Source organism: Podarcis filfolensis (genome assembly GCF_964270895.1).
Source record: "Podarcis filfolensis genome assembly, chromosome: 9".
Taxonomy (NCBI): Eukaryota; Metazoa; Chordata; class Lepidosauria; order Squamata; family Lacertidae; genus Podarcis; species Podarcis filfolensis.
Genome location: NC_139610.1, coordinates 55,596,195 through 55,740,373, shown reverse-complemented (window position 1 = coordinate 55,740,373; position 144,179 = coordinate 55,596,195).

The window sequence follows — 144,179 nt, the reverse complement described above, 5'->3', positions numbered from 1 at the left end:
CCGTCTGGTTTTACAGCCTTTCTATTAAAGGAAATTGAGTTTAGAATGTTGAAGTGGATGCAGACGTTCATTCTGCTGAAAGTTCATTGACTGGGATGGAATGACAGGGAATTATTCTGCATAAAATGTTTCCCTTCTGAGAAGCATCAGCTGTAATTGCTGGAAGGAAAGTGTTTTTTAGAGCAACACTGGCTCTGCATGGAGGAACCTGGTAGACTGTCACCCAGGGCAACGGGCTTTGAGACGATGTGGTAGTGAGAGAAGTATGGGGAATCTGGACTTGCTAGGCAGAGGAACTGGGCTACTTCTATCAACCTGAGAATGCATTGTTATTGGACAGCATATATGTGTTTAAAATAAAATAATGAAAAATAATTTAGATATAAATGAAAAGCTTGCAAACTGCCATTATTGGCTAAGGTGGCTACTTATCCATTGCCAAAAAGGAGGAAATGCACATCACCAAGAAAGGGCAAAAGAAAGCATGGAATAAGTACTTAAATTCTAAAACAAAGGAATCCAAAATAACTTGCCACCCAAAGGACGGCTGTAACCTGTGTGATTGCTCAGTCAGCTGTTCAGGAGCTACTTGTTGGTGGGCAACTTCAAGACCTCTTCTGCTCTCTCTCTTTTTAAAGCTTTTTTTGTGTGTGTGTTAAAAATGATTTAAACTGAACTTAAACCAGAAAGCCCTTCAAACAGAGGACTCCTTCAAATACAGGTAAAGATAAATAACCCCTGGGTGGTTAAGTCCAGTCAAAGGCAACTATGGGGTGCGATGCTCATCTCGCTTCAGGCGGGGGAAGCTGGCATTTGTCCACAGACAGCTTTCTGGGCCATGTGTCCAGCATGACTAAACCACTACCAGAACAACAGGACACCGTGACAGAAGCCTGAGCACACAGAAACACCGTTTACCTTCCCACCAGAGCAGTACCTATTTATCTACTTGCACTGGCGAGCTTTAGAATTGCTAGATTGGCAGGAGCTGGGACAGAGCAACGGGAGCTCACTCCGTCGTGGGAATTTGAATTGCCGACCTTCTGATCGGCAAGCCCAAGAGGCTTAGTGGTTTAGACCCGCGTCCCTTACCTTCAAATAAAGACTGGCCTCTGTGAAGTAGAGCACATAGCCAACACAACCTGAAGTAGAAGCTGGTAGCTGAAGAAAGATCCATATGTCCATGCGGTCAGTAAGATATCAGGCAGTCAATAGGAAGAGTGTATGTTGATCTTTTCTGTGAACCGCCCTGAGACCTCTGGGTATAGGGCAGTATATAAATTCTAATAATAATAATAATAATAATAATAATAATGGCTTGTCCACACTTACCTTTTACCCACTCTTTTCTGTGTCCAAGTACCCCCCTTTTTATCTCCAGAGCTTTCCCTGCAAAAAACCCACTCTTTAAAGTTCAGTTGGAGAGAACAGCAATCCACGGAAACCCCAAATTTCTGGTTGAGTGCTAAAGAGTGGGTTTTCACAGTGAAAACTCCAGGGCAAAGAAAAGAAACCATGGTTGGACACCGAGCTTTTAAGCATGAACCTGTGCCTGGAAAGATTGGGGCCAATGGTTATTACTGATACCAATGATGGGTCAGTAATATGTTGCCCCTATGGCTGAGATCAGATAAAGGCCTAACTGCTTTATTGTATTCTTTCTGCCATCTTGTGAAAACATGGTTTTTAGAGAGGGAGTTTTTTGAGACTCGTGATGTAAGTTAGTTGGCTTTGGCACGTCTGGCTTTATTACTTGTGAAACACTTTCAATATTTAGAACAGAAACATCTACAGAAATTGGAGTTTGGGACAAAGAGCATAGTCTTCAGCTGAGGGACTTTGACACAGTGGAGGCTCCTCCATTAGGGTGAATGCTGCACCCATTTCTGCCTGCCCTTAGTCACTGTCTACCTGCATGTTTTCTTATAATTAGTCCAGGGAGCAGCACTGCCTATCATCTTCCTTCTTAGTTTCAGTGTTGCCCTTTCAGAACTCAGCAGGGAGGAGAAGGAGGGCAAAACTAGAATTCATTGGCTCTGTCATTGCCTCTGGTTCCATCTACTGTTGGTCTCCATGCCTTCTGCCCTCTGGTTCCCAATGGGCACCAGCCACCATTGCTTGTACACCAAGTTCTGAGGAACAGAAACGAACAAGGAGCTCATTGCAGGAAATGTGAGGTTTACCTGTGCCTTGGGCAGGCCAGATTGTGGGAAATGAAAGCGGCAGAACAAAGTTCCCTGGAATGGTATAGTTTTCATTTCATGTTTGGAAACTCTGGATATAAATAACAATGGGTCGGGGAGGGGACAGAGGGAGAGAGAAGACTTTAAAATATCCTTACTATGCCATTTTAATAGGCCCTGGTTAAAAAGGTTAATGGCAATGCTAATAAAACAGGTTAAAAGAAAAGCAGTCAGAATGTAATATAATCTAGTTTATTCCTCATGGAAATGAACCAATAAATGCCTGCCGTGTGAAGCCTCAGCCTGATTTCACAGCAGGTCACTGTGTTTAATTGAAAGTTCTAACCAGACCCATTTATCACAGGGATCACTCGGAGGAAAACTTTTTAAACTATATAGATTAATCATGATCATTAAACCTGGGGCAAAGCACACCACACATTTCCTTAGAAGTGATTTAGTAAGAATGTTCCAGCCAAACAAATTAAAGCTTGGACATTTAAAAAATATATATGAAAGGGAATGCCTGTAAAAGACAGAGTGATTGGGAAGCGCCACTGTAGCTTTGTCGTAGCAGCTCCAGCATCTTTGAGCCAAGCTACAGAAACCAGGAGTTCCTCAGGATCACCTATTCATTGAAGATTCATTCTGACTTGCTTGCACAAAGCTTATGTGGAAGTTAAGACTATATCCAGTCTTTACTGAACATTCATTGTGATTTCTTTGTTTGCTTATAAGACAGTGAGCATTTATCTGGCATTCATCCTGATTTGCTTATGGATCAACAAGGGGATGTAGCAGCAGCAAAAAAGTGCTAATGCTATCCTAGGCTGCAACTACAGAAGTATAGTTTCCAGATCAAGGGAAGTAATAGTACCACTCTATTCTGCTTGGTCAGACCACAACCAAAATACTGTCTCCAGTTCTGGACATCACAATTTAAGAAGGGTGTTGACAAGCTGCAACATGTGTAGTGGAGGGCAACCAAGATGATCAAGGGATCTGGAGACCAAGCCTTATGAGGAACAGCTGAAGGAGCTGGGTATGTTTAGCCTGGAAAACAGGAGACTGAGGAGATAATTCTATTCCTGTTAATACCACACTTTTCAATGAATTTCCCCACCACTGACAAAAAGTCAGTTTCTTTTTTAACGTGGATTAGTTGCTCTAGCGCAACAGAGCACTTTAATTCACTTTAAGTGAACAAATTTAGATTCCCTGCATCAATATTATTTTGGGGATCACATTCAGTTAAGTTCAGTGGTGACTGATCAACCCTGCCATGTGGGAATCCCTTGCAGTCGACCACAGTGGAGACAATCAGTCAGGTTGTCCACCCACAGCAGTGACCAGAGGATGAATGACCACTGCGAGGAGCGGAGAGAGAAGGAATGCCATGGTGCATCTGCAGCAGCTCAACTGGACGCCTTCATCTGCCTCACCTGCAACTAAACATGTCTGTCCTGTGTTGGTCTCTACAGCCACAGCAGACACTGCAACCTTCCAGCAGTTTGACTCCACCTACAAAGGCACACTCTTCCATGGTCTCCCGAGACAGATGCCAACATTAGGTCTCATCCAGTGGTGGCTGATGGCCATTGGCTGAAGCAGGGTGACCTACTGTTGGTGGAGCCAATGACAGGCAGAGCCAACTGGTTCTAATTTTATTTCCATCCACCTCCCTGCTAGTTCCACCTGGGTGATACTGAAATTAAGGAGAAGCTGGCAGCCTCTGAACTAGTTGTATATAAGAAAGCAGGAAACTTTGGGGCAGGGCAGTTGAAGTTGCTGAGGCAGTCCATTCATTCTCATGGACCAACCTCCACTGGTCAAGTCTTTCAGATGTTTCAGAAGAGGAAAGGGAACCAGATGCTTGCTTACCCTGATATGGAGTAGGTACTGCTGCCGGTTATTTACCAAATCACCAGGCTTGGAAGGGGCCTGTTCATCTCACACATCTGAGGCCAGGATGTAGAATCTGCTTTCGTCTCCCAAGAGCTGTATAGAGAGACTGAGAATTTCAGCCCCCTTGACCACAGCTGAGCATTTCAAAATGTGTGAAATGGTTGCAACCTGCCCTTTCAAGGTTACTTATTTATTTTCCTTTGTGTGTGTGACTCGCTGAGCTATTCAGGTTATACTTAGCAGTGGAGGGAAACACAGCAGATTGTATTACCAATTAACCGAACATCCTGTGAAATAAACATTGTATTTTGTATGGGAAGAGAATGTGAAGTGAGTCACAAGTTCTAGCTAATTGTAACAGTTTTGGGGTGGGGAAGCAAGATGCAAGAAACAATAACAGCAAGGACTGAATGGTTCAGATAACCACATGCACAATGAAAGAAAGGACACCTGTTACATTTTGGCCCATGTGGGAATGATGTTCATACCTTAGAAAAGGGAAGAAATTCTGCAATAATTAAAAACATAACTACCTTTGAGAACACCCATTTGGATTTTGAAAGGTGGTGTATGTTTGTTGATTTAATATTTTATTTTATTTGAAGCATCTTTATCCTTCTGCAGCTGAAAAAGTCCCCCAGAGCAGCTTTAGAAATGTCAGTGATAAGATAGTGCTTGCCGTTGGGCTCACAATAACGAAGACATGGCAAAAAAGGAAAGCAGATTAGGAGGAAAGAGGAAATTCAGGTATTAGTTCTCAGCTACAGATTTTTTGGAACAACCAGCTGGAATGGAAAGATTTCAGGGAGACAAAGAGCCAAAAGTTGCTGGTCTTTTAAGCAAAGCCAACTGAGAGCTCCTGCAGCCCCATATCCAATCCAATCCAATCTAGAGTTTAAAAGGTTAAAGGACCCCTGACAGTTAAGTCCAGTCGCAGATGACTCTGGGGTTGCGGCGCTCATCTCGCTTTACAGGCCGAGGGAGCCGGCATTTGTCCGCAGACAGTTTTTCCAGGTCAGGTGGCCAGCATGATTAAGCCGCTTCTGGCACAACAGAACCCCGAAACCAGAGCAGTGCATGGAAATGCCCTTTACCTTCCCACTGGAGTGGTACCTATTTATCTACTTGCACTTTTTGTGTGCTTTTGAACTGTTAGGTTGGCAGGAGCTGGGACCGAGCTCACCCCGTCGTGGAGATTCAAACCACCAACCTTCTGATTGTCAAGCCCAAGAGGCTCAGTGGTTTAGACCACAGCGCCACAGTGCATTACATCTTTTTCATCCATGTCCGTGAACCACTGAATGTAGGGAAGCAAACAATAGACAGAGGGAAAGAACAGCAAGGCTAGTAAGGGAAGCATATGAGCAAATGCACTTACATGTACATTGCCTTTTTGTATCCGTTGTGGATGAGAACTTGGAAGTTAAGGCAGAGGCTTTATAGAAAATGCTGGTTTTGAGCTGGGTAGCTGAAAAGAGAAATTTTGTATTGATTGATACCAGGCAGAGGTTGCAGGCCAGGCACACTCCTGCCCATTTCTCAAATGAAATGGAACCATTCTGAAGCTGTCACAAATCCCTCTTCTAATTTCCTGGCAATAGCTTTGAACTGGTCGCCTAGAAATGGATGGTGCTATTGCCCATTACTAATTTTGCAACTCTCCAAGATAGGCGGAGGGCAGCCTTCAGATGTCATTTTTTGGTGCATTCTTGATTGTTTGTGTTTATAATGGCATGAGGGCAGTTATGTGCAATCCCAATTCAGAGGTGGATGCTGGGCTTTAAAATTTCAGCAGCAACCTGTGTGACACCAAAATCTTGTGCTTCCTCTGCCTCTCACATTCTGTTGTTTGCCATTGTTGCAGCATCCTCTGCAACATCCTCTTGGCTCAGTGCCCAGGATTGGTGACCTCCCCTAAATCTGCCTCTGCTACTACTTGCACCTGCAAAAGTTTCAGGGCAGATCTGCTGTTTCGCTTCCAGTCAGTACATGTGCCATAGCTTCCTGCCAAAGTCCTGTATCTTTCCAAACCTGAAATGTTCCAGGTCTTTTTTTGTCCCACTTTTACTACACGGCTCTGCAAGAGTGTCCCTCTGAACGGCAATAACATGGTACCATTGAGGAAGCATCACAGAACTAATAAAATGGAATGATGTGCAGACAATCCAGTCTAAATTCCCCACTAATATTGCATGAGCAATATGTTGCAGAACACCTACAGATAACCTCCATTCTGAAATACAGAATTTCATCAGAATTGGGAGTGGAAATTCCTACAATCTGCATGTTGTCTGAGGTCAGAAAAGGAAATCATACAAGCAAGTACCAGCTGTATTCATTATTGTTGGGGGGGGGGTTAGCACACAAACATAACGTAAATAATTATGTTATACAATTCAATTGAAATTTTCCACTGAAGTTAATTTCATTGCCTATGTTTCAGCCATAACAGATAGAGAGATGAACAATGTAGGTTTTAGTGGAAACCAAACTGTAGAAGCAGAGAAACAGCGCTGACTGCGGTGAACCCAGGACCAGACAGCAATCTCTAGTCTAAAATTGACATCCTTACCTGGAGTCTTAGTTACATCCCTAGTCTGGAGGGACCTAGAGAAAGAGTTACACCCCATAAGTATTTATTTTAGTTTGAAAATTGCTAGGGCTGTCAATTTCTCATTCACCACCAGATGGCCTAACTATCCCATTTGTTCACTATGAATGAAGCCTGCTTGGGGGAGCAGTGATAACTTTTAAGCTTCTGCATGTATTTGGCACTCTCAAATCATATAGCTATTACTCAGCTAGTTAATAAATGAGGAAGAAGGATTAGTTCTTAAACTGACCTTCTGCTTGTAAAATAAAAGATGCTTGCAGAACGCAGATGGAGATGCAGAATCCAGATGCATGATAATCCAGAGTCCAAAAACTAGTTAGCCTGTTAGTCTCTAGGTACACATATGTACACATATCAAGAAGTCCCACTAACCTCCAGCATACATGGAAGGATTAAGCTGCTCTCTGAGCCTCCTGTTTGCTCGTAGCACTAGATTTCTTGACTGTCCATCGGGAATTCTTCGTTGGCTAGTTAACGTAGGTTTTGCTGAGCTGAGAGTCTTCCAAGCAAAGCAAAGGAGATTTAGTAGGCCAGAGAGTCTGACCCATGCAGAGTCTGAGAGATGTGGCTTGTGATTTATAAGGCTTTAAATGGTTTGGGACCTAACTTCTAGACCGGTCATTCATCTCAACACACGATGTGGCTGCATTGGTGATCAGTGGCTATGCCTGAGTGAAACAGCTCCCCAGTTGAAAGGGGAGAGACATTGTTGTCAGATCTTCGTCTGTAGGGAGCTCAGAGTCACTGTGGCGTTTGATTCTTTTTATGGCCAATTCATGACATTTAGAACCCTTGCCTCTGGAAACACACAGGTCGTCTCTCTCTCTGCTCCTGGAGACACCCAGATATCACCTTTTGTACAAGGAAGGCCATCTCTCTCTCACACACAAATACACCCCCTCTCAAAAAAAGAGCTTAAAATGTAGACATTAAAATAATCATCTGGAAAAGCTCTTGGAAAGTAATGGGTTTTTAGTTTTCAGACTACAAAGAGGAGATTGAAAATATAAACTGCATATGCTATGACTGCTCCTATTTGTTGGGGGCAGTTTTTGTTTCCTGGTGTTTTTATTTCTCCCTGGTGAATCACATTGCCTATTGGTTTGTTTTGGGCTTTGTGGGGGCGGATGCCTTATTGCAGTGTTGAGTTGATAGAATTGTCATCCATCAGGACTCAGCTCCCTCCCCAGGGTCTCTATTCTAGGAGTTAAATAATATCAGTGTGGAGAGAAAACATTTCATCATAATTTAATACAGCACATAGAAAAGAGGAGCGATGTCGGTGAGGCAGGACACTGAACCTTGGTATGACAACTGGAATTCTGCAAGCATATATTTTTTTCTTTCCTTGCTGTGGTAGGGTAAGTAACTATATACAGTGGTACCTCGGGTTACAGACGTTTCAGGTTACAGACTCCGCTAGCCCAGAAATAGTACCTTGGGTTAAGAACTTTGCTTCAGGATGAGAACAGAAATCGTGCGGTGGCGCAGCGACAATGGGAGACCCCATTAGCTAAAGTGGTACCTCAGGTTAAGAACAGCTTCAGATTAATAACGAATTAAGTTCTTAACCTGAGGTACCACTGTACAAGGCTTAATTGGAAATGTCATTCCCAGCCCAGAAACCAGTTTCCTCCCTCCCTTCCTCCCTCCCTCCCTCCCTCCCTTTGCTTTTTTACTGTCAGACCCAGAAGAATGTGTGAAATTGCTGGGGAAAATGTCTCTGCAACATTCTGAGAAACAGAGAGAGGAATGTAAACTTTAGAAATTTATCTTTTTAGTTTGATTAGGTACGTTTTGCATCAGTGCAGCCAATAAAGCTGAGCTCTCTCCAAGCCAACCTTGTGATCCTTTTTAAAATTCTGGTGGCCATAAAGTATTGAGGCTGGCAGAGGGTTCATTGATATTTTGAAGTTTTTGTCTACTTTCATCCTCTAGAACAGGGTGGTCCAACTTTTCACACCAGGTGGACCACAAGAGTACTTTGACATGGAACCTATGGGCCGCACCCTGTCTTGTCTCATGGGGGAAGGCAAAATTTGATGCCCCTCCACATCCCTTGTCCTGCCTTCCTAAAGCTGGCTAAGCAAGGTGCTGGATTTTGGGAAGGAGACAAAGAGCACTGGCAGGGTCCTAGAGCCTGCCTATCTCCTGCCCAATGCTGGGGACACACAAACTAGGCTTTGGGAAGGAGGTGGGAGGACTCTAGGACCTCATCAGAGCTCTCACTCCTCCTTCCCAAAGCCCAGCACCTTGATTACCCAGCTTTAAGGCAAGGGCTGAGGGGAGGATCAAATGTTGACAAGGGCTACCATAAAAAAAAAGAAAGAAAGAAAGAAAGAAAGAAAGAAAGAAAGAAAGAAAGAAAGAAAGAAAGAAAGAAAGAGAAAAGAAAAGAAAAGAAAAGAAAAGAAAAAAGGCAGCCTTGAGGGCTTCATGTCGCCCTTATTGGACCACCCTGCTCTAGAAAGTGGACTAAAAGTGTCTTGTGATCTTTACTTTCCTGTTAATTAGCACTGAATGACTATCCTTTTCATCTCTGTCTTGTTCCCACTCACCCTCTTTCTCTCTGTTTATTTTTCAGGCACCTTTCTCTTCCTCCTACCTGCACAGTGGGCTGCCATGGGATGATCACTCTTGTGAGAGGCCTGAAATGGTCACTTGTAGTATTGGGCCTTTAAAATTGGGTCAAGGACTGCATGCAGCTATGGGCTACAAGCTTCCCATCCCAATCTAAAGGGCAGAAGCTTGGGAAAATCATGAAGCTGCCTTGAGTGGTGCTTCCAGGAGTTCAAAGGCAATGTTTCCCTGTGAAATAATATGGCATGTGGCTTGGCTTGCTTGCACAAGTTACCTGGGGTAGAATGCATGTTTTGTTCACTTTGCTGCTTGTAGCCTCTTGCTTTGGGGAGTGGACCCCTCAAATTTTGAAACTAGCCTTGCAGCAGAGTAGGGCATCAGTATAAAGGCTGATCTAGTTTAGGGTTGACATTTCCCCCCCAAAAGAGGCCTTGTGCCTTTATAACAGGAAGAAATTCAACAGGCTGACTTTCTGTCCATAGTTATGAGTCATGGGGAAAGCTACATCTGTTGAATTACAGTTTCAATATACACTTTTTCAGATAATGAAACACAGGTGTTTTTTAAATTAAAAAAAATGCAAGATCCTAAATTGTGGAAGTTAAACTATGGTGAAACTGTAAAAAAACCCCAAAGGTGCTGAGAGTGCTGCTGTGCTGTTTTTTAAATGATACATATATTTTTACCATATTATCACACCATAAAAGCTAGTTAGGAGGACTTGCTTTCAGGTTTTATTTTTTACAAAAGCACATTAACTAAAAGCTTATTAAGAAATAAACAGTCAAGAGGATAAATGGGACTAAGCTGGCTTATGCATTAATGAAGCAAAATCAGATGTCAGATCATTAATTAAATTCTACAAATCATTGTGTCACCATCGCCGACAAAGGCTATGAGCTCAATATCAAGGTGAAAATTAAACTGCATGGCTGCATTTTCATATTAAAACTCCAGCTCATCCAGTCTCTCAAGCTAACAAGGTTAAAAGTAGCATCATCAAGATTTTAGCCAACAGATGGAATGTATCCATTAAAAAGTTTTTTCGGAGGGAGCCTGTGTTTTCCAAAATGTTTTCTCAAATATTAATTTTAAACATATTTGTTTCAATGTTTCCAACAAATTCCTATTTGTATAAAAAAAAACAACAACCCACCCCTGCTTAAAAAGAGCCAATGATTGATTGATTAGCGTCTGTCTGTCTCAGGAGACAATGGAAGAGTTCGCCTTTGGGAGTGAAGTCAAACTGTTGGAAGGTCACAGTGCCTGCTGTGGCTGTAGAGACCAATATGGGAAAGACATGTTTGTTGCAGCTGGGACAGATGAAGTGTATATAGGGGTCCTGGGTTGCCCAGACAACAAGAGGTTGCCCTCTCTTGTCCTCACTGATGTAGCCCAAAGGAAAGCAGAGCAATATGTTAGGCACCAGGTTGGCTACAGGAGTTGCTGGAAGAAGACATACAAGGCTTCTCTTTATGCGAAGATGGCATTTGCATCCCACTATGTCAGTTTGCCATAAAGAAGGCTGATCGCTGAAGAATTGATGCTTTTGAATTATGGTGCTGGAGGAGACTCTTGAGAGTCCCATGGACTGCAAGATCAAACCTCTCCATTCTTAAGGAAATCAGCCCTGAGTGCTCACTGGAAGGGCAGATCATGAAGCTGAGGCTCCAAAACTTTGGCCACCTCATGAGAAGAGAAGACTCCCTGGAAAAGACCCTGATGTTGGGAAAGATGGAGGGCACAAGGAGAAGGGGACGACAGAGGACGAGATGGTTGGATAGTGTTCTCGAAGCTACCAGCATGAGTTTGACCAAACTGCGGGAGGCAGTGGAAGACAGAAGTGCCTGGCGTGCTCTGGTCCATGGGGTCACAAAGAGTCGGACACGACTAAACGACTAAGCAACAACAATGTCAGTTTGGGTGAGGGAGTAGCTCTGAGGTGGTCTGGCCGTTAGCATCAGTCTCAGGATTTTCTACCTACCTGTGCAGATTATTCCTGCCCATACTTGTGATTGGTGCCACTACTTTTTGTTATATTTTAATAAATAGAACCCGCTTTTTTTTAACCAATTCCTGTTAATGAGTCTTTGTTTAGGGTGTGAGACAAAGATTCAACAAAGCTAAAAGCTCCCAATAAGCTGGACTAAAAATAAAATTCAAAGAACACTTGAAGGGGAAAAGAATCTCTGGCCACAAGCAAGCTAATAAATTCACAGTTGGTGTTTTGCTTTCATTTGCTGAAGCTGACGCTCAATTTTTGGGTGGGTCAGGGTTAAAGCAGCATGTGGGAGATAGGACTTTTAAGTTACAAATTACATTTTGTTGATGGTGATGATGCCCACAGAGTAAAATACAATGAAGACATTTTAGGAATTCAGGAATATATAACCAGTGTGCAAGTAACATCTTCCCCAGGATATCCAGCTGAATTCTGATCAGTTCCCATTTTGTTTTGTTTTCCTTTCCTATTTATGAAACTCCATTAACTGCAGCACTTAACACCCCCTCCAAATTTTTGTGGTCCTACAAGTAATTCTGAGCTCCAGGTGGACTCTGCCACATAATGAAGGACCGTTGTGAGAAACCTTTCCGTTTCAAAACAAGCCCATCCATTGGGCACAGGCTCTGGCAGCTTGGGGAGAAGGAAGAGAAACTGCCAAGCTTTTTATCAGTGCACATCAGAAGCCCATTGAAACACTTAAATGAGGAGGAAGAGGACAGCAGGGGCAGCATCAAAACTGGCGAATATTCCTGGTCCATGTACTCCCCCTTCTTTGTTCCACCTTCTCTTGATACATATATTTTTACAAAACACCAATGAGGACAAATCCAGAATGGGATGATGTTACCCCAATTCTCTCCTATCCATGATGGAGAGCTGACTTTGACACCAAGAGTGGTCCTTAGTTCCTCTTGCCTACCTCTGAGACTATTGGCTAACCGTGCAGGAGAATAATATTCACATAGGTCTTACACATGCAAAAGCAAAGCCATGCTCAGTGGAGAATTATTTCTATAGCCTGAGGGTCACATTCTGGGCAACTTTCTGAGGGCCACATGTCAGTACTTGGCAGGGCCAGAAGCAAATGTGGGTGGAGCAACTAATCTAGACTTCACCTTTGTACATGATTGTGAGAGGACTGGGAATGAAGATTGAAAAAGCATCGTTTAGCAGATAGAGACATAGCTGGACAGCAGCACAGCCAGATGTTATCCCGGGGTGCCTACTCTGGACATTTGGAATAATTGTTACATACATAATTGGCAGACAGAGTATTGGAAGCCCATCTTATTTCTTTTTCTTTAGTTACTTTTCTATCTTAAAGATAAAGGTAAAGGGACCCCTGACCGTTAGGTCCAGTCGTGACCAACTCTGGGGTTGTGGCGCTCATCTCGCTTTACTGGCCCGCGTCCCTCTTTTCTATCTTACTTCTCTATTATTTTCCTTTTTCATCAGCTCTGTTTATATTTACATTTTATTTTGTAATTTGAAGTTCTCTATCTTGAGTTAAGTGACGCGGGTGGCACTGTGGGTTAAATCACAGAGCCTAGGACTCGCCGATAAGAAGGTCGGCGGTTCGAATCCCCACGACGGGGTGAGCTCCCATTGCTCGGTCCCTGCTCCTGCCAACCTAGCAGTTCGAAAGCACATCAAAGTGCAAGTAGATACCCCCGCTCTGGCGGGGAGGTAAACGGCATTTCCGTGCGCTGCTCTGGTTTGCCAGAAGCGGCTTAATCATGCTGGCCACATGCCCCAGAAGCTGTATGCCAGCTCCCTTGGCCAATAAAGCGAGATGAGTGCCGCAACCCCAGAGTCGGCCACGACTGGACCTAATGGTCAGGGGTCCCTTTACCTTTTATCTTGGGTTAAAGAAGATACACACAGGAAAGTGATGGATTAAAGATGAAGGGCCTAGTTTGAAGGACAGGGCAGAGAGGTTTTAAAAGATTTTACCTGTGTACAGTTGGCTACTCACTATGTAATACATAGCCCTCTGTATCCTCCATCCAGACAAAAAAGAAATATTTTCAGAGTTTCCAGCATGAGTTTCTAGCAGAGTTTTGACTTACGGTGTGAAGAAGGATCAGGTGGTATAGCCTAGGAAGAGTTCCAAGGGCCAGACAGAGAAGTGCCACATTTAACTCCCCTACTCTGTTTTAATGTGACATGTCAAACTGGCTTCTCAATATGGCAGGAAAGTAAGCTATAGAAGTCAGCAGAAGTGGCTTGATCATGGCTTACTCTGACATAGCCTATGATGTGTTCTATTGTGAAATAGTTTCTTCTTGGTTCCCTGCTTGCTGTATCAGAGTTATTTCACTTAATTTGTCCAGTGATCAATTTGGTTGCTGCTATTGATAAAAACAGTATCATTTTTTGAAGAGTCCATAATGCACTCTTAAAATGAAACTTGATTTGCAATGCTGTTTTGACAAATTGTAAGCTTTTTCTATAAGGTGGCATTGATTCCAACTTATCATAGCATCTAAGAATTGGAAGCAGTTTTGTGTGTGTGCGTGTGCATGTGTATGTGTGTATATATATATATATATATACACACACACATGCAAACACGCTATAGAACTATATATATACTAGCATCGTTATATATAAATTTATACACTTACTAACAGAAAACTCAACTCTCCAAGTGCTAATCTATATATAACCAAATCCCCTATCCAGTGTCCTAGAGGGAGGTATCATTAGTCTGGGTGGAACTCAAAGGTTTCAAAGTACAAAAACTGCACTCCTTTAAAAAAAATAAAATAATGTTCAATGGGCTTGAAGTCCATACCAACTGCTGGAGGAAAACAAATGGAAAATCACGAAGGGGGGATGTAATAGAGTACATGGAAAAGGGCAAGGTTGACTGGCTGGAACCCCAAACAGGAGCACTTTGCACTGTAACATTTTGTTGAAGGTCTCATTTGTAAAAATGATAATATGCAGCGCATGGAGGGGTCTGATGGATTTATTATATTTTATGTGTATACCAATTTTTTAATCAGCCAGCCAGCCAGCCATAGAGTCTTACATGGAACAAAGAAGATATCTGTAGTACTAACATTTCATTTGTGTTTATGAAATAAGCCTGGCAAATGCCTATCTTAGCAGGTCAACTAATTGGCTGGGGGGTTACAAAAATAATGCTATTGCCCCGTTTAATTTTGACATCAGCACAAATAACCCAACTTTTCATTCTCTCCTAATACAATTGTTCTGAGGGACCTGGATAAAATGTATCTTTGGGGGGCAAATTATAGTTTGAGTCATGTCTGGAAGGTGGCGTCTACACCAAGGTTACTGCAATAAAGTGTTATTATGTTACCAACTTCAAAAGATTTTCATGATGGAGCAATGTAACACAAATGGAGTACAACGGAGTGTGCTTCTACTTTTTCAAACTCCGAATCAAGACAGAAATAGGTGGTGCAAATTTGAAAAAGAGATATAAGAAAATGAGGGGGAAATACTTTACTCCTGTTCTCCATATATATCAGAGGTTAGGAGCCTTAGCCTGGGGTCCAAATGTGGCCCTCAAGGATTCTAGGTCTGGTCTGAGGGATCAGGCCACACACATCATCAAACTTGCTCTGCACCCCCCTCATGCAATTTTTCCTGGTTGGAATGTGTCCATGAACAATGATAAGGCCTCTTGCCTGCCTTTATGGAGTGTATCACCAATTTTAGAAATATATATATAAAAAAATAAAAATTGTCCAGTGGCACCTTAGAGACCAACTAAGTTTGTTCTTGTAGTTGTTAACAGTCGTCAACAGGTTTACCACACCTATCAGCCAATCATCCATTCCCACCACCCTTCTGAATAATACCCCTCCCCACCCTCTCACTGTATTCAGTGGTACCTTGGGTTAAGTACTTAATTCATTCCGGAGGTCCGTACTTAACCTGAAACTGTTCTTAACCTGAAACACCACTTTAGCTAATGGGGCCTCCTGCTGCTGCCGTGCCGACGGAGCACGATTTCTGTTCTCATCCTGAAGCAAAGTTCTTAACCTGAAGCACTATTTCTGGGTTAGCGGAGTGTGTAACCTGAAGCGTATGTAACCCGAGGTACTACTGTATAAGGGTCTGGTGACATCTGTTTCAGTGTATCTGAAGAAGTGTGCATGCACACGAAAGCTCAAACCAAGAACAAACTTGGTTGGTCTCTAAGGTGCTACTGAACAATTATTTATTATATATACCATATATTTCTACTGTGTCAGACCAACACGGCTACCTACCTGAATCAAGACCCATTTTAGAGTGGGAGTGAATATGCCACACACACACAACACTTCTTAGGAGAACCCTTGTGTGGTTATCCCAAGGAAGAGGCTGTGTTGAGGCATGTGGGCTTCTGTGCGCAAAGGGAATGGGCAGGAGCAAGACTTTCTAAGCTAGATCTGCCCCAACTTCATAGTGTGGGCTTTGTCACCTTTAATGGGGCTAAGTAAGATTTCTTTTGGGGGGGGACCCATGATGGACCTTTAGGACTCCTAGTAGGATATAATTCTACTACATTATACTAGTAGTATAATTCCTTTGCTACTTTTTGCTTTTACGTTCCACATTTGAAAATATTTTGCAACAAAGCAAACCTTTAAAAGTGGCTAGCACAGAAATCCCCGACTCTACTTGTCTGAAATTCAGCAGGATTAATATTGCTTGTGAGGCAGGGGCTACTATATCTGCAGGTTTCATGTACCTAGGTGGGACCCCACCCCCAAAGTGTTAGTTTTCAACAACAAAAAGTCAATGGGAGGACTAAAGCTTTGGTATTCCAAATACTTGGGGTCTGAGGTGACCCCACCCCAAAAGTGATGCAGTCTAAATATGGGCCTCATCCAAAGCACTGAAGTGGGCCCTGAAGTGAAGCTGTGTGTGTGTGTGTGTGTGTGTGTGTGTGTGTGTGTGTGTGTGTGACACAGCCTTCACACAGCACTTCTAACAGTTTTCTACTGTATGAGAGACCAGGATTTGCTTTTTCATTTATGATGAAGCTTTAAATTCAGACCCATTTCCCAATTCTCTGTCACATTGAGACAGTTAGTAAAACATTAGTTTTTCTCTTTCATTCCCAGCCCATATGTTTTCAAGATGCACTGGGGACACATCCTTTAAAGGGCAGACTCTGGAGATGCCTTCAAATATTATCAGTAATGATAATCAACAGCGCCTTTGCAGAAGCTTGTGGGATTTTCAGCAATCAGCAGCAATTTTTCTATTTTTGCGATTACTTAGTACACAACTCATGCACAAAATGCAGTTTCCAAGCCTTTTCCTTTCCTTCTTATCCTTTGCAACTCAATCTTGCAAAACCTGCTTTGTGTCTGCAAAAAGACAAAGATATTTGGCAGCATGAGCAACGTGGAACAAGGGGTGCATGACAGCGAGACCCAATATCCCTGGAACAAATAATTCCTTTACAACGATGTTGGTGAGTTAAAAATTTAAGGTAGTGCTGGTGAATGATTAAAGGAGAAAGATGGACAGCGAAAATACTAGGGGTATGCACTGACCACAAGGTTTGGTTAACAACTTGAGATAGCATGTCAAGAAACAATCCACCTTGGTTGAAGCACTTCAGCTGGGATCTTAGACCATGTCTATTTGAGTGGGGAGACTCTCCCACCTCCAACTGCATTCGCCAATAGAAATTCAAAAAGCATCTTTAACTTTCCCTCTTTCGACAAAAGTGGATGAAATTTGCAGACATAGCAGCCCATTGAGAGAGGATAATGCCTGCCAAATTGTATTCAGATAGATCTGTTTGTGTTGATACCTTTAACATGTGTTCCTCCCCTCCAAAAAGGAACCATTTATAACTTGTATTATTTTATGGAGTAACTGAATGCAATTTGCCCCTTCGGGAGAAAGGAATCCTGCCAAATTTCAGAAGGAGGGTCTCATGGGGAACATGCACCAAAAATGTATATAAAATCCCTCCTGAGAGTGAAAGCACATCATTGCCTCAATGGAAGAGGGAGCTCGCTACATTGATTTCAGGGCATTTGGTGGCAAGAACTACCTAAGCTAGCCACCCATAGCCACCTGAAATTCCATTTTTAACAAAGCAGTTAGCTTCCCTCGTTGCAGACGTGATTATACTGATGGGCTGGAGTTGACAACAGGCTCTAGTTGCAGTGTTACAGCTGACTTTAAATAAAATGGATCATATTAAACCCAAACATTCCTATCTTAATACGTAGACCAACATAATCTTCATGGTTTTATCAATTCTGTGCTAAAGTTCCTTCTGCCTTCCATGGCACTCTCAGAGAACCCACCCTATCTTCCTTCCAATCCTTCTTCGATGCTTTCTTCTGCCTCTTCCCTGAAGCACATCAGTGGAAATGCTGTTGTTACAGTCGGGTGAATACCACACAAAAATCTCTCTGAGAACTGCCTTGAATTTTAAAATGAGTTTCCTTCGGCTGAACTCCCATCAACCTCTTAGTTTCACTTTCTCCAAACTTCAAAGTGATGGAATGTTAGTTGCATGAATGCTTCCAGAAAGCAAAAGTTAAGCTTGGTGGGAGGTGGGGGGAAGGGACTGGCATATTTTACCTTTCCATACTTTTCGACATTCTGTGTTTTGATTTTATTGCAAATTGTTTTAAAGAAATACATCAGGGGGCTTAGTTGCTATAGAAATAGACACACACTACTTTATTCACTCTCATATCAATCTATCATTCAATCATTGCCATTACTGGATTTTATTGATCCCACTTGTTACAAGAACTTGAAATTCTTCTCCAGGACTGTTGGAAACCTGATTCTTATTGACTGGCAGAAATAGAATCAGGACAGACAAAAGGAAGTTGCATATCCATATAGTAAATAATTAACTAATGGAAGCCATGGGTTTATTGTTTATTTCTCTCTTTTTTAATCTAAAGAATTTATACCACCTACCATTCAAAAATACTGTGGTGGTACACAAAAAAAGGGATGCAAAATACAGAATACTAGTTAAAATGATAAAAATGCACCACATCCATCTGTAAAACTGCACTGGGGATGTGATAGTTACCAGCTTAGACAGCTTGAAAGCAAATTAGACAAAGTAATGGAAGATAGGTCTACTACCAACTCGTTCTCTTAAAACTGAAATGTAAGCACATGGGTAGGCAAACTAAGGCCCAGGGGCTGGATCCAGCCCAATTGCCTTCTAAATCTGGCTTGCAGACAGTCTGGGAATCAGCGTGTTTTTACATGAGTAGAATGTGTCCTTTTATTTAAAATGCACCTCTGGGTTATTTCTGGGGCATGGGAATTCATTTATTTTTTTTCTTTTCAAAATATAGTCCTGCCCCCCACAATGTCTGAGGGACAGTGGACCGGCCCCCTGCTGAAAAAGTTTGCTGCCCCCTGTGTAAGCACCATGTTCAGAGGCAGTGTATTGGATATATTTGGATACTAGATGTTAGTGAAAAACATTGCTTCCCTTTCTGGACTCTGAGATCTTAGATCTAGGCCTTCCCTCTGGGCTGGCAGAGAACAGATTATTGGCCCTCTTCTATGCAGTTCCACTTGGAATCATATGAAGAGCACCAGCAATCCTTCCTAGGATATATCCTGGGAAGAAATGAGTGTGAATACACCCAGAGGGACTCTGTCTCTAATCCAGAATTCTTTATGTGCTTCACTATGTTTCAGGGCAACAAAGCATGAACCACTGGCCTGACTATTCCTCCTCCTTTCCTCATCGTAGGGTTTTGCAACATCTTTCAGATCTTCATCCCTTTGAAATATAGACCTTCCAATGTTTATGGTCTCAGGGGAACTCTTTGATAGAAACACCCCTTTGTGTAATCATTTTACTGCAAATATTTCACCCACCGCATATTACCTGTCATTGGGGGTAGATCTGATTTACACCCTGTCAGAAGTGCAAAATAATAAGGTGTCTAGGAATGCCCTCTTGCCCCTCCCCCCAAAACCCCCCAGCACATGTTGCTACTTAACAAGCTGAAAACATGAAGTACAGTCAGGTGAGTTCATATCCCAACCTGAACTGGCTTTTCCCCAAGCTGTGAGCTTAAAACACCCCTAAGACCATTAATTTTACTGAGTAGTTATTGAGTCTAAGGGAAAAATAGTAAAGTTTGTGTGATGTAGCAAATGACCACAGCAAAGACTTCTAGAGATGAACACATTTGTTGTGGCATGTGCTTTTATGGGCTAGAATCCAGATTTTCAAATGCATATATGACATGACAAATTTTATAATATACATGGGAATGAAGGGGGTGGGGTGGGGGGAGAGAGTCAACAGTGATGCAAAAAGTCCATGAACTGAAAGTGTAGCAGTAATTCAGAGACATTTATTCACCAAGCCCAATTTATACAAGACTGACCTGGATGCAACACCAGTTGTTGATGATAATACAATAACTTATTTGCCAATTTAGCTGGTGAAGATTACAGGTCTGGCACCTGCGGCAGATGTTGATGGGCAACTGCCAAGGCCCACACACCAACAAGGGGTGCATTGTGAGTCCCTGTACCTCTTCTATATGTCTGCTACCTGTTTTACCTGTTCTCTCCAATGGTATGAAGAGTGACAAGCTGGAGGAGCACTTGCCCCTCTCTCCTTCTGAGTGATGTGGTACAGATCAAGTCCAGGGGGAGGGGTGCAATTGAATGGGTTGTAGTGCTAGCAGCAAGGTGCTTGGCTCAGTGTGGGAGGGGGAGGATCACAAAACCTGAAGCCAGCATGGGACAATTATTTTCTGTAGAAGAAAAGACAACGCCAGTCTTGAGTGAGTTGAAGCTCAATAGAATCACATTTGCTTACAAATTCTAGTTCAGTGGTACTCAAACCAGAAAGCATTTATGATTCATGAAACTGCTGAAGGTTAGAAGCTTTATTCTTAAAGGAAAGAATAGACACACAGGCATCCCCTTGGCCCTTGTGGTACTTTCTTATTGAACTCAGCATGAAAGGGAAAAATGTGCTAAGAGGAAGGCATGCTTAGCAAACCCTCACCATGATCAACTCCTGCCTCTAAACCTATGTCCCCACTGTGGAAGGACGTGTGGATCCAGAATTGGCCTCCACAGTCACTTGCGGACTCACTGTTAAAACCATATTTGTGGAAGACAATCTTACTCAACTATGAGTGATCGCCAAAAAAGAAGACAACTTTCTAATATTGTGAGCATTTTGGAAAGATTAGGTCCCCTTGATTCTCCCTTTCAACTTCCTTTTGACCAATCCTCAGATTTGACAGTATTGTGATCACTGATCCCAATCAGCTCAAAAACACTTACATCTTGCACCATATCCTGGGCACCATTTAATATTAAGTCCAGAACCAGCACCCCTCTGGTGGGTTCCATGGCCACCTGTTCTAGGGCACAGTCATTTAGAGTATCTAGAAATGTTACCTCTTTGTCATGACTGGAACACCAAGTCACCCAGTCTCTGTGCAGAATGCTGAACTCACCATTTTTCTTGCAGGTTATTTGTTTAGAGGACTGCGTCACAAACTTAAGAGTAGAGCAAATCCAAAGGATTGCTGCTGTTTAGTTTGTGTATTGTTTCGGAAAGTGAAAATTAGGTTGGTTCATATTGAAATGCGAACTGAAACGAACTTCTCTCTTATGCCTGGAGCCTGAACGTGCTTAGAAGTTCCATGAAGAACTTTTCTGCACAATGTTGGATGGCCAGAGGTAGAACGGGGTGTGTGGACACATGTAGGGATGTTGGGGGTGGTACATGAACTTCCACAAGCTTCTTGTATTGACACTAATTGCACTAATATTGTGGCTTCCAAGTATTTCAACAAAACTGAGGCATCACCTATATGTTATGTGTTTGCAAACTAAATAAAACATGGCCTGCCTCTTGGAACTCTGGTTTTCCTGGTGACTGCAGAAATTGCCATTGCAATGCATGGGGACAGCCTTGAAGACAAATACTGTGGAAGGGGGATTCCCCCTCCCCACAATTTCTCTACTATCTGCGATGTCTCAGAAAGATTACTGGGATTACCTTAGGGCAACACCAATCACCTCAACAAGCCCCATATTTGCTTCATAATCACCTGACCCTTAAAAGAGCTGACAAATGCAGATGTATCTAGCTTGACCTTTCTGCAGTGCTTCAAGGAAAGTTTTGTGAAGCTCGAGTGGCTACAGGGTATTTAAATGTGCAGCTCTTTCTGCAAGGGGCCAGGCTACAAATGCACTTCACCTGGTCAGCAAATGTTCTTCTCTTTTCTTCCTCAGTAATGTTCCACACTATAGCAGGCACTAATTGACTGCATGGTGTGCACACACAGGGAGGGGTGAGTGTTTTCAAAAAGGAGACGATGACAATCGCCGTAACACAGAGATTCCACTATTGTTGTTTATGTCTGGACCCTCCGCTCTCCATCCTATCTGCTTGATCCACGACCAACAACGCTGTTACCATGGCGATGAGACGGAAATAAATCATTTCCAGAAATTAAGATGGAGTGCATTGTGTGGTGGCTTCTGCTAATCTTGAGGCTCTCTTCAAGGAAGAGTCTGAGCTTTATCCTCAGCCTTTGTATACAGTCTGTGTGTGTGTGAGAGAGAGAGAGAGAGAGAAAGAGAGAGAGAGAGAGAGAGAGAGAGAGAGAGAGAGAGAGAGAGAGAGAACAACTTGAGTACAGAGGCATGCTGAGCTTCAAGCATAGGACTACATTACGCAGCACACTCAAATGTGCTTAAAAAGGTAGAGGGGATCCTTTTAAGACTAATACTGAGTCTCAAATCCCACAGGGTAGGTATTCAAAAAGATGTCCAGTACTTGGGATCTCATAATAGATACTATACTGCCGATAGGATGGAAAGCAACTTCAGAAGTAACCCTGTTGTGGAGGAACAGGAAGTCTAAGAGTTGTGTGCTTCCTGTTCCCATTTCATTTGAAATTGATTTCCCACAGTTCCTCCCATTCCAAGACTGCAAGTTGTTCCTGTGTTAGGAACTTGCATATCAGGGTATAGCTCAGTGGCAAAGCACATGTTTTGTGTACAAAATGTCCCATGTTAAAGCCCTGGCATCTCCAGGTAGGACTGAGAGACTCTGGCATGAAATTTGGAGTGCAGACAATATTAAGCTAGATTGGCTAAAGGTAGGTCTTAGCATTAGGCAGCTTCCTAGAGTCCATTCAATCTAACGGAGAGGAAGATGTTCGTTTTGATGACGGAAAACCTGAAGTGAGGTGCTTGCACCTCTTCCTCCTGCATTCCAAACCAGCAATGCAATGCTGGAACACCTGCCAGCAGTACATATTTCATTGATATAAACACTTCCTAGGTAACAAAATTTCACAGCTTCAGTGGTGCACAGTGAGTTTTCAAAGTCTGAAAAGTTTATTATTTGTGAGGAGAAGAAGCAAAATGGTGCTAAATGTACAAGCACATACCTGGGAGCTTTGGATAAGCATGCTTTTAACTTCACATGTTAAGCATTTTTCAGCAAATCCTATGAAATGCTTCATTTGTTTAACCAAAGGTAGTTCTGGAGTCATGCATACATTCCAATCCGGTGCACCTAAAAGCTTGCACTTTATTTCTCTGCTCATGGACTTTATTGTAAACTGAGGTATGGTTGCTAACATCTGTGTGTTGTGACTCTGTTATCAATTAGTTGTGGATATTGTCATTTGTTATAGATTCATTGTTAGCCATCCTTTTATTTTTTTTTTAATAAAATTTTTATTAAGGTTTTACAAAAAGAAAAAAGTTACATAATAAAAAAGAAAAAAAGAAAAAAAGAAGGAAAAAATACAAAGTACAGAAAAAATAAATAGAAAATAGTTAAAAACAAATCAATCTTTTCATATCTTAAATTTCGTTTACTTATTTCCCCGACCTCCTCACACCTCCCTTTTTTGTATTCCCGTTCACATGATTAATTCAGCAAATCCTTACCCTCTTTCTTTTTATCTTAATTCTATATCTCAATGTTTTATAACTTTATATTTTCATCCAATATCAATCTATTTTTTACATATTCTTGTTAACCTTGTTGCTAAAGCCGCTTAATTTCAATCCAACATCATTTTAACATTCATTAATTTTACAATGTTTCTGCAAATAGTCTTTAAATTTCTTCCAATCTTCTTCCACCGACTCTTCTCCCTGGTCTCGGATTCTGCCAGTCATTTCCGCCAGTTCCATATAGTCTATCACTTTCATCTGCCACTCTTCCAGGGTGGGTAAATCTTGTGTCTTCCAATACTTTGCGATGAGTATTCTTGCTGCTGTTGTAACGTACATAAATAAAGTTCTGTCCTTCTTTGGCACCAATTGGCCGACAATGCCCAGGAGAAAGGCCTCTGGTTTCTTCAGGAAGGTATATTTAAATACCTTTTTCATTTCATTATATATCATCTCCCAGAAAGCCTTAATCCTTGGGCACGTCCACCAAAGGTGAAAGAATGTACCTTCATTTTCTTTACATTTCCAACATTTATTATCGGGCAAATGATAAATTTTTGCCAGCTTGACTGGTGTCATGTACCACCTGTATATCATTTTCATAATATTCTCTCTTAAGGCATTACATGCCGTAAATTTCATACCTGTGGTCCACAACTGTTCCCAGTCAGCAAACATAATGTTATGTCCAAAGTCTTGTGCCCATTTAATCATAGCAGATTTAACCGTTTCATCCTGAGTATTCCATTTCAACAGCAAGTTATACATTCTTGAAAGTATCTTAGTTTTGGGATCTAACAGTTCTGTTTCCAATTTTGATTTTTCCACCTGGAAGCCAATTTTTTTGTCCGAATTGTAAGCCTCCCTTATTTGATAATAATGAAGCCAGTCTCGCACTTTATCTTTTAATTTCTCAAAACTCTGCAATTTCAATTTGTCTCCTTCTTGTTCCAGAATTTCCCAATATTTCGGCCATTTGGCCTCCATATTGAGCTTTTTCTGAGCCTTCGCTTCCATCGGTGACAACCACCTTGGGGTTTTATTTTCAAGTAGGTCCTTATATCTTATCCAGACATTAAACAATGCTTTCCTGACAATATGATTTTTAAATGCTTTATGTGCTTTAACCTTGTCGTACCACAAATATGCATGCCACCCAAAAACATTATTAAAACCTTCTAAGTCCAAAATGTCTGTGTTCTCAAGAAGCAGCCAATCTTTCAACCAGCAGAATGCTGCTGATTCATAATAGAGTTTAAGGTCTGGCAGGACAAATCCACCTCTTTCCTTTACATCAGTTAATATTTTAAATTTTATTCTGGGCTTCTTGCCCTGCCAGACAAATCTAGAAATATCTCTCTGCCACTTCTTGAAACAGTCCATTTTGTCCAAAATTTGCAATGATTGAAACAAAAATAACATTCTTGGCAATACATTCATCTTTATAACAGCAATTCAACCTAACAAGGAAAGCTTCAAATTTGACCATATTTCTAATCCTTTTTCACTTCTGACCAACATTTCTCATAGTTGTCTTTAAATAAGTTTAAGTTCTTAGCAGTCATATTAACCCCCAGGTATTTTACTTTCTTAACCAATGTTAAACCTGTCTCCTTCTGAAACCTCTCTTTCTCAGTCGGTGTTAAATTTTTCTCAAGAACTTTAGTTTTTAACTTGTTCAACTTAAATCCTGCCACATGACCAAATTCTTGAATCAGTTCTAATACTCTTTTCGTACTAGATTCTGGGTCCTGTAACGTCAGTACTAAGTCATCTGCAAAAGCTTTCAGTTTGTACTGTTTGGCTCCGACCTGTATACCTTTAATCAAACGGTCCCTTCTGATCATATTTAGCAAAACCTCCAGGACCGAAATAAAAAGCAATGGGGAAATTGGGCAGCCTTGTCGTGTCCCTTTCTCTATCTTAAATTCCTCTGTCACCACATTATTAACTATTAGTTTAGCCTTTTGTTCTGAATAAATTGCACTTATACCATTTTCAAACCCTTGACCAACCCCCATCCCCTGAAGGCTTTTCTTCATGAAACTCCAAGAAATATTATCAAAGGCTTTCTCCGCATCTACAAAAATTAAGACTGCTTTAGTGTTAATGTTCACTTGCAACTTCTCCAAGATGTTAATTATATTCCTCGTGTTGTCAGACAAGTGTCTACCCGGGAGAAAGCCAGCTTGGTCTTTATGTATCTCCTCCACTAATACTTTTTTTAATCTTTTAGCCAAAATATCTGCAAAAATTTTGTAATCCACATTAAGCAGGGATATGGGGCGGTAGTTCTTAAGTTGTGTCTTTTCAGACTCAGTTTTCGGTATAAGTGTAATATAAGCTTCCTTCCACGACTCTGGCGCTTTTTTCCCTTCCAAAATTTCATTGCAGACCTCCTTTAGTGGTTGAATTATCCAATCTTTCAAAGATCTATAATATTTTGAGGTTAGGCCATCCGGCCCTGGAGATTTGCCCAACTGCATATTCTGGATGGCACCTTCCACCTCCTGTTCTGTTATTTTATAGTTCAACATTAACTTATTTTCTTGAGAGATTTTTTGTAGTCCATTTGTTTTTAGAAATTGATTTATGTCAGTTTCTTTCTGTGGCCCTTGTGTATATAACTGTTTAAAATACCTCTGGAAACATTTTCTAATTTCCACTGGATTCTGTATATTCTTTCCTTCCACTTCCAAGTTGGTAATAGTGTTAAGTTTTTGTCTTTTTTTCATTTGCCAAGCTAGCAGTTTCCCACATTTGTTAGCCGATTCAAATGTCCTTTGTCTCATCTGCTTGATTTTCCATTCTATTTCCTGGTTCATCATTTTCATATATTGAACTTGATATAACTTTATTTCTCTCAGAATCTCTTGTGACTTTGGTTTCGCTCTCAATTTCCTCTCTCCCTCTTTTATTTTCTCCAAAATTTTATCTTTTTTCTCATTTTGAGTTCTCTTCTTTATTGCATTCTGTTGAATTAGAAACCCCCTCATAACCGCTTTGCTTGCGTCCCAGATTACTCTTTTTTCCATAGTAGTATTCATATTTATCTCAAAATAATCTCTCAAGGTTTTTTGGGCCTTCTTGGTAACCTCTGCATCTCTAAACAAGGTGTCATTCATCCTCCATCTAAAGGAACCAGTTGGTGTTAGTTTCATATCCATTCTCACAGCATTATGGTCGGAGCAAGTTTTAGGGCAAATTTCCGCTTTTCGAATCTTGGGAGCCAGTCCTCTAGTTATCCAGATTTGGTCAATTCTTGTCCATGTCATTTTGGCTTCAGAGAAGAAAGTTCCCTCTCTACCCAAGGGATTCTTTGTTCTCCAAATGTCAATCAAGTCCATATTGTCAGTCATCTTGAAAAAAGTTTTTGGTAGTCTGCCATCTTTAGTAACTACCTGACTTATCCATGTTTGTAGATACCACTCCATTCATGTCTCCCATCATAATAATGTTGTAGTCCATATAGTCCAACAATGTCTCATGCAACTTCTTAAAAAATTCAGATTTCCCCTCGTTTAGTGCATATACTCCTACTATCAAAAATTTCTCTCCTTGTGTTTGGATTTCGATTTCCACAAATCTTCCTTGGTCATCTTTAAAGATAAATTTCGGTGATAGGCTCTCTTTTGCATAAATTACTACTCCTCTCTTTTTGACCTTGTCCAATGAAATAAACTCTTGACCCAATCTTTTATTGATCAATACTTTCCTATGTAGCCTTATCACATGTGTTTCCTGTAAACAAATCAAGTCCAATTGTTCCTTTTTCAATAAATGAAAGACTTTTTTCCTTTTCTCCGGGGAGTTAAAGCCATGAATATTCCAACTTAGTAGTTGCAGAGACATGGTGTATTTATTTTACTTTTCCTCCAACTGCCCCCAGTAATTGTTCTTGTTCTGTCGGTGGTATCACTTTCTCTGGCTTGTCCAATCCCAAAGGTAGTGGTACTATGTCTTGTAATCCTGGTTTTAGTGCTCTTGGCTCTTCTTCAGCTTCTTTTTGCAGGTCTTCTCCGTGCTCTCTCAAAAAAATTTTCTTTATCTTCCACTGATCTTATTTTAAACTTTCTCCCTTTGAAAGTAAAGGATAGGCCTTGGGGGAATTCCCACCTAAAAATGGTTCTGTTTCCTCTCAACAGGGCCGCCAGATCTCCGTAATTAACCCTAAGATCCAAAAGGTATTTCGGGATGTCCTTAAATATCTCCACTCTTGATTCATGTATTGCCAAAGTCTTCTGGAAGTGCAGACTCAATATTTTGTCTCTTTCCTCTTTTGTTCGGAGGGTAATCAAACAGTCTCTCACCCTGTTCTTTCTCCCCCCTCTTCCAAGTCTAAAAGCGCTTACTATCTTGAAATCTTGCTTATCTGAATCTAAGTTCCAAAAGTCTGCAAATTCCTGCGTAAGAAAGTTAGCCATCCTTTTAAGATAGGTAGGAATCTACAGTTGCACATTTTTGTGGCCAGCACATCTGACACTACCAAAGTACACGAGGCGGAAACATAAGGACTACCCACTTTGGATCAGAACAAAGTGTCAGCTAGCACAGCATTCAGCTTCCCAAGGGGCTGGGTGGGGGCTTCTGGGAAGCTCAAAAGCAGTGAATGAAGTAACAGGCTTCCATAGCATCTGATACCCAAAGGTATCTTTTGAAAGCAGGAGTTCCACTGAGTTACCATTGCAAATGTTCATTGATAAACCAACCCCACTGTGCAAATGCCTGTGTTGACTCCTTGTTGTTCAAGTGGTACATCAGTGCAGCTGGCACAGTCCAAAAGATAAATTGTAGCATAGAGCTCCCACACTAGTTGATCGTCTTTAGTTAATGTAGGTTTCTTCCTTATTGTCTGGTTAACATTGTAGCGTTACATCACTCTAATTGCCAGTACCAGTAATATAGAGATGGTACCACAAAAATTCAGGGGAAGAGTGATGCCCCTATATCCACCCATAGAACATGGTGGGCAAAGGTGGTAGTATGCAGTTTGGTACTGGATTTTTTTGTGCAGATGTGGGGAATCTTTGGCCCTCCAGATGTTGCTGAACTACAACTGCTATCATCCCTGGCAACTGCTCATACCTGCTGATGGGAATTGTAGTTTAGCACATCTGGGGGCAAAGGTTCCCCACACCTGCCCTACAACATTCAATGAAGGTTTTTGACCTTTGGATTGGGTGTCCATGGGATCTTTCATGCCAAATAGCAACTGAGATGAGGAGTGATTGCATCTGGATCCCAGCCCAGGAGAAAGAGGTTAACCCCATCCCTGTACAACAGAGATGAAGAATCTGGACCCTCCAGATGTCGTTGGGCAACAATTCCCATCATCCCTGACCCTTGGAGCATGCTGGCTGACACTGATGAGTACAACAGCATCTCGAGGACCACAGGTTCCCCATCCCTTCTGTACACAATGATCCTGCCCCTGATTTTGTCCCCCAGAGGTTGACATTTACACATTCAAAATGATTCAGGCAACTTCATGTGGCACATATAATGTCCCATGTAGTCTGGCTGCTAGAAACAACCAGATGAACCAGAAAGTTGACCCTCATCTCATTCCTTTCGTATTGATGAAGCCAGCCAGTGACATAAACTAAATGCTTGTGACAAAGCCAAGTATTGTTTATTTAGGAGGAGGGAAAGCAGAATTCGCCATCCATGTACGGTTTTGTGAGCTCTCACAGCTGACTGCACATTCACAGCAATTCCAGGGCCTATGTTGAAGAATAATAATAAATCAATATCAAAAGACTCCCCTTGTACCACAGGGATCTCACAGTTCATTGATGTACATGAAGATTCTCTGTACCTCTGCTCCAAATCAGCCTGTCCTTTGCCCAAGATGAAGATTTCTCTGGAGGGAACAGGTTCCCACCCCCAACAAGAGGTAAATTCTCCTGCGGATTTCTGTGTGGCAGCAGCAAATTCTTTTATTGCTCTTTAAGCTCAATTTTCCATGGTCAGTTTTCCTAGGAGACTACTTTCACATGAGTTTCCTGGCTGCCTGCAAAAGAGCAAGATAAATACTAAACCAGAAAGTTAAAATGAGTCGTTTCAGCCAAATGGGAGACAATTCCATTTCCAACATAAACTGGGGGTTCACAACTTGTCAGTAGTCATAGAAAAAGAGTGAGATAGAAGACTGTAGGAGGAAAAATATTACTAAAATGTATTCCCTTACATGGCTGGCAATATTTTAAGTCCAAAACAAATAATAGAGTGGTACCTCAGGTTAAGTACTTAATTCGTTCCGGAGGTCCGTTCTTAACCTGAAACTGTTCTTACCCTGAGGTACCACTTTAGCTAATGGGGCCGCCCTGCCACTGCCGCCGCCGCGTGATTTCTGTTCCCATCCTGAAGCAAAGTTCTTAACCTGAGGTACTATTTCTGGGTTAGCGGAGTCTGTAACCTGAAGTGTATGGAACCTGAAGCATATGTAACCTGAGTTACCACTGTATATGGTTTTCTCATTTTCTCACAATTGTTCATTACACTGGACATGCACATGTGCCTGCTGATAAGAACAATCATATAGGTGAGCATGGGAGACAGGACTTACTTGGAATTCCCTTCCAATATCACCATCACCATCATCGTTGCTTTCTTAACCACCCTTCTCCATGAGCCTCTAGGTTAAGTTAAAACAACTTAAAACACATCAAAATCAGTTAGACTTATAATCAGTCCTTACAGTGCAGCCTTTTAAGCAAGACTTGAAAAGTTGCCTGTTCAACTACTGTAGCAGTAGTGGGGTTCTTTTGGCCAAAATTGTTGAGCTTTTTTATTAGTTTTGCCCAAAGTTGTGGAGCTTTCTTTGCAAGATCTCTTTTCTGAGCCATGCTGAAGGAAATTCACCAAAATCTACACTTCCGACATGGGTTGCCGTACGTTCGGATTTTCCCAGACATTTAAGCGATTCCCACATGGACACCGTTTCTGGTGGCCGGATCTCGGTGATGTCCGGGAAATTCCAGACGTATGGCAACCCTAACCAGTGGAACCAATCTGTTGCTCCTGATGGTGCATTTGCACCAGGCTGCCATTGCTGCCACCTCGCTCCTCTTCCTCTCCACCCCTGTATGTCACAGCGACTCAGCTAGAGGAGGTTCGGCTGAGTGGTGCATTCACTGCTAGGAGTGTAAATGGCTTCTGTGATTCGGAACAGCACTCTTAAAGTAATTACACACTTTTCTCAGGTGCCTAATGCATTATTCCTTTGAGTTTGGATTTGATATCCCACTTTATCACTACCCTAAGGAGTCTCAAAGTGGCTAACATTCTCCTTTCCCTTCCTCCCCCACAACAAACACTCTGTGAGGTGAGTGGGGCTGAGAGACTTCAGAGAAGTGTGACTAGCCCAAGGTCACCCAGCAGCTGCATGTGGAGGAGTGGAGACACGAACCCGGTTCACCAGATTATGAGTCCACCGCTCTTAACCACTACACCACACTGGCTCTTGGGGCATGACCCATAAAAAGCAGTTTGTAAATATGTTGAATAAACAAATAAATTACCACAGGATGAAGAAAAGTTTCCCAGTTTGGGATCACTTAAGTACGAAGGGGGCCTCAGATGACGAAGTGCCTCAGCCGCAGTGACAAAACATCAAGCCCAGGTAACAAGTGAGTTTTGTAGCTGAGTGACTAGAAGGCAAGAACCACCCATTTAATTAGTCGAACAACCAGCCAACCAATGAATCATATTATTGGAAGAAAACTAAATCCAAGGAGCTAAATGCTTTAAAAAACTTAGAGCTCAGGCACTGAATCCTATGAGGGATGAGGTTGTAGATACTTAAACTGCATTCACATGACAGTTTCCTTGATATTTCCCTAACTATTCCCGCCTTATATTTGAACTTTCACACAATGTAAAAGCCACTTTCAGAAATCTAATTGAACTTTAGTGCTTGTTTCTGTGTTCATTACTTCCAGAAGAAATCAGTTTGCAATGCCATTAACCCAGAAAATCACGGAAGTGATGAAATTTGGGGCATTATATCGGCATGCAATTATTTCCTGCTGTTTTCATGGGTGAATCATGGGTTAACAGAAGCACACATGTGTGGTAAGCGTCAGGGAGCAGTGTGGTCCAATGATGTTTGTTGTTGTGGCCGCCACACCCACTGTGAATGAAATTGTATGCGGCATGCTGGCATATTGGTAAAAAAGAAGAGAGAGCCACAGTTCAATAATGTAATAGATAGTGCAGTGTAAAAGGAACATTAAGAAATGGGGCAGAAGCACTCACATTATAATCAGGAAACCTGACACAATATTCAAACCACTCCTGAATCTACCCTTAATTTTCACCTGTAGCCTAGCAGTTTTGAGGGGACCTCAGTAAATCAAAACCAGAAACCTAGATTTAATCTCATTTTTTGAGAGCATGTTAAAACACACACAAATCCTATCTTAATATATAGTTCCACACAGAAGTCTTAGATCTACCATCAAGCAGAGAAAACAAATATGTTTTTAAAACATATTCAAGAAATCCGCTCATTGATTCCACCAGAGGGCACCTTCCCTGTGGGATTCTCATATAGCAGCGTCAAACTAGCTGTCATACTAAAAAGGATTATGTTGTTTTCCTAAGCTGCTCTTCAGCCTAACCCAGTAGAAATGGTAACAGAACAGAGTGGCCACTTATGCATCACTCCCCACCCCAGAAGGAAAGGAAATGCATTACCAAAAGGGGGGGTTGCATAAGCAAATTTAGAAATAATTACTATAATTATGATAATTCAAATAGAAATACAATGCACCTCATCATAGCAGGGAAGACAGTGAGCTGCCAGGGATGGGGGTGGGGGCGGGGAATGATTTAGGCATCATTTGAAGCCAACTCTATCAAACTTGCGATTTCTGTAACAGCTACCCTTTGAAATACACCCTTCTTCGAATTTTGCTATGCAGTTCGCCAACCAGTGCTCACAAAAATGCATATATCAGGGGAAAGCATCCACGAAAATGAATATATTGGGCTAAATAACAAACAAAATGCATTCTGTTCGGGGGAAATTGCAAACCAATGTACAAAACTGCATCTACAGATGGGTTAGTTAAGAGAAATTCATACCGAAATGTCGATGAAACTTCGTGAATATTTTTTTGTTTTAATTGCTGCAAGACAGGGAGAACTGAACCTAAGATTGGAAAAAACGGGAAACTGAGAGGACCAAAATGGACAGATCCTTCCATCTCTTTGAGCAGGTGGCCTGTGTGCAGGTGGTTCAGTCTGCTGTCTGGGTCATAAGTGCTGGTGGGCAGCTTCAGAGCCCCTGCTCTGCCTTTTGATCACAATTTAAGTCAGACTTCCTCTTGAACTCTCACAGCCATTAACTTCTGATGAAGCTCTGTGTGCTATATTCCCCTCACACAGCTACAATTCCCAGAGTGCCCTGGGAAGAGGGATCGATCATTAAACCGCTCTGAGCATTGCAACTCTGGGAAGAGAATAATGCATCTCCTAAGAACTCTCAGCATCCTTAACAAACTACAGCTCCCATCATTCCAAGGGGGAAAGTGGTACCATAGTGCTTTAGATGTATGCTGTGAACATGGTCAGGGTCACTGATTCTATACACTCAGAATGCCAGTGGTACAAATCCCATTGCTCAGAGGGATATCCCGCATTGCTGACATTACAAAATATGAAAGAGAACATAATAACTATTTAACATGCACTCTCTTTTATTGGTAAGTTAACTTTGAATGCATTATTTCTTGCTCCTCTAGCCCCCTCTTTGCCCTCCCTCTTGAAATCTGAAATTGCACCTCTGCTATAAGACAATAAATTAAGCTCCCTGTCTCCCATCAGAGGCAGCACACCTTACAGACTAGGCTACCTTTCCCGTTAAGAAGAGCACACACCTTATCAGTGTTTTATTACCCTGTGCTTCCAGCAATATTTCCATTAACCTTTTAAAAAAAGAAAATAACAATCCCCTTCCAAATGGCACAGACTCTCAACCTACGGGGAACGTTTGTTCCATCTCAAAATCAAATGCCCGGAACTGGTGCTGATCAGGCAAGCTGCTTGAAATGGAGGCTACTGAAGGTAACTGTAGTAGGATGGCCATGGCAGGCTGATCCCTGACTTTTTGCTGCCTGATGCAATGGACAAGGTGCAATCTGCCCAAATTGCATGAACAGGAGCTGATTGATCCGGCAGCTGAATTTTGTTGCTGGAGTAGGGAGTCAGAGGGCTCCTCCAGATTAAGGATGGGCAAGTGCTAGGTCAATTTTGCTTTCTCTCAGCTTCTCAATTTTTTTTCTCAATCTGACATTCAGTTCTCCAAGTTTCCTTGTCAGTTTGCAATTATTAGTTTTTTTTAAAAAAAAAATTCACAAAAATTCAGCAGCATATCATTATCATCATTACACCATCTTCCTCCCCAAGAAGTATTAGTATGCATCAAGTACACAATTATCCTAATATACACAGTTTTGTATCCGGTTTCCCATAATAAAATGCATTTTTTGTATGCTGTTTACAGTAATATATGCATTCATAAACACACATCTTTGTACACATTACTTGTCTGGAAGACTGCATTGCAAAATTCAAAGAAGGGCTCATTTGAAAAGATGGCTGTATTTCAGTTTGTGTATTGTTTCAGGCAGGGTAAATTAAGTAAGTAAGTAAGTAAGTAAACTCACATTTAAATTAACACTTAGTTAGATGTGAAATTTCCCCCCATCTGTACTCCGTATGACCTGGTTATGTGGAAGTTAAACTATGCTTAATGTTACTGAGCATCCATTCTTATTCATTTGTGGGGAGGTCCTATGACAATGAACTTTCATCTAGATTTGTTTGTACAGGGGCTATATACCTTCCTATCAAAAAATCATTTCTCCCACACTTTTTAGTGCATTTCCCCATCGCTTTCCTAGATGTAAATTGTCTTGTGTGCATTTGTGTGTTTTAAAACGTGGCTTTCTTGCACAAGGACATTTTGTGTTCTCCCTCTCTAGAGTTTTCTCTACTTTCGCTTTTGAGGAGAGAGGATGTGTTTTCACGATGCTGTTCGCTGTGATAGACACATTTTAATTCATTCTAATTGCACAAACTGAAATTCCTGGTATCCTTCCTGTAAAAGGCTGGTAGTCTGGAGGTGTCTAGGGATATTCTCAGAGTTCCAGTAGGATGTTGTTGTTGTTTAGTCATGTCCGACTCTTCGTGACCCCATGGACCAGAGCACGCCAGGCGCTCCTGTCTTTCACTGCCTCCTGCAGTTTAGTCAAACTCATGCTGGTAGCTTCAAGAACACTGTCCAACCATCTCGTCCTCTGTCTTCCCTTCTCCTTGTGCCCTCCATCTTTCCCAACATCAGGGTCTTTTCCAGGGAGTCTTCTCTTCTCATGAGGTGGCCAAAGTATTGGAGCCTCAGCTTCACAATCTGTCCTTCCAGTGAGCACTCAGGGCTGAATTCCTTCGGAATGGATAGGTTTGATCTTCTTGCAGTCCATGGGCCTCTCAAGAGTCTCCTCCAGCACCATAATTCAAAAGCATCAATTCTTCGGTGATCAGCCTTCTTTATGGTCCAGCTCTCACTTCCATACATCACTACTGGGAAAACCATAGCTTTAACTATACGGACCTTTGTTGGCAAGGTGATGTCTCTGCCTTTTAAGATGCTGTCTAGGTTTACTGCTTCTTAAAGCTGAGCATCTGAATACAAAAAAATGCCTTAAAATAAAAAAAAGCAGGCGGAACTTTTGCAAGGGGGAAATATGGAGCTGCCTGTATGTTTGCATTTGGATTGTGTGCAAAATTTTCTTGTTCCAGCAACTGGGTCTCATGGCGTCCCCACAACCTCCATGCTGGGGGAAACTGTGGAGCACCTGTTTGTCTTGTCGCTGGTTGAGGTGGAGGAGCATCACAAGTGGAGAAAAATTGACAACCCTTTCTGCTCCTGGCTGCACAGTTTCAAAAGGAGAAGGGGAAGGAAGCAAGGTACAATGTGGCAAAATGTACATGCAAAAAAACCAGCCTACCCCTCAGTTGCATTGTAACAATGTGTTTTATCACTCCCTGAGCACTGTGGAGAGGGAGGGAGGGAGGGGTTGCTAACCTTGTGAAATGTGTGTTGCTTTAAAATTTAGACAGCTACCCAGGGGGTTGGGTTTTTTATTTTATTTTTCTCCTTTATGGGTCCTTTTAGTCCCCTCTCCCCCTTACAATTAACCAATTAAATGCAGCTGTGCATGCAGGGTGGTGGTGGTCGGTATAGAAAAACAGCTGGGCTGGGAGGCGAGATCTACATTAGAAAAGGAATAAACACAGCAGAGGAAGGAGGGAGGGAATGGCTCAGCTAAAGGAGCCTACTGAGCACAAGAACTAATGGCTATGAATAGGCCATAAATAAATGGAGGATGAAGATCAGAAGAAGGTTGCTGGCAATTAGAAATGAAGGATCTGATTCTGGGGTGGCGGGGTGAATATCAATAGAAGAATTGCAGAAGCAAAGGAGTTCCTGGGTTGCAAAAGCTGGCTCCAATTAGGGATGGGGAGAAAATGGATTCAGCTCTCATTTAAGGCCGGATCTAACAAATTTGCGCATTGCAAGACAACATTCGAACCAAAATACGGCTATCCTTCATGTTAATCCAACTTCTACTACTTAGTTTGCCCACAAACAATGTTTACAGAAATGCATATGTTAGGTGGAAGTGCACATAAAAAAACCAATTGTATTGGTGAAAATAACACACAAGGATTAGGGGGAATTGCTTGCAAAAATATGTGCATTAGTCAAAACTGCATATCAAAATATGTTTATCAGGAGAAATTCTCTCTGAAATGCTGCTGATCTCCACAATTGGTATGTTTGTGATGGGAGAAATCACCAAGTTCCCTTGCAACCAATTACAAGGTATTCCCGTGTTCTCCTCTTTTGGTCAGCCTGCCCACCCACCCTCCTTTGAATTGTAAGGGATTAACCAATCACCCAAGTGTGGGGCTGAGTAGGGATTCTTAAAATCCACTGAGGTCCAGCTCTGAGGGCCTTCTGACGGTTCCTTCACTGCAAGAAGTGAGGTTACAGGAACCAGGCAGAGGGCCTTCTCGGTAGTGGTGCCCGCCCTGTGGAATGCCCTCCCATCAGATGTCAAGGAAATAAACAACTATCTGAGTTTCAGAAGACATCTGAAGGCAGCCCTGTTTAGGGAAGTTTTTAATGTTTGAAGTTTTATTTTGTTTTTAGTGTTCTGCTGGAAGCCACCCAGAGTGGCTGGGGAAACCCAGCCAGATGGGTGGGGTACAACTAAATTATTACTATTACTACTACTACTACTACTACTACTACTACTACTATTATTATTATTATTATTATTATTATTATTATTATTATTATGCCAATTGTTATACCTTTTTTGTAGTGCAGACTAGGTGGGATATAACAGCATCTGCTAGCCTGCTTCAGACATTGCTGTCCAGCCTGAGGGGTGGGCATTGGTAGAGTACTTTGTGGGCTCTACAGAGACAAAGTGATCTTGCTTAGGTTACCACTCGACTCATCTTCATGATGAGTGGGCAATGAAAGGTTCTCACCTGTCATTCGAGGCTGCTGAACCTCAAACCAGAATGATGTCATTCAGAGGAGGAAGGGGAGGAGATCTCACTCCCACCTCTTCATCCTGCTTAGACCCACACTTAGGAAAGTGTAGGTTCCATATTCCTGCAGGTCCTCTGAGAAGTCTGGTTAATAACGCTGCTGTCATTCTTTACATCATAACCCTTTCTTCCATCTGCATTTCTGGGTGAAGGGCTACAAGCAACTCTAGCATTCAAGTACCACCAGTTTTCTTTTTTTTAAAATAATTTTTATTAACTGGCCAATCACATCAAATTAAATCACATCACATAATTCCAAATTACAAAGCCAAATTTTTAAATTTTGTTGGGGGAACCCATACTTCAAGATCCAAAGGGGGATTCAAATCATCTTCTTATTACTGCGTTAATGTCCAAATCAGTCCCAATCAGTCCAGACAAAGTTCATAATTCTATCCAGTCTTATCTTGGTGTTTCCACATCATATCTTGTTCATATAATTTCTATTTTTCCTTTACGATCTCTTCTGTTAGTCTCCTTAAGCCGATAAGCAAAATAATAATCCTGTGTGGGTTTTCCGTTCCTCCACTAAGTCCAGATGGTTTCCATATATCTCCTTCGTAGATAGCATCGCTCTTTCCATCATAAATTTGGCATTTGTCGCTCTTAAGTCCCACCGAGGAGTTGACCCACGATATGTAAACAACTCTATTTCTCTCTTTCTCCTCCCAGACCCAAGAGCTCCAACAATGCCTCCCAAAATGGTGACGGCATTTTTAACTGCGTCATTCCAAAACTCTTAGCTTTCCAGCTTCATCTTGAAACATTGCTTTGGTTCGAAAGTTTATCTCCACACAGCCTTAAATCCACAGCTTAAGTCCTTAGTTTCTGACTCATTAGGGGAGGGGATTCTTGTTAAATCACATAAGAAAAAGGAAGGCAGGTTTTTTCCCCCTCCCCCCTCAGTCATTTGTCGTACTGTATCTTGGCGTATCTTCTCATATTTTATTCTTGACTTGTTATCAGAGATCTCTTCTGTCAGCAGTCTTTACTCCCCTTTTTCCTTGAAGCATGTGCAATTTATCTCGTCCAAATTGTTTCTTTTGAAGATGCTTGCAACTAGCGGCGCGAATCAGGGACGGCGTCCAGAAGTGCCGGAATCCCACAGGAGGGCTTTGTGCCTAGTGCCCCCACCCCCACAAATTCGGGGGTGGTATAGGGCACAGCAGGCAAGGGCCGTCCCCCCCACAATCCGGGGGGGGTTAAGGAGGCTAATTACCCCCATCATAGCCTCCAAATTACCTCGTGTGGGTCGGAGAGATGTTATTGTCAGCCATCTTCCGATGCGCCACCTAGTGGCCCCAAGTACCACCAGTTTTCTAGCACTCTGCCTGCTTTTGTTTATGCTATATATCAGGCCGTCACAACTTTTGGCCCTCTGAGCCAAATGCAGCCCATAATGGTAGCTTGACAGGTGTTTGTCAACCCCTTTGTTTCTCTGGTCCCATTCAGGCAGCAAAGCGACAACAGCAGAAAGAAAGGAACAAAAAGTGGAGACCTGGTTTATTGTCTTATATAGCTGGGGGATGAGTTATGGGTAGCATGTTGTGTAGGCTTGTGATATATGCACACACTTACACATGCATGCAAACACACATCCAACTTTGGAATGTAGAATTTCAGATTTAATCCTGCACACTCTTTCCTTGAGAATTCAATGCCCAGCCCTGGTCTCAGTGTCTCTGATAGATCTGCATTCTCTAACACTAGGATAACCCAAAACACAGTGACATCTCCCCCCCCCCCCCGTGTGTGTGTGTGTGTGTGTTTGTGTAAGTTGCTTTTTATGTCAGTTACTTCAAGGTCAACTTTAACCAGCAGAGTTCCTACACACCCAAAACCGTGGTGAATATTTGATTCGCAACTTTGGCATCTGCCAGAGTCTTGATCTCACAAGACAGTTAGGCCGACACGAAAGCAATCTTCGCAGGCTGCATCCCCCCCCCCTTTTTTTTCTTTTTCCCCAGCACCTACAACGAGATGCCATATAAATAGGGAAATTAGTTGAAAACTGTGAGTCATTAAGGGATGTTTCCTAATTGCTTCTCCCATTCAGAATAGTGGACCTAAAGGCGGTGGCAGAAATCCTTTGAATCCTGCAAGGAGGGGGCATTGTTTGTGAAAGTCCCGCATTCAGCCCTCCCTATCCTAATGAGGGTAAAAACATAGCTTAATAGACAAAGAAAGCTGCGCCAGCTGCTTCTGTCGCACAAATCTGGCACAAGTGCAGCTGAGTTTATTAGACATTTTATAGTCCTGGGAACCAAAGCTAATGGCTCCTTTTCCCATATGTTGCCTCAACAAGAGCTGGGACTGAGTCAAGCCGTTGATGGATATATGATGCAGCTATGAATAAGGCTTAGGCCCGATTACTAAAATGAATCATCAGTCCCTTGCTGTTAAAGTGACGCAAGGAAATGCATTTGTTTTTTTAATTTTCATTTTAATATCTAACAGTAGGCAACTCCTTCCCCAGAATTTATCTTTAGTGCCACATGTATGTCGATGAACTTTGTGGGGAGACTCACAAAATGAAAATTTTGAGAATCTCAGCAATCTTTTTTCCTTTAAAAAAAGTAAGATTGTGGTCCTTAAGAATGTGGAACAAAATCTGATAATATGATTAAGGTGTGCTATAAAGGCCAGGAGTAAACAATATACAGCAAGCTGCATCCAGACCACTAAGGCTTTCCACCTTCAATCTACACAGCACAGTCTACATGGTTTTTCCATCATCCCTATAGAATAACTGTGTGTTTGGCTGGAAGTGCAGGGAGGCAACAGTTGAGCCTGTTTAAATATACTGGATGCAATCCATAAATCATTTGTTGCCTAAAATGCAGGTCATCCAAGGAAAAAGGAAAAACTCAAGCTCCACAGGACCTTGATCAGTTCTGTTCTCAGAAAATACCAACATTGTTTCAACATTGGCCAGAATCTACTTGAGCTTCTAAATCAGCATTCCCCCGCCCCCACTTGATGACCTGGATCCCCCAATTATCCCTAATAATAATAATAATAATAATAATAATAATAATAATAATAATTTATCATTTGTACCCCGCCCATCTGGCTGGGTTTCCCCAGCCACTCTGGGCGGCTTCCAACAAAGACCAAAAATGCACTAAAATGTCACACATTAAAAACTTCCCTGAACAGGGCTGCCTTCAAGATGTCTTATGAATGTCAGGTAGTTGTTTATCTCTTTGACATCTGATGGGAGGGCGTTCCACAGGGCGGGTGCCACTACCAAGAAGGCCCTCTGCCTGGTTTCCTGTAGCTTTGCTTCTCGCAATGAGGGAACCACCAGAAGGCCCTCGGCGCTGGACCTCAGCGTCCTGGCAGAACGATGGGGCTGGAGATGCTCCTTCAGATATACTGGGCTGAGGCCATTTAGGGCTTTAAAGGTCAACACCAACACTTTGAATTGTGCTCGGAAACATACTGATGAGTGGCCATACTGTCTAGGACTGATGGGAGTGGGACTGCCAAAACATCTGAAAGGGACCAAGTCGGGGAAGGCTGTTCTAAACCATACAACAATTGATTGATCCACTTCTCAGCTCAAAGTTAGCAAGAATTTAAAGGAAAATGGTCTGTTTTGAACTTCTTGATCTTCAGTTCTTGGCCTTCTAAATGGAGAGTCAGGGTCTTCTTGGTGTTCTCTGCTGAGAGTAAGAGTGAGAGACCTTGAGCAGAAACTGCTTTCATGCTCTGTCTACAGGGGTCAAAATCAGATATCAGTCATGTCCTGTTCCTCACGATGGCTCATAAATGGTTGTTCCAAGGATCAGACAGCAAAAGGTACAGGGTTCATGATGAATACTTCTGCCTCCCCACAGCTGTACAGGTTTTCACTGTCATTGTGTGAGATATCTAAGGATTAGAATGTAATATGAGTGTGTACAACTGCAATTTTGGTTCTGAGCCTGATCAGTGCTTCCAAAAATTGTACACATTGGCGTTCCTAAAATCTGATCATATGTGATCTGAATTTGGAGGGGGGTGGTAGAATGACCCTTCCCCAAAGAGATTGGTGAAAAATTGCACTGAAATGCTGCTGAATTTTCATGAGGGTTTTTTATTTTTATTTTTAATTGGAGATTGATGTGGAAATGTGGAGAACTAAACTTAGGAGTTGAAAAATTAGAAACTGAGTGGAAGTGAAATTGACGTATTCATCCGTACCTAATGACAGCTGCCCTGTTGAGAGGCTTTCTCATGATAAACAAAGTCAACCTCTGATATCTGACAGCATGTACTTTTAAAAGAGTGTAGCAACCCCTTTAGCCACACAGAATGATTAAATTTATTAATAAAGTTTAATACAACTGAAATTGATGAAAACTTTACTCTCATGACTGTGGAATCAAATGTGAAAATGCACTAATAGAACACACACTTTGAACTTTGAGCTAGATCAGTCTTCCTCAGCTTGGTGTCCTGCAAACGTTTTGCACTACAACTCCCATAATTCCTCATCACTGGTATTTCAGGCTGGGGCTGATGGGAACTGATGGGCTTTCCATTGAGGCCCTAACAACTAAACGGATTCATACGGCGCTAGGTAATACGCAAATTAAACCCAAATCGACATTAAATGCTTCAGCTGCTTCAACAGGATTTATCAATGGAGATAGGCCATGCACTTTCATGCTTAAGCTTTCAAAAGCTGTGTTGTTGGGGTGGGCAAAAGGAGAAAGCCAAACATAATATTCCTTAAAAGAACATTTCCTCCTGCTATATGTGGAGCTCGGTGACCTTCGGAGACTGTGCGAGAATTCATTCATTTGGTTTCACATTTAATTAACAGCTTTTGTTTTGTGTTTTAATTTCCTGTAATTGAAGCACATTGCTGCCATGGCAATCAGCTCTATAGAAATTAGATAGAAATAAATAAATAAAGGTTCACAACTGTTTTGACCAAGCCCACGCTAATTAGTGCGTAAGACAAATAGACAAATGTGGGAAATGGTGTGTTTTCCCCCCACCCCCCTCTCTCCCTCCACCCTCCTTCTGGGATTTCTGTCAACTCTCTCCAAATTCCTTTGCTGTCTCTCAGATATTGGCAAAATTGTGTTCTAAGGCATTAAAAAGGAAGCAGATGGTGCTCGAAATACCTACTGGATATATTTGTGTGTGTATGTGTGTGTATATCTTCATGCACAGGCGGAGATTAGTAACAGATCATCTGACTAGCCAAGAATTATGAGCCAATGACTATTTAATGTGAGGTTAGTAGCAAAAGAACTGCAGAAATGGCTTTATTTCCCAGCTTCCATCCACATTAACATTGTGGGCATTCACCTCTCCAATTGGATGCTTATCTGTTTTCATCAAACATTCAAGACTGGCCACCAAAGAACGTTGAAACTGGAGCTTGGTGATTTGCTTCATTCCATGAGAGAGAAGGTGTTAGGTGGCAGTGATTGATTATAAACACTATAATTCTTGAGATAGAATCTCAAGTGAATCTTCACACAGTGCATCATTAAACTATGGAATTTACTTCCATGAGCTGGTCAACACCTTGGATGTCTTTAAAAGAAGACTAAACTAATTCATGGTGGAGAGGACTACCAATGTCTACTAGCTGGGATAGTTATTCCTATTTCCAGTTTCAGAGGAGGTGAAAGCCTCTGAATTCCTAGGCACTTACTAGGAATCACAGGAGGCAAAGAGCGGTGCTGCTCTCAGGGCTCCCATAGACTTCTAGCTGGGCACTGTGGAACAGGATCCTAAATGGAACACTGGCATGATCCAACAGGCTGCTCTTATGTTCTTAGTCTGCAGGCCATAGTTTGTGTGTTATGTTCATATGAGCATTCAGGTGGCGGCAGCAGTTTGATGGTGCATTCAACTAGCTTAAATGCCTTCAGAAAACCTTCAGAGATGAATGCATCTCCAACTATGGGGGGCATGTTAATATCCTCCCCCCACAATCTCTATGTGAGATTGAAGATATGTAGGCTGCATCTCTATGTTGGTGATATGCTGTGTGGTCACAAAGGGGGCAGAGCTAAGCATGCCTTTATAAGGTCCAATGACTTCAAGCCAACTTACTCATTTTGCTCACCTACCTAATGTTTTTAGTGGTAATCTTTTCTAAAATATCCCCCCTTTTAGTTCACTAGATCTGGACATAATATTCCAACTGCTGTTGCACACCGCATTATGATATTGTTGGTTTTATTTTCAGTCCCTTTCCTAATGATCCCTAGCAATGAATTTACCTCTTTTTTTCTTTTTCTTTTTACAGCAGCTGCACACTGGCTCAACATTTCCATTGAGCTATTCACTGTGACCCCATATTCTTGAAATGAAATGAAATGAAATGAATTTATTAATACGGTCATAGACCAGCTTCAACACACACAATATCACAGATCATAAAAAATATCAGGAATACAAGGGACAATATGCAATAACAAGAATTTAAATATAAAAATTAAAATTAATTGTTAGCGTGCCCCCTGTAATTAACATTTAGGGGATTGGACATTATGGGATACCACTTGCTTCCTGCGATTGATTGCAGACACACAGAATTTAGCTACATTTAATGTAGTCTTGGGCTTCTTGTCCTCTAGCAGTAGTTTTAGACTATGGTATTCCGATTCTTTCCTAGACTTTTGCAAAACAGGTGTAATAAAAGTCAAACGTATATCCTCATAAAGACAACAACGTAATAGTACATGTGAAGCAGTTTCAACTTCCAACGAACCACAAGGACAGACCCGTGCTGTGTATGGTTTACCCTCAAATCTGCCCTGAAGTAAGGCAGAAGGGAGAACGTTAAATCTGGCGAGGGTAAAAGACCATCTGTATTTGGGTACCTGAAGACCTGACAGATAGTTAGCTGGAGAGAAACCTCTCCCATGGTCCCTTATTGCTGGATGTTTGATCATTTCGCTCATGTGGCATTGTAGTTCTACGTCCCAGATACGCTGGCGAATTGTAGTCCTAGCTTTCTCGAAGCCTGTCGCTATCAGGGTCTGCTGTGGGATCCCCAAGCCTTTGAGCTTTTCCAGCAGTGTAGCTTTCCATCTGGATCCCCATATTCTTTTTTCTTGTTTCACGCACCGCCAAATCAGACTTTATTAGCATATATGCACGGGGAGTGGGGTCGGGGAGTTGTATGTGAGCTTGTGTGTCTAAGTTTTGCCCCAAAGTTTTGCCCACTTCATACTTACTTACACTGAACTACTGTATACCATTTACATTTCACCCAATTTGGAGATATTCTCTCGGAGCATCTCACAATCACCATTTGTTTTTACCTGCCTGCACAATTTGTTAGCAGTGAACTTAGTCACCTCACTGGTCACCCCTAATTCCAGGTCATTTATGAACAAGTTATCAGTCACTTTCCTAATGAGCACTAAAATGGAACTCACTTTTTCCTAGCTTACACACAGCTTCCAATCAAGATCCTTGGGAGGAATACATTGTATTAAAAAATCCTATTTTCATATATCCTAACTTGGAGTCCAGTAACGTAGGGAGGGCCACAGGTTCCCCATCCATTGTCTTAAACAAATAAGTGAATTTCAGTTTCACTCACTTTCTCATTTTCCAATCATAACTTCAGCTGAAATACATTTCTGCATCAGTGTTTTTATTATTATTATTATTATTATTATTATTATTATTATTATTATCACTACAGTCTGCATGAAATTTCATTCACATAATCTTACCCAATATACATATTATTGCATGCAATGTTTCCTACCTTAATGCATTGGGTATCTTATAGGCACTAATATGCACTAATTTCTGGGCATTTTCCCCCTAACATCCCCTTTTCTGTACATTTTTGTTTGTTGGGGTACTTCACCACAAAATTTGGAGTATAATAGATTCCCCAAAATTGTTGCATTTCTGTTTTGCTTTGTTTTTAGTTATGAAAGTCTGGATTACAGTTTCACATAAAAATGTGAAATGAATGGATTTTTAATTTTCTTAAATTTACTTGACACAAGCATGCACTCCATAGAAAAACATCTATCTGTAATACATTTATAGTGGAAAGAATATTATTATCTTACCATGTATATGAGTTTCTACCCAGTTTGGTCAAAACTGTGTGTGTGTTTGTAATAACCACTGGGCTCCATATTTCATTAACAACTTCAAATGCATTTGAAGATTTGTGATATGCTGTCAATTTCACTTATAAAAGAACATCCAGCCATTTTCTTAAGAACTGAATATGCAAGCAATCGTTTTGATTTTCCATAGTTGTTTCGGCAGGTGCAAAATTGGCATGCAAAATTCTAATGATGTCTGAAAGGATGTAAGACTTCTAGTAACATCTTCCTATAAATATTTGGTTGTTATTCTGACTGGCTGTTTGTATGTAAATTGCTTTAATTGCTTTTGAATAGCTTTCACTTGGTTTCATATTTTAGTTTTATAAGTGATGTTAGCACCCAAAAGATTTAGCATATTTGGCTGATTCAGTCAGATCTACTTTTTAGTATATATGAATAAGGTTTCAAGGCTTGAGGATTCCTGGAGTAAGGTTGGAAGAGTTCAACTGAGTTCCCATTTAAAGGTGAGCTAACCCAATGCACACTTTCTGAAGCAATTCACAAACCAAAACACAACCACCCTTCAAAAATTGAAATTCTCTTGATCTTGCAATGCAGTTCTTCCACCAAGTACCTGTAATATGTACAAAAATGCATGCACCAGTGTATAAGATGCATGAAACTTCATATATTATAATTTCTCTGTGTTATTTTATCTAATTAGTTAACATGCATCATATAAAGTGTGCATATTACACAAATTTACATACAAAGTTATATATACATTTGCACTGAAATGTTGATGAATTTTCACGAACAAATATTTTTTCATCATCATCATCATCATCCACTAACTAGTGTAGAAATATGGAGAACTGCATTTAGTTTGGAAAAATGAGAAACTGAAATTGACATATTCATCTATCCCTGTCCAATGTTGAGTACCCTTACTGCCAATGTGCTGGTGGTAGGTTACAAATTAAAATAATAAAACACAATTTTTAAAAGATAAAACAATAAGGCAACACAAGCCTCTTGGGTCATTGATGGTCTCTCCATGCGCTGAAGGCACGAGCTTCTTGAACTTGACTTCTCTTCTTTCTCTCTCTTACAGCATTTAGATCTTAAGTTGCTCCTAAAAGGTTGGTGATGAATCTGTCTCAATTGAATTCTTTCAGGCATCTTTGCTGCTCCTTCCCTATTGCTTCTTCCCTATTTCTTCCATGAGTGAGCAACAGAATTGCCTTCTTAAATTTCTGAAACCCTGCTTGCATTTCGGTTCGTTTTCCCTATGCCAGTGAGAATTCATTTAACAAAGATCTGTGTTCTGAAAACATACAGTGCTCTCTAACTGTCACAAGGCAATGGAAGAGTCCTTTGAGTAGACATCTCTCTCTTTTTTTCAAAACAATGGGCAAAATAATCTCATTGATTATTTCAAAGAACCTGCACTTAGAGACTGCTCCATCTCTCGCTTGTCTGACCTTCTGCAAGATTTAAAGAAACAACACACCTCTTCCCTCAAACAAGTCATTATTCATGCGTACTGGCATCAGATTTATAAGTTTGGCCCTGATGGATTGTTGTATCCTGAGGAACACAGATCACAAATATGTTGCATTTACACACACACACACACACACAGAGAGAGAGAGAGAGAGAGAGAGAGAGAGAGAGAGAGAGTCTGGTTGAAAATCAAACCATTCAACTTGAGTCAACGTGAAAATAAATCAAAGAGGCATGCATGTAAAGGGAACCTGTTTCTCAGACTTTTGTGCTTTGCCAGAGAATTCAATTCCAGAGTGTCTGTGGTTCTATTCAGTCATTCACTATCTGGTGTAAATGAACATACAAAAGGGAGAGGAGTGCAAGCATAAAAGTCCTGGCTCTACCCCATGTTCCCATCACCCTCTATGAGTTCAAGGCTGTCTCTCAATAACACAAAAGTCTCCTTTACTAACAGAGACTTCCTGAGTGATGTAGAAATTTGATTCTCCCGTTTTCTACATTTGTGCAAAAAGGCATGAGGGCTCTAAATGGAGGAGGCAGGGGTACACATACCAGCCCCACCTCAACATCCCCAGGTGTGAGAACTCAGACCTTAGCAGTCTTTTCAGCATTCCTGGCTGTGGTGATGTTTCTAAACATGTTCACACAAACTTACACGTCAAAATCCTCCGCAGATCATTGCACTAAGTGCTTAAAAGTCTGGTTACACCCAGGAATGTTGAGGGTGTGGGTTGCTTACACACATCTCTCTCCTCAACTTCTCTTATCACTCTTTAACAACTTGTGGCCCACAAGGCAGAGCCCATCCTGTCAGCTTTCTGTGGTGGTGCCCCAGGGACTGGGTAATCATCCTGTTTTGTGGCCTTTTTTGGACTTCAGAAATGGTGTTGGAGCTTATCGTGAACTTGGCAGGCCACAATACAATGGTCAGCATATTATGGCTTGGTGGGTACATGGTGTGAAGAATATAGAAATATAGGAAGTTCTACTTGTCCGATTATTATTATTATTATTTGAATTTATATACCGCCCTATACCCAAGGGTCTCAGGGCAGTTCACAGAATAAAATCAAGACACAAAAACCACAAAATACGTAATAAAAATAAAAACAACAACCCAATAGCCCCCCCCAAGAAAACACATTTTAAAAGGGCATAGGATGTAAATCAGATCAACCAAAGGCCTGGTTAAAAAAGAACGTTTTTGCCTGGTGCCTAAAGGTGCATAACGAAGGCGCCAGGTGAACTTCCCTGAAGAGCATTCCACAGGTAGGGAGCCACTGCAGAGAAGGCCCATTCTTGTGTTGCCACTCTCCACACCTCTTGAGAAGGAGGCACACGAAGAAGGGCCTCAGAAGCTGATCTCAGGGTCCGGGCAGGTTCATATGGAAAGAGGCAGTCCTTGAGGTATTGTGGTCCTGAGACATTTAAGTCTTTATAGGTCAAAACCAGCACTTTGAATTGGACCTGGAAACTAATTGGCAGGCAGTGCAGTCAGACCAGGATCAGTGTAATATGCTCAAACCGTCTTGCTCTGGTGAGCAACCTGGCCTCTGAATTCTGCACCAGCTGAAGTTTCTGAACCGTCTTCAGAGGCAGCCTTACATACATTTGTACACCTAGCCCAGTACTTTTCACTCTGGCAGGCAGCAGCTCTCCAGGGTCTTCCCATCACCTGCTTTCTTTTAAATACAGTGGTACCTCGGGTTAAGTACCATATTTTTCGCTCTATAAGACGCACCAGACCACAAGACGCACCTAGTTTTTGGAGGAGGAAAGCAAGAAAAAAAATATTCTGAATCTCAGAAGCCAGAATAGCAAGAGGGATCGCTGCACAGTGAAAGCAGCAATCCCTCTTGCTGTTCTGGCTTCTGGGATAGCCGCGCAGCCTGCATTTGCTCCATAAGAGGCACACACATATCCCCCTTACTTTTTAGGAGGGGAAAAGTGAGTCTTATGGAGCAAAAAATACGGTACTTAATTCGGTCCGGAGGTCCGTTCTTAACCTGGAACTGTTCTTAACCTGAAGCAACACTTTAGCTAATGGGGCCTCCTGCTGCCGCCACACCGCCAGAGCACGATTTCTGTTCTCATCCTGAAGCAAAATTCTTAACCCGAGGTAATATTTCTGGGTTAGCGGAGTCTGTAACCTGAAGCATATGTAACCCGAGGTACCACTGTAGAGATGCCAGAGATGGAACATAGAACCTTCTGCATGCAAAGGATGTGAATTTTCAGTTAACTATGACCTTTTCTCTGCTTTGTTAAATTGTTAACTCTGCTTGAAATAGAATTAGTGTGTATATTTGGGGTTTTCTATGGATTATGAATACTCTTCCTAGTTTGCCCTAGAATCCCTTTGCATAACCACAGACGTCCATTCTCATGGTATGTGTGGCAGTAGCAGTTTCCCAGCTTTGGCTGATATGGCCTTCCTGCCTCAGCGGGCTTTATTTTGTCAATGGGAAATGTTCTGTTTTCTACAGCATTAGAATCCCACTGTGTCTTTCCTCCTCCTCCTCTCCCCAGTTCTTTCAATGGCAAAGGGCCACAGAGCAGCTGTCAAGAAGAAGACAAAAAGTGACAACAGTCACCTATGGAAAGGAACGGCAGCTTGGTGACAACCAGGTGCTGACAGAAGACAATGGGCTGAGATCTGGCCTGGTTACTCACATCATTTAGTGTGCAAACAATGTTGCTTGCAGCAAAGCCATTCTCAAAGGCAGCCATTCAAGATATTCAGCTGAGGACCAAAATGCATTTTGCTATGCTACAAACGCTGCGTGAGCAGACACCATACATTGAAGGATATGCATGAAAAATGCTGGCGCATTAGGAGACCACATGTAGGAGTCAAATGGTAGAAAATGGGGGTTAAATTAAATACGTCTATGCTGCTGAGCTGGTGCTGAAATGATTCTTAGGAGAGTTTTGTGCTTCTTATCCATGGATTCCAATATTAATTTTCTCCCTCTGCTGCATGCCATCCATTAGACTGTTACAGAAGGTGGTAATTTACAAGATCTCCGCCAACTATGTTCAGGATATACCCCCCCCAAGAAAACCCCCAATTTCTTTCTTTTTCTCACCTCCTCACACCCTGCAAAAGGCTATGGTGTAGAATTTTCTCTAAAGTGTCTCCACTATTTTTTTTGTGGCTGTCACCATCTGAACCCCCAATGTTCTGGAACAACACGGAGCCTAGGGGCCCAGTGGAAGGTGCAAAATGGTGACCAGACAACCAATAGCATACCCTGCAAGTGTCCCGGGAAAACAGGGCCAGCATGGTATAGTGGTTAAGAGCGGTAGACTTGTAATCTGGTGAACTGGGTTCACTTCCCCGCTCTTCCACATGCAGCTGCTGGGTGACCTTGGGCTAGTCACACTTCTCTGAAGTCTCTCGGCCTCACTCACCTCACAGAGTGTTTGTTGTGGGGGAGGAAGGGAAAGGAGATTGTTAGCCGCTTTGAGACTCCTTAAGGGAGTGAAAGGCGGGATATCAAGTCCAAACTCTTATTCTTCTTCTTCTCACTAGAGGACAGCGACCATTTGGGGCACTGTGATTTCACACAATTTAACGTTGCGATTCTTCCCAGAAAAGAAAAGAAAAACTTTTTCAATGCCACGATCTTGTGCGGTGCCACAAAATGTGCATTTCTGGGCACTGTGCTTGAAAAGGTGCTCTCTTTTTTGCTGTGGGGGGGATCATGGCACAAAATCCCTCAAGACTGCAGCACCCAAAATGGCTGCCATCCTTTTGCAATAAAAAACAGGAAGATGGCATCCTGAAATATGGCATCCCGGTTTTTGCCCATATGTGTTGAAAGGTATGCTGTAGAGATGTTGCTGTTGCAATGGCATCCACCAGAAGAAGAAAAAACCCGTAGGAAAAAAGAATGAAGCTGTTCTATTACCACTGCTGATGGTGATCCCCTCTCCCAATACTTTCCCTTTGTCCTGGAGAATTTCTGTGAAATGATTGCTCCAATTTCTGTGTCTTGCACTAGAATCAATGCTTTTGTTTGAAGATGCATGCATGCGTGTGTGTGTGTGTTTAAAAAAACTTAATTGTTTTCATATATGCAAGTCCTTTCATTCTTTTTATATGTGTAACTGTTTTATATGTGTTTTTATGTAAACTACTTTGGGATGCCTCATGAGAAGTCGTTCATGAATGTAATTACTACTACTACTACTACTACTACTACTACTACTACTATCTGTTTATTGTCTTCTTAACCACTGTCTCATGGCAATTTATACATAAAATAATTTAAAACAGTTAAAAAGTTAAAAGCAACATTTAAAACAAAGCTAAAACCCAACCAATGGACTCTTACGGTAAAGGCCAATTTATCCATCAGTGAAAGCCCATCAATTCTTCAAATATATACTCATTAAATAATAATAATCTCTCATTATTTCAATCACAATTCTGCAAAAAAATACTTTTTACACACTAATAATAATAATAATAATCATGTACTGAGATTGTATTTGAAGAATTTTGATTGTAATAATGAGATACTATATATTTAATCTCATTATATAAATTTCATCACGTTATGGCATAAATTATAAATCTATGCAAGAGGCAATTATTGATGGCGTTCCTTGATGTCAGTCTTCTTTCATCCATTTTTAGCAACTGGAAATCAGACTGGCCATCGTGGCATCCTATGTACTAAAACAAACATACTCCAATACAATTGGAGTGAAGCAAAAAGTTAGAAAAGCAAAAGGGCCCAGAATTGGTCTCTGTCTTATGTTTACCTATGAGATTGCCTTACCCCATATGTTCCCATTTGACCACTTTGATTGGCAGAATTGGTACTTTTACAGCTTCCACATAATATCTGCACTATATGTGCAAGATCTTGATCATTGAGTTTGGAGGCACCAACACTTTGGAACTCCCTGCCAATTGATATTACTGTATTCTTTTTGGTGCTTGCTGAAGACATTCTTATCTAGACAAGCCTACCTGTAAAGTTTGTATGAGTTTTAATTTGTTTGAGTCAATTCTACTGCAGTTTTAACTTTCCTGTATATCTTAAACTTTATGCTTGCAAAATTTTAGTGACCATTTTATTGTTTTATCTTTTCTGTCAACTGCTTTGAAGCTCTTTTGTACAATCAAGGGATATATAACTTTTATGAAATAAATAAATAGGTGTTTAAATTCAATTTGGAGGTCCTGGCTCATTCAGCTGGCATGTCCCCATGACTCCACAGAAGGATCGCAAACATCACTGCAGCAGTATGTCTAGATTCATTCCATGCACATCAAGGTGTGAGTTTATACTCCATGTGACTTTTGAGATTTAAGTTTATGGAGTTTATACTCCATGTGTCTTTGTCCATGGAGTTTTCTTGGCAGGGATACTGGAGTGGCTTGCCGGTTCCTGCTCTAGGTGGATCACGTTTGGTCAAAACTCTCCACTATGACCTGTCCATCTTGGGTGTCCCTGCACGGCATAGCTCATAGCTTCTCTGAGTTATTCAAGCCCCTTCGCCATGGCAAGGCAGTGATAAAGACGCCTGCTTCTTGGGAGAAAAGCAATGACAAACCTAAACAGCATCTTAAAAAGCAGAGACATCACCTTGCCAACAAAGGTCCGTATAGTTAAAGCTATGGTTTTCCCAGTAGTGATGTATGGAAGTGAGAGCTGGACCATAAAGAAGGCTGATCGCCGAAGAATTGATGCTTTTGAATTATGGTGCTGGAGGAGACTCTTGAGAGTCCCATGGACTGCAAGAAGATCAAACCGATCCATTCTGAAGGAAATCAGCCCTGAATGGTCACTGGAAGGACAGATTGTGAAGCTGAGGCTCCAATACTTTGGCCACCTCATGAAAAGAGAAGACTCCCTGGAAAAGACCCTGATGTTGGGAAAGATGGAGGGCACAAGGAGAAGGGGATGACAGAGGACGAGATGGTTGGACAGTGTTCTCAAAGCTACCAGCATGAGTTTGACCAAACTGCGGGAGGCAGTGGAAGACAGGAGTGCCTGGCGTGCTCTGGTCCATGGGGTCATGAAGAGTCGGACACGACTAAACGACTAAACAACAACAACATACTCCATGTGACTTTTGAGATGTAAGACTCAAGCCCACCAGTAGCTCCACATAACTCTGTGGTTGATCATGTTGGGCCCAACAAGTGTCTGGACTGGGCAATAAAGATTCAGTTTGTAACAGCAGGACAAGGACTGAATACAGAAATGAAACAGGCTTAAGTGGCAAACGGAAACTTTATAATTACAGGAGCAGAAGTAAAAGAAAACAAGGCACCCAAAAGCCTTCCCATTCCCAGCACTATGTGGAATGGGATAAACCAGGCGCCAATATGTTTGTTATGGTTGGAAATAATCCAAGCAACCTAGGGTGCTAGGATGTGTTGGATTAGGTGAACATTAGACATCTCTGCTAGCCCAACTGATTTTGTAATTATTGCAGCACTAAAGCTGTTCAAGGGAAATGATCTGTGCAAAATGGAGGGTACCAAAGCTTTTGTGAAAGCTACTTTCCAGACTCCTGATTGATTGTACACTGGATGTGTGGGCATGAGATTGGTCCCAGTGAAAGACTGGCAGGGTCCACAGAAAAATGGGTCTAACTCCAAAGCAGCACACATAGACAGTTGCAGATTCTATCCTGGCCATCTCCCATTGATAAAGGACTCTCGGGATAAAACTAAAATGTTAATACAGAATTTAAACAATCAGACATAGGGAAAACTGGAAAACAACTTAGAAATTAAAGTGGAAAATAAAATAAAATACTTAGGAGTATAGATTGTATCCAAAAACCTAAACCTATTCCAAGTCAACTATAACAGAGTGTGGACAGAAATTAGAAAAGGCTTTCAGAAATGGGAGCGACTCAACTTGTCTTTCCTGGGCAAGATATCAGTAATCAAAATGAATGTCCTCCCCAAAATGATTTTCTTGTTTCAGTTGTTATACATACTAAAATTTCTATGGCAAAATAAAAAAGGATCAAATATTAATAGATGAAAAACAATTTGCTCTCCCAGATCTGAAACTTTATTATGAAGCATACTGCCTAATCTGGATGAAGGAATGGATAGAATTGAAAGATGCGAATATTTTTGATTTAGAAGGGGTCGATTTGGTTTATGATTAGAAGAAGTCAATTTAAGGTTTGGACTAGACATAAAGACATTTTAGAAAGAAAGACCCCCTGTTGGATTTCACCAGTAGAAGCAGTTGCAGTAAAAAGATTAAATATGAATAAGACTTGGGGGGAAATATAAAGACCTTCTTGACTACCAAGAGGGCAACATAAAACTAAGAGACAGAGATTTCTAATCAGATACCTGATTGGTTTCAATATTTTGAAACAAATGAGAAGTTAAAAAAAACAACAAGGAAAGAGGAGTTATTCAAGAAGATTCAGAATTTGAAAAAATGATTTCGGGGCCCAATAAAAAACTAATTTCTAAAATATATAAGCTATTGCTAGAATGGGAAACTAAAGACGAACTTATAAAGGAAGTGGGATTAAGTGGGCAATTGACATAGGGCATAATGTTGAAATTGACAAGTAGGAAAAATTATGGAACCAGACAATGAACTTCTCTGCATGCTACCAAATAAAAATGCAATACAGATGATATTTGATGCTGGTCAAACTGGCCAAAATGTATAAAAAAGATTTAAAACTCTGTTGGAAATGTTTAGAAGTTGAGGATACATTTATTCACTTATGGTGGAGGTGTAATCAGGCAAAGGAATTTTGGGAAATGGTGTACAATGAGCTAACTTTTTTAAAAAATTACATATCCTTAAAAAGGAAGCATTCCTTCTTGGCGTAATTGTAAATGAGTTATCAAAAAAAGCTTATAACTTATATGCAACAACAGCAGCAAGGGTAGTATACGCGAGATATTGTAAACAAAGAGAGACCCCAGGGAAAGAACAATGGCTAAGTGAATATGCTGAGCTTGCAAGTATGACATACAAAATAAGAAATGTAGGTGATAAACAGACAAGGAGTGAGTGGAAGTATTTAGGGAAATACTTACAAAATTTTGATCTTAAATACAAATTCTGGGGAGGGGATACCTTCTGACCAGCAGTTGATGATATAAAGGATATGAGAAGGCTGTAAACAAGGTCAATATGCAGCTGATTAAGATGTACAAAGAACTGTCATGGAATGCTGGGTGGGAAGTCCAAAAGAATTATTGTACAAGAATGTAAAATGATATGACTGTATAACTGAAAACCTAAGAAGAAGAAGAAGAAGAAGAAGAGGAGGAGGAGGAGGAGGAGGAGATAAAGGACTCTCGGAAGTTGTGATGAAGAGAGATATCCATTTAAGAGCACTTCCTGTCACAGTGAGAATGCCATTGCTCAGCTTGGTGTATCTTTGTCCCAATGCCATATCTGAGATTTGGAAATGGCATCTGGGTGGAATTACTGCAAACCGGCATAAATGTCTGCACAAATCCAGGCAACTCATGTTGGAAGTGTTGGGGGTTTTTTTTGCGAATTTTCTTAAAAATAGCTCAAAAACCTCATCTTTTGGGGGGAGATTTTGCAAAAGAAGTTCAGCAACTTTGCCCTCCCCACCCCCCAGAAAACTCATCAAATTTTGTTTCTGGATTTTCATGTTTTGAAATATGGCAACTCTACTAAGGCACATCAGGTTCCTCATGTTGACCCATTCCCTTGCCCAGTGTGCAATGCCACCTGCCAGCATGTGCTGATAGGTGCTACATGGGCTGTGCTGGGCCCCTGCTATTCTCCTTTATCAGCCATGTGGACAGATGGGGCACATTTGGGTGGTATAATTGAAAAGCCCTAATACTGAATCCCTGAATCCTGATAAGTATAGCCCTCTCTTGTTGTTTAGTCATTTAGTCGTGTCCGACTCCTCATGACCCCATGGACCAGAGCACGCCAGGCACTTCTGTCTTCCACTGCCTCCCGCAGTTTGGTCAAACTCATGCTGGTAGCTTCGAGAACAGTATCCAACCATCTCGTCTCTGTCATCCCCTTCTCCTTGTGCCCTCAATCTTTCCCAACATCAGGGTCTTTTCCAGGGAGTCTTCTCTTCTCATGAGGTCGCCAAAGTATTGGAGCCTTCTGTCTTCCACTGCCAGGCACTTCTGTCTTCCACTGCCTCCCGCAGTTTGATCAAACTCATGCTGGTAGCTACGAGAACAGTATCCAACCATCTCGTCTCTGTCGTCCTCTTCTCCTTGTGCCCTCATTCTTTCCCAACATCAGGGTCTTTTCCAGGGAGTCTTCTCTTCTCATGAGGTGGCCAAAGTATTGGAGCCTCAGCTTCAGGATCTGTTCTTCCAGTGAGCACTCAGGGCTGATTTCTTTAAGAATGGATAGGTTTGATCTTCTTGCAGCCCATGGGACTCTCAAGAGTCTCCTCCAGCACCCCTTTAGTCATCCCAGCTTCTCCGCTGCCTAGGTTGCTAACATTCTTTTCTTGTTCTTTTTCTCCCCCTCTAATAATAAGCATTCGGTTCACCTTTAAGAAAAGATGCCGCTGTTCCCTTTTCCCTGGAGCAAGCCCACATTATTACCACAGCCACAGCCCCATGATCAGCATTACAGCACTCAGAGTTGTAGATCATCGGTGTGCTGTCACACCAGTGATGTATTGCGGAAAAAGCCATCCATTAGAAAATGTGGCTCACGAAGAGAGAGGCTGCCGTAATGATATAGCAGGCTACAAGCCTGGTGTGCAAGATAGCTTGCGTTTCACGCACCCCCCACCCTCCCCAATACAAATGATATAATCTTTGCAATCTGGGACTCATTATAATAAGAGGGGAAACTGGTCAAACACTTTTTCTTTAACCTCAAAGGCCTCCCAAAGCACTGGAACGTAATTGGCTTCTAGCTTTAAAAAAGATCCCTCATTAATCCTTATTGCAGAGCTTCAAGTTTGGTGCCTGCTTAACTCTTTGCTGCCTTTTGTGCCATTGCATGCAAACTTTCAACGGTTCTTATTCCCAAGTGACATCAGGTGTATAAACCTGCTTCAGCAGTTTTCTGGGCAAACGGGTGTAGAGCGATAGAAGGCTGGGGTGACATAAAGGGTCAGCAAACCGATGCCCTCATCTGCTCTATTTGACACTCTCTGGGATTTCTGAGAACCTCCTGAGCATCACCTTTGAGCTCTGTCATGTGCATCCATCAGAGCAGAACAGAAAACCAAGCCGGGAAAAGCCACTCACTGAGCAGCCCAACGCTCTGCATTATTTCAAATGCATAACTCTCCCTTCCTCCCTCCTTAATGGGAGCCCCGGCGGCTCACAAAAGTAAAAATTGCATAAAACAATTGAACACACACATACACACACACACACACACACACACACACACACACACACTGTTGCTGACAGCAGTTAAAATCAGGACCATGAAAGCTTTACAAAACCATTGCCAAATGCTTGGACCAGTGGAAGAGGCTACAACTCTGTAGCAGAGCATCTGCTTTGCACACAAAAGGTCCTAGGTCCATCCGTCAGCATCTCCAGGTAGGAGTGGGAGTGTCCTTGTCTGATATCCTGGAGAATAGCTGCCAGCCAGTATAAGGCAACTTCCTAGGTTCATGTGGCTAAAGTCTTGATATGTTTCCTGGATGCAGGTAGCAGCAAAACCAATTTCCCTTGTGAGTTTCATAGCCACGATGCTGCCATTGAGAATGCCTTGCCTCTGATCTCCGTTCTTTATGCTACGACTTTAATTTAGTATCCAGCTTTAGTTTTTCTGAGTCCTCCCATTTCCACCACACACACTATGCATCAACCAAATCTTTGCATCCATCGGAATGTTGTTGGAATCGTTCCCATCTTGTCCACCCACTGTGTGCCTCCATGCAATTTATGGCAATCCAATCCAATGAGCAAAAGGCCTTCAGTCCAGGGCCAGTCCACCCATGAGGCAAGGTAAGATGACTGACTCAGGTGGCAGAATCCACAGGGGCCGCTGATCCAGCCTTCATGGAATGCATTGCCCACTGCTGCTGCCATGGTGGGAGCAACAGCTGCACCATGTTCATGGGGAGAATGGCTAATTTTGTACACTGCCCTGGAATCTTTTGATGAGAGGTCAATAAATATTGCAAACAAACAAGTAAACAAATAATGTACTTTCCAGGAGGGCCACTGCCCTCGCCACGACCAGTCTCCCTGCACCATGCTGATGACCTCCTTATCTGCTTAATTGGCAGCTGGGGTCGAGAGGGCCATTGGTGGAAATCATGCGCAAGCCGCCATAGAAAGTTGAGTCAGGCTATTGTCTGCACCAAATATGGGGACCCACTGGTCCTCCAGGTGGTGTTGGTCTACTGTTCCAGTCATCCCTGATCATTGGCCATGCTGGATGAGGACTGAGGGGAACCGGAGTCTAAGAACATCTGTAGTGACCACAAATCCCCCATCCTCAGTCACATTGACTGGCAGTAGCTGTCCGGGGTTTCTCCTCCACCTCTACCAGGAGATGCTGGGACCTTTTGCATACACAAGCGATGCTCTGCCACTGAGTCACAGCCCTTCACCTGGCTTCAGGAGACACAGCATGTGCAGCAGGTGGATTTAGAAGATGAAATTGGGAGGTTGCATTGGAGCACGTGGTCCAAAAGGGAGGTTGCAGAATAAACTGCAGAATAAACATTCACTTTCCATGATTAATTCCTTTCTGCTGAACTCCAACAGTGGGCCCTGCGCCTGGAGCAAGAATGGAAAAGGGGCAAATTTGTCCTCTGAATTTCTCCCTCCTGCAGAAATAACTCACACGAGGCCTCCATCCCCAGCTGAGCATGCATGATGGGACGACCTTTCACCATCCTCCTCTTTCAGCTTCTGACCTCCCTCCCTGCTCTTTCCCACCTGCATAGGTGCAATGCAAGCTGCTATAGGTATGACTATTGGCTGGAAGTGTGTGTTTGAGGATGGCGTACCACTGCCCCTCTGCCTCCCCTCCTGGCTCTCTTCTCTTTTCAATTACAGGAAAATAATTCTCTCCCAGTGCAACAGCAGTAGCTTTTAGTAGCCATCTGTTGTTCAGGGCTCCCAGCAGGAGATTGTGAAGTTGGTCTGTGAACCACACACTCTTCTGATAGCATCTCTGATTTCCCCACTATGCCAAAATATAATGCTTTTTGAGCGAGAGCATGTGCTTTTACTCCTTGATCATTAGCTGTTCTTATTAAATGTTGCAGGAGAGAGAGGGAGAGCTTCAGCTGAGTTTCTTTTCCCAGGGAACTTCACAAAAAAGACAAGAGAATGGATCTGGTCACCGGTATATGAAAAAACCTCATTTCAAGGCCAGTCACTAACTTTTTTTTTAACCTCCCATGTAATCTGTTTCTGTTAGCTTTTTTATCATAGTGGTATGAAATAGATGTTTCTTTTTATTCTTTGCAGCAGAACAGGAGTGGGAAACCTGTGGCCCTCTAACTGTTGCAGAACTACTATTCCCATCACCATTGACCATCAACCATGCTGGTTGGAGCTGATGGGAGCTGGACTCCAAGAAAATATGGAGGGCCACAGATTCCCCATATCTGCCCTGCCCTATAGGTAATTGGTTCCTTGTCAAACTGATCTTACTAGAAAATCTGGGTTCTAAAACTGTACAGTAGCAGAGCAGGCTCCCTGCTGCACACACTTTCTTAAGTCATTGAGAACAACCGGGACAGTGCAGGCTAAAGGTTTGTTGTTGGGTTTGCATAGCTCCATGCATGGGACTTTGAAGATGCATGACATGGCCATACCCATATACAAAGTGTAGAGCAGAGCTCTAAGCGATGGGGATGTGGTTGCTTCACAGTGTTTTGTGGCCTTGATCATGCCTGTGGTAGAGGCTAGGGCTAGAATGTATGGCCTCTATTCCTCTATGTGTTTTGTTTCAGTACTTTTGGAGGGGGGGAGTCATTTGAACTCAGTTGCTCTCCAAATGAGACAGAATCACCATGTTAGTTTTCCAGCAAGTGAGTTGCTTACTGGGTATGAGAGGGGACGCTGGGGTGTGTGTGTGTATGAAGGTCAGCATGGTGCAAGCACACTTGCAGAACCAATCCAGAGCTCCAGCCACTGCATTTGCACCACATCAACCTCCCCTCCCCCCTTCTTGTCATGCAAAAAAGTGTAATACTTTTCAGACTTCTCGAGCCCCTGTAGTTTGTATGCTGCAGAACTCCAACATGAGTTTCTTTTTCCAGACCTATTATATAGCAATAAAGGAGCATTGTGTCTGATATGCCTACTTTCTCCCGATACATTTCCTGCTACCCCAACACAGCACCTCTCCTTCTCAGTAAGCCACCTTACAGGAAGCTAGCATAGCAGTTTTGCCCCTACCTGGCGAGCCACTTCTGTCTGAGCTCCCCCCACCCCACAAAGGCATATCCTTTTAAAAGATTTTTCCTTGAGGGCCATCCTGGCAGTGGCAGAAGTGCTGGGAGTGAGTGGGTGGCTGATTGCATATCTGACTGAGGTTATGATATCACATTCAACTGATATTTCAGCTCTCTCCTCTTAAAATCCAATTGTAATTATTCAGCATATTCCAGCCCTTAGCTGGAAGCTTGAATCCTGTTTCAGTAATAATTCTGAGTTGAAGGCCATGACTGACAGCAAGGTGAAGTCCACCTAGATTAATATGCAAGTCTGTCTGTTCAAACCTGTCTCAGTCAAGCTAAGCCAGCCTATCTCCTATTTAACAAATGTGCCGTAATCATCCTTTGACATTTGGAAGCTATTTTTCCTTTTTGGATGTGTGTGTGCTTATTTAATATTTTGCTCACAGGCTGCCTCACTCATTGCAGCTGCCATTTTAGAGGGAACTTAGACCAGTGCGTTCCTGTGTAGAAATCAAATAGGACTGGATAAAGTTTGTTTTTTAGTTTCTTTGTTCAGTAAAGGGTAGTGTCCACCAGTATATCAGTTAATGCTACTCCTTTCTCAACCCCCATAAGTCCAGTTCAAAGTGTTGGTGCTTACCAGTAAAGTCACCAATAATATTTTACATTGGTTAATGTTAAAGTGTCCAATGCACTTCAAGTACCATATAATAATAATAATAATAATAATAATAATAATAATAATAATAATAATAATATCTTTATTGTCATTGCCCCCTCTCAGGGACAACGAAATTACTTGACTGCTCCATAAAAAACACTAATTAAAACAATACAGTATAGTACAGCAAGGAAGATTAGATGACTTTCAAAGTCCAGGCTTCCCATTCAGGGCCGAGATCACTCTGGAGAAGAAGCTGTTCTTAAGACGGCTCGTTCTTGTCTTCATCGTCCTGTATCTCCGTCCCGACGGCAGGAGCTCGAAGAGACAGTGACCAGGATGCGATGGATCTTTTACTATGTCCAGTGCCTTCCTATGGCACCTTGTGGCATAAATCTGCTCTAAGGTGGAGAGTGGGCAGCCAACAATGCTCTCTGCTGCCTTAACAACTCTGCACAACCCCATCCTGTCCTGGGTAGTACAGCTTCCGTACCACACACATAAGCCATAAGTGAGCACGCTCTCAATGGCACAGTGATATCTAGCAGTAATCAGTACAACAAACCTGTAAGGCAGGGGGTGGGGAGCCTTTTCCAGCTAGTGGGCTGGCTCCTGGGTTTCTCCATCCCAGGTAAAAGGGTAAAGGTAAATGACCCCTGGATGGTTAAGTCCAGGCAAAGGCAACTATGGGGTGCGGTACTCATCTCGTTTTGGGCTGAGGGAGCTGGTGTTTGTCCACAGACAGCTTTCAGGGTCATGTGGCCAGCATGACTAAACCACTTCTGGTGCAACGGAACACCATGATGGAAGCCACAGTGCACGAAAATGCCGTTTACCTTCCCACCACAGCGATACCTACTTGCACTGGTGTGCTTTCGAGCTGCTAGGTTGGCAGAAGCTGGGACAGAGCACTGGAAGCTCATCCCGTCGTGGGGATTCGAACTGCCGACCTTCTGATCAGCAAGCCCGCGAGGCTCAGTGGTTTAGACCACAGGGCCACCCACGTCCCATCACAGGAGGGCCCCTTGGACATGTAGACAGGGCTGCCTGCCTGTCAATCATCCAGTGTCAGCATAACCTCTGTTTCGCCCCTCATCTTCATTTTTTTTTATAAGATATTTATTAAGATTTTTTAAGGTATTACAATAAAAATGAAAAAAAAAACAAAAATACAAAATAAAAATAGTTAAAAACACACAGATTTCCCATTGCTTATTTTCCTTTAGCTTGTTTCCCGGACCTCCTCATACCTCCCTTTTTTGTATTCCACTTCAAATTGTTGGTTCAGCAAATCCTTACCATTAGATTTTTACCTATTTATAACCCTTTTTTCATATTCTCTTAAAGCATTACAGCTGGAAACCACTTAATATCTATCCAACATCATTCTAACATTCATTAATTTTACAATATTTCTGTAGATAGTCTTTGAATTTCTTCCAATCTTCTTCCACCGACTCTTCTCCCTGGTCTCGGATTCTGCCAGTCATTTCTGCCAATCCCATATAGTCCATCACCTTCGTCTGCCATTCTTCCAAGGTGGGTAGATCTTGTGTCTTCCAATACTTTGCAATGAGTATTCTTGCTGCTGTTGTAGCTTACATAAAAAAAGTTCTGTCCTTCTTTGGCACCAATTGGCCGACAATGCCCAGAAGGAAGGCCTCTGGTTTCTTCAGGAAGGTATATTTAAATACCTTTTTCATTTCATTATAGATCATTTCCCAGAAAGCCTTAATCCTTGGGCACGTCCACCAAAGGTGAAAGAATGTACCTTCAATTTCTTTACATTTCCAACATTTATTATCGGGCAAATGATAGATTTTTGCAAGCTTGACTGGGGTCATGTACCACCTGTATATCATCTTCATAATATTCTCTCTTAAGGCATTGCATGCCGTAAACTTCATACCTGTGGTCCATAACTGTTCCCAGTCAGCAAACATAATGTTATGTCCAACATCTTGTGCCCATTTAATCATAGCAGATTTAACCGTTTCATCCTGAGTATTCCATTTCAACAGCAAGTTATACATCTTTGACAAAATCTTAGTTTTCGGTTCTAACAGTTCTGTTTCTAATTTTGATTTTTCCACCTGGAAGCCAATTTTCTTGTCCAAATTATATGCCTCCATTATCTGATAATAATGAAGCCAATCTCGCACTTTGTTTTTTAGTTTCTCAAAACTCTGCAGTTTCAGTCTATCTCCCTCTTGTTCCAAAATTTCCCAATATTTCGTCCATTTGGCCTCCATATTGAGCTTTTTCTGGGCTTTTGCTTCCATTGGTGACAGCCACCTTGGGGTTTTATTTTCCACTAAGTCCTTATATCTTATCCAAACATTAAACAATGCTTTCCTGACAATATGGTTTTTAAATACTTTATGTGCTTTGACCTTGTCATACCACAGATATGCATGCCATCCAAATACATTGTTAAAACCTTCTAAGTCCAAAATGTCTGTGTTTTCCAGAAGCAGCCATTCTTTCAACCAGCAAAAGGCTGCTGATTCATAGTAAAGTTTAAAGTCTGGCAGGGCAAATCCACCCCTTTCCTTTGCATCAGTTAATATCTTAAATTTTATTCTGGGCTTCTTGCCCTGCCAGACAAATCTAGAAATATCTCTCTGCCACTTCTTGAAACAGTCCATCTTGTCCACAATTTGCAATGTTTGAAACAAAAACAGCATTCTAGGCAATACATTCATTTTTATCACAGCAATACGACCCAACAGTGAAAGCTTCAAGTTTGACCAAATTTCTAAGTCTTTTTTCACTTCCGTCCAACATTTTTCATAATTATCTTTAAATAAGTTCCCATTTTTAGCTGTCATATTAATCCCCAGGTATTTCACTTTCTTAACCACAGTCAAGCCTGTCTCATTCTGAAACCTCTCTCTTTCAATCGGTGTTAAATTTTTCTCTAAAACCTTAGTTTTTAACTTGTTCAGTTTAAATCCTGCCACTTGACCAAATTCTTGAATTAGTTCTAAAACCCTTTTAGTACTAGATTCTGGCTCCTGTAACGTCAATACTAAGTCATCTGCAAATGCTCTCAGTTTGTACTGTTTGGCTCCAACCTGTATACCTTTAACCAACCGGTCCCTTCTAATCATATTCAGCAGAACCTCCAGGACCGATATAAAAGCAATGGGGAAATTGGGCACCCCTGTCGTGTCCCTTTTTCTATCTTAAATTCTTCCGTCACCACATTATTTACAATTAATTTAGCCTTTTGTTCAGAGTATATTGCACCTATACCATTTTCAAAACCTTGGCCTACCCCCATCCCCTGTAGGTTCTTTTTCATAAAACTCCAAGAGATGTTGTCAAAAGCTTTCTCCGCGTCCACAAATATCAGAACTGCTTTAGTGTTTATATTCACTTCTAGTTTTTCCAAAATATCAATTACGTTCCTCAAATTATCAGACAAGTGTCTTCCCGGGAGAAAGCCCGCTTGGTCTTTATGAATCTCTTCCATCAATACTTTTTTCAATCTCTTGGCCAAAATGTCAGCAAAAATTTTGTAATCCACATTAAGTAACGATATAGGGCGGTAGTTCTTAAGCTGAGTCTTTTCAGTCTCTGTTTTCGGTATAAGTGTAATATACGCCTCTTTCCACGACTCTGGTGCCCTTTTCCCTTCCAGAATTTCATTGCAGACTTCCTTCAAAGGTTGTAATAGCCACTCTTTCAAAGATCTATAATATCTAGAAGCCAGCCCATCCGGTCCTGGAGATTTGCCCAATTGCATATTTTGAATGGCACCTTCTACTTCCTGTTCAGATATTTTATAGTTCAACATTAATTTGCTTTCTTGGGAGATTTTTTGTAATCCATTTGTCTTCAAAAATCGGTCTATGTCCATTTCTTTCTGTAGCCCTTGTGTGTATAATTGTTTAAAATACCTCTGGAAACAGTTTCTAATCTCAATTGGGTTATGTATGTTCTTTCCTTCCACTTCTAAGTTTGTAATAATATTTAATTTTTGTCTTTTTTTCATTTGCCAAGCCAGCAATTTCCCACATTTGTTAGCTGATTCAAATGTTTTTTGTCTCATTTGTTTAATTTTCCATTCTATTTCCTGATTCATCATTTCCATATATTGTACTTGATATAATTTTATTTCTCTCAAAATCTCCTGTGACTTTGGTTTTGCTCTCAATTTCTTCTCACTTTCTTTTATTTTCTCCAAAATTTTATCTTTCTTCTCATTTTGACTTCTCTTCTTTATTGCATTCTGTTGTATCAAAAACCCTCTCATAACAGCTTTGCTTGCGTCCCAGATTACTCTTTTTTCTACACTGGTATTCATATTTATTTCAAAATAATCTCTCAAAGTTTTTTGGGCCTTTTTATACACTTCTTCATCTCTAAATAAGGTGTCATTCATCCTCCATCTGAAGGACCCAGTTGATATTTGCTTCATCTCCATCCTTACAGCGTTATGGTCGGAGCAAGTTTTTGGGCAGATTTCCACTTTCTTTATCTTTGGTGCCATTCCTCTAGTTACCCATATTTGGTCAATTCTAGTCCATGTCATCTTGGCTTCAGAAAAGAAGGTTCCCTCTCTTCCCAAGGGGTTCTTTATTCTCCAAATGTCCACTAAGTCCATATTGTCTGTCATCTCAAAAAAAGTTTTTGGTAGTCTACTATCCTTGGTAACTACCTGTCTTTGTGCCTTGTCCATGTTTGTAGATACTACTCCATTCATGTTCCCCATCAAAATCAGATTGTAATTCAAATAGTCCAATAAGGTCTCATGCAACTTTTTAAAGAATTCAGATTTCCCCTCATTCGGAAATTTATCTTTAAAGATAAATTTCAGTAATAATCTCTCCTTTGCATATATCACAACTCCTCTTTTTTTAACTTTGTCAGATGAGATAAACGCCTGTCCCAATCTCTTACTAATAAGTACCGTATTTTTCGCTCGATAACACGCACCTGACCATAACACGCACATCGTTTTTAGAGGAGGAAAACAAGGGAAAAAACATTCTGAATGAAACAGTGGATGTATCATTTTTGTGCTTCATGCTGTGGCCACAGACATGTGATCTGATGGTGAATTTGGGGTGACCCAATGCAAAAATCCTGAGAATCCCTGTGGATCCATGCTTTGTAACCACGTTTTTGCACCATTGCAGCCCCAGGCAACAGTGGGTGTGTGATTTTGGGGGGGGGCAGGCTGTAGCCATGGACATGCTATGTGCTCTGATGGTGAATTTGGGGTGACCCAATGCAAAGATCCTGAGGATCCATGTTTTGTAACCACGTTTTTGCACCATTGCAGCCCCAGGCAACAGTGGGTGCGTGATTTGGGGGGGGCAGGCTGTAGCCATGGACATGCTATGTGATCTGATGGTGAATTTGGGGTGACCCAATGCAAAGATCCTGAGGATCCATGTGGATCCATGCTTTTTAACCACATTTTTGCACCATTGCAGCCCCAGGCAACAGTGCGTGTGTGATTTTGGGGGGGCAGGCTGTAGCCATGGACATGCTATGTGATCTGATGGTGAATTTGGGGTGACCCAATGCAAAGATCCTGAGGATCCATGTGGATCCATGCTTTTTAACCACATTTTAAGTGGGGAAGGAAGGAAAAATACAGAATGGACAAGGAGCACGAGAGGGGTGTGCAGAGAAGCAGCTGGCTAAGAATGCAGGAGAGGGGTATAACGGGAGGGAGGAAAGGAAGGCAAAAGTTTTCCCTCACCTACCCACCCAAGCCAGCCAGCTCTCTCTCTCTCTCTCTCTCTCTCTCTCTCTCTCTCTCTCTCTCCCTCCTGCATGTTTTCAGCAGCACCGGAGCACAGAGACGACACTCTGCTTTCCCCTCTGCTTGCCTGGAGGGGAGGGGCTTTCCCTGCTCTTTGTTCCGTTTGAGCAAACACAGCAAGGAAACAGAGGAGGGTGGGCAATAAGACCCTGAGGCAGAATGCAGGAAAGCAGCCACTTCCTCTTTTCAGGTTTCCCTTCTCCGAGACGCGCGATTTGATTTTTGCCTGATTTTTTTTTGCCATTTGGCTCCAGGGACCACACATTCGCTCAATAACACGCACAGACATTTCCCCTTCCTTTTTAGGAGAAAAAATCTGCGTGTTATAGAGGGAAAAATATGGTAGTTTCCTGTGTAACCTTGTTACATGTGTTTCTTGTAGACAAATCAAGTCCAATTGTTCCTTTTTTAGTAAATGAAAAACACTTTTTCTCTTCCGAGGAGAGTTAAGACCGTTACAATTCCAACTTAAAAGTTGCAGAGCCATGATGGGGTTACTTCGCTTTGCCTCCGACTGCACCAAGTGTCTGTTTTTGTTCTGTCAATGGTGTCTCTTTCTCTGGACTGTGCAATCCAAAAGATATGTTTGCTATGTCTAGTATTCCTTTTTCCAGTGCTTTTGGCTCTTCTCCGGATTCCGCTTCTTTCTGTAGATCTTCTTCGTGATCTTTCAGAAACCTGTCTTTATCGTTAACTGATCTTATTTTTATCTTTCTTCCTTTGTATTTAAAGGATATGCCTTGAGGAAATTCCCACCTAAAGAGAATTCTATTTCTTCTCAACAGGGCAACTAGGTCTCCATAGTTAAGCCTTAAGTCCAGAAGATGTTTTGGAATGTCCTTAAATATCTCCACACTTGAGTCGTGAATTTCCAAAGTCCTTTGATAGTGCAGGTTCAAAATTTTGTCTCTCTTCTCTTTTGTTTGAAGAGTAATCAAGCAGTCCCTCACCTTGTTCCTCCTTTGTCCTCTTCCAAGTCTAAATGCATTCACTATCTTAAATTCTTCCTTCCCCAAGTCCTGTTGCCAAAAATCTGTAAATTCCTGTGTAAGGAAGTCAGCCAGATTATCTTTCTCACGTTCTGGTACAGCCCTGTTTCTTAAATTTGTTTCGCCCCTCATCTTCAGTTCAGTAATCTGAATGGGGAACTCCATAGCACAGCCGGCTACAGTGGGGTAGAAGTCATCACATATGAGCTGATTGATGCTGTCTTCAAGTCTTGCTTTCAGCAGGGGTTGGCTGCTCTATGGCGTTCCGGGTGGGAGAACTCCATAGCATAGCCAATACCAGCCAGCTTGCTGGCACACCTGATCATTAGTGACTACAAGCCTCTCTTGCCAAGGAGCAACTGGAAGCACACTTTAAGGTTCCTGTTTGCTCATTGGCAGCTGAATCTCTACCTGCTGTGCTGAAACATGTCCTCAAATCTCTTGAAGGGTTCCTTCCCCTGCAAAAGATGTTTCCATTTTTCTACCACTTTCCCAGGGCACTTTAGAATTTCACTGGATGCAGAGCTGAGCTCACCTTGTGGCGAGGTAGCCATAGGTTGGGATGCATGTGTGCTTTTCTTTCTATTCAGGGCTGGCCCACCCATGAAGTTGGCTAAGGCCTTGGGTGGTAGAACCTCAAGAGGCCCTGCTCCACTCACCCACCCTGCCTGCCCCTCCAGCTCCACCAGTGGTGAAGTGGCAGAGGCAGTGGCGGCTGATACCTGCCAGATCTCATGAGATCTTACTGAAATCTTGTGAGATCTTGCCAAAATTCTGTGAGATCTCACTGAAATCTCACTAGATCTTGTGAACTACATCTCACAATATCTCACTAGAAATTGTTGTTGTTGTCACCGTTTCATGGGCAGTGCTGCATAACCCAGGTAAGGGATGCTTTTCCGGTGGTGGTGGGATTCTGTAGCAGGGTGCCAGCAGCTCAGTTGCAGCTTCCAGTTTTGCCTCAGGTGGTGAAACGGGACCTCCATCTCTATCATTCTATGATTCTATGTCACCCTTGCAGTCTCCCTGGCTGCCTGTACTTCCAGATCCAAAAAAGTCAAATTGGGAGAAATCACCCTATAATATTATCTGCTGAGCTTTAACTGAAGCACAAAAAGCAAGGAAGGCTGGCTATTGAGCACCTGAGTCAAGTGCAGTCACTGTTGTTGCTTTTCAGGGGAAATCCCTCCCCTTAAGGAGCATCTCTGCACTGATTTCTTTAAAAGTTGAAAGGCGTCACTTAAGAAACACAATATGCAACTGTCAGGCACACAGCAGGCAGCCTTCCCACCTTCCTTTGCTTCCAGAAATGTACAGCTGAAGACTTTATGGGGTTTTCTCGGAAATGCAGGCACCCAGGAAGGCTGCGGGATGCAAACCAGGAGAAAAAATTATTTGTAAAATAAAAGAAAGGGCAAGTCACAAGCACACACACACACACACACACACACACACACACCCTCCACTTTGAAAGTAAGGTAAGTACAGCAAAATACCTGCACGCCCATCTATTATAATTTCACCCAAATGCTTTCTCTCTTTTTATCATTTGCAAATGCAATTTATTTTCTCATAAATGAGTGGTAAAAAAATGCAGGAGAAAATGTTGGTAATAGTAGAAGGTAGCTTCCTATGTCCCTGTTTCTTGTTAGTTGTGTGTTATGTTGAATGCCAGAATGAGGTTAAAGTAGAAGGATGGAAACCTGTGCATTCTGGGAAAGTGCTTGCTCAATGGGTACACCCTGTGCACCTGCTCTTTCAGGAGAATGCAAAGCAACCCCACCCAGAACAGGTTGCATATCCTCCACCAGATCATCAGAACCCCTGACCAACAGCACATCTGCCTTGTCTGGATCAAATTTCAGCCTGTTCAGTAACCTTTTAGCCGCAGAAGACTACATTTCCCAAGATGCCCTTCCTCTAGTAAAACTTTCAATCCTTACAGCAGAGCTGAACGCATCCGCTGGAAATTTTCTGACAGAAAGCTTTGTTGGAGATGACATTTCCTTGTGGAAATGTCATTTCTGACAAATCAGAGTTTTCAGGTGGAAAAAGCTTCTGGTGGATATTTCCTGACCAGTGTAAAACAGATAAAATGCCAGGCTGCACGGCGCTGCTCAAACTGATCTCTTCTTTCCTTGCTAAGATGTCCGAGAGCAGCTGGCTACTATTTGTATTCCAGGGGCTGGCAAGGCAACCTGACTGATCAGTTTTGATGGTTTGCGTGAGAGGAATTATTTACCCTCGTTTTACCTACGTAAAGTGTGTTTACCTATGATCCATTACCTGTAGCTCGGTTATCAAAGAAAGGATGCTATGCTTGGGCTGGGTACCATTAAAGAGAAGAACAGACATATGTGCGGCTAAAAGGCATCTGTCAACACAACAAAATCTGAATACAGCGTAAATCAATATTTTATTTTGACTTCATGTTACAGAGAAAAAGAGGGAGAGTGTGTGTATGTGTTTTGGTCATTTTATAAACAATAGGCATGGCTAACTACACATATAAGCTATAAGGAGAATTTCTTTTGCAGGTGCTCTTGCATTTACCAACAAGAAGTTCAGACACAATTGCCCAGGGTGTTGCAAATGAAAACAAACAAACAAACAACTCTGCATTATTTGCAATGTGTTAATTTATCAATCAACAAGCATCAACTTCAACTCTTATGTGAGTGCCCCCCCCCCCGCATTCACTCCCCACCTCTTTTTATCACTCATTTTTCCTTTTCAGACTTTCAATATATGCTACGGTTGCAGCAAACATCAGATTAAAAATAACAAAAGACAAAACTCCCTTTTGGATTCTGTGCCTTTCAGACAGCATGCTACAAACACGTTCTATTTCCTTCCCTGCGTTGAATGTCATGAAGTAGAAGTTTTCTGACAGATCTGAGAAAGGGAGAAATGTTTACCATTTGTCTTAATGACACTGTTGTAGCAGAGGGTCTAAAAGGGAATAATACAACTCTGGAAGCATGGAATCGCTTTTCATAGTCATACGAGGTTGCTCTGGTATCAGAATCTCATGCTTTTTCTCTAAAACCCCTGTGAGCAAAACTTCCTTTTGCGTTTGTTCTCTGAGATTAATCATATGGTGAATTTTTGTCATGGATTTGAAAATGCTTCTCGGGTTCCCTGATGCCTCCATATGTATGTTAAAGGTGGCATTGTTTGCTAGTGCTGATGTTTTTGCTGTTGCTGTACATAGTGCTTTGCAGAGCCGATTAAACAAAAATAAGGTCATTTGCCCTGAGAAGATTGCAAACTATGGATTTTTGCCATACTCCACATCTGAACATGAATCTTGTATTTATTTCAGTGACCTCTGCATTCAGATCAAGGATATGGGGGCACTCTCAGCCATGCATCCTCAGCTGGGGCTCCTTGCCTAGAGGAGGGGGTACGTGTAAACTGAGAATTCATGTAGACTGCACCTGATCTTTTGGGGCAATGTAGAAATGGAAGCATTGTTATGGCAGTGGTTCCTCTGCAGGTTGTGGGTTCCCTTTGGAGTCAGCCCTACCTATGCAATTTCAGGTAGGTCCTTCCTAATCACTTTTTTGCACATGTATTTCCATTCTGAACACTGAATGCAAGGACTATAAGCTGTGGTATGACCATGGGGGAAGGTCTGTAGAAATTTTGTGTGCTTCCACGAGAGAGAGAGAGAGAGAGAGAGAGAGAGAGAGAGAAGCTAGCCGGTTAACAGTGACCCAATTTTCTAGCTACTGAAAGAAGGTGCAGTGTAAATCTAGTCTTTATTATTAGGCCCTGAGTGCTTCCAAGGCCTCCTGAGGCGAACGCGAAAAGCTCCCTGTAGGGAAATATTCCCAAAGGAGGCAGGTAAGAAGTGTGGCATATGAGAGAGAATTGCATGGAGCAGCATGCATTTTCCCTCACAGGGAGCTGAAAGGAGTTGCCAGATTCATTTCGGCCTTCATGAGTTCAGACTTGGCATTGTGCAGTCCAACCTCTTTCATCTTCTATTCCTGAAGAGAAAGAGCTGTTTGTTTATGTGAGTGATTAGAATGTATAGTTTTCCCCATCCCCAGTTTGTGTGTGTGAGAGAGATAGAGAGAGATTCAATCGTTTTGTGACTTGAGGGCCACATTCATGCTTGGCCAGACCTGTGAGGGCCACATGCAGTGGTGGATGTGGTCAAAAGGCCATTTGATAATCTCTCATGCACACACACAGGCACAAAACCCTGCTCCATTCAGGTGGTGATGATTTTAATTTAGTCCCTTCGCCCTAATGTCCAGGGTAGCTAACAACAATAAAAAATACAATTAGAAACAGTTTTAAAGAAAACTTACAATAATAACATGCAATCGCAAAAAGCAGGACTCCTCAGTCCGAGTAACTACATGTTATCTGGCCAAATAATATGATATATGTTGGGCTCAGGTTTTCCCAGGAGTGATGTATGGAAGTGAGAGCTGGACCATAAAGTAGGCTGATCGCCGAAGAATTGATGCTTTGGAATTATGGTGCTGGAGGAGACTCTTGAAAGTCCCATGGACTGCAAGAAGATCAAACCTATCCATTCTGAAGGAAATCAGCCCTGAGTGCTCACTGGAAGGACAGATCCTGAAGCTGAGGCTCCAATACTTTGGCCACCTCAGTAGTGAGAAGAGAAGACTCCCTGGAAAAGACCCTGAGGTTGGGAAAGATGGAGGGCACAAAGAGAAGGGGACGACAGAGGACGAGATGGGTAGACAGTGTTCTCGAAGCTACCAGCATGAGTTTGACCAAACTGCGGGAGGCAGTGGAAGACAGAAGTGCCTGGCGTGCTCTGGTCCATGGGGTCACGAAGAGTTGGGCATAACTAAACAACAACAACAATGTTGGGCTCACAGCCAAGATGGTCTCTTGCAGTGCCTTTTCCCCTAGAAAAATAGGTGCTGATACAGTGGTACCTCGGGATGTGAACTGGATCTGTTCCGGAGCCCCGTTTGTATCCCGAACAGAATGTAAGATGCAACAGTGAGTCTGCGTGTGTGCAGGTCACGTTTTGCCACTTCCGCGCATGCGCGTGACGTCATTTTGACCGTCTGTGCATGCGCGAGCGGCGAAACCTGGAAGTAATGTGCTCCGTTACTTCTGGGTCACCACGGAGCACAACCTGAAAGCGCTCAACCTGAAGCGTATTTATCCCGAGGTATGACTGTACTCACCATGAAGTAAGTGCCACACTTTTTAACAACAACAAAAAGTCTGCATACCATTGAGTACCCCCTGGGGGAAAAAGTATTGCTCAGTCCTAAAATTTGCTGAAAATGAAGTCTGATTCCTGCTGGACTTATTTTCACATGTATATGTTCGTGCTGCAAACACAGAGATTGGGATGGTACAGAGGCCAAGGCTTGCTGATTAATCCTGTTTCTTAGCCTATACACCTACCACCCTTTAGCGGAGTTACCGTGGATCATTTTTAGTCCATTTCCCCAGTAACATTTGCCTAATTTTCACCACAGAATTAACCCCCCCCCCCTTGCTGTACCTCTCTGAAACTAAAGCTTTCCCAGAATCAATTTAATTTCCTAAAACACACACAGAGACTCTGAATAAGAGGGCTATTATAGGTCATGTGCATTTGTCCCTGGGGACTTAGACAGCAGCTGGTGCAGGAAGTAACCTGTTCACAAGATTCCTTGGTTGAAGTGATCAAATTACTCGCTGCAGATAATAGTTCTGACAAGCACTCCACTCCTGCTCTCACCCTCATCTATATGTCATGATTTTTATGAATGATCAGTGGGTTTTGTGTGTGTATGTGTGCCTCTCTCTCTCTCTCTCTCTGTGTGTGTGTGTGTGTGTGTGTACACACACACATTCTGAGTAAACATGTTACACAAAGGCATGTTCACTTATGGGGGGTGTTCTCCAGCTGGTTGCTAAGAGCATTTACTATTTGCTCCTCCATGTTTGTGCTGAGAGATTGGCATATGCTATTATTTCTTTTCCTAGATTAGATGGGCTATAGTTTAGAGAGGAGGAGGGCCTGGGTGGAGCGGGGTGGAAATATGATTGAAGCTTTGTTTTTCTCAAGAAGCATGCTTACTGGGGAAAGTAGCACATTAGTTAAACAGCAGGACAAGGAAGACTTCAAATATCCCTCTCGATATTGGAAACCAGTTCATTAAGCACAAGAAAGCACCGTATCTGACAATAAAATACATATGACATTTTCAAATGTACATATATTTCCTTTTACAGGGGGAAGACAAATGTATACTCTCCTTGCTGCTGAGATAGACTTTGCATTGCCCTTGAGCAGTGCTTTCCTGGGGGTACTGAAGGGTACTCAGTACTGGCACCTCTCCTGGGTCCCAAGCAATCTGAGACTACACCTGCATGTCTGCCTTTGCTCCTCCTGCTTCATGCCTCTCCTGGTCCTGGGAGCCTAGGTGGGAGGGGAGATTGTTGTAGCAGAAGAGGGAGACACCCATGCTTCTTCATCAGCCTGATTCATTTCAACCTCTTGGCCCCCCTCATCCCACTCTCCTGCTTCAACTTCTGCTTCTGCTTCTGCTTCAGGACTCCCATATGCCACAGACTCTCCCTTCTCATTAAATACCTGTTACTTCTTCCGCTTCTGAAACTCCTCCTCCCAGTCTGCTCCCTCCTCTCGCTCTGACCACTCATTGTTGTCCCACTAGCACTCTCCTGGCTCTGGGCTTTCTTCCCTTGGGGGTTCCCCAGTTGGTTTCTCCCACCATTCCTCTGCATCCAACCAGTCCTTGACACTTAGGGATGAACACATGAGAATGTTTTAATTTCTTTTTTTAAAAATGAATATTTTATATGGTTTTATGTAAATTATGTAAAATTACATTTAAAAAGGCAGTATATTAATTTTGCTGAATAAAAATAAATGGACACAGCTGATCCATCACTGTTCTCCATCCTAGGAAGAACATAGGAAGTCAGACCATTGGTTCATAAAGCTCAATATTGTCCATGCTGACTCTCAGTGGTTCTCCAGAATTTCAGGCAAGGAGTCCCTCTATATGGAAATGCCAGGGACTGAGCCTGAAAACCTCTGCCACTAAGCTATGGCCCTTCCTTACTCTGTCCTAGCTGAAGCTCTCATCTGGGCTGTAAACCCAGTGCAATTGCTCATGCAAAGGAGCAGGGGTGGGGGTTACACTGCAGGCCCTGTTAGTTCAGGTGAAAGAGGTGACTAGCACATAGAGGATTTATTAAAATCATCACCTGAGGCCCTGCTCCAGGTGCTTCAGCCTTAGAAGGTGGCACCGTTGCCTCCTCTGTTGGAGGCTCCTCTGTTGGAAAAGCACTTTCCACTGAAATATTTGACCAGTGAGCTTCAGTGAAAATGATTCTGTTTTCATGGAGGGGTGTTGTGGTCTACCATACTCTGCTGCTCCTCTTTGTCTTCATAGCTGTTTTCATATGCATCTTTCACAGCACAATTCCATGCATGTATTACTCGAATGCATTCAATAGGAATGTCGCCAGGTAAGTGTGTAGAGACTGCTGCAGCTTTTTCCTCCCTTGGGTTGTAAACCAGCTTGAAGACCTCATGGTGGAAAGGTGGGGCGCGAATGTTGTAAGTAAGACAAGAGAAAATGAAGGGTGCATATGGAAAACCATGGCTGGCTTCTCCTTGTACTTCCCTCATTTTCACACAGTGATTTGTGGTAGTCCAGCCTTTGTGGAGTTTAAGCTCTTTTGTCTTCTACACATGCTTGTTCAGGACCTTTTGCTGAGCTGTGAAAACCCTGGCATCTCATCCGGTTGAGGGCTGCCAAAGAACAAAGGGTTCACGTGATCTGAGCGTGCTGCTCACACTGCTAATTACCTGAGTGCCGCTGTCTCAAAAGTGATCCTTGCCACCAGCAGCTGTTACATGTTTACCCATCGCTTACACTCTGTGCGTGTGGACCAGGAAGAAAACACATCGCTAGGCACATGTGAAGTATCCTCTGTGCTCTTCCTAATTTCCCGCTGTCTCCATTCTGTGGGTTCATGCGCACAGATGTGGTAACAGGACGAAGAATTAATACGTGGGGGTCATTTGTCATCAGTAAATGCCCTCTCTTTCTCCATGTGTTATTGTTATCTAATAGCACACTCGTCGTCTCAGCTGATATACAGAGGCCACTGCTCTTGGCTTTGGTTTTAACAGAAGATCCTGGTTACTTATAGGGGAGGAAAAACCTTTTATGTTGGATAATTCCCACCCATCCCAATTCTTAAGAGCAATGAATGAACATGGGAGCTATAGGGCAAGGGCATTTGTGTGCCTTCACACACAAGCATGAACAGCCTGCCCATTAACTCAATCAGCCCAATGGGCCTGTAACACTGCCACAATCTAGCTGCCTGCTGCTACGTGATCAGAAAGTGGATTCTAATTCTTGGGGGAATGATGCATCATGTCCTCCTGACTATATGCATTGATCAGTGACAACCTTGATGTCCCTCGGTCATGTACAATAACAAACCTGAGGGAGGGCTAATGATGACTTGTAATTACAAACCTGCCTTTCGTATCATGGGGTTAAGGGCATAAGAAGAGCTCTGCTGCATCAGGCCAGAGCTCTATCTAGTCCAGAATCCTATTTCCCCAATGGCCAACCAGATGTCTAGGAGAAGCAAGTGAGCAGGAGCTGAGTGCAACGGCATTCTCCCCACATGTGACAGACCCTCCAAGTGCCCCCAATTTCCTGTGGAATTTAGAACTCTGGATGACCAGGGATCTAAATCACACAGGGAGCCTCCTCAAGTAAAAGCTCCTCATTGCTGAGATTCAGCCACCAGCACATAGAGGGATGCAAGAGGTAGCAACAGCACCGCAACAAAGGGAGCCAGGGGCATTCTCTTACTTTCCTTCCCCATCTTCCCCTTGTGCAACGATTGCTGTAAGTGGTATAATTCAGCTTAAGGGCCAAGAGGGGCAGACGTGAAGGTGTTGCTTAGCAACCAGTCAGAATGACAGGTAGGTGATATGTTTTCTGATTGGCTGTGTAGTTCTGAGGGAGTTTTCCTCTGTACATTTGCTTGAACATCTTCCTGCTACATACAAGGCCTGAACAATGAAAGACAAAACCTCTCTGTTCCTTTCTTCTCGGATTATGCACTGTTTTGTTCAGCTTCCTGAGGAAAGGGTTATCATGTATCTATTCTCTCTGGTCTCCATCTACATTGCTTAAGTGGTTTTGGTAACAGTAGTAACAACTGAAGAGAGGTTTGGAAGGTGGCTCAAACTCAAGCACTATATCCAGAACCAGTGTGGTGGGCAGCTTGCTTTATTGACAGTCCCAGATTTTTTGAATCAAGACCCTTCCTTTTGTGTGATACTGCTCATGTGCCAGCCTGTTCATGTGGTGATTGATCACCCCCCTGTTGCTGTTGTCAGAGACCTCTAATTTACTTAATGGGCTGCACTATGCATGTAACATAATTCCTTCAGCACTTACATGCCCAAGGAGGAGGGCAAGGGCTACAGCTGTGACTGACACTTGCACAGTGTGTTGAGCTGCTAGGAGCTCTTTCCCCTCTCACACCTGCTCAGAGGCACCTGCCCACTTTCTGCTTTGGACCAAATTAGCCTTCGATAGAGCTTAATTTTTTTTAATTAAAAACCCAAGTGAGTCAAAAAGCATGGCATCCTGAGAAGAGGTTGAGGACACAGCTACATAATAGGGTTGGTTGAGTCCTTATAAAATATGAAATGTCAGATCTTTCTCCAAAGCTCCCTGTATCTTTGTTTATGTCCCGCCTATTCTCTGTGTAAAATTGAGCTGGAAACCCCAGGAGATGAAGCATAATATTTTCAGTTTGTGTGGTTGGCTCAGTCAGCACTGGGTCAGTCAGCTTTTTTTAAGGCTCTCTGAAGCTCACAGCAAAATCTCGAGAGCTCACAAAACACCGTTTTCTTCTCCTCATGAATATCTGTAGTTTTCCAAAGGAACTAAAGCTGAAGCTAAACATTCATCGGAGTTTTGAAATTCTTTCCTCCATTTAAAACACACCCCAGCTTCAGACATGCTTTGTACAACTGGAATGGGGATGGGTTGATAAACGCTGCTTCACCTTTCTCCACCTCTTTTGGCCACTTGTAAGTCAAAATTGGGGGTAGGAGAAGAGAATTTTTGTTTCTCTCAGTTTCTCCTTTCTTCCAATCTTAAGTTCAGTTTTCCATATTTCTATATGTTTAATTTTTTAAAAAAGTTATAATGAAAATTCACTGGCATTTTTGTGCAAATTTTTCCTACTTTGTAGATTTTTGTACACAATTTTGCCTGATACAGTAGTACCTCAGGTTACATACGCTTCAGGTTACACACTCCGCTAACCCAGAAATAGTGCTTCAGGTTAAGAACTTTGCTTCAGGATGAGAACAGAAATCAGGCTCTGGGGGCACAGCAGCAGTAGGCCCCATTAGCTAAAGTGGTGCTTCAGGTTAAGAACAGTTTCAGGTTAAGAACGGACCTCTGGAACGAATTAAGTACTTAACCTGAGGTACCACTGTATACACATTTTTGCAATGCAATTTTTCCGATTAGATTTTTGTGTGCTACTTTCACTAATATATGCATTGATGTGCACACTTTACTAAAGGATGTGGATTTCTGTAAACATGACTTGGCTGCAGAACTGCATTGCGAATTTCAGAGAAGTGTGGATTTTGAAGGATGCCTGTTTTTTTAGTTTGGAATTGTTTGGGGTAATGCATGTTTGATAAGTTCAGCTTCAAAGATGAAATGAATCAAATTTCTTGCCCAACTCTACTCAAAATCATCCTCCCTATCACGCTTGAGTCTGTGTATCTTCCCTCTTTTTCCCATAGATGTAGGACAACTGGATTGCTGTTTTTGTTTTTGCTTTTTTGCTTTTTCTTTTATTACATTTTTATCCAGTCTTTCCTCCAAGGAGCTCAATGTGACATTCACATTTCTCCACCTTCCCATTTCAGCCTCACAAAAAGTAGGTAGGTTGGGCTGAGAGTGAGTTTCATAGCTGAATGTCAGACTTCAGGGAATCCAATCCCCCTCCCTCATGGCTGGCAGCCAAAAATAAGTTCTTACCATGGTATTTTACTCAATATTCACAGAGAGAGATGGATGATGCCGACTCTCAGATAATGGCGTTGCTCCAAGTAAAGTCCCACACCCTCCATCTCTCCTACTCTACGTCATCCCTGCGCTGTGCTTTCTGTTCTCCTACTCTCAATGCCTGCCGGGTCCTGGGATGGGGAGGGTTAGAAATGCTTTCCAAAGACTCTGAATTTGTCACCTGTCTCTTCCCTGGTGCTTCTTCTTCCTGCTGCTCTCCCAATATTTCCCAGCTTTTCCCCTCTGCAGCCTCTGAACTATGACCTTCTGCAAACCACTGTTCTAAATCTATACTGTCCTCCTCTTCTTGGGAAGGTGCAGGAAGAGGGGTGGTGGTCCCCACCATTCCTTCTCAGTCCAGTCCCTCACATCGAATGGGGACTAGCACCCCACACTCCCAGGTCTTAGTCCAGCACTCTCCCCACTACACCACACTGGCTCTTGGTTCTGACTTGTTGCTGCCTGAGGTGAAGGAGAAGATGACACACTGGAATAGCCCAGTTGGTAGAACATGGGACTCTTAATCTCAGGGCTGTGGGTTCAAGTCTCATGTTGGGCAAATGATTCCTGCATTGCAGGGAGTTGGCCTAGATGATCCGAGTGGTCCTTCCAACTCTACAATTCTGTGATTCTACTTTCTTCCATTTCACATGACACCAACTGGGCTGGCACAGTTGAATTTTACTTTAATGGTAGTGACAGTTCAGCATCCTTCACTGCACCCAAGGGCAGCAAATTACCTGCTGTGGGAGAGACTGTGCTGGTCCCATGGGTTAACCGAGAGGCGAGGTCCGAGTCCAGACCAAGGTCGAAGGTGCAATATGGAGGCAGTCGGTAAAAGCTGAAGGTGGGTGCAGGGCAGGGAGTCAGGTGAGGTCAGGAACGCAGAACAGGGTTCAGGCAGAAACTGGCAACCTACAAAGTTGCTCCCGCAACCTGGGACTGGCGCTGGCTGGCCTTTATCTGCCCCGAGGCATAGGGCAGCCCTGATCCTCAGGTGACTTGCCTCTCCTGGTCTGGAGGCGAACACTCCTCCTGTGCGAACTTAGTTCCCTCCGCCTCTCTGCCCTGTGCCTCTGCAGCTCAGGAGAGGCTGGAGGGTTACTGGAACCAGAGGCAACCTCAGCTTCCTCTGACGGGGCTGAGAGTGGAGCACCTGCAGGCAATGGGTCCTCAATCACCTCCGGAGCCAGACCAGACTCAGCTGGAGCCTGCACCTGAGGATCCAGCACAGGTGAGGACCCTTCAGACTCATGCTCCAGCCCCGGCTCAGCTGGTTCTGGAGGCGGGGAATCCTGTACAGGCTGGGATTCCTCAGGTTCAGCATCTGGGTCCAAATCCCAGGCCATCACAGAGACATTGTCCAAAACAGCAGCTTGCGGGAAAGGCTGATATGCACTCTTTTTCTTGAACTGCCTCGCATTTATCACAATATATGTTTGCTCACTTCCTTGGGGCCAAACATTTGCAAATGATAACTGTACCCACTGCTTTGGAGGAAAGGAGGCTTGCCCCGTTTAAAATCCCTGGGTGTGAGTTCCCGTGTTCATTTCTCTGAACCACAATGCTTCCGACCGGAGCCGAATGTCACGTTCCACTTCTGTCATGGAGGGTAGCTCAGAAGCCAAATGCCAAAGATATCTGAAGTCTCTCCTGCTGTTCAGCTCTGTATTTAAGGAAATTGCTCATAATTGCTTCCAACATCCATGGGGATATAATACATGGGCGCTGCATTCTGTCACGCTAAAAAAAGCTTTTCCTGTCTCCTCAGGCCCTTTCAACTTCAACCATTCCCCTCAACTCCCCCTCCCCCCAAAAAATCAGTTGAGTTCAGCATTTTTGAATTATTTCCTTACTTCCCTGGTTCGTTTTTACTTTTATGGCCCATGTAAATATCTGACAGTTTCTTCCGTTCTTTGGAATTTTCTTTCGGCCAAGGATTTTGTGCTGCAAGAAAACTGATCTTTCTTTCATAGGCAGGAATGTCCTTCATAATTCTGCCTTATTGCGGTGCCTCCATTATGGGAGAAAAGAAGCAACAGTTCTCACGAGGACTAAGAAAACAGGAAATGACAAAGTGATGTGTGGTGAAATTGACTTTTTATAAATATACAAAAAGTCTTTTTTAAAACATCCTGTGGATTTTGCATTCTTGTATACTTTAAAGTCTAGGAACTTTAATTCTGTTTTTTTTTTTTATAAATTTTTTATTGGTTTTTCAACACATATTAAATGACAAAACAACACAATACATAAACAAACAAACATATAAACACGTATAATTTCTTAACCTTTCTTTCCTTAAACCTTCTTTCAGCGACTTCCCCATACCTCCCCTTTCTGCATCCCTGTTTTAAATCAATCCAGCAACCCCTAATTTCAATTTCTTATAGCACTTTCTTTAAATCTTTTTTCTCATATCCAGTTGTTTGTCACTGCAATTCTGTTTTGCTTTACCCAAGACATTTTAACATTCATTAATTTTACAACAATTCTTAAGATAAACTTTAAATTTCTTCCAATCTTCTTCCACCGTCTCTTTCCCCTGGTCACGGATTCTGCCAGTCATCTCCGCCAGTCCCATGTAGTCAATCACCTTGGTCTGCCATTCTTCCAGTGTGGGTAGTTCTTGTGTCTTCCAATACTTTGCTAAGAGTACTCTTGCTGCTGTTGTAGCATACATAAAAAAACGTCCTGTCTTTCCTTGACACCAATTGGCCTACCATGCCCAGGAGAAAAGCTTCTGGTTTCTTCACGAAAGTGCATTTAAGCACCTTTTTCATTTCATTATAAATCATTTCCCAGAAGACCTTAATCCTAGGGCACGTCCACCAAAGGTGGTAGAAGGTACCTTCAGTTTCCTTACATTTCCAACATTTGTTATTGGGCGGGTGGTAAATTTTTGCCAGCTTGACTGGGGTCATGTACCACCTATATATCATTTTCATAATGTTCTCTCTTAAGGCATTACATGCCGTGAACTTTATACCGGTGGTCCATAACTGTTCCCAGTCAGCAAACATAATGTTATGACCGATGTCTTGTGCCCATTTAATCATAACTGATTTAACCGTCTCATCCTGTGTATTCCATTTCAACAGCAAGTTATACATTCTTGATAGATTCTTAGTATTGGGTTCCAATAGCTCTGTTTCTAATTTTGATCTCTCCACCTGGAAGCCTATTTTCCTGTCCAGTTTGAAAACTTCGTTTATCTGATAGTAATGAAGCCAATCTCTTACTTTTGACTTCAATTTCTCACAGCTCTGCAATTTCACTTTTCCCTCCTCATGTTCTATAATTTCCCAATATTTTGGCCATTTGGGTTCCATATTAAGTTTTTTCACTTCCTTAGCTTCCATTGGTGACAACCACCTGGGGGTTTTGTTTTACAACAAATCTTTGTACCGAATCCAAACATTATATAATGCTTTCCTAACAATATGGTTTTTGAAACCTTGATGAGTTTTAACCTTGTCATACCATATATATGCATGCCAGCCAAATCTGTTATTGAACCCTTCCAAATCCAAAATGTCTGTGTTTTCAAGAAGCAGCCAACTTTTCAGCCAGCAGAAAGCCGCTGATTCATAATACAACTTTAAGTCCGGCAGGGCAAACCCCCCTCTTTCTTTTGCATCGGTTAGTATCTTAAATTTTATTCTGGGCTTTTTGCCCTGCCAGACAAATCTAGATATATCTTTTTGCCACCTCTTGAAACAGTCTGGTTTCTCTTCAGATCGTATAAATCTTTCGCCTTTTAGGAACTTTAATTCTGAGGTCCTGCCACACTTCTGGACCATGACTTAAGCTTGACACAGAACATACTTTGCCTCTGGATTCCTGGCAGCCCATGAACATAATTTGCGAGACATTTTCCTCGTCTCTTCTCTCCTTTTTCTGTTGCTTCTTGTTAGGGGTGGGAAACCTGAAGGCCAGGATCCAAATGTGGCATTCCTCCCTGCCTCTCTACTTCACCCTCCAGTCACTTCTCTGATTTTTGTGGTGCAGTTCCCTAACCAAGCAATGTGTACAAAAATGTGTATACTAAATAAAATGTGCATGAAAATGCACATACTTGTGAAACTAAGACGGGAATTTTATGAGAAATTTGCTTGCAAAAATGGGTGTATTGGGCAAAATTGCATTCAAAAATGTGTGTGTAAGAAGAAAGTCATACTTAGGGAGAACTCCTATGCACAAGAAACTGGGTTAAAGCAAGCTTTCTAAATAGTGTCCTGTGCCAGGTTGTCATGTCACTCTTAGAGTTGATCAGGAGAATCTCTGATTTGAACCTTGTGAGGAAAAGAATTTTCTCCACTGCAAGAATGAGTTTCAAAGCTTTATGGCAGAACAGTCTTAAACATTCATTCCAATAAGAATAAATGTTGCCAAATAACAAAGCAACACATTACAAACAAGCAAAGGGGTTCAGTCCTTTATGCAGTTCAGCAAACTTTCTTCTCTCTGGTCCCAGAGGGAGATCCTAAGCTTGTTCATCACCTGCAAGCGTATATATGGTAAAATACTTGGTCCTAGTACACTTATATGGAACTGAAAAAAGGGGGGAAATGAAGCTTTTTCATACATGTTACATCTCTCTTCTGCATTGTGCACATTGTATCTGCACAATATGTAAAAGAGCATGTGTGGTATAGCAGTTAGTGTTTCAGACTAGGAACTGGGAGTTGTTGTCGTTTAGTCGTTTAGTCGTGTCCGACTCTTCGTGACCCCATGGACCAGAGCATGCCAGGCACTCCTGTCTTTCACCGCCTCCCGCAGTTTGGTCAAACTCATGCTGGTAGCTTCGAGAACACTGTCCAACCATCTTGCCCTCTGTCATCCCCTTCTCCTTGTGCCCTCCATCTTTCCCAACATCAGGGTCTTTTCCAGGGAGTCTTCTCTTCTCATGAGGTGGAACCTCAGCTTCACGATCTGTCCTTCCAGTGAGCACTCAGGGTTGATTTCCTTAAGAATGGATAGGTTTGATCTTCTTGCAGTAGGAACTGGGAGACTAGGGTTCAAGTGACTACTTGGCCATGAAACTCACTGGGTAAAGTCAGGTCTGCCACTTATGGTTCCTCAACTTATTTTACCCAGTTGTTGTGAGAATAAAATGGAGAAAATCAGAACACTGTATATATGTGCATATGTCTTGCCATTCCCTGGAGGAATGGAAGGATATAAATGCAATAATAAATGCATAAACAACTGCATAAATAAATTGTTCTGTGTGATCACTTGTGTGCCATAATTCTGAACCACTGACTGCAAAATGCAATTCTCTCTCACCCACCCCACTGTCATTGCCCAGAGAATAAAGTGATCGCTGAGAATTCAACAGTTTGTGAACCCTTTCCAAGGGAAGCATGGAGGCTTCCTGTCTGAAAAGGGAATTTTAAAAGCAGTCTGAGCACACACACACACACACACACACACACACACCTCAGGCCTTGTGTGTGGAGCTAGCTTCATTCTGACCTTGTATGCTAACACAAAAGACAGTTTTACACGGGACCAGAACCTGCTCCCTCCACAGAGCATGCTGGAACCTGTCTGCAGTTTTAGGTTTCACCGGTTGTATATATTTGTGACAGTAATGAATCACAGATGATGGCAGATGAGAGCTTGGCTGAGTAGGCATAATAGCATGACCACACACACGCCTGACAGGCCAAATTGGGGGAGAAAGGTAAAATAATCGGGAGAGGATTGTTTCTTTCTGAAAGCCCTGAGAAACGATTGTTAAGAAAATGGCTTTGTAAAATGGCCTTTAAAATGATGAGGCAGCGCAAACCATTTTGTATATTTTACAGTATCGTTTCTATCTTTAAAAGGCAGTGTGTAAATCCAATCGAGTCGCTATTCATAAAACGTTCAGCTAGAATAATAAAAGTAACAATTTTTCTGTAATGATACTTTATAGATTTGAATAAGACATATAAATTATTTTGATTTTTATACCTTATCGAAAGTGGCAGGGGAAGGACAGAAGAGAGAGAGAGAGGTGGACTAAGGCTATGCATTAGGGATTATTTTTTTAGTCTTCCAAGGTGCTTTAGCCCAAAATGCAAAGTAATGGCAGAAAGAAAGAAAGAAAGAAAGAAAGAGTATTTCTTCTGGAACCAATGATTAATGCTCTGTAGGAAATGTATGGAATGTTTTTATAGGGCAGCAGTTCCAACACTGTGGCATTTTGTAAATCTTTTGGCAATTGCCTTGCATTGTTCTCAATTAAGAGGGGAATTTGCAGCGAAACAGATTTACTTTTTAATGGCCCATCATCATCATCATCTCTCTCTCTCTCCACATCATCCAGGATGTCTGGCAGAAATCACTCTTTTGCAGAAACTGGCTTAAGCAGATCCCTTGCATGTGGCAAGGGCAATGTTTTAGCCATTGACAGCTATCATCAACCCATCCTCATCTTAACAGAAGCCATGGCTGACAAATATCACTGCACTCTGGAAGCCCAAGCATCTGTGTTTTTCTTGTTCTTGTTTTTCTTGTGTATTCTGTTTTTGTTTTGTATTTTTAGGCTGTGAAGAGCCCTGAAATCTTCAGATGAAGGGTGGTGTACAAACAAACAACACACACACACACACACACACACACACACACACACACATTCCTTTCTAGGGATGAGCTCAGGTCAAGTGGTTGCAGTCTAGAAGTGGAAACTGACTATGGCATGCACAACATTAGCTGGCCAATGGATTTGATGCATGGTTCCACATCACAGAATACAGAGCTGGAAGAAACCTCAAAGGCAATCTATTCCAACCCCTGCCACTACAGCACTCCTGACAGTTGGCTGTCTAGCCTCTCTTTCTTTTTCCCCAAAAAACAACAACAATAACACCAAAAAACTCCTCTTAACAAAGGAGAGCTCACCACTTTTGAAAGCAATCTGTTCCACTGTCAAACAGCTCATATAATCAAGAGGTTCACCCCACCCTCTTTCCAGAAAAGCTTTGAAACTAGAAAATAAAGTGCCATAAGGACTTTAAATTGCATAAAACCACAAGGAGCACAGGCAGGCAGCCCACCAGAAGCATGTAGAAAGAGACAAACCCAACAACTAATTTACAATAAAATCACCAGAAAATGTATCTTTCAATCTCAGTGCAAAAATTGGGGAAAGGTTGAAGTGGGGGGCACACAAAATCCAGATTTTACATAAATGTGTATGCACCTTCTTTTGGCAATTCCACTGCCGCCATTACTGAACACGGTTGCTGGTGGCAATTGGCTGCATGAGCCTGCCTTGTTTCCGTCATGCTCAACCATGGTTTAGTGTGAGGTCTGAAGAGGGACATAAAAGAACTCTCTTCTATCCGAAGCTCCTACTTGAGATGAGTGAATCTGTCAATTTGTCATTCTCTCAGTTTCTTGTTTTTCCAATCCTAACTTCAGTTTTCCACCTTTTAAAAATAAAAAATAAAAATCGATCCATCTCATTTTAAAATCTACATTTTAATGTGAATGTCCCCTAATATACACATTTTGAATGCAACCTTCCTTAATATAATGCATTTTGTATGCTATTTTCAGTAATATATGCATTTATATACACACTTTACCCTGGTATATCTGTTTTTGGAAAGGAGCAAGTGACGCTGTGGTCTAAACCACTGAGCCTCTTGGGCTTGCCGATCAGAAGGTCAGCGGTTTGAATCCCCGCAACGGGGTGAACTCCTATTGCTCTATCCCAGCTTCTGCCAACCTAGCAGTACAAAAGCACACCACTGCAAGCAGATAAATAGGTACTGCTACAGCGGGAAGGTAAACAGCATTTCCGTGTGCTTTGGCACTCATCACGGTCCTCCAGTGTGGTGTAGTGGTTAAGAGCAGTAGTCTCCTAATCTGGTGAACCAAGTTCGCATCTCCGCTCCTCCACATGCAGCTGCTGAGTGACCTTGGGCTAGTCACACTTCTCTGAAGTCTCTCAGCCTCACTCACCTCACAGAGTGTTTGTTGTGGGGCAGGAAGGGAAAGGAGAATGTTACCCGCTTTGAGATTCCTTCGGGTAGTGATAAAGCGGGATATCAAATCCAAACTCTTGTTCTTCTCCGTGTGCCAGAAGTGGTTTACTCATGCTGGCCATATGACCCAGAAAGCTGTCTGTGGACAAACACCAACTCCTTCAGCCTGAAGTGAGATGAGCACAGCACCCCATAGTTGCCTTTGACTTAACTGTCCAGGGGTCCTTTACCTTTTTTTAAATTTATTTTTTTACCTTATATCTGTTTTTGTAGACATTGGTTTCCTACATTGCAGAATTTGGAAAAGTGCAGATTTTGAAGGATGGCTGTGTTGTTGTTTTTTGGTTTGTACATTATTCCAATAATGCAAACTGGATTGAGTTTCTCCCCAATCCCTCGCTCATGCTGATGGAAGGGTCTGGATTGTGGCCACTGTTGCAAATGCATCCCCCCCCCCCCACAATGATCCTAGACAGGATTTTCTATTCCATCTATTTTATGTTAGTAAGCCTTCAGTTTCTTTGTAATAAATTATATGTCTTTCTGCATAGCCTGCCTGTTCTGACTGCAAATTGAGCTCTCCGGCAAAAGTGCAATTAGACTAAGTGATTAAACGAAGCAATAAAATAACGTATGGGGAAGTAGCATATGTGCCTGCGTACCCAGATCTCTGCCTGTGAGCCTCACTCACGTGGATGAGAAAACAACATGCCGCATAATAATAATAATAATAATAATAATAATAATAATAATAATAATAATAATCCCTGCAGAATTGCACCTTCACTGCCCAAAACGGGGGGGGGGGGAGGCAAGAATACAGCTGAGGACTTGCTCTAAACTGTCCTCTGTGGAATTAAAAATTGTTGACAGATCTCCTCCTTAATGGGTTTCCCCTTCCCCTCCTCCCTCCACTCCTCTGGCTTTCATGAGGATCCGTCTGCAAGGGAGGATATTGTGACTGACAAGTCCTGACATGTGTGTCTGTGCAGAGAGGCATCTCAGGAAAAGCCCAGCCAGCCAATCAGTGCCGTCCTTTTGCCCAAGCCATTTCCTCATGAGCTATGTCTTACTTGTTTCCAGTTGCAATCCGGCTGCATTTCTCAGAAGCTGAACAAGCCAATGCCACGATAGCAGTCCTCTCTCTTCCTGTTCACTCAAATTGCTGCTTTACATTTGTCTCCTCTCCCCAACTGTTCCTTTTGCTTGCTCTGAATGGCAACGCTGGCCGGAAGAATAGGCATGTTTCTTTCTTTTTCGATTTTTGATATGCATAAACAGAGGTATGTGTGCAGATCAGCGTTGTTTTTTTTATTATTTAAATGAATATATAATTATTTATGGTTTATCTTTTTGCCCTCTGCTCACAAAGCAGCTGCTGGTGGAAGGTGGATTAAGAGCAGCAGCCACAAGAATAATATACAAGGAAAATCTAGAAACCACCCTAAATATAGTGATAGAAATAGCAGCAATGTGGCAAGCTATTAATCTAATGCTCAGGGAAATAGAGGGTTTCGGCTTGGATTCCAGTTCATATTTCTGGTGAGGGCATTCCAGAACTAGGGTATCACCTCAAAGCAATATGCCTTCTGGAACCTGATGTTAGAAGGCAGCAGGATTCAGAGAATGACTCCAGAGCAAGATTTTTGCAAGACATATGCATATCAGTAAATAGCAGTGGCATAGTGTGAGGAGGAAGCCCCAGGCACAAAATTGTTAGGGGCACAAAATTTCAACAATCAGTGCTGCCTTAATACAGCTGTGCTCTTCCGTCGCTGGGCTCCACTGAAAACAGCTTCTCCATGCAAACCAGGAAGTGACCTCACCAGACAACGGAACGACTCTTCCTTTCTTATTTCTGCACCTGCGATCTCCTGAGTGACGTGGATGCCATTAGCCAGTTGAATGTGCATGTATACTCCATCCATTTCCCTCCCTCCCTCCCATTCCTTTTTTTTAATAATAATTTTTATTAAGTTTTATTAAGTTTTCCATTTTAACAATCCAATCAAATCACATTAAATATTCCAAATTATACAAACACATATCATAAAGTCCAAATATTTTGCCAATTTTTTGTTGGGGGATCCCATGCTTCGAGTTCAGTGGGGTCTAATCATCTCATATTTCTACTGCTTTAAGTGTCCACTAGTCCCATCTTTAAATCTTGTTATTATCCTTCCTCTTTAATAGCCTCTGAGTTGCTTCCGCAGGCGAGCTGAAATGAGCGATATTATACTTCTGTGTGAACTTTGTACCCTTCCTCCCATTCCACGTGGCCATCAACAACCCACGCTACACCACTAGTAAATAGAGCTTGCATTCCACAATCTGAGGTATATTCCAGATTGCCTGATTTGCACTCCCTCCAGTTTTGGATTGATTTTTTTTATGTGAATGCACATTTCCCCCCACTACCACAGCATATCTCACCTTCCCTGCATCTGAGGCTGGTCCATTAGGACAAATGGGGCCCTGCCACACCAACCATAATCATGCCCTCAGCCAGCCCCCTCCTGCTTGCCTTCTGATTTACAACCACTCCAAGAGGGTGACTCTGTTTGTCAGCTTTCTCCTCCTGGGTCTCAGTAGAACCCAGCAGGAAGGAGAACGGGGATGAAGCTAAAATTTGTTCACTCTGCCAATCATTGGTTCTGACTCCACCTTCTGCTGGGCTTGCTGCCTTCTGCCTTACTAATTCCGATATGCACCAGCCACTGCTGCTTCCCTAATCTGGGACTAAGTTGGAACGTCCATAGCCTAAGGGAGGCTTGGTTTGTTCAGTGCCAGGATGTAGGACTCTGAAGCACCTTGACCCAAGGTGGGTTGTCTTCCAAAACTCTGGATCAGAGCCTGGACTCAATTCAGTTATCAGAGCACATCCCTAATGCACATGCACATATGCAATGTGATTCAGAAGAAGGAACAGCTTGATACTTATCCTCAGAGAGAAGCAGCACATTTGGGCTGAATTATGACATTTCTATGCGCATATCATGTTACAACTTAAGCAGCAGAATACAGAGTGCTAGAAAGAAACGTGTCAAATTCCACTGATTTTCTTCTGAAATTTTCAACTGACATTCATGTTTCTATTTTTTTTATCTATAAAATATCATTTGAAGTATATACCTTTCATGAAAATATACAATATGAGAGTAATCAATATTCTATTAAAGCAAAGAAGGAGGACTGACAAAGCCAATATTGCATAGAGTTAGCTGAGAGGTTGTAAGCTGGGTATAGATCCAAATGGGAAGCATGTGCCCTGCAGGAAATAATTGGTATATATGCCATGCCAGTTCTGTGATTCTCATCTCTTATACATGCAAGACAGGCAATATATCTTTATTTGCAGACTGAACAAAAAGATGACCCATAATCTGTGTCCTGAAGTCTTTCCCTCCATTCCTCTCTCATGGCATATATAAAGAAAGGGTTTCAGCACAGTGTTGGAACATCAGACTTGCAAGCAGAAGGTCCAAAATTTAATTCTTGGTGTCTTCAGATGGGGCTGGGAATGACCTCTGCCTGGAACCCTGGAGAGACGCTACCAGTCAGTCAACAATACTGAACTAGTTGGGTCAGTGGTCTGATTCAGAATAAAGCATCTTCCTGTGTTTCCATCCCATTATGCAGTTGACCTTTTTTGTGTAATTTGGATGTAACGGGAAGAAGTGAAGGGGAAAGGAGGGGTGTGGCATTTGCCCATTCCTTGTGATTTTGTTTGTACAGGGAGGTGGAAATGGTTAATGTAAATTGACCAATGAGAAAGCTCAGAGGTGGAGCCTACCTGGTTTCGAGGCTCAGCCCAGGGGTTTTACGATTGGGAGATAGAGGAGTCAGAGTCAGACAGAGCCAGTAAAAGACAAATACAGCGGTTGTGACAGAGTGAGAGACAGGGATAAAACTGAGAGAGAAGAGTGTGACAGTGTGAGATAGTGCCACATCTAGTTAAGGGCGTGCATTTGAGAAACTGTTCTGACTATATTTAAAACTTTTTGGTCTTCGATAAACTTTAATCTTTGTTGTTGACTTTACAACCTGACTGAAACTCAGTATTTCACCAGAAGAAACCTGGTTGGTGGCAGTGGAAGAATAAAGTAGTGGTGTACAGGTCAATAGTCCATGAAACGACTGGGGGCTCTTTACGAACGCCACAAGGGGAAAAGAACTATGAGATCCATTTAATGAGATCATTCTAATTGTGAAAATTATGTGTAGAAGCTGGATGGCAAAATTGCTCTCTGAAAAGCCCAGGGTAGGGATGGATATGTTAAAAAAAAATCTCAAGTTTATGCTTAAGAACATTTTTCATCACATAATTCTAAGCGTCATACCTGCAAGAACTGATTTGTCAAAGTGATCCCACTCAGATCACCCTTTCTGCACGTATATTTAACAGTCATAGGTGCGACATTTGCTCCAACTGTAGTTGGTCACCCACCAGGTTGATGAAATGATATGTGAATTATAGGAATGACACAAGAGTCAAAACAGTCACGTTAGCATCTAGTCCATGCTATATTTCTGATGTGGCTCACAGAGCTGAACAACTTGTCCACTTGTGATGGAGAGTATGCTGAGCCGGTAATGAAATACATGACATGATAAAGAGCTCTTCACTTCCAAGGTATGAAGAGCCCTTCATTTATCACCAGATTGTTCTTGGTGATTCAGTGTTCCCTGCCCCCAACCCCCACCTACTGTAATCACTATCTTTATATCACTCTGGTTCTGCATGATTACAATGGAAGTGGCATCTCCCCTTTAATACCTTCACACATAATTTGTAACTGGTCCACAGTAGCAGAAGTTTAGTAAAGCAAATGTTAACTCTACAAATGGTTCCAGTGGATACAGCGACTTATTGGGCCATTGGTGCCATTATTATCTGGAGCTACAGAAATGTATATCTGTCTTGCATCTGCTTAATTGTGAAGGTATTTTGGAAATTGTGGCTTTCTGAGGGTTACTAAGAATACTCTGTTAGAGGAAACCTCTTCCTCTTCACCACTGAAGCTGCATATACTGTACCTGAACCTTTGGAAGGGTAAAAGGAGGAAACCAACATGGAACAAATGTTGCAGTGGGAAGAAGAAGAAGAAGAAGAAGAAGAGGAGGAGGAGGAGGAGGAGGAGGAGGAGGAGGAGGAGGAGTTTGGACTTGATATCCTGCCTTTCACTCCCCTTAAGGAGTCTCAAAGCGGCTTACAATCTCCTTTCCCTTCCTCCCCCACAACATACACTCTGTGAGGTGAGTGAGGCCGAGAGACCTCAGAGAAGTGTGGCTAGCCCAAGGTCACCCAGCAGCTGCATGTGGAGGAGCGGGGAAGCGAACCCCATTCACCAGATTTACGAGCCCACCAATCTTAACCACTATACCATGCTGGCTCCCTGTTGCAGTGGGAAGTGTTGCTATTCAGAATTCCAGTACTCTGGCCTGTTTCCTCACTCTTCCCCCTGGTTTTTTACATACGCCCCAACACCCAGTCAGTCAGTCAGAATTGCAAGACCACTGTGCATGCTCAGTCTTCATCTGCCTGTTTTGCAGGTTTCCCTACATAGTAAGGATTTCCCTTAAATATTTGTCAGCACATCTGCTAGGGTCAAGCCTGTGAATATATTCATATCAGTAATGAGTGGTGCAGTTTTGATATCAGGACCTATTTGTCTGAAATATGGCAGGTGTCTTACCAGTGGTACTTCTCTCTTGTCTGCAGTTTACCAAGCAATTGCCCATAAAAAGCTAAGAAAGATTAAGCAATTAAGCACCTCATAGTTTTAGAAGCACCTCATAGTTTTAAAAAGCATAGAAAGATTAAGCACCTCATAGTTTTAATGGCTGTCCTTGTGGGGAAACCACTGCAGGCAGGGGTAGCCCAAGATGTTTTGGTGCCTGAGGCAAGATGTCCCACTGCTGCCCATACGATAGGAGGGGCCTGAGGCTCTACAAGGGCTTCCCATCAAGGAAAAGCCCTGGCAAAGTCTGGACGCAGGGTGGGTGGGTGTATGGGGTGAGGGCAAACTCTGCAAGTATGTCCAGAAGGCCTCCCTCTTGCTAACTTGGTGAGAGTGTGGTGTTCTGGAGAGCTTTGCTGCTGGCCTCCCTCTGCCCCTAGGAATTGTGGGATGGGGCAGGGAACCAGAGGGGGGGAACCACTTTGTAGGGGCTAGTATGACTGAAAATTCCATAAACTTCTGTCAAAACATGAGAAAGGTAATAGCTAGCTTTTTATTTTTAAATTTCCCACTGAAGTGGGGGCAGGAGAGGCAAAGTTGACTTGAATGGACCCTGAGCTGAATCAGGCAACCTACAAAATGCCTTGAACAGAGGCTGTTTCCTGAAGCACTAAACACAGAACTTAACAGAATCTTAGAGCAAACTCATCTTAGAAAGACCCATTGTCTGTACTTTTTTTCTTTTCTTTTAAAGGCCAATGAGTTACACTAGGCACAAGGTCAATTTCATGACCTGGATAAATTATTATTTACTAGATTCCTTACCCACCCTTCAATCCCATGCTGTCCAAAAATAAATGTCACTATAGGTTCCTTCACATCTTCCATAGCAAGGATGGGATTTCTTCTCTTGGTTTTCCCCACCTCACACCCTTGGGGTGATAAAAGAATACTGCTGCCTTCCCTAGCACTTCTAATATTGGATAGCTTTCACATACTAAGGAATCAAAAGTTTTGTGTCTCTTTTGTAGGAAATGTGCATCCTTGTATTCTGAAATACAAGCTATCCTGACCTGCACTGGTTGGTCATTTGCTAGCAGACTGAATTCAGTGTGTTTCTTTGAGTATATAAAGCCCTTAACAACTTGAGGCCAGTTTACTTGCAGTATCCCCTTGCCCCATATAAACTGCTTTCGTGTGTGGGACTGGCACTGCTACAGCTGCCACATAATGGTCATTCTGCAACTGTAAGAAATTCTTTTAGTGTGGCAGCGCCTACACCTTGGAACTCCCTGTCTATTGAGATCCAGCAGGAACCTTCACTGTACTCTTTTCAGCACCTGTTTAAACCATTTTTGTGTAGGCAGAAGTATCCCGGCATGGGTTGAAGGACGGATTTGAGTGTGAAGCCTCTCAAGCATAATAGTGTATGAGACCCTGGTGTTACACGACTCTTGTGTCTAATCGATGGGTTTTAGATTCTCCCCTCCCAAAGAACATTAAACACTTTTAAGCAATGTGGCTTTAAATGTGCTGGAGGCCTGTAGCTGAAAATGTTCCCAAAGCTCTTGTAATTGAAGAGGATTTAAAATCTGGGCCTTAATGACTCATTTAAAGAATTTAAAGAGAAAGGGGAATACATTACGCTGTCCATTGTGGCAATTAATGTGCTCCAAGGAGGATTATTTAAAACAGGAACTACTGTACCAAAACATAGCTGAAATCGCATGGAAGCTTCTCAGCGGATTCGCAGCAGCTGCAAAAGAGAGAGGAAGACAGTCTGACCTTAAGGGACACTAGGGAAACATGGTGCTTGGCCATTATTTATCTTCTATTATACTATTTTCTTAATGCTTAACATTTCTTCTTCTACCACTATTAGTAGAAAAGGTTGTAGCTGTAGTAAACATAGTTTAGCTACAGCTAAGAGGCTGAGCTATAAACCAGGAACCCCCTTGTTTACATCCTGGCCTCAGCTTCACAATGGTAATGACTCCCCAGGTATATTTTATTAAAGGACAGCTTGAAAAAGTATGGAAATTGTTTGCAGCAGACAAAATAGCTAGGCAAATTTGTAAATTGGGGGTGATTTGCGCCCTAAATTCAAAAGGGACACATGTAAGGCTTGCTAGACTCATATCTATCTTTTTAATATATTGGAAGTTATGCTTCCAATAAATATATTTAATATATTCAAAGTTATACTGATATATTTGAATACACACACACACACACACACACACACACACACACACACACTGATTTTCAGTGACTCTCTGAAATGAGAATACAGTGGTACCTCAGGTTCCGGAGGTCCGTTCTTAAGCTGAAACTGTTCTTAATCTGAGGTACCACTTTAGCTAATGGGGCCTCCTGATGCCACCGTGCCGCCGGAGCGCGATTTCTGTTCTCATTCTGAAGCAAAGTTCTTAACCCAAGGTACTATTTCTGGGTTAGCAGAGTCTGTAACCTGAAGTGGCTGTAACCTGAAGCAGCTGTAACCCGAGGTACCACTGTATATAAGTAAAAATTGGTTGTTTGAAATGAGTGAATAAAATATTGCGTCATGTGTCCTGCTATGTGGTGTCCAAAATCTTCCTGACAGAATGCATATGGAAAGCACTGAAGCATCACTCCAGGCAGTTGTAAGTTGCCCATGACTCACTTCCATAAAGCAGCACGCTCAACGTGCTGGTAGACCTTCATCTTGGTATTGTTTGTTAGCATCATGTTCTCCAATACCCTTTTAGAGAGCCGAGCCATTGCCATAGCTGCCTTGCCAATATGCTTGTCTAGCTCAACATTTTTGGGAGATTGCTGGTTATGGTGGAGCCCAGGTAGACAAAACTGTCTACCACCTCAAGCATGTGATCACCAATGTTGATGTGTGGAGTGCTGGCAATGTCCTGACAAAGGATGTTGGTCATTACCAGGCTGATGGTAAGACCAAACTTCCTGCAGGATTGGGCAAAATGGTTGATGAATCATAGAATCTTAGAGTTGGAAGGGACCCCAAGGGTCAATGAGTCCAACCTCCTGCAATGCAGGAACCTCAGCTAAAGCATCCATGACAGATGGCCATCTTACCTCTGTTTTAAAACTTCCAAGGAAGGAGAGTCCATCAGCTCTTGTTGGAGTCTGTTCCACTGCTGAACAGCTCTTACTGTCAACCTCTGTAGAACTTCCTTGGAGTGTGCAGTGTCATCTGCAAACAACATCTCTTGAGTAAGGACCCACCACACTTGTCTTGCGGTGGAGACATGCCAGGTTGAACAGACCACCGTCACTCCTTGAATGGATGTACACACTGTCTTCCATTTGAGCTGAAGGCATATGAGAGCAACAGGGAGAAGAATACGCCAAATAGAGTTGGGGTGAGAACACAGCCCTGTTTCACACCACTTTTTACAGGGAAGGCATCCAAGAATGAGCCCTCATATTGGATGGTGCAGCACATGTTCTTGTGGAAGTTTCCTAAACAGTGTCCCTCAAATTGGACCACCAAGAAATCAAGGTGTGACCACTAGGGAGACCCTCTTTGATACCACAATCTTGTATCAAGATCAATACCAAGATTGACCTTCAAAAATTCATATCTTTATGGCAGAATCCGAGACTTGGGAGAAGAGGTGGTGGAGGAAGACTGGAAGAAATTTAAAGACTATCTTCAGAAAAATTGTAAAATTAATGAATGTTAAAATTATGTTTGGATTGGCAAAAAGTGGTATTTAGCAACAAAAGTTAATAAGAATATGCAAAAATGAACTGATAAATGGATGAAAATATAGAGTTATAATATGTTATGATATAGAGTTAAGATAAAATGAAAGAGGGTAAGGACTTGCTGAATTGATTATGTAAATGGGAATACAAAAAGGGGAGGTGTGAGGAGGTCAAGGAAATAAGCAAATGAGCTTAAAGATATCAAAAAATGGATTCGTCTTTTGTATTGTGCATTTTCTTTTTTTTCTCTTTTATGTATCTTTGTATTTTTTGTATTTTGTATTTTTCTTTTTCTCTGTCTTGTTTTTTTTATTCTGTAAATCTCTGTTCTTTGTAAAACCTTAATAAATATCTTTTTAAAAAAAATTCATATCTTTATGCACTTGAGTTCCTGAAGAAGAATACTATCAATATGATTAGAAAGAGAAAAGGCTCTTAAGTCAATAGCTGGACAAGAGCTTCATTTGGACCAAAACTGTGTAAACTTTCAAATTATCCAGAACGCTAAATCAGGCTAGATATAACACAAAGCAAGGGCAGGGGAGATGGAGGGATCAGTCGAGCGGAAAGCAGATGCTGAGAGAAACATAGTAGTCTTCATTTTAGCAAAGGCTGAGATCAAGTTTTGGGTGGCGTTTACTAGGTAGAACAGTCCACGCAAGCCAAATTGTGTTGTATTACCTAATGGCTAGAGAGCATGCAACCCTCAAAATGCAAAATCCCCCTTTATAGGATGGAAGCCAACTGGTGACATGCCCAATGATTCCCAAGCATAGCACTTAAAATAAAAAAAAATTAGTGATGATGTGGCTTGTTTATGGAAAAAATAAGGTAAAGGTGACTTGGAAAAGGACAAACAACAACAACCTTGTAGTCTTCTTAAAGCTTCTGATGATATAAAAAGTCAGAAAGGTAATTTCATTTAGTTTTTAATTTTATGCTTGCTGGTTTTACTGGTATTTTACCCTATAAACTCAGTAATGTCAAGCCCTTCATTTTTTATATATAAGTTGGTGAGCTTAGCAGGATAGACCATACTGTGTGTATATATATTGTTATAGATTTGAGGGACACCCACCCCCAAACATGAGCAATTGATAAATGATAGGATTTGGATAGGCGTGACACAGAAGTCAGAGGTTTCGACACACCTGTATAGACACTGATCTCTCTATCCTGGCAAGCAAGGTGCTACATTCCAGCCAAGCAAAAGCACTCAAAGAGGGCATGGGTAGACAGGCTGGATCGGCCGCAGTTGGCCCACAAGCATGAGAATGCCCATCCCTGTTCTACTGGATTCCTTCTGACCAGGTAAACAGTGGTAGTTGGTCTAAGGTGGTGGTGGGGGAACCAGACATCTGCCTGGTGTTGCCCTTGCCAGCTTCCCTTCTTTTCTTTGTCTCACCCCAGATAAATTCCTTTCAAGACCACTGTAATGGTTCTAGGGGTTGCTCGTGCGTAAGTTGCCGCCACTCCTGGCTAGGTTACCTGGTTGAACCCTTTCTGTCTGGACAGCCCTTCACTTCGTGACTGTCTCAGTCGCTGGCAGAATCCGTCAGTGGGCGTTTCTTGAACCTCTTCCAGCAAAGAAGTTCTTTGACGCCAAGTCTCCTCCTACTCTCCCTGCGCGGAAGTCTTCTGCGCAGGGAGGGCGTGGGCAGCGGCGTACCCGTGCTCTCCCCGCTGGTCTCCGGTGAAGAGTCCTGGAGCCTCCTCTCCGATTCCCCCATCTGCCCCCCTTCTCCACTGGTGTTACGCTGATTTCCTTCCCCAGCAGATGGGCTGCCTCTCTCCCTACTGGGACCCTCTCCGGCATCCCTCTGGAGCCTTCCCTCCGCCTCTAGCTCCGATGGCAGTTCCCTGACATCCACCTCCCCCCCAGGACCCCCTCCACCCCCGGCCCAACCTTCTGATCCAACCTTGTCCCTTTCCTTGGCCGACAATGCGGGGAATCCCCTGAAGGAGCTGTCGCCCTCCTCTGAGGATTCAAAACCCACTTCCCACCCGCTCCGATTTCTTCCCACAGGGTGGGCCTTCCCAGTCTGATTCTTCTCCCTCTGACACCTCCCCTCCCTCCTCTTCGGAGGCAGGAAAACCCACAAAGTCCTCTTCGTCGTCTGTGGTCCCAAATTCTTCCTCCCAGAATCTCGCTAGTGGTTTTGGTTTATCTGGGAACAGGCTGTGGAACTCTTCCTCCAGATACCCGTCATTGATCGCCTCAGCGGAAACCCACGTGTTTTCTGACCTGGGTTCTCCCTCCCAAGCTACCAAGTACTCCACCTGGCGCCCTCGCCACCTTGAATCAAGTATTTCAGTGGCTTGGTTGTGGTGTTCCCTCTCCTCTACCCACGGGTGGGTGGTGCCTCCTCCCTCCCATCCCGGAAATTCCCGCCCCTCCCTGTACGGTGAGAGTAGGGACCTATGGAACACCGGGTGTATCTTCATGCTGTCAGGCAACTTGAGCTTGAATGCCACGGGGTTCACCTGCTGTGTTACCTCAAAAGGTCCCAGCCGCCTTGGCTGCAACTTCTTGCACCCTCCCTTTAGGGGTAACCCTTGGGTTGACAACCACACTCGGTCTCCCACCCGTATGGCCTCCCTCTCCCGACGGTGCTTGTCTGCCTGCCTCTTGTAAACTTCCTTGGCCCGCTCCAAGTTCATCTTGAGTTGCTGGTGCAAGGCCTCCATTTCTTCCACAAACTGCTCTGCCGCAGGTACACTCCATCCTTCCTCCCCCCCTCCCCGGGAAGGACCTGGGGTGACACCCATAATTGGCCATGAACGGGCTCATTCCCGTGGACACATGTTCAGCGTTATTGTACGCAAATTCAGCCAGCGCTAGTTTCTCTACCCAATCGTTCTGTCTCTCGCTGATGTAGCAGCGTAGGTATTGCTGGAGTATACTGTTCACTCTTTCTGCTTGCCCGTTGGTTTCCGGGTGTCTCGCCGTCGAGAAGCCCACCTCGACCTGCAGCAAGCTCATGAGCTTCCTCCAGAACAGGGAAGTAAATTGTTTCCCACGGTCTGAGATGACCCTCGAGGGATCTCCATGCAGCCTGAAGATGTGATCCACAAACAACCTGGCTGTCTCCTCTGCCGTCACCGCATGTGAGCAAGCTATGAAATGGCACATCTTCGTCAGTAAATCGACTACTACCATGACTGCTGTCTTCCCCCTTGACTTGGGCAAATCTGTCATAAAATCAATGTACACCACCTCTCAGGGTCTTCCCGGCATGGGTAAGGGTTCCAATAACCCTGCGGGGGCAGCCCTCTCCCCCTTTGCCCTCTGGCAGCGGTCGCACCCCCGTACATATTCCCGTACATCTTCTCTCACCCTTGGCCACCAGAACTGCCTGGTGACAAGCAGCATGGTTTTGTGCTGTCCAAAGTGCCCAGCTGTTGGGTTGTCGTGGAGTTGTTTGAGTACCTTTCCCCTCAAGGTCTCCCCCGGTACATACAGCGCCCCCTTATAATACAGTAGCCCTTCCTTTTCCTCAAACCCTCCATGGTTTTCCCTTCCGTCCCAGAGTTCCCTGATTTTAGTTTGAGCGAACAGTCGTTTCTAGTAAGCCCGGCCAGTTCTCGTTTCCCAACCAACGCTCCCCCACACACCCATCGGTCCTCGGGGAACACGTGTCGGACCTCCGGCGGTCCCTCTCCTTCCATGTACTCCGGCTTCCGGGAGAGAGCATCTGCTCTTACGTTTTCCTCTCCTGGCACGTATCGGATCTCGAAGGAAAACTTGGAGAACTCCTGTGCCCATCGAATCTGTCTCTGGTTGAGTACTGGCGCGGTCCTCCAGTATTCCAAGTTCTTGTGATCCGTACAAACCTGGATCTTGTGCTGCACCCCTATTAACAGATGTCTCCATCGGCGAAACGCCGCATAGATTGCAAGCAGTTCGCGGTCATACACCCTATAGTTTTGCTCCGACTTGCTCAGCTTCCTCGAGAAAAAGGCACACGGCCTCCAGCCCTGCTTGGCCCCTGGCTGCAAAAGTACTGCTCCAATGGCTCGGTCGGACGCGTCGGTCTCCAGCCTCATGGGTTTCTCCAGATCAACGTGCAGGAGCTGCTCTTCCGAAGCGAACGCCTTCTTCAGTTTTTCAAAAGATTGCTGTGCACTTTCTGTCCAGGCGAACTTCTTTTTGCTACTGAGACAATCTGTGATGGGCGCTGTCAAGTGGGCGAAGTTCTTGATGAACTTCCTGTAGAAGTTGCTGAACCCTAGAAACCTCTGCACATCCTTCGGGCTTTTGGGGGCCTTCCATTCCAGCACTGCCTGCACCTTGCTTGGGTCCATAGCTAGGCCCTTGTCTGACAACTTGTACCCCAGAAACTCGACCTCTCTGGCGTGAAATTGGCATTTTTCCAGCTTGACCCACAACTGGTGCTTCTGCAGTCTCTTTAGCACTTCCCTGACGTCTCTGACATGTTGCTTCTCATTGTCCGAATAGATTAAGATGTCGTCCAAAAAGGCTACGCAGTTCTTGTACAGCAGGGGCCCCAACACGTGGTGCATGAATGCTTGAAAACAGGCGGAGCCCGATTGTAATCCAAATGGCATGGCTAAGTACTCAAAAGCCCCCAGGGGGGTGAACATGGTGGTTTTCCATTCGTCCCCCTCCCTTATCCTAATCAAATTGTATGGTCCTCTGTGGTCCAGCTTGGTAAAAAATTTCCCCTGCCTCACCCGTGTTAAAATGTCGTCAATCCTGGGCATTGGGAAGGTCACGGGTTCTGACACCATGTTGACAGCCTGGTAATCCACGACTAGTCTGGGCTGATTAGTCTCTTTTTTGTCCACAAGGAACACCGGACTGCCCCCCACCGCCTTTGATTCTCTTATGAACCCCCTGTTCAGGTTCTTGTCAATAAATTGCCGCAACTCCTGCATCTCCCGGTCAGACATGGCATACAGCTTACCCACCGGCAGCTGAGCCCCTGGGAGTAAGTTGATTTGGCAGTCAAAGGGCCTATGGGGGGGGGTAGTCTATCCGCCTCCCTCTTGCTGAAGACTTCCTTCAGGTCAGCATATTGTGGTGGCACCTCCCCTTTTGGTTCCACAGCCAGCCCAGCCACCCTGGCCACTGTCATCCTTGGGTTCTCCCCTCCCAGACAGTGTTCCAAGCAGTAAGCTGACCCAAAGGTGACTGATCGCTGATGCCATGACACTACTGGATCATGCAGTGCCAGCCAGCTCATCCCCAGTATTATTGGGGGTCCTGCCAGTGTGGCCACGTGAAAGGCAATGGTCTCCGTGTGCCTGGAAACCCTCATTCGCATTGGTGGGGTCTGGTGTATCACTTCCCCCCCCCAGAAGTTCCCTGCCATCGATGGTGGTCACTTGCAAGGGAAAATCCAGGGGCAGCAGGTGGAGTTGGTGCTCCAGAGCGAAGTCCCGGCTGAAGAAATTTTAGGAGCTGCCCGAATCCAGCAGCCCCTCCACTTTGACTGGGTGCCCATTTGGGAGTTCTAGCACCACTTCTATGGCTATAGCTGCCCCGGGAGGGTCAGGCTGGGGCACTTCTATTGGTTGCTGGCCTGGCTGCTGCCCCCGCTGGTTGGCAGCCAGGCGTTGGCGTTTCCCTGCGCCTGCCCTTCCTCCCCCTTCTCCTCACAGCCAGCAGCTCCCACCATCCCTTGCCAGGCCTTTCTTTGAGGGCAGACCCTGGCAAAATGTCCTGGCCGTTGGCAGAGGAAACACTTCTTGGTGGTTTTCCAATCCTTCCCCTCCCTCTTGCAACCTTCACTGGAGTTTGAAACCTTGCGCTCGCGCGCGCGCGCGCCATCTATTTCCATTGGCTCAGCCGCCTGGGAAAGCTGTCTCGGTATTTCAGGAATGCGGTAGTCATGGCAATGTTCCCCTCTCACTTCGCGTTTCTCCTGAGCCCGCGCTTCCTGCCGCACTCCAATCGCAAGCACAGCCTTGGTCAGCTGATCCATCGACTGTGGGCGGGGCATGCGGGACAGCTCGTCCTTCACAGTTGGGGACAACCCCTCCTCAAACAACATTTGAATAGGTTCAGAGTCCAGATCCCACCCGAGCCGGTGGATCAACATCGCAAAGTGCGACCAGTAGTCTCTAACTGACTGGCTCCCCTGCTTGCACCCCATCAGTTCCCGCTGAGTCACACTTTGCTCCACTTCACTAGAATACATCGCATTCATCGCCTGGAAAAATTTCCTAAGGTCCTTCAAGGCAGCATTTTGCGTCGCCATTAGGGGCCTGATCCATGCCCGTGCCCCATCCTCCAGATGCCCCACAATGTAGGCCACCCTCTCCCCATCATCAGCAAAGTCATTATGCTGCAGTTCCAAAGCGTACTCTATTTCCGTTCAGAACGCATGGTAGTCCTGGGGTTTCCCCCCAAACTTGTGTACCAGCCCCGGTACCTTCCTTGCGATGGGGGTGGGTCTGACCTGTGCATCCTGAGTCCGTCTTTCATCCAGCCGTGCCGTCAGGAGAGCCACATGCTGTTCCAAATCTCGGTTCCTCTCCACCAGATTTTGCACTCCAGCTGCTTGCTCCGTCTCTCCGGCTTCCCTGGTTTGGCTCATCGTGCTGCCTCTCTGGAGCTGCGCACAAGCAACGTCGGTGACTGACGGATTGCTGTAATGGTTCTAGGGGTTGCTCGTGTGTAAGTTGCCGCCACTCCTGGCTAGGTTACCAGGTTGAACCCTTTCTGTTTGGACAGCCCTTCACTTCGTGACTGTCTCAGTCGTTGGCAGAATCCGTCAGTGGGCATTTCTTGAACCTCTTCCAGCAAAGAAGTTCTTTGACGCCAAGTCTCCTCCTACTCTCCCTGCGCGGAAGTCTTCTGCGCAGGAAGGGCGTGGGCAACGGTGTACCCATGCTCTCCCCGCTGGTCTCCAGTGAAGAGTCCTGGAGCCTCCTCTCCGATTCCCCCATCTGCCCCCCTTCTCCACTGGTGTTACACTGATTTCCTTCCCCAGCAGATGGGCTGCCTCTCTCCCTACTGGGACCCTCTCCGGCATCCCTCTGGAGCCTTCCCTCCGCCTCTAGCTCCAATGGCAGTTCCCTGACAACCACATTTCCAAATAACAAATTCATTGTGTGACTCACTCAAAAGAGAATGATCTGAATGTTTCCCTTACTGGGGGAACCTGACTTTGTCCTTGCAGAACTGTGTAATCGACACTGGAATTTGTGCCGCATATCTTATTTCTGCCATGGCGTAGAAGCGCATTGATGGCTGGCTCTGCGCAGATAATGGGCTGCCATGAGAAAGTCCTGCAATAAAGCCTGCAAGCTCGTCAGTTTAGCTTATAAAACTGGGCCTCTAGGTATTCTCAGGCATCTCTCTCCACATCCCATAAATAAGCCCTTGGGTTTCTCAAATGATTGGGGTGCAAATAATCCATCTGTTTGTCTTAAATAGCTGTTGTGTGACTTGATAGCTCTGAAAGGCCCTCAAAGTGGCCTACAAAATATTTGCAGAATACAACCACATTTGATGGCAGTATTGGCAGTAGAAATACTATGGTGTCCATATGGTCCCAGGATTTTTCAAGCAGCATTTCCCAGCACTCATCCTTAGTTTTCTCTGGTGTTGCCCACTGAGAATCTCATACCCTCTGATCAAAATAGGACATCGCATTTCATAATGATAATTTCACTATTTATACCCCACACATCTTACTGGGGTGCCCCAGCCACTCTAGGTAGCTTCCAACATATATAAAAACATAATAAAACATTAAACATTTTTTAAAAACTTCCCTATACAGGATTGCCTTCAGATGGTTCGGGGGTCAGATAACTTCATACCCTCCAACATTTCTCCAATGAAAATAGGGGCATCCTAAGGAAAAGTGGGACACTTGGAGAGTCTGGAAGATCCATAGCTCAGTGGTAGAACATCTACCTTGCTTGCAGAAAAGTCCAGCTTCAACCCCCTGCATCTTCAGGTATGGCTAGGAGAGAATTCTATCTGAAACCCTGGAAAGCTGAGCTAAGCAGACCAGTGGTCTGACTTTGTATGTTTCTGAGGTAAGAGAGTTTAGGGGCCAAGCAGCTGGACATAACTCAATTTATGATAGAGGCAAGTACTAGGAGTTGATAGTTGCTGGATCATTTGCTAAGCAAAGTCTCTTTCCTAGAAGTCTGTGCCTTTTGGTTCATGAGCTTATGTACCATTTTGTTTTAGAGTGGGATGACCTGCAGGGGCAGAATTTGGTAATATGACACCCTGAACAAGGACAAAATTCGGTGCCCCCCCACAAATATTTCTTATTTTCACAATAATTCTTTGTGGTATAGTTTACCCATATATTTACCCATGTGTTTATCCATATAAATATAGGTCAGGTTTAAGGTGCTGGTTTTAACCTTTAAAGCCCTATACGGCCTAGGACCCTTGTACCTACGGGACCGCCTCTCCTGGTATGTCCCACGGAGAACCTTACGGTCTTCAAATAAAAACATCTTGAAGGTCCCGGACCACTGAGTGGTTAGGCTGGCCTCAACCAGAGCCAGTGCTTTTTCGGCCGGGGCCCCGATCTGGTGGAACGCTCTGTCACAAGAGACTAGGCCCCTGCGGGACTTGACATCTTTCTGCAGGGCCTGCAAGAAAGAGCTGTTCCACCAGGCCTTTGGCTGAGGCACAGTCTGACCCCTTCCTTTTGTGATCCTCATAGAACTCTAGCCCAATGGTTGCCATTAATTTGACTCTGAATTGATTTTAGAATGAATTGATTTTAGAATGTATTTCAATTAAATGATTATGATTTTATGTAAACTGTGTTATTTTTACTGTTTTTAGCCACTCTGAGCCTGGCTTCAGCTGGGGAGGGCAAGATATAAATAAAATTTTGTTGTTGTTGTTGTTGTTGTTGTTGTTGTTGTTGTTGTTGTTTTGTGCTGCCTCAGTTCAGTGCCCTTTGGGGAGGAACTGCTCATCCCACCCTAAATCTGGCACTGCCTGCATTAATATGCTTATCACAGTTACTGTGTATCTTTTTAGAACTGTCTTCTTATTTTTTTCAAAAGAAAGATCTACTGCAGCTATTATCTTTATTACTTTTCATTTTTGCCATGTAGCTGGGTGTCTTGCTTTCGGAAGGCACTTCTATAGTATACCAGATTTCTTTCTTGTAACATCAAAATTATTCTAGAGCCAGCAAACACGGAGAAACTTCGGGCTATATAAGCAATGCTCATATGCATGTTATCAGTAGCAATTTGCACCAGAGTCACCTGAGCGTTCATTTCCAAACATCTCTGATTGATCAGAATAATCTAGAGTGTAGACAAACAGATGGACAACTAAAGTGGGTTCTGCAAGCTTTTATGGTGGCTAATAGAGTGATACCACAAGGCTGGAAGGAAAAATGCACACTACCCTGTGCTAGATGATGTGACAGAAGTGAAGAAAAGAAGGGCAAACACTGCGGAGCCTGGACAGGCTTAGCAAAAAAGCAAGCCCAAGATCACATCATCAGAGTCCCCAGCAAGTTAATCTTCAGGCCCATAATCCTTTAGTCCCATGGTCCTGCACAAATATCTTTTCCAATGAGATGCCTTTCCCAATAACCCCACTTCTTGTCAACCAAAGGCCATATTCTTCCTGGTTGAGGAACGACCTTGGAAATCAATTGGCCAGAAGGTAACAGAGAGATGTGACCATAATAAAAGCTTGCTTCCATGCGGAAGAAATTGAATGCAGCATAATCATGTACCTGGGGCAAAAGGGGTTAGGAGAGGGCCTTGAGGTAGAAAAGTAGGCATAAAAGGGGGTTCCAAGTAGCTGCAGAGAAAAGTGGAGTGAATCTATTTAAATCTGGTGAGGTTTCGAGAGACAGAGAGAGACATCTACTGGTCTGTTTATTGCTTCTTCTGATGGCCTCCTCCCAGTAATTAACACCAACATTTCCTCTGTCTTCCCCCCACCCCGCCCTGACAGCTACGAGCATAATTAGAGCCTAATAAAACATTGAAAAGTCACCGGATATATATATATAATGGAATCAACAATAAACAGTGCGGTGGTGGGAGGTGCAGCGAGGGAGAGGCTTCAGGAGCGTGATGGCTGAGTAATGCCTTAGATAAACTGTGGGCACATTGGCGCTGTCACGCTCTCGGCAGCCCCAAGTGTGCTGGCAGCGTGGCGCAGACAGACAGCTCGAATTAATCCCCAGAGGAGCGCATGACAGGCGAGTGAAGCAGACAATTAGAATGAAGGAGGAAATTGGAAATGGCAAAGGTGTGAACATATGTCAAATTACAACTAAATGATAAATTACAATTCTGTCATTGAAATAAGCAGTAATTAAGAAAGATTTCCGCTAGCCACCCCCTCTCTTGCAAAAAAAGGGGGGAGATGAAAACAAAGAGGGGGAAGGAGGGGGGAAAGGGTACCCCATCCCCGCATCCCTGCTCATTCAACCATCCTTTCCCCCCCCAGTGGAGTTTGGCTTTGAATTTATTTGGCGAATTGTTTCTGTCTGTCTCGCATGTCGAGTCCGGTTCATCCGCTTGCCTCCTTTAGGGCTGCATTATTTGTGTGCATTATAGATAATACCTTCCTTTCCTCTTCCTCTCGTTCTCCTCTTCCCCCCCCCCTCCATCCCCGGCTTGCTGCACGCTTCCCAGCGTTGGCAGAATGATGGTGTCAGAAATAAGCAGGAAGCCGATAGTTACTGATAAAAATCTGTACTGAGAAGGTTATTAAAAAAAAGAGAAAAGCAAAGAGAAGCCCTGGCCTGCCGAAGCTGCCGCACTCTAATTATTTTCAACAAGCACAGCACAGTCCAGCTGACAATTAGGAAGTGCTCCTTCATAGCTTCAGGGATTCAGACGCCACCTCCTAATCACAATCTACGCATCCTTTTCATTTAGGCTGGCGACGCAGGTGGGTGGGGCTCCATGGCAGTTTGAAACCACTTAGCTACAATTTGGTAACAGCTGTGTAATTACCATGACTTGTTGAAATCCACCAGCCAATCCCATTTTGGTGCTCTAAGCACCTGTGCCTAGTTAACATGCAGTGACAATGTCAGAAGCACCCTGGTTCCTCAGGTGTCAGTGTCAGTGTCAGGGTGGTCCTCTTCTCTCTTGGGGCATCAAAGGCACAGGGCGCCTGTTGCATTTGTCAGGGGAAGTGGCATTCTCATGAGAAGTTTCCTGTATCTTCTATATATAGTGAAACTCCTCCTGGGATGGCAATTGCATGGTGGGATTTTCCCCGGTTCCATGAATGATCACTTGTCACACTGATGGAGCGGGCTGTGGCAGAGACCATTACTTGCACGTGCAAAGGGTCAGGTCCAGTTACTGGCAAATCCAGAGATCAGGTGGTATGAAAGACTCTGAGAGGGCCTGATACTCTGGGGAGCTGCTTCAGATCTGCATAAATACTGAGCAAGGACAAGAAATGGTCTGATCTCCTACAATGAAGCCTGGCAAAGGGAAGACGTATTTCACTATGTGATGGTTCTGATTTGGGATGGGGGAGAAACTCTGTTCAGTTCACATTTAAAGGTGGATTTACTTAAAACTGCACTTTCCAAAACAACCTAAATGCAGCCATACCTCAAAATTCACACTTCTCTGAATTTTGCGCTGCAGTTCTCCAGCCAAGTAATCCACATGCAAAAATCCACATCCTAGGGTGTGCATAAAAAGGCATATGATAGTGAAAATAACAAAATGCCCTATACTAGGAAACATTGCTTTAAAAATTTGTATTGCGCAAAATTGTAAACCAAAATGTGCATGTTTAGGAGAAATTTGCACTAAAATGCTGATAAGGTTTCATGAGGACTATTATTACATTGTGATGTAGAAATGTGAACTGAATTTGAGAAAAATCAGAAACGGAGAGAAGCTGCAATGGACAGATTTGTCCGTCACTAGTCATGATTCACAAGATTAGTGGTGCTAAATGATATAGTGGGATGCAGGGACCTACCACAAAAGTGTCAATCCTGTCTGTGGTAATGCTCTTCTGGGAGAGTTCTACTTCTGACAACCGATAAAAGGTCACATGACTGAATGCTCCGCCAAGTTTTCAAAAAAAAATTATCTGTATATGGAGGAGCATCAGCCCAAGATACGGGTGCTAGAGCAGGGTGGAGTTGGAGACAAACAATGTTTAGAGGGCCACAGGTTCCCTCTGCCTGTAAGACCATTAGCTCTGAGCTATGGGGCAAACACTGAGGGCCCTGTAGTCTGGGAAGGGGGGGCAGATCAGAGTGATAGTGGCTATGGTACAAGTGGTGCAAATCAAAGTGCTCCACCAGCTGAGGCTTCCTGGCCTTCCCAGCCATCTTCACTTTTGTTGTGCATAATCTACCCACAAGGGGACCCAGAGGTGTTCTGGAGAAATAAAAAAGGCCTCTTTGGGCTCAGTACATTATAGCCTGGAGTGACCCTCTCCTGAAACAGAGGCTCCAATATTTTGGCCACCTCATGAGAAGAGAAGACTCCCTGGAAAAGACCTTGATATTGGGAAAGATTGAGGGCACATGGAGAAGGGGACGACAGAGGGCGAGATGGTTGGACAGTGTTCTCAAAGCTACCAACGTGAGTTTGACCAAGCTGCGGGAGGCAGTGGAAGACAGGAGTGCCTGATGTGCTTGGGTCCATGGGGTCACAAAAAGTCGGACACAACTAAACGACTAAACAACAACAACAAGGGCAGTATTGCATAACTGACTTCCCAATGCTGTGTGTCACTGCTGGTTACCAAGAGGGGATGGGTCAAGGCAGAGAGGAACTCAGGACAGGCACAGATCCTGAGTCAGTCCAATGCTCCTATTTCTGCAGCCACACTTGGGAAGATGGATTGGTTGTGAAATCACTCTGGGAATTGGAGCTCAGCAGGGGGCGGTAATTGGGGCCTCCTAACTACTCCCAGGACCCGAAACAAATTACAGCTTCCACAATTCGTTTGGGAGAAGTCATGACTGTGATGTCATAGTGCTTTAAATGTATGGTGTCAAAGTGGTGCTGTAGTGCTTTAAATGTGAGGTATGATTGCTGCCAAAGAGAGAATGCCATAATTGCTGCATTTTGAGGTGGGCAAGGAGAACGGGGTGGGTATGTGTGTGTGATGCCATCCCAAGTGGCCACTTTTGCCCTCTATTCCCTCCTTCTGGTCCCAACAGGTAGGAGCAGGGAATCAAATGGTGGTAGCCCTGAGGAAGAGGAAGAGAGAGCAAAAGGGAGAGCAGCCACTGCAGATGCAGCTGACTCTCTCAATGCTGCTATTATTGTGCTGTTGTTGCTTTTGCTGCACACTGCCTTGTTATATTTCCTTTGAAACTGTAATTTGCAAATATTTCAATAAAGAAAATAAATGTGCACATTTGCTTTGTGCATGTTTACCCCCCTATTCAGTGGAGCTTGCTCCCAGCTAGAAACCATTCTGAAGCAGCAATAATATATAGAATCATAGAATTGAAGACTTGGAAGGGACCACAAGAGTCACGTAGTCCAACCCCCTGCAATGCAGAAATATTTTGCCCAATATGATGCTCGAACCCAGGGATTTCAGCAAGTGTATAGTGTTATACAGTGGTACCTCGGGTTAAGAACTTAATTCGTTCTGGAGGTCTATACTTAACCTGAAACTGTTCTTGACCTGAAGCACCACTTTAGCTAATGGGGCCTCCTGCTGCCGCTGCGCAATTTCTGTTCTCATCCTGAAGCAAAGTTCTTAACCTGAGGTAATATTTCTGGGTTAGCGGAATCTGTAACCTGAAGCGTCTGTAACCTGAGGTACCACTGTAGTTCTCATTTCCCCCCATGGCACAGTCCCAATCAAACCATCTCCCCCAAACACCAGCTATCCTTGAATTATTATTTTTTTTAAAAAAAAATCATACACACCAGGGCTAGCCACATAACTAACATCACATCTGTCTTAGCCTCATGAAAATTCACCAGCGTTTTTGGGTGAATTTATCCAGATACACACATTTTTGTATGCAATTTTTCCTAACAGACGCGTTTTTGCAAAGCAGTTTTCTCTGATATATCTTTGCATATTCTTTCCACTAATATATGCATTTTTATTCATGCTTTACCCTAGCTAGTATATACTGATTTGTACATCTTACTTGGCTGGAAAACAGCATTGCAAAATTCAGAGAGGTGCAACTTTCAAAGGGTGTCTGTGTTTTGGTCTGTATGTTGTTTCAGAACGTGTGAATTAGGTCAGTTCACCTTTAAATGCAAAGTGAAATGAATTTACACACACACACACATCCCCAGCCCTTACACGTCAATATTTTTTAATCTAGGGAGATGTTGAGTGACACACACACCAAAAAATGGTTGTCTTCACAGAAACAAATAAAGGAGGGGTGGGAAGAGATTATCCAAAGCAAAAGGGATGCGTTCTTTTCTCTGAGAACAGAGAGGTGGCTGGCAGGTATAAAAATAGATGAGGGAGGCAGCACTAACTATCATTTTGGAGCAGCTTTGGTCAGATGTGAAAGTTAAGAGTCTGAATAGCTTAATTAGGAGGCACGTTGAAAGCAAATGGGTGAGAGTCACATTAATTACATGAGACGTCTCTCCTAGCAAGGCCACACAGTAACTGCACTGTGTGCTACTAAGGTAAGACTATGGTGCCCTTTTCATTAATCAGGGGACTCCCCAGTTGCTGGGTCTGCTAATTTGAGGTTCTTTTGTACCCCAGTTTGACTGCATGTGTCAGGGGGAAACGGGAGGAGAAATTTGGTTCGGTGCACATTTTAATGCAAACCTGCCTAATCTGCACTTCCTGAAACAACACACCAACAAAAAATACAGCTAACCTTTGAAATCCTTTGAAATTTGCACTTCCCTGAATTTTGCAGTACAATTCTACAACCAAAGAATGTGTAGGAAAAAAGGTAGTTTGGCGGGAAAGCTGCATAAAAATGCATATACTAGTGAGAATGACATACAACACGGTATTAAGTTAGGGTTAATTGCTTATAAAAATGTGTGTATTAAGCAACATTGCGTTAAGATGTATTTATTAGAGAAACATATACTAAAATGATGATGCAGACACATGGAGAACTGAATTTGAGTCTGGAAAATGAGAAACTGAGAGGAACAAAACTTGACAGCCTTGTCCATTCCTATAGGTAGATTGTTTCGATTTAACTTCATTATTGTCAAATAACTAAATTTACAAGGCTAGATCATCAACGTTTGGCAAATGTCTTCTCACCTTTAGGCTGTAGGATCTCAGTCTGGGAGTGTGATATCATAATGTTTTAACAAGTTGGCGATGCTGTAGCCATCATCTCTTTCATTCTTGGGATAATCAGAGGTAGATTCCCCCTCCCCCTCTTCCAGTTATCTAATAGGTCCATATTGTGGGAAAGGCTGATAATTTTGGAATTAAGGCTTTGAAACATTTGGTTCTTACAGTGTAGTCTTGGATCATCTAAATGCCCGCCATAACCTCTGACTGACCTTTCTTATTCAGTCAGCCTTCACTGAGCCTTTAGTATTGCAGGCCCTGCCCTGTGGAACTGCTTGCCAATAGACATAAGAATGTAGTCATCCCTGCTTTCTTTTAGCCACCTTTTAAAAACTGTACTATTCAGGCAGGCCTTTTGGAACACAGGTTTTTTTTAAACCCATCAGTTTTTTTTATTGATATGCTATTGATGTTTTTTGCTGGTATTATTGTAGTATTGTGACATTTCATAAGAAAGTGCAGTTTATAAATATGTAAATAAATAAAATAAATTTATTCAGGCCACCCTGCTTACAAAAACTCAACAAAATTATGAATCTTGAATCTTGTATTTCATTACAAGGTGTTTTTCCATTTTGGAAAAGCAACTTCACTTGAATGCATTTCTGTGTGCATGTTTCCAATGGCTAACATCACTGCTGCTAAGCACACTAAGCCATTCACTTAGGGCAGAGCTAGCCATTATCTTCCCCAAAGAACATGCAGTTGCTAAGATATCCAGAGTGTAAGGGAGAGTAGGGAATAACTTGCAATGGGAAGAACAAACCAGGGGAGGGTGAGATGCTTAACCTTTCTAGCTCATTCTCGTTTCCAGAGACCAATTGGGTGGAAATAATTTTAAAAAACAGCTTGTGGGGGGCAATTGCAGGGGGAAATTAGTGGGCATGGAAAGATGTATGCTTGTGCTTACAGCTCACTAAGTCTCACCTAAACTCTGCCTATCACTGTGTAGATATGGACAACTGATTTACTCATTTGTTTAAATAAACAAACCACTATGAAAAGCGATGTCATCAGTAAAACAGCCTGCAGAACACCAACGCTACAGCCATACCCAGCTGCAGCAAGCATCACTTCAGCCCAGAGGCTCACATGAGCAGACAACCCTTCACCACTCATTGAAAGGCAAGTTGAAATCAGGTCAGCAGGGCCTTCCTTGAAGGGGCATTCAAAGTTGCAGGACCACCACTGAAAAGGCCCTGTCTCTTCTGACCACCTGCTTTACCTCTGAATGCAGAGGACATGGAGCAGGGTCTTGACTGTGACTTGAACATACTTGTAGGCATATGTAGGATGAAGCAGTTCTTTATATTGCCTGCCTCCTGGATCATCTAGTGCTTTAAAACAGAGATGAGGAATCTGTGGCTTTACAGTAATTGTTGGCCTGTTGAGGAAAGTGTTTAATGCAGGGGTCAGCAAACTTTTTCAGCAGGGGGCTGGTCCACTGTCCCTCAGACCTTGTGGGGGGCCAGACTATAATTTTTTTGGAGGGAGAATGAATGAATTCCTATGCCCCATAAATAACCCAGGGATGCATTTTAAATAAAAGGGCATATTCTACTCATGTAAAAATACTCTGATTACCAGACCGTCCACGGGCCAGATTTAGAAGGCGATTGGGTTGGATCCGGGCCCCGGGCCTTAGTTTGCCTACCCATGGTTTAATGGGTTAATTCCACACAAATTAGCAATGCTGACTCATTCCCCACAACACAACCAGCTTGAATCTGATGGCTGTTTTATCTTAGTTGCTGGGCAGAATTTGCACATGGCCCCTGTGTAGATAAGAAGTGAAAGTTACAGTGTCAGTTCTGGGAAAGTGTGGGAGATCTAAGCAGTGACGATGGGTTGGAATCATGGAAGAAACTGGAACACTTCACGAGGGGTTGCAAGGCAGTTGAACTCAGGAATTGCTGATCCGTCTCTGGGATCAAAGAGAGCTGCCTACTTGCAACATCTACTGTATCTAGTATATGTATACAGTAGTGTGTGCTTGTCTGTGCTAAGAAAACTCTGCTAAACAACTGTTTCTTTGTGGTGAGCTTAGTATCTTGACTGAAGCTTCCATGGCGCATGCACACAGAACATACTCAACAAGTCCATGCTGGCAGGATCCAGTGGGAATTGGAGTCCAACAACATCTGTGGGGTTACAGATTCCTCACAGCCTCAGCAGCTTCATTATTTTCCTTTCCATCAAAATCAAGGGTGGGAAACATTTGGCCTTGCAGTAGTTGTTGAAACTAGAACTCTCATCATCCTTGACCAGGGATGATGGGAGTTATAGTCCAGCATCACTCAGAGAGCCCAGGATCCCTAGATAAATGACACTAAGAAATATATCCAATGTGGAAATGTCAGGAGGTGGACATGCCAATGGAATTTGAAAGGGTGCTTTCTGAGATATCTGTGTTTATAGGTTTACCTCAAATACACTTCTCTGTGTATACAATGCAAGTTTCACTTTTAAAAAAGTTTTTACACATCCGTGCCATTGAAGTTCAGCTTTACTGGCAAGAGATGTCAATAGCTGATAGAGTACTGCAGTGGCTGAAAAGGTACGTATGATGCTACTAATGGTCAAGGGTGAGGACAAATGTCACAGAGAATTACTGTATCCATTTGAAATGTCTTTGTGGTAAATCTATCCCCGATTTGTATGCTGTCCGCCTATAAGGACAATCTCTGCACTGAAAACAGGAAAGTTCCCCTTCTCCACATTTCTTCATATCTTTTTTTAAAAAAAATAAAAATCAAGTTTATAATGTAGTCACAGCTTTGAAACCTAGAGCTGAGTTGATATACCTCAGGAGACATTGGGGGAGGGATTTCTGAAGTACTGTATTTTTCGCTCCATAAGACGCACTTTTTTCCTCCTAAAAAGTAAGGGGAAATGTCTGTGCATCTTATGGAGTGAATGCGTGGTCCCTGGAGCCGAATTGCCCAGAGGTGAAAAGCAGATCATGCTTCTTCTTTTTTTTTAGATAGAGGGAATGGGGTGTTGAAACGTAGCCCCTGAGCAGCTGATCGGCAAGCAATCAGGAGGGAGATAAGGGATGCTAGCGATAAAGGAGGCTGCCTGGGAGGGGGAGGTAAAAGCACATGGGTCCTCAGGATTTTTGCATTGGGTCACCCCAGATTCACCATCAGATCACATAGCATGTCCATTGCTATAGCCTGCACCAAAAGAATCACACATCCACTGTTTTGTGGGGCCACAATGGCGCAAAAATGTGGTTACAAAGCACTGATCCACATGGATTCTCAGGATTTTTGCACTGGGCTACCCCAAACTCACCATCAAATCACATATCATGTCTGTGTCCACAGCATGAACCACAAAAATCATACATCCACTGTTTTGTTCAGAATATTTTTTTTCTTGTTTTCCTCCTCTAAAGACTAGGTGTGTCTTATAGTCAGGTGTGTCTTATGGAGCGAAAAATACAGTATTTCTTTCTCTCTCGCACACAGAAACAAATACACACATAGAAAAAGAAAGCCACTTTGCAGAAATTTCTCTGAATATTCTCCACCATTTTAAAAAATGGCAGCTGTCATTCTTCCCCTCCAACAAACACAATGTTCCAGAACAATGCTAAATCCAAGGAAGAAAGCAGAGGATACAAAATGGTGGCCAGTGTTGCCAGGGGAGGAAGCTTTTTTTGGGGGGGGGGAGGAAACTCTGCTACTTATCTGCTAATGGAGAGTCACATCCCCAAGAAGCTGTTGTCGAATTTCTCCTCCCGCTGGAGAATATTTGTGAACTACTCCTCCCCACCCAATTTCTCTACTCACAAATTAAGTGGAGAACCTTTGAGAGGCCGTGTGCACAGTTGTACTGCAAGTGACAGTTATTCTGAAGTATGGATGATAAATTACGTTCAATTTGCATTTAAGTGTGGATCTATCAAATTTGCACTTTCTGAAACAATATGAAAACTGAAACACAGCCATCCTTCAAAATTCACACATCTGAATTTTGCAGTGCAGTTCTCCAACCAATGTCTATAATAATGCAGACATTAGGTAAAAAGTGTGCACAAAATTAAGATATTGGTGAAAAGAACATACAAAAATGCATATTAAGAGAGATTGCGTGCAAAAAATATGTGCCAAAACCACATACACAAAATGTGTTTATTATGAGAAATTCACACAAAAATGCAGAATTTCCATGAGGATTTTTAAAAAGAAAATATGTCAATTGCTGCAGAAATGTGAAGAACTGAATTTAAGACTAATGATAGACTAAGAGAAACTTAGCTGACAAATCCTTCCATCTCCATGTTAAGGCTTTTCAGTGGCACAAATAGATGCCAAGGATACAGTTGCTATTATAATTGCAGTTGATTAAATGCAAAGCTTGGCAGGAAATAAGATAAATGTATTGTGACAAACTGTTTCAAGCATTTTTCAAAAGAGGAATTTGAAGCAGAGCTGAGCAAATTTTCCAATTTCATTCTATTATAGCTCCCTGGGTTTGCTCTGCATCATGTTCCTATGGATGAGTGCATGAGTTTATTTCCAGTCCTTTTCACTCTTGCATGTGCTCACTGGTGCTCTGCTGAAAATTTCTCCCAACCATTCTCCAACAACTAACGAGAAAGGAAATGGCATTTCAAAATGTATCAAAGTGGGGGAGAAAAGGTTCAATGTGTAGTTTTCGTGGGTGGGGTACAGAGATTTGATTGCACTTATTGTTACTTTAGGGACACGGGTGGTGCTGTGAGTAAAACCTCAGTGCCTAGGACTTGCCAATCGCATGGTCGGCGGTTTGAATCCCCATGGCGGGGTGAGCTCCCGTCTTTCAGTCCCAGCTCCTGCCCACCTAGCAGTTCGAAAGCACCCCTAAGTGCAAGTAGATAAATAGGTACCGCTTTATAGCGGGAAGGTAAACGGCGTTTCTGTGTGCTGCGCTGGTGCCGGCTCGCCAGAGCAGCTTTGTCACGCTGGCCACGTGACCCGGAAGTGTCTCCGGACAGCGCTGGTCCCCGGCCTCTTAAGTGAGATGGGCGCACAACCCTAGAGTCGGACACGACTGGCCCGTACGGGCAGGGGTACCTTTACCTTTTTATTGTTACTTTCTAGATGACTGAGAGTTGCTTGTGACTGTCCATCTACAAATCATCTCTCCAGGGAACTGCATCCAGTAGACTTCCTGGGTGTTTGCCTTTCCTGAACACCCCATGACACCCTCGCCTGGGTTTTCCTGTAAGTACAGGAAGAAGTGAGGGTTGCCTGACAGCTATTCGTTGTTATTTAAGCATTTTAGCTTTTAAAGAAATTGGGTAAAAGGAAGGATGCCCCTTAGAAACTTATCAGCATCCACCCACCTCAGATTCCCATGCTTCTGCCCTGGCTCCTGTTTGGAACATGACAACAAAGGAAAGTAAGGAAGAGATCTTTATTGAGGCAGAGCAAAGGCTCAGCAGCCGGTAGTCAGTCACAGCAGGGACAGATGGGGCAGTAAAGATGAGACTAGCTGGGCTAGAAACATTGATCCAAGTTCCATACTCCTCTTTCCTCTCCTTAGCTGTTTCCATCTTCTGCTCCACACCATAAGACCTGCACGAGCAATTGGTACTGACAGGAGGCTGGGGAAAGAGATTGACCATCATTGCCCTCCCTAACATTTGTGTTTTGCTGTAGCCAGCCTCCTTTGGAGTAAAGATAAGGGAGCCAGCTGTATGTCATCTAGCCTGGTGAGACGATCGTATCTCCTCTGTACTGTATCTAAACCAGGCTGCTTGGAGTGCAGAAACTTTGCTGCCACTTCACTCTTGTATTCCTTTGTATTTATGTACTTAAACCTAGACTGACTGATATACAGTGGTACCTTGGGTTAAGTACTTAATTTGTTCCGGAGGTCCATTCTTAACCTGAAACTGTTCTTAACCTGAAGCACTACTTTAGCTAATGGGGCCTCCTGCTGCCGCCACGCCGCCAGAGCACAATTTCTGTTCTCATCCTGAAGCAAAGTTCTTAACCCAAGGTAATATTTCTGGGTTAGCGGAGTCTGTAACCTGAAGCGCATGTAACCTGAAGCGTATGTAACCCGAGGTACCACTGTATTTTTTTCAATATTGGATTTATTCTGTGCTGGTTGACCTGTGTCATTTTTGCGACTTTTGAATTGCTCTGTGTTTTGTATATTTGTATGTTGATGTTTTGAATGTTTGCTGTAAGTTGCTTTGGGCCAGCTCATTGTGGAAAAGAAGTATATGAGCGAATTCCATCAACCATTCAATCCACATCTGAGCCTGATGTTACATCGTTCAGCCCAGTCACTGAGGTCCAGCGCCGAGGGCCTTCTGGCGGTTCCCTCATTGCGAGGAGTAAAGTTACAGGGAACCAGACAGAGGGCCTTCTCGGTAGTGGCTTCCAGCCTGTGGAACACCCTCCCTTCAGATGTGAAGGAAATAAGTAGCTATCCTATTTTTAAAAGACATCTGAAGGCAAACCTGTTCAGGGAAGTTTTTAATATTTAACACTGTATTATTTTTAATACTTGATTGGGAGCCGCCCAGAGTGGCTGGGGAAACTCAGCCAGATGGGCGGGGTATAAATAATAAATTATTATTATTATTATTATTATTATTATTATTACACACACACACACATATATATATCTCCACACATACACACACACAAAATGCATTGGACAGAGCACTCCTACAGCCAGTGGGGCAGGGGAGAATCCATGGCGAAAAAAGCTATCACTTCCCAAGCCCTGCCAGGCTCACAGTGGTCAAGGCAGAAAAAAGTAGGTAGCTTTTTACCTTGGGATTCCCTCCACCCACCTCATTGTATTTTCTTTCACCAGCTCCAGCACTGTGAAAGGAGTTTTTGGATCAGGCAGATTCAGATAAACATTTTGAAATTCACTTGATCTCAACGTTCCTATTTTAAAGCACAGTTTGATACATTGGGTGGTATGTAAGTTTTACTCAGAATATATCCACTGAAATTATTGGACCTAACTAAGTTAGGTCTACTCTAGCATTGAGTACAACCAAATTTTCAATGAGGGCCCATTTGACTGTGTTAGTGTAAAATTTGCAGTGCTATGACCATATGGGTGGGGTCCAATGTGGGCGGTTTTTCCTACTGAATTGGCACTTGGAGTAGTATTCTCAGATAATATGAGTTCTTGATTAATTTAGAGTTTTGCAGTTCATTTTTAGACTCAAGCATATTTAGACAGGGGGCGGTTAATAGCATTAAGCAAAAATAGAGCAGATATTTCCTTAAATCACAAACTGATGCATTTCTAACAGTAAATTATTTGCCAATCTGAAGGTTGTTTTCCTTCTGAATATGGGGTGTTTTTTGTTTTTTTTTTGTTCTCCTGCTGTAGTTTCTGAACACGTTAATGAATAGAAAAGAATAAAAAGGACTTTTTAAAAAAAGCAACTCTCTAAAGGTAGATGAAGAGAACACAGAAAATAGGTCAGTAAGGAAAATGCATGTGTAATGAAGACCTTGAAAATCCATAGAAGAAGCGGGATATGAAATTCAGGATTAGATACAATTAGCCATATCCTAGCATTGTTGCAGCACAACCTTACAAATGCTGGAGACTATAACTGTATGTGACACACTCCATTATCTCCTCAGCCAAACTCTGCTACTCAAAATGTGCCCATCTCTATAGGAAATGTGCTTGGGGTTAACAGTCTCTAAGAAAAGAGTGGGGACTCTAGGGTCCTCCAGAAGCTGCTGAACTATAGTCCTCACCAGCCCTAGAAAGCATGGCCAATAGCCAAGAATTATGGGAGCATAGCTGTCAAGCATCCCTTATTTGGAGGGACAGTCCCTTATCCCAGCGCCATGTCCTGCTGCTGTCCCTTATTGATGGATGTCCCTTAAATTTCCCGGGTTTCAGAGGAAGCAGCTCCTCTCCCTCCCTCCCTCCCTGCCAGCCAGGGAGGAGGGAGGCTTCAAGTGTGTTGCTTGGCTGCGCGGCTCACCCCCTTCCGGCCTCCTCTCACCAGCCTCGGCCCCCAGGAACCCTTCCCCGCCGGGACTGGTGGGAGCCTCGGGCCCGTCCACAACCATCCTCCTCGCGGCCACCGAAATGGGCGTCTCTGCCTGGGGCCTCCCCTCTGCCCGTCACCGCCGCTCCCGCTCCCGCTAGGCCGTACTGCGGCTGTGCCGCCGAAGGACCCGAATGAGATGGGCAGCCTGGCATGGTCTATGAATTGGTGAGGAGCCTTAAGAGGAGAGCGAGGGCAACCATAGAGAAAGCAGTTCAGAGAGAGGAGGAAGAGAAGGAGGCGAAGGCATGGGCAGGTGTTCCAAGGGCTACAAGGGAAGGACCGCAAGCGCTTCTCCCATAGATCTGTAGTGGTAGACTAGCATAGATGGTCTGATCTGCGGGTTTACTTCGGCCGCTATTTCCCCCCCCTCCTCCCACCCCACCTGATGGAATTGAGAGCTGCAGATGGAGCACGAGAGAAAAGATACAGAACTGCAGCAGCATCTTCATAGCTTGGACTTCGTTTTGCGCGAAAAGTGATTGCTGCTTGTAGTTATTTAATTGCAGTGTTTCATCGGCTGGTGTCTTGAGCAGCAACCTCTGGAAATGAAGGGCTAAAAACCACGCTGCTCTCCCAAATTATCTGGTCCCTTTTAACTGGTTGACTAAAATCCCTTATTTTGGCTGCTGGTCCCTTATTTTCAAGGCTGCCAGTCCCTTATTTTCAAATCTGTAAGTTGACAGCTATGTATGGGAGCTGTAGTTCAGCAACATCTGGCTAGCCAAAGGTTCCCCCTCAGGGAGATAATATGTGGGAGCAGTTCTCCCTCTCACCCCGCTTTTGCATTCCAGAGAGCACAACCTGGATCAGCAAGTTCAAGTTACAAGAAAGAGGGTTTCAAGTAAACATTAGGAAGAACTTCTTGGTGGTGCAAGCAGTTCAGCAGGGGAACTCTCCTTAATTGGAGGTTTTTAAATAGAGGATGGATGGTCATCTGTCAGGGATTCTTTAGCTGTGATGCCTGCATAGTAGGTGGTTGGACTAGTTGATGATGGCGTCCCTTCCAAGCACTACAGTCCTATGATTCTATACCTTTTATGAATGTATGCATTCCTGTTCACACTTTCACCTAGCACATGCATTTTTGTACACAGTGGCCGAATAACCGAATCCCAGAATTTGGAGGAATCACAGAATGTAGAGAAATTTCAAAGAATGGTTGTGTTTTGGTTCATGTATTGACTTGAAAAGTGTGGAATGTATGATTTCCAAGCACAATTCAAAGTGTTGGTGCTGACCTTTAAAGCCCTAAACTGCCTCGTTCCAGTATACCTGAAGGAGCATCTCCACCCCCATCATTCTGCCCAGACACTGAGGTCCAGTGCCGAGGGCCTTCTGGCGGTTCCCTTGCTGCAACCAGGCAACCAGGCAGAGGGCCTTCTCGGTAGTGGCACCCGCCCTGTGGAACGCCCTCCCACCAGATGTTAAAGAGAACAACAACTACCAGATTTTAGAAGACATCTGAAGGCAGCCCTGTTTAGGGAAGCTTTTAATGTTTGACGGATTACTGTATTTTAATATTCTGTTGGAAGCCGCTCAGAGTGGCTGGGGAAACCCAGCCAGATGGGTGGGGTATAAATAATAAATTATTATTATTATTATTATTTCTCCATTAAAGAGGCTGCAGCAGGGGCAGGCAACTAGAAAAGCAACAGGTTTGTTTAAAGCCTGCCAAGAGATGAACCTGCTGGTGGTTCATTACAGTTGGACTATAACCATTGTGGTGTAGTGCTTCAAAGTGCTGGACTAAAACCAGGGAGATGAGGGGTCATATTCAACTAAATAATTGCAGGAGCAGAACAACTTTCACTTGTGCAACAGGACTTCCCTCTCTTCCCCATTCCCATGGGTTCCCTAAATCTGTTCTAGGGGTTTCCCCAACCTTCCAAAACAGATTTGAGGCAGTGCAGGGCATATGTAGGGAGAGGAGAAGGAAGAAAGTCCAAAGATGAGTCATTCCACACATACAATTATTAAGGGTTCAAATCTCCACTCAGCCATGAAGCTCTCAGGATAGCCTTGGGGCAGGGACACATCTTGGTAATATGGCTTCCTGTGTGAGGCCAAAATTTGACAGCCCTCACACCACCTTTCTAAAGCTGGGCAAGTGAAATGCCAGGCTTTTGGAAGAAGGCATGAAGGCTCTGACAGGGTCCAAGAGCCCTCCTGTCTCCTTCCCAAAGCTGGGCAAGTAGGCTTTGGGAAGAAGTTAGGAAGGTGCTGCCTCAGCTCAGAGCCCTGTGATTGGGAACTGGTCACGCTGCCCCTAATTCCACTTCTGCTTGGGGCAGCCACCTATTTTCCACCTGTTGCACAGGGTTGTTGCAAGTATAAAACGAGGAGGAGGAGGAGAATGGTGCACACCACCTTGAGCTCCTTGGAGGAAAAGTGGGATATAAATATAATTTTAAAAAATTAAATTGTAAGTGCATGCATGCCAATATACACACATTTATATGCAAATGTACATAGGTGGCAGGCAAATAGACTCTTAGAAAAGGAAAACGGTGACTCTTACCTTCAAGGAACATGATGTTTAAGGTCATTGTAAGTATGCTAATAAACACTCTGCCCATCTTTGCAAATCATTTTCAATACTTCTTGCTCGGTCAAGTGCTTGCATTTTGTAGATGATCTAACTATGGCCAAAATTCTCAAATATTAAATAAGGAATATTCTTCCATAGTTCACTGCATTGAAACCCAAGTAAAAAAAAGCTGATTTTACTGGTAAAAAGACAAGAAAGAGTCTCCTAACTCACTCCTGCATTGTCAAGTGATTCTCTGGGTTGCCACTCTTGTGTCCACCTACGGCCCTCATGACATTTTCAAATCTGCGTCTCCTTTCACACTGCAGCTAACTTTCATGGTCACAAGGGAATGGCTACCCAATGAAGTGCTGATATCAGTCAAGTGTTATTATAATGTGATGCTGTTATAGGAACATTATTCATAGTTGATGAACACATACCTTTTCTAGTGAAACGCATGCATTCCAGAAAGAATGCATAGATCATTTGCCGAAGCACATTCATTATGGCAAAATGTGTATCTCATCTAATGAAACCTATATATCATCTCATAAAATAATTGTGCTTATACTGTATATATACTCCATCGATAGGAGAGTTAGGAGGTTTTTCGTTTTGTTTTTTAGGGGGGAAGGAAGTTAGTCAACCGCTTTAATACGGTAAGTGGCAACCCGAGTTGATCTCTTTTTGTTGCTGTAGTGCCTGCAGTATCTAGCACAGGATCCAGTGTGGGACGAATGAGGTGAATCTGGGCCTCTCTGCACTCCTTTCTTATAAAGTTAAGATGTGATCCCCTGGCTACAGCATCTGGCAAATGCAGGTATGTGTCCTGCCAGGACAGTGAGCTTCCAAGATGCTTCGCAGAGCTCAAGTGGGAAACAAGGAGCCATGTCAGGCTTCAGGGAATTGGCTTCCTCCACCCGTGGCAGTAGATAAGCAGAACAAAGGGAAAGGGGTCTTCTTACCAGTTAGAAACTTTAATAATCACAGTGAGAGAACCAAGAACACATCACCTAGAAATGGCAGTGCTCCCAATTAAGTTCACTCCCCCCCCTCCTAATCTACGTCATTTCTACGTCTTGTAATCTGAGCTTGGAGCCGCTGTGTTTTCTGTTCTGCCACTTTCTGAGCTCTCCAGGACTTTGGGGAAGAGGTGGTGGATACTATCCAGAGACTCTGAATCTGTTGTTGCTTTCGCTTCTAGTGTTTCTTCTGCTAGCTGTTCCCCATCCAGTATTTCCCAGCTTCTGCATTCTGAACTATGCCCCTCTGCAAACCACTGTTCCAAATCTACATTGTCCTCCTGCTCTTGGAAAGATTCAGGATCAGGAGGAGGGGGTGGCTCCCACCATTCTTCCTCAGTGCAGTCCTCCTCAGCACGGTCCCTGACATGCCAGTGATTACTCTGTACCTTTTTCCATTCCCTTCCTATCCCCAATATGCTTATTTATTGATTGTATTCATGATAATAAAATTATCTGGATGTCATATGAATAACAAAAGACCAAAGACAATACAAACTATGCTACAATAAAACTGGAATAAATGTAAGAAAGCCAGCTAAAAAGAGATCCCATTACCCATAGTTCTGCCCCTACCATTATTTAGAAATATTTATAAACAGCCTAAATAATAATAATAATAATAATAATAATAATAATAATAATAATAAACCTCTAAGCGATGTATGTAATAAGTGCATTGGTAAAATATGATGATTCATTCCTTAGGGCTAAGATGAACTCCTTTTAGAAGCTAGATAAAATGTTTTTTATGCTTCTTATGCTGGACTCCTGTATTATATAAGATAGTATTGGACCAGCGTAATGAATAACCTTTTATGACTGAGGAGAAACCCATCAAGATTTCACGTTTCTTGTCCTGAAGTCATGTGAGGATTATTGTCATGCAGTGCCATCATACACAAGGGATGGGGAACTGGATCTGGACAGAGGGATGGATTCTGACTCCCCCTACCATTTGCAGGCCACTTTGCTCCATCTGATTTGGGACAACAACAACAACAACAACAACAACAACAACAACAACAAGGTAAGATTGAAAAGCAAGCCAAAAGGCAGCAGCAAAAAGCAAGTGGGTGACTGGAGAACAACCAGGAGGCAGGAGCAACAAGCAAAGTCAGGACAGAAGCCTAACCAAGGATGCAGGAGAATGCCAGGAACTCAGGAAGACCTTTTTGCTCAAGTGGGGTTCTAATGGAACAGGAAGACTTCTTGCACTCCTTCCTGTCCAGCAATATCCAATAGACAGCCTGTATGGGCACAGTCAGGGATGTGGGTGGCGCTGTGGGTTAAAGCACAGAGCCTAGGGCTTGCCGATCAGAAGGTCGGCGGTTCAAATCCCCGCAATGGGGTGAGCTCCTGTTGCTCGGTCCCTGCTCCTGCCAACCTAGCAGTTCAAAAGCATGCCAAAGTGCAAGTAGATAAATAGGTACTGCTCTGATGGGAAGGTAAACGGCTTTTCCATGCACTGCTCTGGTTCGCCAGAAGCGGCTTAGTCATGCTGGCCACATGACCTGGAAGCTGTACGCCGGCTCCCTCGGCCAATAAAGCGAGATGAGCGCTGCAACCCCAGAGTCGGCCACCACTGGACCTAATGGTCAGGGGTCCCTTTACCTTTACCTTTATGGGCACAGTCAGCCTAGGGCATGAGGGTACTTCGCTAAGAATCTACCATCTGCAGTTCCATGGCTCACTACATGGGGCAACCATCCCCAGATCTCCAAAGCTTCTGGTGTTTGGAAAGCAGCCATGCAATTCATTGGCATGCCCTCTTTTTTGCTGCTCCCATGCCACATGTGGCACAGCCCTCACATTTTATGAGGACTGGCCCTGTCCGCTCCAACCCCTCCCAATATAGCAATCTGGCCCTTAACAGAGCTGGAGAGAATGCAGCTATAATCACTAACCCCTCTCCTTTTCCACTGAAGGTTCTCTTGCAGTGTATTTGAGTTTCATGGAAATGTAGCCATTCCCTTAAGTTATGGGCGCTCGTTTCTTTTTTTTTTTCCTGTGAACCTTTGGGCGAACCTATGATCCCGCTATATAATTTATGTTTCCTGATATGATTCAGCAGCATAATCTTATGATTTATGTGCTTCATTTATAATTGGAGCGTTTTCGATATAATGCATGTTTTTCTCTGTGATTTATGTACTTTTGCCCAAAACGTATGTGCTTCGTTCTCTGATATGTGCATTCATCAGCTGTGCATTATGCCCCCGACGGCACCTTTCCTGGGAAGAAGGTGGGACACCCCAGCCTGAGGCCAAGTCCTGAGGTTAATTGCAATCAATTCACCTTCCATGCAATTACACTTTCATCCACACCGCCTGTGAAGTGAGCATGCTTAACGTGGTATCAGCAGGGAAGCAAACGTGCCTCGTTCTCCTCCCTTAGAACCAATAAAGCCGGCTGTGGTGTACGATTACAGGGGGGAGGGGGGAGGCAGGCCCTGGCTCCCTCCTTTTTAACATTTTCATTCAAAAGGCAGCGAGAATAATTAATTACATCCCCATCGAGCCGTTTAGCACAAGGCTGATTGCGGCACCATTTCTGAACAATATCCAAAATACTAGTAAATACAAAGGAGGAGGCAACACAGTCATTTGAAATTGAAATGAAACCCTCTAACAAAATAGCACGTGCACGAAAGTCCCGCTGATTCTTTAGTGGGGGGAACTTGGGCAGGAGGAATATTTGAGAACTGATTCCTCCATACTGTTATGTCTATTGTGGTTCTCCCCCCACCACCGCTCCTCTCTTCTACTTTTCTCTTACTTTAAGTGGCATTTGCATTAAGAAAATATCTCAGGTGCTATTGATCTTTTATTCTGTTTGCAGCTGGAAGTCGAAATTTGAAATTGCTGACTTCACAACTCCTCATCTATCACAGGAAAACCTGGGAGGGATATCGGATAACGGTTCTCGTGGCACAACTCCCATTTCTTGGCCCCCGCTCCCACCCCTACAGACGACACGCTTCACAAACTTTCCAAGGTCTTCAGCTCTCCAGAGAATCTCAGAGCTACTAATTCAAACCACAAAACCACTAACTACATTGTCTCTTGGATTTGAAATAAAAGATATAGCAGCAAACAACTCTCCAAACGCAAAGCTCTAGGGAATGCAAAGCATTATGCAGAGCTAGGGATGGTCTTGGTTTCTTTCTGTTTTGATTTCATTTTTTCCAATCTTACATTCAGTTCTCCACATTTCCGTAGCAGTTTGATAAATACTTTTTAAAAATCCTTATGAATTTCTCCTACTCTACACTTTTCAACTAATATACACATTCATGCAAACAGTTTTGGCTCATATACATACATAATAGATATGCAACAGCAAAAATAGATTTTTGCTAGCCATTTCCCCTAATATAATACATTTTATGTTGCCTTCACAGATTTATGCATTTTCATACACATTGTTTGGCTGGAAAACTGTATTGCAAAATTCAGAGAACTGCAAATCTCAAAGGATAATTGTGTTTTGAGTCGCATATCGGTTCAAGGAGCGTGGATTAGGTAGTTTATTGTTAAAATGCAAATAAAATTGAATTGTAGGGGAAGGCTTGGTAGTGAGGAGAAGGGGCATAGTAGTCTAAGATAACTTCAGCCTGTCTAATCACTTGCTGGAGGCACCAGTGTAAGCTGGTTGAGGCATCCTGCATCATGGCAGAAGCCTACACTTGCCGTTTTGCAATTTTATAGAAGCTTTCATGCCACCTCTTGCACTTCATTCAAATACCCCTTTGCTGTAAAGCTGTCGGAGTAAATACCCACCCCCATGAGCTCCCCTACCATGGCTACCAGCCATGATGGCTATGTTCTACCTCCTTGGTTGAAAGCAGAAATGCTTCTGAATACCACTTGCTGGAAGACATAGGACTTAGCTCTTGTGCTTAGGTCCTCCTTGCCAGTTTCCCACAGGCCTCTGATTGGCCTCTGTGAGAATAGGATGCTTGACTAGATGGACCAATGGACATAACCTTGCTGCAACTCATCCTATGCATGTGCAGCCGAAGCAACTGCATATTGATTTCCTTTTTACCCCTACTTCCTCATTCCTCTTCTTCCTCTGATGCTTCCCCTGTGTCCAGCTTTAAGTCAGAAGCACCACAGGGCTGGAACCTGTCCTTGCATACTCTGCCCAGCACTGTGTGTGATGATAATAATAATAATAATAATAATAATAATAATAATAATAATAATAATTTATTTATTTATACGGTGCTATATAAATGGTAAACGGAAATAAAAATAATAAAGTTGTGTGAGATGGTAGGTAATCCTCAAGATAACTTTTGCCAGATATTGCTACACTATCTGCAGGTACAGAAGGGGAAATATGCTAGTTCCAGTTTCCCTTGGTTTCTCATTTTTCCGGTTATCCACATTTCCACACCGGTTTGTGGTGATTCCCCGCACCTTCTAAATTCTTATTAAAATCATCAGAATTTTAGTATTTCTTTTATTATTATTTTTAAGACATTTTGCCTTGCTCAGTGCAATCCATAGCAACTTACAACCAACCAACCAGACGAAAAGAAAATAAAATAAACCCCATTCCATCTAGATACGTTAAAACCAAGAGGGAAAAGAAATACAATAAAAACTTCCTGCCCACTAATGTATACATTTTTGTATGCAGTTTTGTTTAGCATATGTAGTTTGGCAAGAGAGTATTGCAAATTTCTGTGTGTTCTTTTCACCAACACGTGCATCACTATATACACTTCTCAGTAATGCGAGCATTTTGTACGCATTATTTGGTCAGGCAATTGCATTGCAAAATTCGGGGGAATGCATTGCAAAATTCAGAATAGTGCACATTTTGAAGGATGCCTGTGTTTCATGGTATATGTTGTTTTGGGAAGTGTTGATAAGTTAACACTAAAATATGAGCCATCCTGCCTTTCTCCCCACTGTCTCCTCTGTAGCCTGAGTGAGGAATCTCTTTGCTTGCTGTCCTCCTCCTCCTTCTCCTCCCACCCCTGTATCCTAATTGTGCTTTGTCTCTCCAGCAAATAGTTTCCACACCCATTGGCTGTGCGGCCATCTATCATCGAGGCCACCATCCGGCACGGCCCTTGCCCAAGTAACCACTGCCTCTCCACCTCCCTTCCCTCTGGAAAACACAACACCCTGAAAACAAATCAGTCAGCAGAGCTGCATTATAGCTCAGGCAAAAAAAAGAGAGAGAAGGAGTTCTGTGCAGAGCAAGCCCAAAATCTCTGCAGACTGGAGATCAGCTTCTTTGCGCTTGATGACTTGGAGATTGATTCGGTTCTCCCTTCCCCTCCACATGTCAGAAGGACTTAGTGGTATTTATTTGTTCCCTTCTCCTTCCCCTCCATCTCCTCCCTCTCCCACCAGCCCTCCCCTTTCCCTCCAGTCAGCTCGGTAAGCATGTATGAATGAATGGATGGATGAATGAATGCCGAGCCTTGTACAGGAGACACCAAGAGGGAAAAGGAAGGGAATTCTCCAAAAAGCCCGAGCAAACAAACAGTTAGCACTGTAAGCGGCTCTGTGCTCGGGCTGCTCTCTTTACATGAGACTTGGGAGGAATTCTGCCGACCTGCCTGCAAAAAGTGCCATGTCAAGCCAAGGGGTTGAGGGAGCTACGCTGAAGGAAGGCACAAAACTGTTATGTTTCCCAGAAAGGTTGAACGCTGCTCCCCTCCCCCTCCCCTCCCCCTCCTCCACACGCACACACACCCTTAATGAGGCCTTTTCTCAACAGCCCTGGTGCTCCTTTACCCTGCCAAAGCCACAGCGTTGCAACGCACAACGGTAGCAGAGAGCAGTGATTTCGAGTGATATATTTTTATGGCTAATAGGAGGGGGAGGTGCCTTTTGAGGCAGCTCAGCCAGGCCTTCCCTCCAACTCAGCAGGGATTTCAACATGTCGACTTCCACGAAAAGTCAATGCATGGGTCTGGATTGGTGGGTTGTCATTTCATTTTGTCCTCAACTAAAAAGGGGGGGGAAAGAAAACTTCCCACCTTCAGCACAATCTCCCCTTCCTGGCTCTCACCCACCCACCCACCGCCACGGCCCCTTTACAAAAGGCATCTCTATATTCTCTTGTCGCTTTTTACAACATGGGCACTCTCACAATCTGAAGCTGCAGACCACACAAACACACACACACATTCAAGGAGTTGTTTATGCATTTGCATTTGATTCCCACGCATACTGTACCCATTGTTCTTTCAAGCTTCTCATGAAGATAAAATGTTGTCAGCCCAATATTACCATAACAATAATGGTCATAAAAACAACAATATTTTTAAATAATAATCATAATTATATCCCATGGAAATTAACTACTTATTTACCTACACAGCTATCTAGCAGGCAGGGTATTAAATTGGCCTAATCTCATCATCTCCCTCCGTGATGCAGCTTTAAGGTACACCATGAAGCAGAAAAGGACCATTTCTTCATGGGCAGCTACGTTATACCGAGTCTGAACTCTGGTCCATTTAGTTCAGTATTGTCTACACTCATTGTCAGTGGCTCTCCAGTGTTTCAGGCAGTGGACACTCCCAGCCTTACTTGGATATGTCAGGGATTAAACATGGAACCTTCTGCACGCACAGCAAATGTTCTACCACCAAGCTACAGCCCTTCTCCAGACACTGTTCTGTCACCAGTGTTGAAATTAGCTTCAGCAGTCAGTCCAGTAAGCTTCTGTATGTGGATTGGGATGTGTGTGGATTCTCAACCTTTGCCTCAGACAGCAGAATGTCTTGGGTCAGCCCTGGATGCAGTGGGAGAGTGCAAAGGGTTAAGCATTTGCTGAGGATTAGAAGTAATAATAATAATAATAATAATTTATTATTTATACCCCGCCCATCTGGCTGGGCCTCCCCAGCCACTCTGGGCGGCTTCCATAGAAACCAAAACTACAGTAAAATATCACACGTTAAAAACTTCCCTGAACAGGGCTGCCTTAAGATGTCTTCTGAATGTCAGGTAGTTGTTTATCACTTTGACATCTGCTGGAAGGGCGTTCCACAGGGCAGGCGCCACTACCGAGAAGGCCCTCTGCCTGGTTCCCTGTAGCTTTGCTTCTTGCAATGAGGGAACCGCCAGAAGGCCATCGGTGCTGGACCTCAGCGTCCGGGCAGAATGATGGGGGTGGAGATGCTCCTTCAGGTATACTGGACCGAGGCCGTTTAGGGCTTTAAAGGTCAGCACCAACACTTTGAATTGTGCTCAGCTACAAGTACACTTGTAGAGTGGAGTTGGGGGAATCTGTGACTGCCCAGATGTTGTTGGACTCCATCTCCCATCAGCCCCAGCCAGCATGGCCAATGATCAAGGTTGTTGGGACTTTTAGTTCAACAAATCTTGGGGGCCATAGGTTATCCACTCCTGCTGTAGATGAAGTGATGGCTTGTACTTTTGACTTTCTTTTGCTCTTTTAACAGGCTATGTTGGCACTCCAGTGGAGAAGGGATTGCCCTTTAAAGATCAAGCACATGACAAACACATTTTGAAACATGTGCCACAATAATGATGGGAAGGAGCATTCTCCAGCAGGTGCCTCTGATAGTTAACTAGCCACATTACATAGCACTAGCGGAGGAAAGAACTGCCTTTCCCCAGCAACAATTATGTGCAACTAGAGAACTGAGTGAGACGCGGGTGGCGCTGTGGGTTAAACCACAGAGCCTAGGACTTGCCGATCAAAAGGTCGGTGGTTCGAATCCCCGCAATGGGGTGAGCTCCTGTTGCTCGGTCCCTGCTCCTGCCAACCTAGCAGTTCGAAAGCACGTCAAAGTGCAAGTACATAAATAGGTACCACTCTGGTGGGAAGGTAAATGGCATTTCTGTGCACTGCTCTGATTCGCCAGAAGTGGCTTAGTCATGCTGGCCACATGACCTGGAAGCTCCCTCAGCCAATAAAGTGAGATGAGCGCCGCAACCCCAGAGTCGGTCACAACTGGACCTAATGGTCAGGGGTTACCTTAGAGAACTGAGGGGAAAGGATGGAGCTTCAATGGAAGTGTAACCTGGATGGAATATGTCTCTAGGCCCAACAATCAAAGGATACAATGGGCACAGTCCTCCCCCCCCATAGCTGCATGCAGAAGTGCCAACTTGAATAAAATATTGGGGGAGCCCACGTAAGCCCTCCCCTGCATATTCAATCACATGACATGGTGTAAACACACCATTTGAATGGCAATGCTCATCAACATTGGGGCCTGCTGGCCCACTCAAATATTTTATTGGGGGGGGGGCAAAGACACCGCGGCCCCTAAGAGGAGGCTCCTATGGCTGCCTGTATTTTTCTCATGAAGCAGGATGGATTGAATGTAGGGAGCTGCCTAACAGTAGAAAGAGACAAGACAAGCAGAGGAGTAACAGGAGACAAGCTGGGATATATACTCTGGGATGGAGAGCCAAAGTACTTCAGAAGTACTGTCAGGGGTCAATATGCCCAGGGATATTGCCCAGGGATCTCCTACTTCAGATTCCTTCTGGTGGATCCTTAACTCTTCAGACAGTGAAAGACCCTTCTCATCACAGCATCCCCTTCCCAGATGCTGCACCTGTTGGTCCTCTTCTCGTGGTTCCACCAGCTTGGTCCTGAGACTGGAGCCTCATTCTTTCCTCCCAACCTGTCTCATCTTCTCTCCCAGCTGTTTCTCTCTTTCATCTGCTCCAGCAGCTTCTCCAGCAGCTGAGGTTTTCCCTCTGTAGAATCCACTTATCTCCTTTCCCCCACTTTTTTCTTTGCAGTCAGCACAATCTCTTCCTTCCTTCTGTTTCCTCGCCCACTTGTGCTGCTGCTGTACTCTCCTGTCCCCAACGGCCACCATTTAAGGAGCTGTGGGGGTGCCTTTCCCACTGCAGCAATGCATATCTAGCTGAGCCATGTCTACACCTGGCTGAACTAAAAGCAAGATGCCACAAATTCTGATAAGAAGTGCCATGCTTGGGTCCTCGCAATACAGCCAAGACACTTGGACTGACTCCAGAAAATGACTGCAAACAAAACAGTGCAGAGACTTACACTGCAATACAATGGTACCTTGGTACTCGAACGGCTTGGCGCCCGAACAAATCGGCTCCCACACGCCACAAACCCGGAAGTAAGTGTTCCAGTTTGTGAATGTTTTTCGGAAGCTGAACGTCCGACGTAGCTTCCACTTGAGTGCAGGAAGCTCCTGCAGCCAATCGGAAGCCACGCCTTGGTTTTCGAATGGTTTCGGGAGACAAATGGACTCCTGGAATCGAGTCCATTTGAGAACCAAGGTACCACTGTAGTATCTCCATTGGGAATGAATACAGTGGAGCTTAATTCTGAGTAAGCTTATGTAGAATTGCCCTGTTAAAGATGTGGTTGACATAATCATAGTGATGAGAGATGGAATTAAGTTTAGGGGGGCGGAATCTAATCCGACTGGAAACAGGTGAGAATATAGCAGGAGGCACTAGCAGGGTACAGCAGTCTGGATGATGTACAGACAAAGTTTGGGCAGTAGTTATCAAAAAGAAATAAGAGATCTTGGAGATGCAAAAATTTTTTGACTAGGGCCTGAAGGCAAAAAGTAAAGAAAATGCAAGAATCAAAGGGGGTCAATCACTATGGTCCAGACCCTTTTCACAATATGAAGGTTAGCATGTAATTGTCCTGACTTTTCATTTGAAATCTGGGAGGAAAGAGGAGGGCAGAGGAACCATTAAGGAAAAATAAGATAGCAGTTATATGAAGATGTTCATGGAGATCAGACTAACGGGGTCTTATTTTCCATCCCCACTTAAGCAATATCTCACTTTTGCATCAATTTTCTAAAATAGAAGTTTTGCAGCACCATAATCTAGCGTGGACACCTTCGAATTCTCCATGAAATGATATAGCAAATCAGGTATGGTTTTAAAGGTACTATGCAGATTGATATCGCTATGGAGAAATAATATTTTCCCCTAAGAATTTAATGCTTTTTAAAAAACAACAACTTAACAGCGGCTTTTCTTGTCTACACATTTTGCACATGCTAAATAACTCCCCCTGTTGGCCAGAGCAGATAATTCCTCCCTGATAATATTCTGTTCTTTCTCAGCGTGAACACCAATGCAGCTTGTGGGGTGGGGTATTAGTTTACAGCCTCCTCCACTGATGTGTTGTGGTTTTGGTGGGATTTAAACAATCTACAGTGATAGAAAGGCATGTACATTTTCTGCACTCTGGTTTGCTGTCATGTGGCTACCAGTCACTCACTACAAAGTCACGATCTTATCAGCTATTCCATCATTTAGGACACTTTGTCAAATCCTTTTCGCAGAGAAGCCAACCATCAGAAATAAAAATCAGTGTGTCAGAACCCAGATCTGCCTGCTCCTTGTCTCAGTATAGCTTGTTGCTTTCGTGTCACATATGTTAGATCATTTCGCTGAAAGTCCTCCTATACCTCCCCCCCCCCCTCTGAAATTTCAAATATTGGCATTGAAGATCCACCGGAAAGAAACTGTTTTCTTACCCTTTGTCCTTTGTTGACCTTACAGGTGTCAGCAAAACTGGAACTATTGACAGGATGAGATGCAAATGGGTCTAAAAGGAAAGGGACCATTGAGAATAAGCTGAACAACCCTGAGTAACGTAAGGATAAGGAAGTATTTCCAGATTCATACAAAACATTTCCATCATTCTGGACACAACTGTTGGGTTCCTGTTGGGTTCCTTAAAAGCATCCTCTGCTAGAGGTTAACCTCCAGGAGAGTTTTCTTGGAACTTGCCTGGTCATTATGTTGTTTTGATTAATTGCGTGATTTGTCAAAATTTGTCCCCCACAGGAACAAGACCGTTAACAAGTACCTTTCTGGGTGGCATATCTTGTATATTTATTTGGTCCTAAGACGATGCATCTGTTGCTTTAACGTCCTTTGTTGTCTGAATATATTTCACTCTTCTGTCACAGCGTGTCAACTCTAACCTTTCCTTTTTGCTCTCACGGCATCGCCCCACTCTTTTTTAAAAGGAAAAAAAGTGCCTGTTTGACACTTTCGTCTGAAACAGCCACAACAACTCTTGGCATAATAAACTGGCTTTGGAAAAAAATTAAAATTAATAAATCCATTACCCATAAAGGGCATTTAAAAACTTGGGGGTTCTGTTGTCATTCTCTCAACTCAACATTTCCCAGTACAACTTCTGCTAAATTAACACAAACATTAAAATTCAGACACCAGTTTGGAGGAGGAAGGAGGTAAACCAGGTTTTTATTTCTGAGCAAGAAAACCTTAGATTTGAGCCTATTTCCTCCACCCCCTCCTCTGCCACCTTAATCTCCACAATGCCAGGAAATCTTTACTTACAGATATCTTCATTTCAGTTTGAATATTCCCCTCCTTTGAAGAGGGTGGGTGGAATTAGAGAAGAGAAAATCGGTTTGCCACTTTTTGTCACACTACTGGGTGACAATCGGGTTGGCCTAATAAAGGCATTGCCCTAATATGGATTTTGGAATTGCGGCTTTATGTTAAAGGTACATTCTTCTTCCCTATTATAACAGCATTTCCACAATCTCATATGTGGGATAAAAGCGGGGTGTGGGGGGGGAGAGAGAGAAGGCATGATACGTGTGGAGAGGAGCAGTGCCTTCGCCACCCAGAGAAAGAAGAGCTAAAAGGATTATAAAAGTTTAGATTAAAATGATATAAAATCTAGCATTTGGCTCCAACACTAGTGCCTTGGTCCTCTGTAGCTAATCTGTATGCACCCTGTGACCTCCTCGCAGCGAACCCTGCTAAATATATTATTCCCACGGGGGCTTTCACTGCTGCTTGGTGTCAGAAATCAATATGTATGAGGCGCGTGGATGGGAATTTCTAATAGATCTTGCCTGGCCCTGCGCTGCTTTTCAATATCTGCCTTGGACTATTAGTGCCGGCTCGGTGCCTGTGAAATAACCGAGATAATCTTTTAAGGTGCGCTGTTAAGGTGGAACCTAAATGTTGCTGTTTCAATTATCCCTCCACACACACACACACACACACACACACAGAGCAATTATATAAATCAGCTAACGTTGGACGCGTGGGGGGGGGCTGATTATAAAAAAAACAACAGCGCTGGGGATTAGCGTTTTAAAGGCAGCATTGTCTGCTTCGGTTTCCTGGGAAGGGGCGCGGGTGCTGGTGGATGGAGATGTATTTTAGGTTTTTTTGGTTGTGTTTTTAATTCTTAAAGTTGGGGGAGGGGAGAAATCAGCACCTTAATGAAGGTGTAACTGTAATGAAGGGAAATGCCTTCCTCTGGAATCATAAAGGAAGCTGGGTGGGGGGAGGGGAAAGAAATCTCTGTCCCAAATCTTATATGTCGGGGGTCGGGGTGGTGTATAACCGGGGAGAGGGACAGCAAGATTGCCTTAATGCCCTAGATAATTCATCCATTTTACCTGGGAGCTGTGATATTGCAGGGCTGTCCTTAAAAAAAAAAGTTGACTTTAATTTATGCACACTAAAATGATTGTCTGCCTGTGTGTGTGTGTGCGCGCGCGGTTCCCCCCACCCAAACCCCACTCTCTCTCTCTGGATGTTGGCGATGGAGGAGGGATTGATAACCACGCAAATTAATTTTTTATCATTATTATACCATTATGTCATGTCATCATTTATATCCTCCTATCTGCCTGGCTTCCCTGAGTGGGCAGGAGAGAGACAGAGAGAAACAGGGTCATTAACGCGCCGACCCCCCCCCCGCCCTGCCCCCAGTAGACGGGGGCGCGCGCGCGCACACACACACACACACACACACACACACACACAGGCGAATCTGCTTCTTTTTTCTTCTCCTTTTCCTTCTCTCTGTGTTTTTTTTTTTTAAACCACCATTCAGCCCATAGCGCCGCGACGCTCAGGTCTAAAAGCCCTGTGTACACAGAGAGCGGTGCTTCGTGCTCTTTCATTTCCCCCTCCTCCCTCCCTCTCGCTCCTTCTCCTCACTCTTTGTTTTCAGTTCAATGCGCAGAGGAAGCTGTTTCAGTTCAATGCACAGAGGTGCGGCATATAAAAGCAATAACTTGCAAAGAGAGTCTCTCTCTCGCTCTCCCCCTCTTTCTCTCCCACCACCTTTATTGGGAGGAACGGAGGGAGGTAATCACTAATCCGTGCATACTTTTATCTGCATGCATATATATATATACACACACACACACACACACACACGCATGCAGCAAAGCTGAGTTGAAATCCCTGCTAAGAGATGACATGGAGAGAGCAGTCTCTCTCCCACCTCCCCCAGGATGGGTTTTCAGCTACATTTGGCTCCCATGCCCTTCTGAGGTTGTCACCCGACCAAAGGTTGATTTGGCACACACAGCCTTATGGATTCCTTCCCTTCCGCCCCCTGCACCCGCCCCACATCTCTTCTTTCTGCACACTTCACTTAGCACATCACTGTCCACCTGACAACTCTGCAAAATCCCCTTGACTGCTTGTCTGGCCTTATCTGGTTGGGGTGTGTGGGTGTGTGGGTGTATGAAGGCTATTATCAAGGATGTGGCAAGTTAAGGACATAAGGGCTTGAAGAGAGGGGATAACTCAAGACGCATGGAAATAAACCCTCAAAAGTTTTAGAAGTGGGATGCTGCCCCATTGTAATTTCAGTTCAAACTGCAAGTCAAACAAGGCTCTGGTGGTTTCTCAAATTTAGCCCTTCAGTAATCCTGATGCCCCTTTGCAGAACAATCCTGCTCAGAAGCAAGTGTACTGAGTTCATTGGAAGTGCACCAGAATACTTCGTTTTGATGGAGCTCGGTCCATACAAGTGAATAAGTGTGCTTAGTCTCCCCTGTTGACTTTTCTCTTGTTTCCACATTTCTATTGAGCTGGGTGTTGCCTTTTCAGCTAGGAATAAGTAAGATATCTGGTGGGAAAGGGACTGTGAAGGCAAAGCTCCTACCACTTTGTGCTCTTCTGCCAATATGCCTAATGACCTCCAGAATTCAGGTACATAGCATACTTGGACTTTCAATGAGCTTTTGGTAAAGTATCTCATGAAAGACTCCTAAGTTTTACAGTCCTGAAATTAAAGATGAGGTCTTCTTGTGGATCGTGAATTGGCTAAGTTTCAGGAAGCAGAAATAAATTGACAGCTCTCCAAATGGAGGGGTCAAGAAAGTGGGGTCCCTCAAGGATCAGTACTGGGACCTCTGCTTCTTAACTTGTTCGAAAATGATCTAAAGTGAGCAGTGAAGTGGTCTGGTTTGCTGATGATAACAACCTTGATCAGGGCTCTTAGAACAAAGAGAGATTGTGAAGAGTTCCAGAAAGACCTCTCCAAACAAAGTGAATGGGATGCAAAATGGCAAATGCAACTCAATGTGAACACATGTAAAGAGATGCATGTAGGGCAAAAGAAAAAAGTTCTTAATTTCACATATGTGCTCATGGGATCTGAACTGGGAATGACTGACCAGGAACGAGACCTTGGTGTCATAATGGATAGCTCAGTGAAGATGTTGTCCCAGTGTATGGCAGCTGTGAAAAAGGCAAATCCCATGCTCAGGGTCATTGGGAAAGGAATTGAAAATAAAACAACCACTATCATAATGCCATTATACAAATCTATGGTGCGACCATATTTGGAATACTGTGTACACTTCTAATCACCTCGCCTCAAAAAGGATATTGTAAAGTTGGAAAGGGGTGACCAAAATTATCAAAGGGATGGAACAACTTCCTATGAGCAAAGGTTGCAACATTTGAGACTTCTTACTTTAAAGAAAAGGTGAGTAAGTGGAGACATGACAGCAGTTTATAAAACTATGCAGAGCATGGATAAAGTGGACAGAGAATTTTCTTTTTCTCCCTCTCTTGGAACAGTAGAATCTGTGGGCATCTAAAGAAGCTTAATGTTTAAAGATGCAGGACAGAAAAAAGAAAGTACTTCTTCATGCATTACGCAGTTAAACAACGGAACTCATTCCCACAAGATGTTTACCAACTAGGATGGCTCTAAAGAGGATTAGACACATTCATGAAGGATGAGATGATCAATGACTACTAGCCAGGATGCCTATACTGTGCCTCCATGATTGGAGGCAGAAATGTTTCTGTATACCAGTTACTGGAAGCCTCTGGAGAGGACAGGACCTGAACTCAGGTCCTGGTTGTGGGCAGTGGCGGAGGAAGGGGGTGCGGGCTGCCCCAGGTGTCATCCCTGGGGGGGTGACATTGCCACGCCCCCAGACTCTCACCACAGGTGGCGCACCCCCTGATGCTCACCATGGGCGGTGCACTCTCCAGACGATCACCGCAGTGCACGCCCCCAGACAATCATCACAGGCAGCACCCCCCGATGTTCGCTGCAGGTGGTACACACTCCCGACGATTGCCGCGGGCAGCACCCACCTCCGCATGTGGCTAGCCCCACCCCCGCCGCTCCAGGTTGCCGGAGCAGCTAGGTCTGCCTCTGCTTGTGGGTTTCCAATGAGCAACCTGGTGAGAACAGGATGCTGGCCTCGGTGGGCCACTGGCCTGATCCAGAATACTCTTCTTCAAGTTCTTAAGAATCGGCTTCAAGGTCCTCTTCAGCTGACTGGTTGCTCCTGTTAGAATGGAGCACTGAGACTGACATTTGAATTGTTTCTGAATACGTTGGTGTGCATGTGTGAAAGAGAGCAATGGTGTTTTTAAAGGGGGTTTTGTTGGCTTATACCCATTCAGGAAGGTGGATTTACAATTCCATTTCAAATTCCATTGTGTTGTCTACAAACAGATGTTTTAGTCTTCCTTCCATACGCCTGCCCCCATTCAGTAGGACATGTGCATGTGTTGAAGGCGATTTTCCATTCTGAGCCAGAGAAGAATTTCCAGGAGAAATGGTCTGTGACGTGCAATATAGCCAAGCATTATGAACTGGAAAATTGGTGTTTCGAACCAGGTAACAGAGTCTTGTGACAGCTGTAGACATAACCAATCACACACAGCGACTGAGGTGCAATGTGACTCTCTTGCCCGATTCCTGTTTATTTTGTATGAATGTGTCACATGGCACTTCCATTGCCACCTCCCCTTTCTGGACTCTGGTGAAATTGACAATTGATACTTTCTTCCCACTGAACTGAAAAGACTGAGGGAAAGTCTTATACATTTTACCAGAAGCATGTGTTTTTTTCACCAGACATGGTTTGCACAGACATGTATACAGCACATACTTTGTCTTGGCTGCAGAAGTAAATCCGTCTTCAGAACTGAAGCAGCATTGCCGGTTGGGAGGGGAAGAGAAATAGGCTTTGCTGCAATGGATCCCAGCACCACTTGGCTCCAGCCACTTCCTCATCCCTTGCAGCAGTGCCTTCCAGTTTGCTTATGCATCCTGAAGCTGGTGATGCGGCACAGCTGGTGCCCCTGTGCATGTCAAGAGAGCTGCAGAGGATGTGACAGATCTGGATTCCAAGGAGTATGCCACAGCTGCCACGGCCATGAAAGTGGCAGGCAATGTGTTCCTTGGAGGCTGGATCTGCCACCCCTGTGGATCCTGCCACCCAAAGCAGTCACTTCACATTGTCTCATGCTTGGGCCGGCCCTGGATGTAAGTGCAGTTCGGACGTCACAGATCTTGGGCTGTGAATGTAGTAATTAGCTATATGTGAGAAAGGACATAGAAAGGACATAAGAAAGCATTTCCATCTTTGCAATTACAATGACAGATTTTACTAGGCCAATAAAAAGCCAAAAAGCCTGAAGGTAACAGATGTCTAAGGAAAATGGAGTCTACACAGAGATAGGCCTGGATAGGGTCTGTGTTAGGAAGGCCATCCTTGGTTTGCCGTATTTCAATGCTGTCACTGTTCTTAGGTTTATGTTTTAAAATACCACATATTTTGAAGTTCCATCAAGGTCGCTGAGTAAGGATGGAGGAGAAATTCAACTTGGTTTACCTTTCAATTTTCATTTCCTGAAATGATATGGAATCTGAAACACAGCTGTCTTTCAAAATTCACAGTTCTCCAAATTTTGCAGCACGTTTCTCCAACCAAAAAAATGCGTATATCAGGAGAAAGCATGAAGCAAAATGTATATATTGGTGGAAACAGCATACAAACATGCAATATGTTCAATGAACTTTTAAATGCAAAAATGTATATACTGGGCTAAACTGCATTCACAGATTTCTATATTAGCAGTGATGGGAACTAAAATGCTGGTGATTTTCATGAGACTTTTCTTTTTTGAGGGGGAAGCAGATGGATGCAGAAATGTAGTAAACTGAACAGAAAACTGAGAAAATGGAGAACTGAGATAAACTGAAATTGACAAATTTGTAAATGTATACGTTCCATGTAAATGTGTTTAGGATTCATGCCAGATTGAGGGTCAAGTCAAAGGTCTAATAGCTTTGCAAGAGCCAAGATTGAACTCATAATCATTTGAAGTTGGTCTGTGCTAAATTTCAGGTGTACGGTGTGTACTAATATACGCCCTCCCATCTTATAGAAAAATGTAGATGTTTACAAAATGCTCTACTGCTTATCACAAACGGAGCAAGGCAGCTTGCCAGTTAGTTCAATAGCTTTTTGAGCCCCCAGCAGTATCCATAGCACAAACAATTTTAATCAAATGCCAGTAATTTTCAGCTGCATACCTGGTCTTAAAGTTCCTTTCTACTTTCTCTTTTCTTAACCTATGCCTTCTAAAATCCCATCTTTTAAAATCTAACATGGGACAGTGATTACAATCGTGTAATTTTATGTGCATCTTAAACGCTTGGTTTTATTATTATTAATTTGCTTCCAGTTTCCCTCAATTTTTCCCCTTTAAAGATGATGATTAAAGTTATGCCTAGGGGATTCAGTGACTCTTGTTCAGCCTTCACAAACCTCCACCACTTTCATTTGACATGCTTGATGTCATCTAGGAGGGGAAGGAAACTTGGGAAGCTTATCTTAAGTATGTGCAAATCTCTCACTGGTTTCATACACTCCTGTTTGTTTCCAGAAATTTCAGCCTACCTAGGATTAACGGAAGATGGGGACTGAACATCCAAAATTAGGTACTGGCATAAATCCTGGTTGGTTTGTACATGGGAGAAGTATGTCGATGAAGGTACAGCAGCCATCCATTTATAACATCTCAGTGATGGCATAATATATAGTTGTGTAATCACTGAGATCAACGCAGGAGACTGTTGACCATACTGCAACCTGCAGATTGCCCTTCTCCCAGGGTGGCACCAGTTCTCTGGACCATTTCCCTCGCTGCTATCTAGGAAACTCCAGATGTGTTTCTGAAGCTTCTTGAAAATACAATGTCAGGGCCAGAGTTAATTAGGTCAACAATAAAAAACACTGTGACTATTAAGTTAACTCTTTATTCACATAAGCTAAAACAGCACACGCCTAGGGATCCCAGCAACTTTTCCCAGTAGGTCTTGCCCCAATGAGATGGTTGTGTGGACTGAAGGTCTCCACCTTCTCACCACTCAAGGCTCCTTCTCTCCAGGGTCTTCCCCAAGCAGCTGCAAACTGCATCTGCTCACAATCAATCTCTGCTCTGCTCTTTTCATTTCTCTGTGTGTTCTAGGAGACCTGGGGGGAAGGGAGCTGGTCGCAGCAGGAGAGAGTGATTCCCTGGATTCTTCAGCAGCCTGCCTCATCTCTGGCTCCTGGCTCCACTCCTCTCCCGCCTCTGAATCTGGACTGCCATCTGCCACAGCCTCTCCCTGCTCACTAAACCCTGTTGCCTCTTCAGCTTCTCACACCTCCTCTTCCCAGTTTGCTCCTTCTCCCTCTGACCACTCATTGTTGTCCCACCACCAATCCCCTGTCTCTGAGCCTTCTTTCCTTGGGGGTTCCCCAGCTGCTTCCTTCCACCTGTCCCCTGCATCCAGCCAGTCCATTGACAGCTGGATCATAGTGTTTGTTAATTTGAGGATTTTATAGCGTTTGGTTTATTTATTTGTTGCTGGTCATTTATATTATCTGTATTGTGGTGTTGCGTATTTTGGAATCCTTGGATCTTTGGTGCTTTAGAGTTCTTGACAGTGTTGAGATATTATATACACCATATAGTAAGCCCTCTATAAGTTAAATAATTAAGTACACCCATTTCCCCAAATACCTACCTAGCACTTTGTAGCATGTTTACTTTTATGTTGCCTGGCCGGTAGAAAGAGGACAATGGCAAACACAGACAGAGTAAGTTAGTTTAATTTTTCTCAATTTAAAAAGATAATAGCAAACTACCATGTTCTTAAATTAGCTTTTAAGGCTGCCACTTGCCCAGCTGGTTATAAGTTTCATGTCACAAATTATTATCCACTTCCTCTTGTTTGAATGCATGGTAGATAGGCAAACCCAAGCATCTAAATTAAAGCTCATGTATCAATATATAAGCGCTTAAAGAAAAATGGCCTGATTCACAAAGGTGCTTGGTGCCCTTATCTTCAAATAAATGTTAAAATTGGCTATAAAATGTCAGGCAGTGGTTGTAAACAGCTGCACCAGCAACAAAGCAGGCACCTTCTTTTGGATAAATAATGGTGATCAAGATGGGGGGTGGGGTGGGGAATATACACTGCTTGGTTCCTATGAGCTGTAAGGTATGTGCTGTCTCATGAAATGCAACTGGGAAAGGCAAGACAGAATTTATAGGAGTTTATAGGAACCAGGAACCCTGATGTAGAAACCTTTGTTGCAATTAATTGTTCATTGGATCTTTTTCCAGTGTTTGTGTTCTCTTGAACTGTGGCCCTGAGCTCTACAACCAAGTGTGTTCTTACCATTGCCAACTAGTATGTCAGTACTATTTCCCTGGTGTTGGCAATGAAGTGCAGCTATCCTAATGCACGGTCCATTCATGCATCATGACAAACTCTGTCTCTGTTGCATTCAGAACAGGATACGGCAATTTTTATGGAAACATCAAGAAATGGGGATTCTTAAACCAGAAAGACAACTCTGGAAATAAACATCCTGAACCTAAAGACATGCGAGTGGGATGACACACTAATCTAGAGTGGCATCTTTCTTGAGGTGGGAGAGACGAAGGCCGGGTGTGCTCTGCTGGGCACCTACCACAACATTTTAAATAAGAAGTCTCTTAAAATTAGGCCCATGTGGCTCATTTGGTAATGGAGGCAGGAAGTTACCACACACCCACATCCTATAGGTGCTATCCTTACGCAGTGACTTCCTTTGGCCATTTGGATAGCATAGCAAAGTCTTTTATCATTCCAGTGGTGATAAATGTATGCACTGGGCGTTGTGTGGACCTTGATCTCCTGGGATTTGAAAGCAAATAGTTGCTTGTTTGTTTGGTGTTTTTACCACACCTTCCCTTCCAGTGTAGGCTGGTCCATTAGGGCGGTTGGGAAGCTGCGCCATCATCCACAGTTGACCCCCACCTACCTGACTTCCTACATCCATTCCAGGGAGGGGTGCTGGCCATCAGCTGCCTTCTCTTTAGCCTCAGTGTTGCCTTTGTAGAACTCAGCATGGAAAAGGATGGGGACGAAACCGAAATTAGTTGGCTCCGCCCATCATAGGCTCCACCTCTGTATGTGATTGGATCTGAGTCCACCTATCCTGAGGCTCTCTACCAGTCCTAATGGGAACCAGCCAGCATTGCCACCTTTGCACTTAAAAAAAGAAGGCAGCTTACAAAAGAAATTCACATAAAATAGAGATTGTATAAAAATAACAGGGATGTTTTTAGCGGGGGTGGAGCCTTAACCCCAGGTTTTTTATGTTGGGCCCCATATCTCCTGCCCTTTTCCTCCTTTCTTCTTCTTTTTTAAAAAAATATATATTATTTCATTTTTACTTCTCATGAAGAGTTTTTACTATGCAGCAAGTGGGACTCCAGCCAACCACCATCTTAATTTGCTCAGAGGTCTAAATTTGTATCTATACATACAAACGAGTATATGCCAGTTTTGTCATGGGCCTGTGCCCTGAATCCATTAACTACCTAGCAATGCCTACTGAACTCCTGCCTTCAAGGAGAAGGAGGGAAGGCGGACAGGACTGGCCCTACCATTAGGCAGATTGATGAGGCTGCCTGTGTCTGATACTGAGGAACAGAAAGAAGCGTGTGTGTCATGTGACTTGCTCTGTCCTCAGTTACATTAAAGGATGCTATGCTCTCACCAATGTGGAAGTAAAATGCTGTTGCCGGCCAGTCCAGTCAGTTTTTGTACCTGCAACAAGAGTGAGGTACCATCCTGAACTTCCCTCTTGCACTTGGGTGTGTGGGAGCCAATTGGCAGTTGTTCCTAGGCATCTGAAGGAACCTCACCCTCCACCCCGCTGCAGCACGAAGGAATGGATACAGATGGACACTGTTCTTTGAGGGGAGGAGCTAACTGGCATCTGGTTCCGACAGGGACAGGCTTTGGTAATATGGCAGCAGAAGCAAGGACAAAATTTGCCCTCCCTAAATCCCCCCCTAAACGGCAACCCAATCACCCATCTGACTGGGGCCTAACTTTGAGTAGGTAAACATGTGAATAGATGTGTTGTTGTTGTTGTTCACGCTCTCAGCTCAGTGCCCTGTGTGAGGAAACCAGCCACATTGCCCTAAATCCAGAGCTGGTTTCAAATATTTTATTGATCCAGACCAAAGGTCCTGTCCCAAATTGATCTGGCATAAAGCTCCAGTTTGAGTGCACTGCAGCAAAAGGTAAAGTCTCCGTCGACTTCAGCCTAGAGACAATGCATAGAAGTT